This window comes from Sorex araneus, chromosome X (genome assembly GCF_027595985.1).
Source record: "Sorex araneus isolate mSorAra2 chromosome X, mSorAra2.pri, whole genome shotgun sequence".
NCBI classification, from domain to species: Eukaryota; Metazoa; Chordata; class Mammalia; order Eulipotyphla; family Soricidae; genus Sorex; species Sorex araneus.
In genome coordinates this window covers 47,253,637-47,397,815 of record NC_073313.1, presented here as the reverse complement: position 1 = coordinate 47,397,815, position 144,179 = coordinate 47,253,637, and the positions used below count along the sequence as shown (strand labels likewise).

The 144,179-nt window shown below is 42.9% G+C and overlaps 1 protein-coding gene and 1 non-coding gene across 2 annotated transcripts; both read left to right on the top strand.

The window, feature by feature from the left end:
* The first annotated feature begins 40,295 nt into the window (after window positions 1-40,295).
* DIPK2B (divergent protein kinase domain 2B) lies at window positions 40,296-101,040 on the top strand. Its single transcript, XM_004612937.2, has 5 exons — window positions 40,296-40,528; window positions 49,068-49,332; window positions 91,084-91,257; window positions 98,843-99,131; window positions 100,700-101,040. The coding sequence occupies exons 1-5, from the start codon at window positions 40,296-40,298 to the stop codon at window positions 101,038-101,040; spliced, it is 1,302 nt and encodes a 433-aa protein (XP_004612994.1).
* LOC129400445 (U6 spliceosomal RNA) lies at window positions 56,534-56,640 on the top strand. Its single transcript, XR_008627686.1, has one exon. It is a non-coding gene; the product is annotated as a U6 spliceosomal RNA (small nuclear RNA).
* Window positions 101,041-144,179: the final 43,139 nt, after the last annotated feature.

Below are 144,179 nucleotides of genomic sequence, written 5' to 3'. Positions count from 1 at the left end.
TGGAAACATATCCCCTGCACATGGATAGGGAGAATAAACATTGTCAAAATGGCAATACTCCCCAAAGCATTATACAGATTCAACCGAGATTGCTATAAGGATACCCATGACATTCTTCAAAGAAATGGATCAAGCAATCCTGAAATTCATATGGAACAACAAACGCCCACGGATTGCTAAAACAATTCTTGGGAAAAAGACGATGGGAGGCATCACCTTCCCCAACCTCAAACTTTACTGCAAAGCAGTAACAATCAAAACAGCATGGTACTGGAACAAAGGCAGAGCCTCAGACCAATGGAACAGGGTGGAATTTCCCTACAAACGACCCCAAATGTATGATCATCTAATCTTTGATAAGGGAACAAGAAATGTGAAGTGGAGCAAGGAAAGCCTCTTTAACAAATGGTGCTGGCACAACTGGACAACCACATGCAAAAGAATGGGCTTAGACCTCTACCTGACACCATGCACAAATGTCAGATCAAAATGGATTAAAGACCTCAACATCAGATCACAAACCATAAAGTACATTGAAGACAAGGTCAGCAAAACCCTCCACGATATTGAAGCTAATCATATCTTCAAAGATGACACGCAACTGACCAACCAAGTGGAAACAGAGATAAATAAATGGAAGTACCTTAAACTAAGAAGCTTCTGCACTGCAAAAGATACAGTGACCAGAATACAAAGACAATCTACAGAATGGGAAAGGATATTCACCTAATACTCATTAGATAAGGGGTTGATATCAAGGGTATATAATGCACTGGTTGAACTCTACAAGAAGAAAACATTCAACCCCATCAGAAAATGGGGCAAAGAAATTAACAGAAACTTTCCCAAGGAAGAGATACAAATGGCCAAAAGGCACATGAAAAAGTGCTCTACATCACTAATGATCATGGAGATGCAGATCAAAACAACCATGAGATACCACCTCACACCACAGAGACTGGCACACATCCAAAAGAACAAAAGCAACCGTTGTTGGAGATGATGTAGGGAGAAAGGGATCCTTCAACACTACTGGTGGGAATGCCGACTGGTTCAGCCCTTTTGGAAAACAATATAGACGCTTCTCAAAAAATTAGAAATTGAGCTCCCATTTGACCCAGCAATACCACTACTGGGAATATACCCCAGAGAAGCAAAAAAGTATAGTCGAAATGACATCTGCACTTGTATGTTCATTGCAGCACTGTTTACAATAACCAGAATCTGGAAAAAACCCGAGTGTCTGAGAACAGATGACTGGTTTAAGAAACTTTGGTACATCTATACAATGGAATACTATGTAGCTGTTAGAAAAAATGAAGTCATGAACTTTGCATATAAGTAGATCAACATGGAAAGTATCATGCTAAGTGAAATGAGTCAGAAAGAGAGAGACAGACATAGAAAGATTGCACTCATCTATGGAATATAAAATAACAGAGTAGGAGACTAATATCCAAGAATAGTAGAAATAAGTACCAGATGATTGACTCCATGGCTTGGAAGCTGGTCTCATATGCTGGGGGGAAAGGCAGCTCATATAGAGAAGGGAACACCAAGTAAAATGTGGTTGGAGATCACACTCGGGAAGGGAGATGCGTGCTGAAAGTAGACTAGAGACTGAACACAATGGCCACTCAATACCCCTATTGCAAACCACAACACCCAATTGGAGAGAGAACAAAAAGGAATCCCTGCCACAGAGGCAGGGTTGGGTGGGGGGAGATGAGATTGGGGGGTGGGAGGGTTACTGGGTTTATTATTGGTGAAGAATGGGCACTGGTGGAGGGATGGGTTCGCAAACATTGTATGAGGGAAAAACAAGCACGAAAATGGGTAAATCTGTAACTGTACCCTCACAGTGATTCACTAATTAGGGAATAAATAAAATTTAAAAATAAGTAAATAAAAGCATAATGTACCTAGAAAAAAAATGAAAGCTGCTCATGTACATAGAAAGACAAATAAGAATGTTAATTGCAGCAGTATTTGGTGTCACTAATTAGGTAGAGATTGATTTCATTCAGTGCACAGGAACTTTTTCTAAACTGAGACAGTAAACACAATTTTTTAAAAGTCAGGGAACTGGGGAGGAAGCACAAAGGCTGGAGTGCATGCTTTACAGGCAGTAGCCCTGAGTTCAGTCCCAAGCACTGCATGGTTCCCTGAGCACCACAGTGAGAGTCTCCCCAAACACTGTCTCATGTGGCATAAATGAATAAATAAATAAATCACTGTATCACTGTCATCCCATTAAGCGCCAGTAACATCTTCATTTCTCTCTGTTGCGTGCTAGTATAGTCCAATGGCATCTGCTTGCTCCAGGAACACGAAGAGCACCTTGTTGTTACAGTTTTTGGCATGTCAAGTACGTCACAGCTAGCTTGCCAGGCTCTGAGTTCCTCTGTTGGTTCCTTCATGAGTGAGGCTCGTCCGAGCATGTGGAGAGTGGCCCTGAGAATGGCTGTGGCTGGCAAATAAATAAATTAGGAGGAGGAGGAGGATTGTCTCTAGATCCAGGCTCTTGGGGACAGCTAGTGTTTGTTGTAACTGGTTGGAACACAACCTCTGTGGCTCATCTGATTTCATATTTTGCCTGTCAGTCTTCTAGTTTTGATGACAAGACAAACATAGTAAGCAATCATAGTTGGGCTGCCATAAATCCTCAACCACTCCTGGAAAACTCAACAAAAACATACTCTTTGACAGTATCAATAGTCCATGTCCCTCTCAGACAGAGAACATAGTTCAGACCTCAGTTTCTCATCCAGAGCTTATATTTTCAACAAGAGGACTTAGACAACCTAATATATCTGATCACAGAAAGACTGCTTACAGAGAGACCATAAGAGAATTTTCAAGGGGGTGTGAAAAATGCTAGTTTGTGAAAGTTTCTAGTATAATGTGTTCTTTGTTCAGCAAGTTTTGGGAAACACTGCATGCAATTTCTATCTCTTGGAATTTCATAGAAGACTTGACATTTTAAAAACTCTAAAATGCCCTATAGTCCCCTATAGTCATACAGACTGCAACAAAACCACACTTGTGCAACCATAGAAGCCTTTATTCTTGTAAAACCTATAAAGAATTCTTGCAAATTTGTTTTTCCATGGAAAGCACTTTAAGAAACAATAAATTGCATCCACATGTATCTTCCCACGCAGCTGTGTAATTCTTCATTCTGAGGCAATCTAGAGGACAATCCCCTCAGATGAGCAAGGTATGCCAAGCCCATTCGTCTGAGATTGGTGTTAAGAGCAGCCCCTGGGCAGAGCAGTGAATGTTCTTCCTTTGGGAGCAGACTGAATTTGGTCAATGTTCCCTACACTGAGTCCATAGCCCTGAAATCAAGACTAGGTCCAAAATTCCAAAGTCCAAAACCCTAACAACGTTATATACCCAACTCTGGAAATAATAAAATTCAAATAAACCCAGTCCATTTTATTAAAAAAAATGTAAGAAAGATTACCAGAATTTTGACTGATTCCATAATGAAAAGTTTAATATTTTAGATATTGAATTTTGCCCCAAAATTAATGCTCCTGCTTTGACAGTACTCTAAACACCAGTTCTGTTGACTTTCTTATACCAGGATCTGCCAATCCATTTATTGATCCCCAAAGCTCTTCAGTTCACTTCTTTTGGCCTCAGATAAAATAGGACATTAGATTAGTCTTAAACTTGAACTTAATCAGCATTAACGTTCTGTGATTCATCTTGCTGGATTAACTAGTCCTTTGTCTTCTGCCCAACACTGGAAAATGAAAGACTTTCTGCAACAATTTCCTATGTGGGTGTCAACTTGAAGTTGACATTGTTACTCCAGACCTTAATGCACGCTGTGGATGCCTATTCCACCAGCTCTTAGCATTTTCTTCATTCCTGTACTTGCCACATAACTGATGGCTTCCAACCTCAGACAGTGAAATGCTTTGCCTCAGCCCTTCCTTTGATTACAGATTACTCACTCTGTATGGAACAGTCTAGTACTACCATGAAGTTAATATCCCACCAAGCTACTTTGAACCAATTACTAGTAAGAGTTGGTCTGTAACTGTCCCATCTCTTTGCCCTTCAGTCAAAATCACTGAAATGTGTATGCTCCACTTTTTTCCAGAATTTCCCAGCATTGAATCTCAGTTGTCCAGTGATAGCAAACTTGACAATATACTCTTTTAAGTTCTTTAATTTCCCAATCTCAGCTCTACCCCCACTACATCACCACCACCATCCCAATATTTCCTGGGACCACCTTCTGACTCATCTACTTGTACTCAAATTCATATTTCAGAGTCGGTTTCTGGGTAACCCAAGTCATGCTCACCCAAACAGAGCCCTGGCAGCCAAAAGTTTCCACACTCCACAATCACTACCATGCCCCCGGACAGACTCTATTGCTCAACCAGAAATTAATCCACTGAAAAATTCAGGTATGCAGGTTTTGTAACTAAAATCTCCAGGCTTTCAGAGAGTGGGGGGTGGGCTACCTCACCCATCCTCCTTTCTTTCAGAAGCCCCAGCAGTCACACACATTCCCCAAAGCTGCTGTCCAGTTAAAAATTTAACTCCTGTTGTATCACCCCATTTAATATTTTTGAACTTTGTGGAGCATGCAGATGCATTCATGACCACGAAACATCCATCTCAAGCTCTACAACACTTATAAACCAGAAGTAGCACACACCAGATTGGATGTGATGTAATGTCAAAGGCAACCAATCTCAATTAACAAAATGTAAGCAAAAAAGGCTTAACGGTAACAACACCTTAGTAACTTCTTATACAAGGACTTAATGGCTCAATGGTGAGATACACAATCTCCACAATCTTCACCAATTTTTTTATAAGGAAACATGTTTTTATCATTCTGTTAGCAAATTATTAATAACAATTAGAGAGGGCCTGCTATGAGGACAGAATCAAGGAATGGTGGGGAAAATTGGAGACAATGGTGGAGGGAAGTTGTATTTGTGGTGGGATTAGTGTTGAAATATTGAATGCCTATAACAAATCATTGTAAACAACTTTGTAAACCACAGTGTTATATAAAGTGTAAGGGGAAAATAAAAATTTTTAAATAAAAATTTTTAGGGGCTGGAGAGATAGCACAACGGGTAGGGTGTTTGCCTTGCATGCAGCCGACCCGGGTTCAAATCCCAGCATCCCATATGATCCCCTGAGCACGGCCAGGGGTAATTCCTCAGTGCAGAGCCAGGAGTAACCCCTGTGCATCGCCAGGTGTGACCCAAAAAGCAAAAAAAAAAGAAAAAAATTTTAAAAGAAAAGAAAAGCTCTAATTTGTAGTGATAAATAACTCTGATGGGCAATGGTGGGGGTGTAATAAACTATGGTTCCAACCAAACAACATGTAGACAAAATCAGATACACTTTGTGTGACCCCCAGAACATTTGGAGAGAGTAACCTGAGCTTAACCACCCCTCTACTTTCCTCATTCTGCCCACTCCTGCTCTGCCAATTCCAGCATCAGGTAGCTGGTTTCTTTCTTACTTCCTTAGATGAAGAATGTGATATGTTAGGTAGATTCTAAGAGAGAGGATTAGACTTCACTTCTTGGCTATACAACAATGCATGGTATATTACAGAAATTATGGATAGCCTTACATGATGAAACACGTATCTCAAATGGACACAGAAAGGACTTAGAAGCAACTGGATATAAACATGATAGGTCATATTAAAGGAGAACAGTGGCATAAAAAGTCTTCATTCGGTGGCTGTATGTTGAGTATATCCTTAATTAAGAATTACAAGGAGGGCTGGAGCTATAGTACAGAGGATAGGGCGTTTGCCTTGCATGAGGCCATCCCGGGTTCGATTCCCAGCATCCCATATGGTCCCCTGAGCACCGCCAGGAGGAATTCCTGAGTTCAAAGCCAGGAGTAACCCCTGTATATCACCAGGTGTGACCCAAAAAAAAAAAAGAATTACAATGAAATCTCAGAAGAGAAGACTTCAAAATAGAATCGTGCTAATATTTTCCACAAATCCAGAAAGTATCAAAAATAAAAGTTTACTTATAAGATACCAGGTTGTAGATCTTACATATTTGAACTTACAGACTGATGATTTTACCTGTGTATTTGCCATGTCATGAAATCATGCAAACATTATGAATAACTGTAAAAAACTAAGGCACGCCGAGGGGTGTGTGCACTTGCAGGCTCTCCAGGCGGCTCTGTCTCACCGCCTGTGTTTGGTGCTCTGGAACCGCTGTGTATGGGCTGGATCGGGACGGCCAGCGGTCAAGGACAGGCGAAGGAAGAACAAGGACCAAGCTGGTTGCTGATTAGTTACTGTTTATTCACTCTTCCATCTTTCCCATCTCCCACACTCCCAGCTCCATCCTCTCTCTGGATCTCCTGCAGTCCCACTCTCATTTCTCTCTTTCCTTTCTCTCTCCCCCTTGCCCCTAGGCTACATACAACCAGGTAGCAAAATCATCATAAGAAAGCCCTTCCTGAGGGCCTGGCATTCCAAAGCCCTTCCTGACTCTCAAGGTGTTCTTCTCCTTTCCTTAGTCCAAGCTCTCATTAACATCTGAATACTAGTTATTTTTGTATGGACATAGCAAGAGATACATTGAGGCTTGCAAGGCAGCTCTCCTGGCAACATCTTACCACAGACTCAGACCACAGCACTCAGGCCAGATTAATCATTCCTCACCCTAGCAGGGTCCAAATCTAGTTATCACTGTTTGGACATTGACAACATTTGTCCATGATCAAGCTCTTAACTTATAGTTAAGCATTAGGCACTTTGGCCAGGCCCATCTCGATGCCAGGGTAGCACACAACTCACCACTTGCCCTGGGTCCGTCTCGTCCCTCGTTGGGACCCTGCTTTTAGGGGTGCTAGGAAGTAAGGGCAGCTGAGGCTTAGGTCAGAGAACAGATGCCCAGGAGGAAAATATCATGTAGCGTCAAATGACTCCCAGGTTACAAAAGCATAGCATTTGCTAGGTCTTCCTGTGTCCATACAAAAAGGACATTGCTCTGAATGAAGTATGCAAAGGACTCAAGAAGAAGAGAAAAACAATATTTACAAGTCAACAGAACACTAAGAAAGAAGCTATAAATGAACAAAGAGGAATTGGAGCACCGTAAAGGGAGTAACCCAATAAACCTAAACTACCTGAGGCTATGTTATCCTACAAATAACTAGAAAATCTTGAGAAGAACAATTCAAGAAAAATCTAGTGACTGTGAATATGAAAAACAGTTTCAAATTTTGGTCATGACCTATTATGGAAAAGAGTCTATATTAAAAAGTTTAGAGATCATTTTATGCAAGATCACTTTATAGTTGGTACTTACAGGGTTTATTACATTTTTCCTTCAAAAAGCTCCTATTTGAGTTAATATGAGAATCTATAACTCATGACATTTTAGAAGTGAGCAAAATGTTGTTTTTCATCATCATTAGGATTCTTAAGCTGTCAAGATTCTACCCATCAGCAACCAAAATGTCAACAACAAGTGATTTGTTAAATAAATGGTGTTAAATCTATTTAATGGAATGTCATCTTCATAAATGGACTCACAGGAGAATATTTAATGGCAAAAGAAAATGTTAAAGTTAAGTTAGAAAAAACATATGTGTACCCTATAATTCTGTCTCCAAACTGTTTTCCAAGCCCCAACCTCTATAAATACATACTTGCAAAATTCAGTATGACATAAATTGCAATTAACAAACTCTCGAATACATTGCCAAGGCTAAAATTAAAGACAAATCTAAGTTGCAGTGCGTGGTGTCAGCATCATGACTAAATAAAACATCTTTTGTTCATGTAAACCACTGAAAAACAATTTTGCATCCATTCACACACACAAAAAAAATGCCTTTGTAGGAGCTGTAAGATTCACACCATATACCAACAGATCTGGAAGAATCGAGTTCACCTGTGTAGGGTATAACAAGTACACAGACCTATGTTAAGGCTATTGACCCTATAGTAGTCTGAAAATCAGCTTCAGCCTCTCTTGACCATATTCTGAGACCCCTGTAAAACACTATCATAAGCAAGTGGAAACAAGGGTCAGGGGGACTGGGTCCACTGTTGCAAGCTTACCACAAGTTGGAGGGAGAGGGCAGTTAGGAGAGAGAAGGGACCACTATGATAAAGATAGTTGAAAATGATCACTCTGGACAAGAAATGAGTGCTGAAAATAGGTAAAGGGATATACAGGATAACCTTTAAGCACCATAACACCCAAAAGGAGAGGAGAGAGAGAGAGAGAGAGAGAAAACAATAGTGTTTGCCATAGAGACAGGCTGAGGGTGGGTCATGGGAGGGAAACTGGGGGCATTGGTGGTGGGAAATGTACACTGGTGAAGAGATGGGTGTTGAAATATTGTATGACTGAAACCCAATCATGGACAACTTAGTAACTGTGTATCTCATGGTGATTCAATATAAAAAATGAAATGACACTGTCATAGGCAATTATCAATTGATCACAGAGTCTTTATGGTAATCAAGGTTTTAAATAAAGAAGTTCCAACATACCATTGGAGAAAAAAATACATGTTTAATGCACTGAGAGGGTAAACGGAACAGTTTGACCTTATCCAATTACCCTTTCCCAAGGCAGCACAGCTAAGGGCCAAGAAAATCTCTCCCATGAGAGAAAGTGAGAGCATGTGATAGACCATCGAGATTTCCTGTGTGCAATACTGCCAAAGAGCCTCTTTTCTCTCTAATCTGATGTATACTACTGAATGACTATCTACATAACTGGGGGAAGACTGAACTCTTGGAGATCATTAAAGGGATGCAGATCATTCTAAAAAAACATTGGGATTCCATCATGAAGCCTGTCCATCTTCGGGTGCCATCTTAGTGCACAAACAGTCCTGGCCCAGAGGCTCCCAATTGAATCCCAAAATGGATTAGTGCCATACAGAGATGTCTCATGTAAACCCAACCATTTACAATCTAGAAATTTACATTTACAATCATGGCCATGCGAGCTCTCATGATATTCAAAATGAGCAATGGAAAATAAATTATCTAGTGTATGCCCCTGGCAGGCAGGCTTCAATGGTGGTGGGAAATTTCAAGCAAAACAAATGCCCAAAATTAGAGAGAGAGTACTAGGGAAATTGTCTGCCATGGAGGCAGGGTGAAGACTGGGATGTGGATGGTGGGAAATGTGCACTGGTGGAAGGATGGATGTTCCTCATTGTATGGCTGAATCTCAAACGTGAAAGCTCTTAATCAAAGTAAAGTGAAAGTAAAGTGAAATTTATCAGTTACAAGGAGCGGTGGGGGACTGGGGAGGTGGGGGGCCGGGGAGGAGGTATACTGTGATTCTTGGTGGTGGAATATGTGCACTGATGAAGGGATGGGTGTTCAAGCATTTTATAAATGAGACTTAAACCTGAGAGCTTTGTAACTTTTCACATAATGATTCAATAAAAGAATAAATTTTTTAAAAAAATGAAAGCTCTGTAACTCTATCTCACGGTGATACAATTAAAAAAAAAAGTAATGTGGAATCCATGCCCAATTCAATCAGCTTATTCAATGGCTGAACAAATAACAGTACTCCTACATTATTTTTTAAAAATTTTTTATTTTTGAAATTTTTTTTTAAAAAGAGGCCTGTCCATGAGCTAAGGGGAACACCTTATGCCCAAATCTCCTCCAAATAGCCCACAGGCATCCCAACACTCTTTATCCCTCACTGCCACCCCCCCAAACCTGTGGCTGGATACCTGTGCATGCACCCAATCATAGCAGAGAAAGCAAGTTTTGGTAGATGGCTAGTAAGCATATTCACAAAGTCACATAAACTATGGACTAAGGAAACACCACAAGTTTTCATTTTAGCCCTACCTTTGGAAAAAGATTGTCAACACATTCAGGAGCATTGTAGGATTGAGAAAAGGAATACAATTCTAATAATTTTACCAATGGGGCGGGGGGGGGGGAGGTTGGCTAAAAAAAAAAGATTTTGTCAAAGTGCTGATGCATGGATGGATCTGGAAAGCATTATGCTGAGTGAAATGAGTCAGAGAGAGCTACAAAAAGGATCTCACTCACAGGCAGTATATAAACACACATAGTAGGGGAATGACTAATGCCTGAAGGCAATGGAAGTGAAGAGCTGAAGAACTGGTCCTTAATACAAAGCTTGCCACTGGGGAGTGGGGGAGGAGGTATAGGTCAGGGAAGGAACCACTACAACAATAATGAAGGGAAGTTTTCATTCTGGACAAGGACTGAGTCTGAGTGCTGAAAAAAAAGATAAAGTGACAAGCATAATACCTTATCAGTAACAGTAGAGTAAACTATATAATGTCTAAGAAAGGGAGGGGGATGTGGAGGGGTACTAAAAAGAAAGTAATGCCTGCCATGAAGAGGAGGGGACAGAAGGGAAACTGGTGACATTGCTGCATTGGTGGAGGGAAGTGGGGACTGATGAAAGAACATTGGTGTTGGAACATTGTATACCTGAAATTAAATCATGAATAACTTTGTAACTCTGTAATTCATGGTGATTCAAATAAAAATAATAGTTTTTCCACAAGGTCTGGAGCAATAGTACAGCAGTAGGGTGCTGGTCTTGTACGTGGCCAACCTGGATTCAATCCCCCGACATCCCTTATTGTCCCCAGAGCCCAACCAGCAGTCATCCCTGAGCAAAGAGCCAGGAGTAAAGTCCTGAGCACCTCTGGGTCTGACCCAAAAACAAACAAAGAATTTTACCACAGTGAATGTGTTATGGTAGCAGTGTACTCTTAAAGTACCTCTGAGTACTGAGGTACTCACCCTTTTATAAACCAATATTAACTTCACTTTATTTCTTTAATATCATACATTGGGGCTGGAGCGATAGCACAGTGGGTAGGACATTTGTCTTGCACGTGGCCAACCTGGGTTCCATGTTCGATTCCTCCGCCCCTCTTTTTTTTTTTTCTTTTTGGGTCACACCTGGCGATGCACAGGGGTTACTCCTGGCTTTGCACTCAGGAATTACTCCTGGCGGTGCTCAGGGGACCATATGGGATGCTGGGATTCGAACCCGGGTCGGCCGCGTGCAAGACAAACGCCCTACCCGCTATGCTATCCGCTCCAGCCCCTCCTCCGCCCCTCTTGGAGAGCCCAGCAAACTAACGAGAGTATCCCACCCACATGGCAGAGCCCGGCAAGTTCCCCGTGGCATATTTGATATACCAAAAACAGTAACAAGTCTTACAATGGAGACGTTACTGGTGCCCGCTCCAACAAATCTACGAACAATGGGACGACAGTCCTACAGTGCCAGTGCTATCATACATTAATATTTTTAATTATTTTTATTCTATCATTTGAGGGTTGCTTTTTCCCATTTTATCTAAACACCGGGGTTTACAAAGTTGTTCATGAAAATTTGTTACATGTATTCAATCTTCCAACACCAAACTCACCACCACTGTCACCTTCCCTTCCACCACTGTCTCCATTTCCCCAACCACCCCTCAAGCCTGCCCCTGTAGCAGGCCCGCAATAATTTATTTTATATTGCTTGTTATCACTAAATGGCTAACTGAATGATCAAAAATATTTCCATAGAAAGAAATTTGTGAAAACTGTTATATCTCACCTTGGGAACATGAAGTCCTCATCTGAGGGTTTTACTAAGCGGTTGTTGCAAGATAAGCCTTCTGTGTTATGTTTCTGTTAGTCAAGATTGATTGGCTTCTGTGTTACATCTCATCTAATCTGGTGTGCTACTACTGGGATGGTAGTGCTGTAGAGTTTGGAGATGTCATGCAGCTGTCAATGCAGCACTGCACGCCAGACAATTCAGAGCATTATCTGGGCAGGCCAGAGGGAGGCATGGAGGAAGTTTGGGGTGTGAAACCACTGCCAGAGTTTGGTAGGACAGGAGCTGGCCCACTCCCCTCCCAAGAATGACCTCGAGGTCTCAGGTGGGAGATTTATTTATGAGTTTCTATAACAAAGCCAGTACTCATCAATACACTAGCTCGGCTCTTCACACACTACCTGTCCGAATGCAAGGTTCTGCCCCAGTGGAAAACCAGCAGGACCGTTCTGTTGTACAAGAAGGGAGACATTCACGACATCGGCAACTATCACCCAATCTGCCTGCTGTTCGTCGTCTACAAGTTGTTCACTCGAGTCATCCTGAATAAAATAGGCAGAACACTAGATAAAAGACAACCATGAGAGCAAGCCGGGTTCCGAAAAGGATTCAGCACAATCTACCATATCCACACAGTGACCAAGCTCATTGAAGTTTCAAGGGAGTTCAAGATGCCGCTCTGTCTAACGTTCATCGACTTAAAGAAGGCCTTTGATTCTGTTGAGACTGAAGCGGTCATCAAAGCCCTAGCCAAACAGGGTGGTTATCAAAGCCCTAGCCTAACAGGGCATTCAAACTCAGTACATCAAGATCCTCCATGAGCTGTATTACAGATTCACCACCAGGACCTCACCATTCTACAAGGAAGTGATCATGGAGGGGATCGGCATTTCACCAAAACTCTTCAGTGTCACCCTCGAGAACGTCATGCGATGACTGGAATTGGAAGGAATGGGAGTAAATATAGACAGTCAGCAACTACGCCACCTCTGCTTCGCTGATGACATCATTTTAATACCAAAAATTAGTCTAACGGCACAAATGCTGGCCCACTTCGACCACGAGTGTGGAAAGGGCAGATTGCAGCTGAATCTCACCAAGACAATGTTCATAAAAAACTAACTAGTTCCTGACGTTCCATTTGCTCTCAACATGATGAACATCTCCGAATACAGCAGCTATGTGTACCTAGGTCGAGAACTCAACATGAGGAACGACTTGGTGCCAGAACTGCGCAAGAGAAAGAGAGCAGCGTGGAACGCCTTCAAGAGCATTGAAGAAGTGGTTAAGAGGATGAAGAACCTCCGGCTCCAGACACATCTTTTCAACTCCACTGTTCTTCCTGCACTAACATATGCCTCAGAGACCTGGGTCCTACAAAAACAGGACGAGAACGCTATTTGGGTATCCCAAAGAGGAATCAAAAGAGCTATGCTTGGAATATCACATTTCATTCAAGTGAGAGAAGGAATCCGGAGTTCCAACCTCCGTCAATGATCAAGAATCAGAGATGCTGTCTTGTTTGCCAAGGCATCGAAAATCAGGTGAGCCGGACACATAATGCGATTTAGAGACGACTGCTGCACTAAAGCTGTCAGACTGGATTCCACGGGTATCCAGTATCCAGACTGCTGTAGGATAACATAGCCTCAGGAAGTTTAGGTTTATTTCGGTTGTTCCCATCACAGTGCTCCCATTCCTCTGTGTTTATTTGTAACTTGTTTCTTTGTGTTCTGTTGACTTGTAAATATTGTTTTTCTCTTCTCCTTGAGTCCTTTGCATAGTTTATTCAGGGCCAAGTCCTTTTGTATGGGCACAGTAAGACTTGTAGCAAATGCTATGCTTTTGAAACATTGGAGTCATTTGTCTCTACATGATATTTTCCTCCGGGGCATCTGTTCTCTCAACCTAAGCCTCCTAGCACCCCCAAAAGCAGGGTCCCCACGAGGGACAAGACAGACCCAGGGCAAGCGGTGAGTTATGTACTACCTTGGCATCGAGATGGGCCTGGCCAATGTGCCTAATTGTTAACTATATGGTAAGAGCTTGGTCATGGACAAATGCTGTCATGATCCAAAAAGAAATAACTAGATTTGGACCCTGCTAAGGTGAGGAATGATTAATCTGGCCTGAGTGCTGTGGTCTGAGTCTGTGGCAAGATGTTGCCAGGAGAGCTGCCCTACAAGCCTCAATGTATCTCTTACTGTGTCCATATAAAAATAACTAGTATTAAGATGTTGATGGAGTTCTTGGACTGAGGAAAAGAGAAAAACACCTTAAGAGGTATTTGGGGGCTGGAGCGATAGTACAACGGGTAGGGAGTTTGCCTTGCACGCAGCTGACCCGGGTTCAATTCCCAGCATCCTATATGGTCCCCTGAGCACTGCCAGGAGTAATTCCTCAGTGCAAAGCCAGGAGTAACTCCTGTGCATGGCCTGGTGTGACCCAAAGAGAAAATAAAGAGAAAGAGGTATTTTGCCTACAGGGGGTCAGGAAAGGCTTTGGAATACCTCTAAGTGGTGTTTCCTGTGAACCTGGTGGGCCCTCAGGAAGGGCTTTCTTATGTTGATTTTGCTAACAGACTGGGTGTAGCCCAGAGGGCAAGGTGGAGAGAGACAAGTAGAGGGGAGAAACTAGGGAAGTACAGAGGAGGATCCAGAGAACTGAGATGGAGGAAAATGAGGAGCTAGGAAGGAAGAGTGTGAGAGATGAGAGAGACTAAAGATTGAATAAACGGTAACTAATTAGAAACCAGCTTGGTCCTCCTTCCTTCACCTACCCAACGCCATCAACCTCCCCGGGGTGGGGGAAGCAGCGTGACACTACTGAACGTGGGTGATGTGAGACAGAGTACCCATGCCGCCTGCCCCTTTTTGTGATTACACAACAGGGTGGCCGCCCACCTAGGAGATGGTCAGACTTCTTCGTCAAGACCCTTAACGAATGGTTTGAGGCTCTTCGTGTTCTTGGAGCGAGCAGACACCATTGGGCTACAGAAGCACGCAACAGGGACGAATGGAGACATTACTGGGGAACGCACAAGCAAATTGAAGATCAACAGGATGACAAGTGATACAAGTGTAACAAAGCTGGTAGATGAGCTTACAAGGTGGCAGTGGTGGGTCATGGGCCTCTTAATACAATTATTAAAAAAAGGAAAAGGAAAAAGAAAGTTGGTTGCAAATAAATTTTGCCACAAGATGGAGCAAAAAAGGTGAAACAGGGACTGGAGCGATAGCACAGCGGGTAGGGCGTTTGCCTTGCATGCGGCGGACTCGGGTTCGATTCGCAGCATCCCATATGGTCCCCTGAGCACTGCCAGGTGTAATTCCTGAGTGCAGAGCCAGGAGTAACCCCTGTGCATGCCGGGTGTGACCCCCCCCCCCACGGTAGAACAGTGTATCCAATAAGGTCTATGAAACTCTGAGACCATAGTTTAAAAAAAAAATTTTTAAGCCTAAAATTAACGGATATCCTGCTTAATGCGCAAAGATATTTGCAGTACATACATCAGCTATAAGATGAATATACAAGATTTATAAGGTACTCACAGAATTCAATAACAAACAATCTAGTAACACCGTTAAAGAATGGGGATAGGAGGAACTGGAGCAATAGCACAGCAGGTAGGGTGTTTGCCAGGTTCGATTCCCAGCATCCCTATGGTTCCCCAAGCACTGCCAGGAATAATTCCTGAGTGCAGAGCCAGGAATAACCCCTGAGCATTGCTGGATGTGACCCAAAAAGAAGGAAAAAATATGGGGAAAGGAGATGAAGTTACACTGCCAAAGAAAACATGTTCACTATCACTAATTATTAGGAAAAGGCTAATCAAAACAAATAAAAGAATAAGAAAATCTGAGGGGCTGGAGCAATAATACAGTGGGTAGGGCGTTTGCCTTGCACGTGGCCAACCCGGGTTCGATTTCCAGCATCCCATATGGTCCCCTGAGCACCGCCAGGAATAATTCCTGAGTGCAAAGTCAAGAGTAACCCCTCTGCATCTCTGGGTGTGACCCAAAAAGAAAAAAAAAGAAAAAACTGTGTATTCCTAGAAGAATAAAAGACATTTCTCTCCCAAGACAGTCAGTGAAGAACTGGCAAAGTTAACTACTACTTTAAAGACAAAGGCAGCAATGCAATGCTTTGAGGAACATAAAGAATCAAGGAAACATGATACTACCAAAGAATTGCAATAATCCTCCCAGTAATTTATACCAAAGACATGGATATCTATAATTTACCTCAAAAAATTCAAAATAAGATGGAAAGATAGATCAAAGAACTGGGGGTTGCATGTTTTGCATTTGGGAGCACTAGGTTCAATGCCCAGCACTGCATGTCCCCCAAGCAATGTCAAGTGTGGCCACTGAATAAAGAAACTATGGCACATCTACACAGCTGTTAGGAAAAATTAAGTTTTGAAATTTGTCTATAAATGGATGAACATGGAGAATATCATGCTGAGTGAAATGAGTCAAAGAAGGAGAGGAACAGATATAGAATGACTGTATTCATTGGTGGTATATTTTATGTATATATATCACTGTCATCCTGTTGCTCATCTATTTGCTGCAGCGGGCAGCGGGCACCAGTAATGTCTCCATTTGTGAGACTTCTTGTTACTGTTTTTGGTATATCGAATACGCCACGGGTACCTTGTCAGGCTCTACCATTCGGATGAGATACTATTGGTAGCTTTCTGGGCTCTCCAAGTAGGATGGAGGAATCGAACTCAGTCGGCCACATGCAAGGCAAACACCCTACCCGCTGTGCTATCACTCCAGCCCATATATATATATATATATATATATATATATAAAGACTAATATCCACTGCCAGGGAAAGCAGGGACTAGGAGGACTGGTCAATGGTTGGAATCAATCATAGGTGTGTGGGGAACAGAGGGTAGGTAAATAAAGAAGGTACCAGTATGACAATAATAGCTGGAAATTATCACGCTGGACAAGAACTGAGTGTATATAACTGATAGCTTTCGGTATCTGTATTGCAAACCACAATGCCCAAAAAGGAGAGGGAGAGAGACAGAGACAGAGACAGAGAGAAGAAAATCACCTGCCATAGAGTAGGCTGGGGAGTGGGTGTGGTGGTGATGCGAGGGGAGGGAAACTGGGGACACTGGTGCTGGGAGATGTACACTGGTGGAGGTATGGGTGTTGGAAGACTGTGTGACTGAATCTTAATCATAGAATCATTAAAATTGTTCAATCAGCGAATAAAAATATATAAGAACAATAAATAAGGCTAGATTATCAGTGGGGTGCCATCAAAACAACCAATTTCATAGTTATTAATTTTCAAGGAAGAAGAGGAGACAAAGAACACTGATGAAGGGACAGGTATCAGGACATTTATGATTGAAGCCCAATCATGAAGAACTTTGTAACTTGTATCTCATTGTGATTCAATGAAATAAATAAATAAATAAAAATAAAAGTTATGTGAAAATAAAGAAAGGAGACAAAGAAGTCAAAAAAGTTATTTAAATGAATAACAATGGTTGGGAACTTCTCAAAGCAGGGGTAAGATCTGGCTAAGCCCATAAGCTCGTAAATCACAAAACAAACTCAACTAAAAACAACCTCTCCAAGGGCTGGAGCGATAGCACAGCGGGTAGGGCGTTTGCCTTGCACGCGGCCGACCCAGGTTCTAATCCCAGCATCCCATATGGTCCCCTGAGCACCGCCAGGGGTAATTCCTGAGTGAAGAGCCAGGAGTAACCCCTGTGCATTGCCGGGTGTGACCCAAAAACCAAAAAAAAAAAAAAAAAAAAACTCTCCAAAATGCATTATAATAAACTTATTAAAATTAAAGGAAAAAAATTTTAGAACTAGAAGAATAAAGAAGTGTCCTACTTAAAAGGAATCCACATAGGCATTAGCTGATTTTTCATCTATGAAAATACACAACATAATAGTAAAAATATAAAATGCTCATGGGTGGGGAGTGAGGAAGTTACACCTGACAGTGCTCAGGTCCTACACCTGGCTCTGCTCTCAGAGATTAGTCCTGGCAGGTTCCGTGGAACACATATGGGGTGGCATGGATTGAACCCAGGTCAGCCACATGCAAAGCAAGCAACCTATGTCACTCTGGTCCCTACAGTACTATTCTTACTTTAACTGTATACATACCATCCCTGGTATGTGGTATGTTTTCATAGATTCTTTTTTTTTTAATTTTATTTTCATAAAGTTGTTCACAGTAATTGATTACATTCAATATTTCAACACTAGTCCCACCACCATTACCCCTTCCCTCCACCATTATTTCATATTTTCTCACCACCACTAAAGTCTGCCCCACAGGCAGATGCTAAATAATTTATTTTATATTGCTTGTTATGAATAGTATAGGATGTCTAAAACTTTAACTAATTGGGATCAGGAGACATCCTCTGTGGCAAGCTTCCATCTTCCGAGCTTCATTTGTGAGTCTCTGGATCATGGCCATTAATGCACTTAAATGGCACCCCGAGGTAGATTGTGGGTGTGACAGCCAGGACACCGGATGGGTGGGAAGTTGGGGAGGGATGGTCCATACCTGCCTCCATGTGGCCTGGAGTTTTTAGTCACTGGTCCTGCGTACCAGGGATTTTCTTCTGGAGGTTGTGGCCATTGGGGTTCACCTGGAGTAGGTGGAGAAAGAGAACGCCTACTCCATCTGAGGCGCCCCAGTAAAACCATCTCAGCACGGGGCCCAGGGGCATCTCTGTGGCGAGCTGCTGTCTTCCAAGATTCATTCGTGAGTCTCTGGATCTTGGCCATTGATGTGCTTAAATGCTGAGTCTCTGGATCTTGGCCATTAATGCGCTTAAATGTTCATTGATTTTTTTCTTTGAGAATGTAATATAATGATGAAGAGGCCAAATATCAGAGTACCTCAGTACCAAATACTAGCAGATCTGAAGAGAAATAAACAATAATACAGCAATTATAGGGTACTTTTGTACCTCCTTTGAACAATGAATTAGATTGTTAGATTAGGGGACAAGTGTTCAATAAACTAGAGAACATTTTGCCCCTTAGTACCACAAAGTGCTGATGACCCCTGAGCACTTCCAAGTGTGGCTCTGGTGGCACCAGCACAGCTCGACTCAAATCATCCCCCAAAAAAGAGGAGGGAAGAGGAAGGAAGACTCTGAATCTCATTTTACGAGGCTGTCATTACCCTAATATCAAAGGTAAAGATGGACACTACAAGAAAAGAAAATGGTATGCCAATGTTCCTGAGAAATATAGTATGCTATATAGGGTATGGCCCAAATCCAAAACACCAACAAAATCAGAGAAAAAAAAAAGAAAGAAAGAAAACTGGCTTTATTTGCCAATCAAGCACAGTGGGTAGGGCGTTTGCCTTGCATGAAGCCAACCTGGTTTTGATTCCTCCGCCCCTCTCAGAGAGCCCGACAAGCTACCCATGGTGTATTCAATATGCCAAAAACAGCAACAAGTCTTACAATGGAGACATTACTGGTGCCCGCTCGAGCAAATTGATGAGCAATGGGATGACAGTGATACACTGATACAGTGATTGTTTGCCAATATGCAATCTTATGTATAGAAAATCTTCCTGATTATAAAGGAAGTAAAAGTGGATTTGTTGCTGTTCACAATAGCCAGAATCTGGAAAAAACCCGAATGCCCAAGAACAGATGACTGGTTAAAGAAACTTTGGTACATCTACACAATGGAATACTATGCAGCTGTTAAGAAAGATGAAGTCATGAAATTTGTTTATAAGTGGATGGTCATGGAGAGTATCATGCTAAGTGAAATGAATCAGAAAGAGAGGGACAGACATAGGACTGCACTCATTTGTGGATATAGAATAACATCACATGAAGCTGACACCCAAGGACAATAGATACAAGGGCCAGGAATTTTGCTCCATAGTTGGAAGCCTGTCTCATGAGCTGGAGGAGAAGGCAGCTGGAATAGAGAAGGGATCATTAAGTCAATGGTGTCTGAAAGTATCGTTTGGTTTGGGAGATGTGTGTTGAAAATAAAGGACCAAATGTAATAACCTCTTAGTATCTATATTGCAAACCATGTTGCCCAAAAGTAGAGTGAGAGTATGGGGAAAATTGTCTGCCATAGAGGGAGAGGGGGATTGGAAAGGGGTGGTATACTGGGGACATTGGTGGTGGAGAATGTGCATCGATCATTGTATGACTGAAACTCAAACAAAGTTTTGTAACTGTATCTCATGGTGATTCAATTAAAAAAAATTTTAATAAAGTCACATTTAAAATATTTTTAAGTAAAAGTAACAGGGGACTACGTTTTCTCCAGTACTCAAAAATAGTGACTTTGTTTACCAATATGCAATCTTATCTATAAAAAATCTTAGACTAACTGTCGAAGCTTAGAAATGATGTACAAATTCACATACAGAACACATAACAAAAATACAGAAATAAGTTGTATTTCCATATACTCACAACAAAATATCTGGTAGAAAACTTAAAAACTCATTAGCAATATGATCACAATAATAAAATATCTAGCAATAAATTTAACTAAAAGAAGGAAGGAAGGGGGGCTGGAGCAATAGCACAGTCGGTTGGGCATTTGCCTTGCACGCGGCCGACCCGGGTTTGATTCCCAGCATCCCATATGGTCCCCCGAGCACTACCAGGAGTAATTCCTGAGTGCATGAGCCAGGAGTAACCCCTGTGCATCGCCGGGTGTGACCCAAACCCCCCCCCAAAAAAAAAGAAGGAAGGAAGGTGGGCTGGAGATAGGCAGCAGAATCTACTGATGGATTTTGAGGCAAAATATCTGCACACTAAAAACAAGATTTCCTCTGAAACAAATTAAAGAAGACACAAATGGATAGTAAATTCAATGATTAGAATAATTAAAATAGTAAAAATGTCTGTTCTACCTGAAACAACATACAGATTCAATAAAATATTTTTTTTGTTTTTTTTTTCTTTTTGGGTCACACCCGGCAATGCACAGGGGTCATTCCTGGCTCATGCACTCAGGAATTACCCCTGGCGGTGCTCAGGGGACCATATGGGATGCTGGGATTCGAACCTGGGTCGGCCGCATGCAAGGCAAACGCCCTACCCGCTGTGCTATCACTCCAGCCCCGATTCAATAAAATATTTATCAAATTTTTAATGATATTTTTCACAGGAATCAAAAAAACAGCCATAACACCACACACACACACACACACACACACACACACACACACACACACACTTAAAGTATTCCTGAGAAAAACACAAAACTGAAAATACTACATTTTCTGTCTTCAAACTATACTACAAATCTGTAGTAATTAAATACAGAGGTGTGAAGCTATGCCTTAAAATTGTATAGTATTATAAAGCCAGTGATAATCAATACAACATGGAGGAGGGGTAACAGCATGGTATTGTGGGACAGAGCAATAGTACTAAACAGTGGATATAGCTTTTGCCTTACATGACGCAAATCAATCCCCAGCAACCCACAAGGTCCCCTGAGTCTGCCAGAAGTGATCCCTGAGCGTAGAACCAGGAATAAACCCTGAGCACCACCAATTGTAGGCCAAAAACAAACAAACAAACAAACAAAACCCCAGCATGGTATAACCATAAAAATCGACACATGGGAGGTGTCAGAGAGATAGTACAACAGGCAGGGCACTTGCCTTGCATATGGCCAACCGAGGGTTCGATCCCGAGCATCTCATATGGTTCTGGGAGCATTGCCAGGAGAAAACCTAGAGCATCAGGGAGGGAGGTGCCAGGGAGGGAAGGAGGGAAGGAGGGAGGAAGGGAGGGAGGGAGGGAGCAAGGGAGGGAGGGAGGGAGCAAGGGAGGGAGGGAGCAAGGGAGGGAGGGAGGGAGGGAGGGAGGGAGGGAGGGAGGGAGGGAGAAGTGGTAGAACAGAATCAAGAGCCCAGAAAAACAAACCTTCAGATATGAATATTTCAGAGGCTCACATCCACAACCCGGACCTTCTTCTTGCCCCTTCATTTTCTAGGTGAGACCTCCTGGAACTTTTGAGGATTCCATTCCTTCCCACTGGACCCCAGCAGCCTCTAAACTGGACCCCTGCTGTCTCTGTTGGCCCATATCCACATGCCAGACCACATGGCCATTCTCTACATACCTGACACACTTCAATCTCCTGCTTTGGACCAACAAAGTCTAACTGTAAACTCAGCCTCCAACAACAACAACAAAAATCCACTCGGAGATTCTGCTGCCTATCTCCAGCCCAGCTTCCTGCCCAAAAATTCCTCACAAGGCAGCAATGTGGGCCAGAAATAACCAGGGGCGTAAACTCAGCGAACAACATAAGGGATAACTTCTCAGACCATCTGGAATTTGAAGCTCTGCGCTTAGCACCCAGAAATTATTAGAAATAATGAGAAAACAAAGGAAGTAGCGCATCTGACAGATAGGAACAGAAGACTTACTACACCCTCCGTTTATTAAAATTCTCAACACTGCCTGAGGATAACCTCAAAATAGCCTCCTCACTTGATCAGCGGAGACGATGGTGGTGGCACAGTAGGTAGCACCAGAGCTGGCAGAGCAACGGCAACTCTCAGTGCTCTGCACAGCGGAGCCAACAGAGCCATAAAATTTCGGTGTGAATGATTGTGAGTGCCCTTTAAATATTCTCTCAAAAAGAGTAGCTTTTTGAGAGAGAACATTTTAAAAAAGAGGTGAAACCAAGCTGGTGCCCAGGGTTGAGCAGCGCCTGGAGTGGGTCTCATGAAGATCCCAAGCACCTGCCTGGGATCCAAAACTGACCAAGCCACTGGCATTATGCAGCTTTCGGCACTACGGGCAGTGGCAGCGGCAGAACTTTTATATAAATAGTGCATGAATCAAAGGTCCCAGAGCTGAGGGGGCGCCCCAGTTCTCACCACGGCAGGGGGACTTGCTGCCACCAGCAGGGCGCCCAGCTGCCACTGATCCCCCAGTGCAGCCCTTGCTGCCAGAGCTGCCCACAGCGTATTATGGAGGAAAATCTCCCTGAGTGCCAACTGGCTGAAGAGCAGACCTGAAGACAGGGCAAGTGCTCGGAAGCCAGGTTCTGCTGGACTGGTGGTGGTGGCCCACCCGGAGCACCTGAGCTGCATATAGTAGCCACCATGGCCCTGGCCCTGGTGCCTGCTAGGGCTGCTACTGCCATCGCCCCTAGAGGCCAAAGGGTGCAGCACTGCCAGCAGAAAAACCTGGACCCACAGCCACCTGATGGTGTCCTCTGGCTTCCTGGTGCCCCCAAATCGGTGCTATGCCTCCAACTGACTCCAGCAATTCGGGTCCAAGTTTCCTGAGAAACTGAACTGCCAAAATTTAAGTACACGGGAACCACGCCCATAAACCACCTTTGGCTCCTCCATGCAAGCTCATTTATTGGCCTTGCTCCAAAATCTCATGAATAAATCTTGGACCAGCACATGGCTGAATAATCCAGGGTACGCCAGAGGGGGACAGGTTAGCCCAGTGCCCACCCAAACAAAGCCTCCAGCAGCTGCTTGCTCCTACAACCCAAAATTGCTGCCATGTCCCTAGCTGGACACCACTGTCTCAAGACAGACCTCCCTGAGAAATTAACCTTCTGGACACTCGGGTATGCAGGTTTTCTGACTGAAATCTCTAAGCTTTCTTGGAGTCAGGATGGGCTACCTCCCCCCACTTCGTTATACTCCTGGAAGCAGTGGCAGTCATCCCCACAAACCAACTCCAGTGCCACCATGTAAGCTCTTCCACCCTCCTTGCTCCAGAGACCATAAATCAATCTAGGACCCATGCATGGCTGAATAATCTGTGATACATCAGAGGTGGGGGCAGGTTAGACCAGGACCCACCCTAACAGAGCTCCCCAGCAGCTACTTGTACCCCACAAATCACTGCTATGCCCTCAGCTAAACTCCGCTGTTTTAGTACAGATCTCACCAAGATATTAAAAGACTACTTCAGCTGTACATTCCTGATAAAAATGCTGAACTCTGTGAACAAATATGATGACCATTAGTACCTGTATTTTAAACCATAATGCACAAAAGGAGACACACACACACACACAAACACACAGAGAGAGAGAAGTAAAGTGCCTGTCGTAGAGACAGGCTGGGGGTCAAGATTGGGGGGTAGTGGGAGGGAAATTGGAGACATTGGAGGTTGGCAATGTACACTGGTGGAGGGACAGGTGTTGGAACATTGTGTGATTGAAACCAAATCATGAAAAACTTCGTAATGGTCTATCTCATGGAAACTCAATTTTAAAAAAAGAATAGCCTCCTCAGTGTTAACTGAAATGAGGAAAATGCTGGATGAAAACTTGGCTCAGCTCAAATAAAATTTTACACAAAACGTTGAAGAATTCATTTATTTCTAACTGAAGGAACTAAAGAATAAAGTAGCAAGTCACAGCGGCATATTTGAGGAAGCTGAAAACCAAATCAATGGGTACAGAACATCAACAACAACAACAACAAGATAATAGAAAAGAGAACATTTCTAAATGGAAGAGACTGCAAGGTATTTAGTCAATAAGAGCAAAAGTAATAATCTCAAAATTACAGGAATACTAGAAAGAAAAGAAAAAGACCAAGAAAGAACTCCTAGTAGAAAAGCTATGAAGTTCCCCAGTCACTGGAAGCACACATGTACACGGATCTAGGAAGTCCAAACAGAACCAAAGAAAATAAGCTCAAAAATGAAGCAGAAGAGATACTATAGTGTAGGATAACATTGGTTTGTCCTTTCTGCCTTGCTGCAGGGAGCTTAGTTTATTGGGTTACTCCCATTATCTGTGTTATTTGTAACTTCTTTCTTTGTGCTCTGTTGACTTGTAAATATTGTTTTTATCTTCTCCTTAAGTCCTTTGCATAGTTTATACAGAGCAATGTCCTTTCTATATGGGCATAAGAAGACAGTTAATGCTATGCTTTTGTAACATGGGAGTTAATTGACTCCAAATGATATTTTCCTCCTGGACATCCGTTCTCTCGACCTAAGCCTCAGTTGTCCTTACTTTCTAGCACCCCAAAATCAGGGTCCGATGGGGAACTGGATGGACCCAGGGCAAGCAGTGAGCTATGTGCTACCCTGGCATCAAAATTAGGCCAAGTGCCTAATGCTTAACTATAAGTTAAGAGCATAGTCATGGACAAATTATGTTATAATCCAAAAAGTAATAACTAGATTAGGACCCTGCTAGGCTTAGGAAAGATTAATCTGGCCTGAGCACTATAGTCTGAGTCTGTGGCAAGATGTCCCCAGGAGAGCCGCCCTACAAGCCTCAATGTATCTCTTACTGTGTCCATACAAAAATAACTAATATTTAGAAGTAGAATTAAGATGTGAAGTAAGATGTTAATTAAGTTATTGGACAAAGGAAAAGAGGAACAACCCTAGGTGTGTTTCAGCCCTTGAGCCTGATGGGCAGTCAGAAAGAGCTTTCTTATGCTGATTTTGCTACACTGGGTGTAAGACTAGGTGTAGCATCAGCCCAGAGTGCTGGGGGGAGAGAAGAGAGTTAGGTGGAGAGGAGAGAGAGGGCAGGGAGCAAGATGGAGCACGGAGAGATGAGCAGGAGAGACAGGAGGAGACGGGAATGAAGGACAATGTGAGACTAGAACAGGGGACTCAGAGAGACTGGAACAAGCGCGTGGGGAGAATGGAATAAACAGCAACTGATCAATCAACCGGCTTGGCCCTCATTTTCTCCTCCGTCTGCCCCATGGCATGAGCTGCCCCGGGTGGGCAAGCGGCCCAAAACCACCCCAACCCCGGCAGGGAGGAGGAGAGCCTTTGGGGCTCCCCTAGCAGTCCGGAGATTAAACAATATAGCAGGATGGTTACCTTGCACATAGCTGACTTGGGTTCAATCCCCAGCACCACCAGGAGTGATCCTTGAGTGCAGAACCAGGAGTAACCCCTGAGCACCATCATATATGCTGCCCCCACCAAAAACATGACAAGACACACTCTAATCAAAACATCAAGAACCAAACAGAGAAGATTACTTTAAGCAAAGAACAGAACCTCAAATACAGGGACACAACATATAGTTCACTACAAATCTCATATGAAACCCTATAGGCAAGAAGGAATGGAATAATAGAGTCAAAGTACTGAACAAAAAAAAATGTTCAGGGTGCAGAACAACAGTACAGCACATAGAGCACTTGCTTTTGATGTGTCAGACCCTCATTTAATCCCTAGCATTTTATGTCTTTGAGGACCACTGGGTGTGGCCCCAGAAAAAAAAGAAAGAAAAGCTTCAATCTGGAATCCTTTACCCTGGTAAACTGTCATTCAGATTTGAGGAAGGGATAAATACATTCTCAGACAAACAATAAATGAAGACTTACTGCAAATAAGCCAACTCTGAAGGGAACACTATAAAATGCTATCCTTGAGACCAGAGATAGCTCAAAAGATTAAAGCACATAATCTGCAGATTCAAACTCCTACACTACATGGATCCCTTACCACCATTAGTACAGGCCCCAGAACTCTTTACTGGGAGCAGTTCCTAAGCATCACCAGAAATGGTTCAAAAACAGCAAAAAATTACTATCCTTACAGATCTCTGTATTCCAGGGCTTCCTTCTGCTTCATCCCAGTATTCTGATATTTGAGAAAGCATTAGTGATTTCTCAAATGATGGCTGCCATTTGGTTGTCTAGTGATGAAAACTGAATGCAGACATAATCCATTTCATCAACAGGATGATATCAGCCCACTGTGATAAAAATTTCTGTCTCATGTAAGCTGGAAGAAATATCTATATACACAAATAGATATATGTGTAAATGTGACAGATGGGTGTATACATGCATATAAACAAACAGTTAACTATGATGTCAGAATATATACATATATACATATATATAGTATTTGAAAAATCTTAGAGGAGTCAAAGAAATAGAACAGCAGGTAAGGCATTTGCCTTGCATGCAACTGACCCAGATTCAATCACTGGTATTCCATATGGTCCCCGGGCATCACCAGAAGTGATTCCCGAGTGCAGAGCTAGGAACAACCTCCAAGCATCATCAGGTGTGGCCCCCAAACAAAACAAACAAAAATCTTAAATAGAGTAACCCAGTTAGAATAGTTTACAGCCAGTAGGGTATTTGCCTTGTAGGCAGCCAACCCAGGTTCTCTCCCCAACACCCCATATAGTTGAGTCCCATCAGGAGTGATCCCTACATGCAGAACAGAGTGTGCAGATCATGGGAGTAAGCCCTGAGCACTGCCATGAGTGACTCCAAGACAAAACAAAACAGAACAAAAAGAGCAAAAGTAATTACTACATTGATCTTTGGGTCCCATACCTTATGGAATCACTTATTTATGCTATGTTTTATACATTGTGTTAGTCTTTGATTTTTGTCATAATTTCTTTATATCAGATTGAAGATGATTAGTTCTTCCAAAATTGATAAGTGATTGGATATAGGCTTTTTTGCATATAATCATGTTTATTCTATCAGTGATGAACTATGTAGTCAGATACTTCTCATTGATACGATAAGAGTCTCTCTGCTTTGTTTTATATAGATGGGTTTCATATATATAATCAAAAGCAGCAGGACATAATTTTCTTTGAACTAAGTTTGTAATTTCTTTTTTTTTTGCTTTTTGGGTCACATCTGGCAATGCACAGGGGTTACTCCTGGCTCTGCACTCAGGAATCACCCCTGGCGGTGCTCAGAGGACCATATGGGATGCTGGGAATCGAACCCGGGTCGGCCACGTACAAGGCAAATGCCCTACCCGCTGTACTATTGCTCCAGCCCCTAAGTTTGTAATTTTTAAACTTTGATGTTTTTATGTGTTATCAAAAATGAATTTAAATGTCAAAAATAAAGTAAAATAAATTCTCACCAAAAAAATCTAAATTTTTATCAAATGAAGACTCAATTATTTTCTTTCTATTTTAGATTCTTCAGTGGAAACTTAGATTATTAGCTTGAGAATATTCTTTTAGATATATATAAAATATGTAAATACAAGCTTTTAATACTGTGAATTTCTCTCTAATATCTTTATTCAAGACACTTAATGGGGGCTGGAGCGATAGCACAGCGGGTAGGGCATTTGCCTTGCACGCAGCCAACCCGGGTTCGAATCCCAGCATCCCATATGGTCCCCTGAGCACCGCCAGGGGTAATTCCTGAGTGAAGAGCCAGGAGTAACCCCTGTGCATTGCTGGGTGTGACCCAAAAACCAAAAAAAAAAAAAAGACACTTAAATCTTCTATGAAAACTTTTACTTCTTTTACCTATTGAAGTTTATTGTTAATTTAAAAGTATTCAGAAAATTTGTGATATTTTTCTGTATCAATATGTATCTTAATTTTGTATGTGAAGAATATATTTGTATGAATTAAATTACTTTTTATTTTAATTTTTTAATTTACACACCATAATTTTCACAGTTGTTTACAATAGAGGCTAGGGTCAGGACCCTTCTGTGGCAGTGAGACCAATTAAAATTCTTTAAACAATTTTTTTTAAAAAACACTAGCATTGGGGCTGGAAAGATAGCACAGCGGGGAAGGCGTTGCCTTGCATGCGGCCAACCTGAGTTCGATTCCCAGCATCCCACATGGTCCCCTAAGCACCGCCAGGGGTAATTCCTGAGTGCAGAGCCAGAAGTGACCCCTGTGCATAGCCGGGTGTGACCCAAAAAGAAAAAAAGAAAGAAAAAAAAAGAAAACTAGCATTTGACAAGGGAGTCAAGATTATTCAAAGATGAAACAGTAGTCTCTTCAATAAGTGGTGTTAGAAAACTTGAATAACCATATGCAGAAGAATAAAATTGACCACCTATTTTTGTTTGCTTTTTGGGGTGTCATACCCAGTTGTGCTCAGGGCTTACCTCTTGCTCTGTGCTCAGGGACCACCCTTGGTTGTACAGGGGGACCGTATATAGTGCAAGGGATCAAACCAGGGGTCAGCCATGTGCAAGGCAAGTGCCCTAACCCCTGCACTCTCTCTGGCTTAAACATCTATTTTATACCACTTGAGAAACTTAATGATATAATGATATCAAAACCTAACACTGTAAACCCCCTTAAAAAAAAACATGGTTGGGGGGGTGTTTTCTTGATATGTCTTTGCAATGACTTTTTACCTACAATGCCAAAAGCACATGCAGCAAAACAAATTTAGCAACCAGAATTACATCAGCTAGAAAGTTCCTATCTAACAAAAGAGACTAACCACATTTATTTACTATGCCAAGTGTTCAATGACATGTGAGTGATTAAGAGTCAAGGCATACATAGCCAGTAGAGTACTATTTAGCTATAAGAAAGATAAAACAAGGATGTAACTAGTAAATGCTATAATAATGATTTCACTTGCATATAATATATAAAGAAACATAGCAAAGAAACAAAATCAAGCAAAAAAGAAACCCTTAGACTCTAAGTCTCTAACACAGAACTAAGGATGCCAAAAAGGGGTGTGACATGGGTTGACAGGGTGGAGAAGATCCAATGGACTGTGGTAAAGGGCATGGTATAGTAGCAAACAACTACTATAGGTGTGAAATTATAATACAAATAACTAGAGTTGTGAAATTATATCTCTAAAGCATCAGTCTTACAAACCAACATTACTTCAATAATAAACTATCAACAAAATGAAAAGGAAGTATAAAATGAAAGAACATATTTTCAAATCATATATCAGATAATGAGGAAACATACAAAATATGTTAGAAAGTTATGCAAGTCAGTAGAAATAAAATCCATTTAAAATGCCAGCAGAGGGGCTGGAGTGATAGCACATCGGGTAGGGCATTTGCCTTGCACGCGGCCGACCCGGGTTTAAATCCCAGCATCCCATATGGTCCCCTGAGCACGGCCAGGGGTAATTCCTGAATGCACAGCCAGAAGTAATCCCTGTGCATCCCAGGTGCGACCCAAAAAGCAAAAAAAAAAAAAGCCAGCAGAGGGCTAGGGAGATAGTACAACAGGTAGGGTGCTTGTCTTGCCCTTCAAGCCCTGAGCACTGCCATGAGTGATTCCAAAACAAAACAGAACAAAAAGAGTAAAATTCTGGGGCTGGAACGATAGCACAGCGGGTAGGGCATTTGCCTTGCATGCAGCAGACCCGAGTTTGATCCCCAACATCCCATATGGTCACTTGAGCACCGCCAGGGGTGATTCCTGAGTGCAGAGCCAGGAATAACCCCTGTGCATCGCTAAGTGTGACCCAAAAAGAAAAAAAAAAGAGTAAAATTATATTCCTTGTATCCCAGAAGTCCCCTGAGCACCTCCAGGAGTGATCCCTGAACAGAGATCCAGGAGTAATCCCTGAGCATCACTGGGTGTGGTCCCAAAACCAAAATAAATAAACAAGTAAATAATTTTTTTTAAATGTCAGCAGAGGAACTGAATTTTTCCAGAAAAGACATATAAACGGTCCACGGGTTGATGAAAGGAGACCAATAATCATCACAATAATGCAAAGCATCAGGAAAATGCAAATTTAAAAACTACTACCTCATACCTTTTAGAATGATCATCATCAAATAGACAAAAGAGAAAAAAAAGACAAAAGACAGAAAGTGTTGGTAAGAATATGGAGAAAGGAGAACACTTGTGCCATGTTGGTAGGATATAAATTGGGTTAGTCATTATGGAATACAACATGGAAGTTCCTCAAGAAACTTTAAAAAAAGTAGAACTATAAGATAATCCAACAATTCTACTTATAGTTAGATATGAGGATCTCAAAGGGACATCACACTTCCATATCAAATTCATATCACCAAAATATGAAAACAACCTAAATATCCATTGATGAATGGATAAATAACATGTGATAGAAACAGAGACATTAAGAAAAAACGAGGATGATGGGGCTGGACAGATAGTACAGTGGGTAGGGTGTTTGCCTTGCACATGGCCATGCCAGGTTTGATCCCCCGCATCCCATATGGTCCTCCGAGCAATGCCAGAAGTAATTACTGAGTGATGAACCAAGAGTATCCCCTGAGATTGCCGGGTGTGACTCAAAAAGCAAAAAATTAAAATTAAAAAATAGAGGGTAGATTAAAGAATTAACTTAATACTTCCATATTAGACCTGAATCCATAAATTATACTGAGGAAAACATAGGTAGAACATTTCATGACACTGAACCTAGAGGTATCTTTAATTATTCAGTGCCATTAGCCAAGTAAATAGAAGCAAAGATAAACAAATGGGTCTACATCAAACTAAGAATTTCTTGCACCGTAAAATAAATGATGACCAGAATACAAAGAGAACCCAAAAACTGGGAAAAATATTTGCCTACAACTCATCTGACAAATGCTTAACTTCCAAGAAATATAAAACACTGGAAGAACTTTACAAAAACAAACCAATCCCATCAAAATGGGAACAGGGAGCAAGAGAGGGAGATAAACATACTAAAAGTGGACTGGCAGAAAAAAACAGGTATGCGGGTACCCATGACTGAGATTTCCAAGCCCACTCAGATCGAGACTGGGCCTCCTCCGCCCAGATCCCCAGTTTTCAAGTAGCTTGACAGTCACACCCACAAACTGCCCCAGCAGCATGTAGTCTCATCAACGGCCAAGATCCAGAGACTATAAACTAAAGCTCCCAGAAGAGAAAGACACAGAATTTCCTGGACATTATATTCTATCCATAACAAGCAATGCAAAACAAATCATCTAGCATTGCCTTTTCAGCAGGTTTGAGTGGTAGTGGGACTGGTGTCAAAATATCGAATGTAACCAAAGTAGAGAGAGTATGGAGGAAATTGTCTGACACACAGGTAGGGGAAGGGTTAGAAAGGGGAGCGATGAGGGAAATACTGGGGATTTTGGTGGTGGAAAATGTCACTGGATGGATGTTTGATGATTATATGACCGAAGCTCAAACATGAAAGCTTTGTAACTGTATCTCACGGTCAATCAATATAAAGGGGGGGAAATCATAAAATAATAAAATAAAATTAACATTCTGAATTTAAAAAAAGTAATGTGGAGTTCATGCCCAATTCAATCAGCTTAATCAATAGCTGAATGAATAGCAGTACTCCTACACTATAAAATAAATAAACAAATGAATAAAAAATAAACAGGGGCTGGAGAGATAGCACAGCGGGTAGGGCATTTGCCTTGCACGTGGCCGACCCGGGTTTGATTCCCAGCATCCCATATTGTCCCCTGAGCACCGCCAGGGGTAATTCCTGAGTGCAGAGCCAGGAGTGTCCCCTGTGCATTGCCAGGTGTGACCCAAAAAAAGCCAAAAAAAATAATAATAAAATAAAATAAACATACATACTGATGTTTAAAAGATACATTTTTTTTAAAACTGCATCATTTATAACCAGGAAATACAAATCAAAATAATAATGAGATATCACCTCATACCAGTAAGACTGGTACACATCACAAAAAACAAAAGCAACCAATGTTGGTGTGGATGTAAAGAAAAAGGGATCCGGACATTTAAGCACAGAGCCATGTGGGGACGCTCCTTTCCGGCCCTGCGCGAGATCGACCCCGGAGGCAACTGAACCACTTTGGACACGAGCGGCGCCCCCAAAATGCCTCCAAACTGTGTGCTCGGAGCTTCTGGCCCAGGCGCTGCCAGCGAGTGATGCAATTACCAAAAGAATTTTCCCCGGACTTCATATAGAAATCTAACCTAATATCTTTTGATTGTCAGCAACGTGTAAATGTTCCTTTTTGGCAGGGCTTACCGTGGGGGGATACTCCAAACAATAGTACTGAGTTTTTTGTTGAAGGGTAAAAGATTGTAACGATAGAATTTTAGGCAGAATTTTCCCTGGACTTTATATAGAAACCCAAAACCGCGCGGCCTCGGCAGCCTAATGTCATCTAATCATCAGCAATATGAAATGGTTCCTTTGTAATGGGTTGGACTTTGGGGGGACCATAATAGGGTTAAAGTTTGTAGCGACGTGTAATTTCTGGCTGTACTTTCCCTGGACTTTATACAGAAATTCAAAGCCGCGAGGCCGCTGCCATGGCCGCGCAACCTATTGTCATTTAATCATCACCAATATGAAATGGTTCCTTCTTAACGGGTCGGACTTTGGTGGGAAATCCTAACAAGAATAGTAAGTCTTTTGCTGAAATATTGAAGGCTACCAAAATGGTAGCCATCTCTATAGACTGAACTAAGCCATATCCCCACGCCGGCTGAGAAGAAATATCCTTCTTTCTCGGGAAGAAACGCGGCGTGGCGTTAACCATAGTATGATGTCCATTAAGCTGACACGGACCTGGTGGCGTGGGAATGGGATACAAGGGAATAAATTATTAAGTACTTGGAACAGCGGGACACTGGTGGAATCTCGAGCCGGGGCCGATACCAGCGTATTACCTTTGATTCCAGAAACTGCTTGCAGACATTCTACCAGGCTATCAACTAGCCAGAGCCCCACGCCGGCTGATGACGGGAAATAACCATCTTTTTTGGTTTGTTTTCCCTTTGTCAGGCAGCGTGGTGATTACTAAACAGGCGTGATCTCGGTGGCGCGGGACGAGGGGGGAAAAAAATAGAAAAGTTATGTAACAAACAGCGGGACTTAATTTCTCTACATTGTCAGCAATGGAGAGCCATCAAATGCTTCCTTGACAGTGGGACTGTCTTTTCTTTTTTGGGGGAAACCCTAGCAACAATAGTGAGTTATGTGTTGAAACATGGACTGTAACCAAGATAAAGCGTAAACGAAGTGAAACTTATCATTTACAAGGGCGGGGACTGGGGGGGGGGCGGGAGAGGGCGGGAGGTTTAATGGGGTGGTTGGTGATGGAATATGGGCACGGGTGAAGGGAAGGGTGTTTGAGTATTGTATAACTGACATAATCCTGAGAACTATGTAACCCTCCACATGGTGATTCAATAAAATTTAAATTAAAAAAAAATTTTTTTTAAAGAAAAATAAAAAAAAAAAGAAAAAGAAAAAGGGATCCTCATTCACTGTTGGTGAGATTTTTTTTTTTCCCAAAAAGGTTGCCAGTTGACTCAACCATTTTGGAAAAGAACATGGACACATTTCAAAACACTAGGGATTGAGCTTCCATACAATCCAGCAATTCCACTTCTTAACATCTAGCCCAAAAACTCTATCCTGAAAGATATATGCATTCCCATATTCTTTGTAGCTTTATGCACAATAGTCAACATCTGGAAACAACCCAACTGTACAAGAACAGATGACTGGATAAAGAAACTGTGGTATATATGGCATACACACACACACACACACACACACACACACACACACACACACACACATAGTACTCAACTGTAAGAGAGGGACAGATACAGAATGATCTCCCTCATATCTGGGATATAAAAAAGTCATAGTGGGCAGGAGCGATAGCACAGCAGATAGGGCGTTTGCCTTGCATGCAGCCGACCCGGGTTCTATTCTCAGCATCCTATATGGTCCCCCAAGCACTGCCAGGAGTAATTTCTGAGTGCAGAGCCAGGAGTAACCCCTGAGCATCGCCAGGTGTGACCCAAAAAGCAAAAAGCAAAAAAAAAAAAAAATAGTAAGGAAATAACAAATGCCCATAGGCAAAAGAAACTGCCTTTTGGCTCTCCACCAAGATGTGACCTGAGCACATATGCGGCCTCTCCGTTGCTGGATGACCATGATCCCGGAGGCCACCTATCTACTTTTGGCACCAACAGCTTCTTGCAGAAATGTCTCTAGACTGTGAACTAAGCCACGGACCCATGCCGCCCCAGGAGGGGAAACGTTTTTCTCTCTCAGCTTTTCCTTTGGCGGGGGCGGGGGGGGAAGCATGGCGACCACCATCTTATAAGGACCACAAAAGAGAGGTACGAGTAGGAGACTAACACCCAAGAATGGTAGAAATAAGTACCAGGAGGTTGGCTCCATGGCTTGGAGGCTGGCCTCACATTCTGGGGAGAGGGCAACTCAGAGAAGGGAATACCAAGTAAAATGTGGTCGGAGGTCATGTGGGGGAAGGGTGATGCATGCCAAATGTAGATTAGAGACCGAACACAATGGCCACTCAACACCTTTATTGCAAACCACAACACCTAATCAGAGAGAGAGAACAAAAGGGAATACCCTGCCACAGTGGCAGGGTGGGGTGGGGGAAGATGGGACTGGGGAGGTGGGAGGGATGCTGGGTTTACTGGTGGTGGAGAATGGGCACTGGTGAAGGGATGCATTCTCAAACTTTGTATGAGGGAAACATGAGCACAAAAATGTATAAATCTGTAACTGTACCCTCACAGTGATTCACTAATTAAAAATAAATAATTTTTTTTAAAAAAGAGAGAGGTACGAGCTTGCAGTAACGGGACACTCGGGAGATCTCGGGAAGGGGGCGTTACCGGCACCGCTCTCCACCGAGATGCGACCTGAGCAGCCGCACATATGCGGCCTCTCCGTTGCTGAATGACCATGATCCCAGAGGCCACCTATCTACTTTTGGCACCAGCAGCTTCTTGTAGAAATGTCTCTAGACTGTGAACTAAGCCACAGCCCCATGCCACCCCAGGAGGGGAAAGGTTTTTCTCCCTCGGCTTTTCCTTTCCGGGGGAGGGAGGGGTGGCGGTGTGGTGACCACCATCTTATAAGGACCACTAAAGAGAGGTACAAGCTTGCAATGATGCAATTTCTGGCAGAAATTTCCCTGAACTTAGTTATTAAAATACCGAAATACAGAAATCCAAAACTGCGTGGCCACTATTGCGGCCGCACGACCTTATATCTCTTCATTCTCAGTAATGGAAACAAATTATCAAATGCATCCTTTTCAGCAGGTCTGATTTTGGGGGGGAAACTCCAAACAATAATAATGAGTTTTTTGTTGAAATATTGAATGTAATTATCAGCTACACAGGCGGAGGGGTGGGGATAGGAAGGGAGGTATACTGGGGTTCTTGGTGGTGGAACATGTGCACTGGTGAAAGGATGGGTGTTCAATCATTGTATAACTGAGACTTAAGCCTGAAAGTTTTGTAACTTTCCACATGGTGATTCAATAAAAAAGAAAGAAAGAAAGAAAGAAAGAAAGAAAGAAAGAAAGAAAGAAAGAAAGAAAGAAAGAAAGAAAGAAAGAAAGAAAGAAAGAAAGAAAGAAAGAAAGAAAGAAAGAAAGAAAGAAAGAAAGAAAGAAAACACAGTATCAAAAAAAAAAGAAACTGCCTTTACTAGGAACTTGTCTTTACTAGGAAGCATGTCTGCAGGGGGGATGAGGAGGGAAAGGACAAGAGAAAGGATGGAGACACTGGAATAATAGTGGAGGAAAGTAGACACTCTGGTGGAGGGTATGGTGCTGAAATGTTTTAGGTATGAAACCCTACCATTACCAGTATTGTAAATCTTTGTGCCTAAAATGAAAGAAAAAAATTTTAAGTATGAGAAAAAAACTTAAAGCTTAAGAAGCCCAAAGCCATCAAAAGGAAAGAAATATGAATGATAAAGCCAGAAATCAATGAAATTGCAAATAGGTTAGACAATAACAAAAAGCATTTGCAACAAACATGTGGAAACAAAATTGAAAAATACAGTACAATTTGCAGTACTTGAATCCCGAAATTTGCAAAATACCAATCAAAAGAATACAATCTGAAAATGTCATGATAATCTATATAGAAAATATCAATAAATTTACCCCCCCACACACAAAAATATTCTTAGAACTTTTTTTTTTTTTGCTTTTTGAGTCATACCTGGCGATGCACAGGGGTTACTCCAGGCTCTGCACTCAGGAATCACTCCTGGTGGTGCTCAGGGGTGCTGGGAATTGAACCTGGGTCAGCCATGTGCAAGGCAAACGCCCTACCTACCCACTGTGCTATCGCTGTGCTATTGCTCCAGCCCCAATTCTTAGAACCTTTAAGTCAGTTCCACAAAATCCGAGTTTATATGCTCAACATATAAAAGTCAATTAAATTCATATATATTAGCAGTAAACACAGACACAAAATTTTTAATATAACACTAATTAAAATTGCTAAAAGAAATTACTCAGGTGTAAATCTTAAAATACATATACAAAACTTGAATGCTGGAAACTACAGAATGCTGATGAAGAAAATAAAAATCTAAATAAATTGAGAACTACATCATGTTCATGAATTTGAAGACTTAACATAATAAGGCAATTCTCTCCAAATTAATACACAAATTCAACCCAATGCTAATAAAAATTTTAGCAATTCTTTGCAGCTATAGGCATGATAATTCTAGAATTTATATGGAAAAGCAATATTCTAGCTAAAATAGTTTTGAAAGAATGTAGGAGGAATCATTCCACTTAATTCCAAGACTTGGGACTGGAGCAGTAACACAGCGGGTAGGGCGTTTGTCTTGCATGCCGCCAACTCGGGTTCGATTCCTAGCATCCCATATGGTCCCCGGAACACCGCCAGGAGTAATTCCTGAGTGCAGATCCAGGAGTAACCCCTGAGAATCCGACAGGTGTGACCCAAAAAGCAAAAAAAAAAAAAATCCAATACTTATTCTACAACTATAATAATCAAAATTGTGGGCGCTGGAGAGCAAGTATAGCAAGTAGGGTGTATGCCTTGCATGCACCCAACCCAGTTTCAATCCCTGGCAAGCCATGTGCTCCCCTATGCACTGCCAGGAGTAAATTTTAAGTGCAGAGTAAATTTTGAGTAATCCCTGAGTATCTCCAGGTGTGGCCCCAAAACAAACAAAAAGAAATGAAAATCAAGACTATATGATAATGACAGAGAAACACATAGAACAGTAGAACAGAATAGAAAACCAAAGATAGTTACATGCAAGTACAGATATGATTTTTGGCAAGAGTCCCTAAACAATTCAATAGAATAAGAATAGTTGTTTATTCACAAGAGGTGCTGAAGCAACTGAACACCAGTTTGCTTAAAATTTAATCAAAATGGATAACAATGCCAATGTAAAATATAAAACTATAATAAAAATTCTGTAAGAAACCATTGGAGAAAGCCTTTGAACCTATGGTCAGGCAAATGCATTTTATACTTTACACTAAAATGTATCATCTACAAAGTGAAACATGGACAAGCTGGACATTAAAACTTTTACTCTTGACTCAGCAGTGAAGAAACCCGGCAGGCACCACAACACCGGGGAATCCTTCGGGCCCCGTACCAAGGCGATATCTCCGGGACGCCCCAGATGGAGAAGGTGCAGTCTCCCCGCCTTCTCCAGATGGAATCCCGGCGACCATGAGCTTCTACAAGCATGGCTCCGGTATGTGACTATCAGGACTATTCCTCCAAAGTCTTCAAGCGGCCTCGTGACCTTTCCTGATATGCAAAATGAGCAATGGAAAATAAATGACCTAGCGTCTGCCCCTGCCCAAAACTAGAAAGAGCGGTTACACTCGGGGCCTCACGGGATGGGGAGTGGAACTGGCCCCTTTTCCCGCCCCGATGAGGCCCTGAGTTGCCGCCCTTGAATGGCTCCTGGCTCCTGACTGGCCATGATCCCAGAGGCACACAGACCGATCTCGGAATCCAACAGCTTTTGGCAGAAATGCATCTGGACTGAGCATTAAACAGCGTCATGCCACCCTGGGTGGGGAAAGGTGTTTATCCCTTCCACCTTTTCTCCCTGGCAGCACGGTGACCACCACCTTTTCAGAGCCTATTGGACAGCCAGGTATGAGACTGCAATGACGTGACATGCTGGGGGGGGGGGGTGGAACGGGGTCCTCTCCCCGCCCCAACGAGGCCCCAAGTTGCCGCCCACAAACGGCTTCTGGCTCCTAAATGGTCATGATCCCAGAGGCCCACAGACCAATCTTGGAACCCAGAGGCTTTTGGCAGAAATCCCTCCAGAATTATTACTAAAATATCAGAAATCCAAAATCATCATCATATGCTCTTCAGAATCAGCAATAGAAAACAAATTATCTAATGATGCCTTTTCAGCAGGTCTGATTGTTAGGGAAAATTCCAAATAATAATGGTGGGTCTTTTGTCAAAATATTGAATGTGATCAAAGTGGAGAGAGAATAAAGTGGAAATCATCTGCCACATAGGCAGGGGGAGGGGTGGGATGGAGGGTATACTGGGGTTCTTGGTGGTGGAAAATGTGCACTGGTGAAGGGATGGTGTTTGATCATTGTATGACCAAGACTTAAACCGGAACACTTTGTAACTGTTCTCACGGTGATAAAAAATTTAAAATTTAAAAATACATTAAAAAAATAAAACTTTTACTCTTGGTCCAGAGTGATACTACAGTGGGTAGGGCACTTACCTTGCATGTGGCTGACCCAGGTTCAAATGCTGGTTTTCATATGGTTCCCCAAGCCGTGCCAGGAATGAACCCTGAGTTCTGAGCCAGGAATAAGACCTAAGCACCACTGAGTATGACCCAAAAACAAAAAAAAAAAAAAAAAAAAAAAAGAGAGAGAGAAAATTAAAAAACATAAAAGACATTTGGGAGACTATATTTGCAAGCCCCATACTCATGACAAAGAAGAATGTAGATAAAAAAATGTCTAAAACTAAAAACAAAAAACACACAAAAAAAAAACAGGATGTGTCATTTTCAGCAAGGAAGCTAGACAGTGAGCTAATGAGCACATACATAACCATCAGAGATCCATTGTCCTAACAACCACCACCACCAATCTTTAGCAAAACTCCCAGTTTGGGGGTCATTCCCAGGCCCTCTCACCTCCTTTTGACCACACCATCCCCAATCCAAACCTGCCTTCCCTAATTTGCTCCTTATAAATGTTCTCTATTCCTAAATTAGCAGCCCCCATTAGGACCTCGGTTTCAGGAGGAAACAATCCCAAGGCAATGAAATCCCTACCACATCAGGCTAGTCTCTGAGAAGTGAGCAGGGCAGTGAAAGGAATGATACTTTCAGACATAGGTGCAGTCTTTCTGGTGCTCCTCCATCACTTCAGAGGCCACTGGTTCTTTCCCCTTCTCATTTCTACAAGAGAAGCTAAAGCATGGACTAGCTTGAATTTTTCTAGTCCATAAACTGTGGGGGTGGGGGGGAGGAGCAGCACTTCACCTTTCAAATCAGCATTAAATATGCCACATAATGGCCAGCGAATTGACCTCTAGTTATTTCACAGTCAAATAATGATCAATTGGGCCAGTAGGGTGCTGTGGTAGGGCTGTCTTAGAGACAGTTTGAACGATCTATTGCAATGGGGGGATATGTATGTGTGTGTGGGTGTGTGTGTGTGGGTGTGTGATAGACAGACACAGCACTTAAACAGTGCTGGGCGGAGGTCTTCAGGATTCTTTGAAACTCCCAGGTGGAACCCAGGTTGGACACACATCCTGCATGGACCTTTCCTGCCCAGCCAGGATATCCTGTGTTTGTCGAAGTGACTGCACAGGGAAGCCCTGACCATTGTCCTTCCCCAAAATCTGCCAGTCAACCCCTCCCTGCCTGCATTAGCCACCCCAGGCAGAGGAAGAATAACTCTGAAACGGGTGTTATCAGCATCCTCCATGGACTTCCTCACCTCCTCCCCAATCTCGTCAGTCCCAAGCTCTTTAGCATCCTCAGGCAGAAACCTGGGATGCTGGGCTGGGGTCAGAACCTTGAAGCCAGCACACATCCCCCAATACACATCTTGTGCCAAAACCTGACCCTGCACACCCTGAGTGGAAAGCCAGAGGCTGCAGCTGAAGGACCGAGTCTGCAATGGAGCTGCAGCAGCTGCCCGGCACAGCCATCCCGCCCCTGGGCTGGCTGACCCTGCTGCTCTGGTTCTCAGCCCGGAGCTGTGCTGTCTCCTCGCCGGCTTCTCTAGCTCCTTCTCTGGTGTCCCAAGTCAGAACCAGCTACAATTTCGGAAGGACTTTCCTCGGTCTTGATAAATGCAATGCCTGCATCGGGACATCTATTTGCAAGAAGTTCTTTAAAGAAGAAATAAGGTCAGACTCTCAATGAGATAACTTAAAAGGGCCAAATTCTATTCCCTTCCCATGAAGATGTCCAGAAGTTTGTGGAAAATCAGTCGGGATGCAATGAATGGGTGGGAGCTGAAACAAAATCATTTCATTATCATGGTAATGGGTTGAAGATGGGTTGGAGAATGGGTCAGGGGGTGTGGAGGGGTGCGGGAGGTATGAAGGTCAAATCCAGTACTAAATGCAAAAATCCTAAATTCCCTTTTGCAAGAGGAGCTTGAAATTTTCTTTTCTTTGAAGGGAGTACCCTGGGACTGTTGAGTTCACCAAGCTCATTTCTCATAAGGGGAGGGAAAGAAAATGTATAGAAAGCATACTATGCAACAGGTATTTTTTAACCATTTTTATTTACTCCTCACAATTATCCTGACAGTTCGTGTTTGTACCCATTATTCAAAGAGGTGAGCTCAGGCGTGGCAAAATCAAGTGACTTGCCCAATCAGACTTGCCTAGTAAATGCAACTCTAGGACTCAAATAAGGAACATTTGCTCCAACGTTTCTGAACCAGCTTTCTATTGAGTGATATTGCCTTGATCAGAGGAACCACCAAGTTTTATACATTTTGATGTATGCAATTCTGGTTTTATATATGTGTGTGTGTGCATTTGTGTGTGTGTTGAAATCTAAAGCTCTCAAAACATAATAAGCCTTTATTACAGTCAAGACACCAAAGATGTGCTGATATCCTTCTAACTCTAGTCATTGCTCTCCAGGATTTTAGAAGGGGGACAAATTGCAACATGAAGGCCTTGACTGAGACAGACGATAAGTGAAGTATAAAAAATCCCCGGGAGCTCTAGGGATGGGATATTAATTCCAAATAGGGACTAGAAAAGGGCTTTCCTGGAAGAAGTATTCTGAGCAAGGCCATAAAGGATGAACTGACATTAAATGGGAGGGGAAGGGGTTAAAGTAAAAGGATCAGATGAAACAAAAGCTCAGAAATGGAAAGAGGTGAAAAGGTGCCTAGAGACCTGGGGCATCTGTGGAGGCATGGCAGAAAGATGTCAATGGAAAAAATGAGATAGGAGGCGAAAGTCATGTCAAAGAATCAAAACCTTAATTTATGAGCCAGTTGTTCTTAAACTTTCCAATATCTAAGACCTATCTTCTGCTTTGCCTTCTCCCAAATTATGTACCTCCAGGTTTGTAAGCTCTGGTGGCAAAATGAAAGGCAATATAAAGCAATTTTATTTCTGATTGACCAGTATTAATCAGAAACATATTCAAATATTCAAGTCACTTAACAGGACTAATAAATCAAAAATATCAGCCCAAAATGTTGAACTTCTTCAGAAAGATGTGATTTTATGGCGTTGGTGTGGACTTTTCCTATTAAGCTTTGTTTTTTTTTTCTATTAAGCTTTGTTAAAAGGCATTTTGTAATGCTAAAATATTCCAAGACACCTACCACTCAATTGGGAAACTCTATAGTAGATGACTGAGAGGGTTAAGCAGGGTAGAGGTAAAAGAACTGAGTGTTGGTAGGTTTTATAGGGAGTAATGCATAAGGTCTGCTGAAGATATTGGCATAAATTGCAAGATCAGTTTATCAGTCCAGAAGAAATGTCAGCATGGACCATTAAAACAAGGCAGGAAGGATGCACATCAGTTCATTAGAGAATAATTTTGTTGACCAGCTCTTTGTCAGCAGAAATAAGGATGGAGATACTGAGAGTGAACTCTAGATATCCCACAAAAGATATAGGATAAAGAGAACCAAAAATACAGATAAAGTGAAACTTTAGGCTCCTTGAGAAAGGGAGCAGTAAGAAGACATATTTCAAGATAAGAAAGAAGGAAACTAAGGAACCAAATGGAAGAGCTCCAGATTCACATTCTCTTCCAGACAAGTAAATATAAATGTATGAATCTGGTCATTGACTTTTCACCAACTGGCAATAAAGCAAAGTTTTTCTCGCTAGGCATGTATTGACCAAATTCAGGAAACAGTTTCCCTCATAGAAATTTGGGTTCCATTAGAGTTCAGGATATTACTTCAGCTTCCTCAGAATTCATTTTCCATGTGTGCCTGAAAGGGAAATGTTCAAAAACAAGCAGGAAACCCCAGAAAGGGCAGGTTGGGCTATGAGCTCTCCAGGTGGAAAATGCACATTCTCAGTGCTAAGAAGCAGAGAGAGGCAGTCAGTGAGTCAGAGGATGTGAACTTTGTAGTTTGAACTATGAACAAGTTCTATTATTAGTATGAACTATACTATTAGTATATTAGTATGAACTATACTCTCTATACTATTAGTATGAACTAAAATGGTTTCAACAAAAAAATTATTTATACATATATACTCTGCTCTAAACTTTTATCTAATATGCCAGTAGTGCTTTCCATATTAACTGTTATTCTCCAGAATTTTATTTTCAATGGTCTTGTCTTCAGTTGCATCAGTCAACTAAAATTCTTTTAACCATAATGTAATCCCCTCTCCTCAAACAACTATTTTTCAATACCATAAACTGTTATGTTGAACATCCCTGTACACATTAGGCTTTTGTGTACATTGGTGATAGTTCCCAGGACAAATTTCTAAACGCAGAATTTATGGGAAGGAAAAAAGCAAATTTGTGAGATTTTGAGATATATAACAAAACGACATATCCAACGGGAGATGTACATCCTTAGAGTTTACCACTTGCAAAACTCACAAATATTTAATATTCCTTCTTTTTTCGTTTGCATTTCTTCTGAGTTGAGCCCCCTTTCAGATTTTTTGGCCATTTGTGTTTCTTCTTTGTTAAATTGTCTACTAGTTGATATTCGTTTGCTTCTCTTTCTAATGACATGTTTGTACTGTTTCTCTCTAAACATCTCCTTTTAAATTACTTTGATGATACCTAAGGAAATGTTTGCCTAAAATACTATTCCCAGGCACCCAGCTCCTCACTAAGATATAAGGATTTAGCAATGCCTTTGTTAAACAAGAAGTGGGGGGCTGGAGCGATAACACAGTGCACAGCGGGTAGGGCGTTTGCCTCGCACGCGGCCGACCCGGGTTTGATTCCCAGCATCCCATATGATCCCCTGAGCACCACCAGGAGTAATTCCTGAGTGCACAGCCAGGAGTAACCCCTGTGCATCGTGCCAGGTGTGACCCCCCCAAAAAAAAAAAAACAACAACAAGTGAAGGGTGACGGGCCAGAGCAATAGTACAGTGGGTGGCGTGCTTGCCTTGCATGCCTGCCAACCCAGGTTTAATCCCCAACACCCTGTATGTTTTCCTGAGTCCACCAGGAGTAATCCCTGAGTGCAGAACCAGGAGTGAGCCCTGAACACTGCTGACTGGGTGTGGCCCCCAAACAAACAAAAGATAAAAGAAGGTAAGCTTCTTCGGCCTGCTAAGTGAGCTCAAAACATGTGAGTGATAGATGATCGCCATCTTTCCTGCTTTCCTTTTTCTTTGATAAAAATGTCCATAAATCTGATGCTTGCCATACTCAATCACTGATGTTTTCTATATCAATTTTCCCATATATTCCATGCTGTTTTAAATCCTTAATTAAAAAGTTAAGTAAAGCTAAAAAGTGAATAAACCTAATTAGATACATTTTTCTTATTGAAAATATGCCCATAAGTGAAATTTTCTGTGATCACAGTCATTGACAGGCTCTTACCAAGATCTGATTGATCCACATTTTTTTATGTGGAGCTCACAAGTGTAGAAGCAGTGGCAAAAGAGGATGCTTAGCAGCCGTATTTCTAAGCAGAATCACTGTTAGGAGTTTCTGCACTCTTAACAGCACTTAGGCCTTTCTTTGTTTTTCTTACTATACCACTTGGATTTATGTCCCCTCCCCTACTAAGTCTTAAATAATGTTTTAATATTGGAACTAAGTAGTGGATGGCTTACAGAAAAATAAATTTATCATTGGTTTGATTTTTTCTTCCCTCCTTCATTCCCCCGTCTTCCTCACCTAAAACACCATGTTGGTTACTGCTTTAATTCACTCTCTCAAATGAACTCAGAGGTCTTGTGACTTGCAGGGTCCAGGAGATATGATGAAAGCATCCATGAGCAAAGTATGAGGACTGCAAAATGTATGGAAGGGAACATATCTCCGTTGAAATGGTTAAATAAGGAAAGTTATTAAAATAGGGAAGTAAGAATCAGAAGAGATAGACCTTTATGGGTTTCAAAGTGAGGGCAGGAACTATTCAGACAAGGAAAAAGGGGATTGACATACCTCAACCCCAATCCTCCAGCTTGCTGGATACAATATTCTCCTTAGTATCTCAACAAGTTGATACTAAGGAGAATTGGACCACACAATCTTTATTCTTCTTATCAGCACTGAGAAACTACGCATCTCCATCTTTCAACATAATGAAGACCTTGGTCAGTCTCACTTCAAACATAGTCATGATCTCAGTAAAGAATGAAGAATTGAATGTTACCTGTAGTTTGTGGTTTTCCAAATTCCAGGATACTAATAGTTTAATGAATTAAATGCAGGACCTTTTTTTACACTGACATTCCTTTAGCCAATAAAGTAAGTAACTATATTTGTGAAAATACATATTTATAAAAATATATTATAAAAATAATTATAATTGTGAGAATACACTCAACACAATATATATTGCAATTTTCAGCGGGCTTTTTCGAATACCTTGAAGCACCACTGAACTGAACCAGCCATCCATTATAGTCACCTATCAAGTCAAAACCACTTATCAGCAGAGCCTTCTCCTGAGCTCTTGAGGAAAAAAGAGACAATGAGCTTGCCCACAGAGCATAAAGTCCTTCTTCACACTACTAAGAGGCAAAAAGTTCTAAGTTCTGTCCCTCTCCCCACCACTACTATCTAATTCACCAAAGAAATTACCTTAAGATTTTTCATCTGCAAATATGAATGGGAAAAAAGTCAGGGAAAAAGTAATCTTTTTGTTTTGTTTTATTTTGGAGAAGCCACATCAGGCTTACTCATGGCTCTGCACTCAGAGATTACTGCTGGCAGAGCTCGGGGAGCTATATGCGGTGTTGGGCATCAAACCCAGCGCAACTATGTGCAAGGTAAATGCCCTATTCACTGTTCTATTATTTTGGTCCCCAACAAAACAATCTTTAAGATTTGTCTTACTGTAACCCCCATAATGTTACCAGTCTGTTTCCAAGAGCTAATTCATAGAATGGGTAAGAGAGGAATCAATAGCCACTATGGTTGTAAGCTCTGACACTTCAAATGTCACTTCCTCCAATTCCTGGCTGTGTTACTTTGGGGAAAATTACTTCAATTCTCTGTGCTTTAGTTCTCTCATATGTAGAGTTAGTAAGAGTACTGCCTTCAGGGGTTTGTTGAAGGGGTTAAATAAATTAACAAATGTAAAGTGTTTAGCAAAATGTCTTTTATGCTTAAGTGTTTCATAAATTTGTGTTGCTATTACCAGGGTCTAAAGAGCCACCTAGTTATAAATCCTTAGTCACAGGCTGGACAGGAAGGTTGAATCTCCATCAGCAATAACAGGTACAGGAAACAGGCTGGCGGGTCTGCCTCGGGGCTCTAACCCCTTCCTTGACCTCCTGGAGAGGAAGATATGTCGGGGTCCTGGCCAGTCAACCCTGGCACACTCTCCTATAGGAGAGGGAGTGGGAAGGGGAGAAGCCTCTGCCCTGCCCCACCGAGGAAGAACCACACAGAGGGGGAAAGCTGGAGGTCAAGCAGCTCTCTATTAGCGTTCACACAGGGGTTTGTATACATGTACTTCCAGGCAGCCTATATGCATGTCACACCCACCTTGTATGTCACGTTCGCCTCGTATGTCACGTTCACCTCGTCAGGCTCAGTACAGATGTTAGTTAATGATTTATATTTCCCATTCTCAGGGCCCGGTGTATTAGCTCAGGCAAATGGTAACTGTCAGGTCCCTCATCCCATTATCTCCTCAACCCAAGTGCCTTTCTGGGTGGAGTGCCAGCACAACACCCTGGGCCCCTGTGAGCAAAGCCAACTCCTATTTCCAGGGGTGTAGGATTTGGCCAGGATCTCAGGCTGGCTGCTGAGACCCCAACAAAGATCATTTCCCATGGTTGTACTGAAAGGTCCAGTAAAATTGACTGGTTACACATTTATGTTGTTTTGTTTTGGGAGGTGGAGAATGGTGTACACTCAGCAGTGCTCAGGATTTATTCCTGACTCTGCACTCAGGGATCATGTCTGGTGGGCATGAACTACCATATGAGATGCCAGGAATCAAACCTAAGATGGCCTCGTGCAAGGCAAACACTGTCCTCATTGTACTATTGTTGCAGCCCCTGTGTTTTGTCTTTTTCAATAGATTTGTGGCAATGCCCTTCAAGAAATCTCTTTGCACCATTGCAGTTTGAATAATAGTGAATTACTGGTGTTTTTTGAGTTTCTGCTACAGTGTCTTCTTTGAAAACCTTCAGCTTCTGGAGGTAAAACTAAAATATCACTATCACTGTCATCCCGTTGCTCATCGATTTGCTCGAGCGAGCACCAGTAATGTCTCATTGTGAGACTTGTTGTTACTATTTTTGGCATATTGAATACACCATGAGTATCTTGCCAGGCTCTGCCGTGCGGGCGTGATACTCTCCATAGCTTGCCGGGCTCTCCGAGAGGGGAGAAGGAATCGAACCCGGGTTGGCCACGTGCAAGGCCATGGGTGCCTTAGGTGCCTTGCCCTACCGCTGTGCTATAGCTCCAGCCCAACTAAAATATAACTGACCAACAACAACAAAAAAAAACAATCTAGAGTTGGGGGCTAATCAAACTGCTCCAAAACCCGTGGGGTTACTCAAAAAACACCAATAATAAAAATGTATGAATTCTTATTTTAAAGAAAATTATAACATATCATAGCATTTTAATTTTCATTTGTAATATAACCCTCAACTGTTACAAAGAATGGAAGCTTACATTAATTAATATCAAACTGGAAATCAGTATGTATGAAACGACCCCTTTTTTTTAAGTACACACATATGATTTTCCAAATAGATGATAATACAGACACATGCATATATGTAGATATTTAGGTGTTCAGTTTGTAGAAAAATTTAATTTGAAGGTTTGTGCATTGAACTCTTTCTTAGTAATATTTATCACTAAGAATTATATGGTTTTGCTTCATACAAAAAAAAATTTTAAAGTAATCAATCATCAGCCGTAGTCATTGTAATAGTAATATAATATAATAGTAACATAAACTCCTTAGTAATTTTTCATATGTTTATCAGAAGAAAATTGAGTAATCTATTTTAATAGAAATAAATGTCTACAACAACTGTAGGACTGTCTGAGACAAGATTCAATGTGGATCTTAATGACTGGAGATATAGTACAGCAGGTAAGACACTAGCCTTGTACCTGGCTGACCTGTGTTTGATCCCTGGCATGCCATATGGTCCCCCAAACCCAGCCAGGAGTAATCTCTTAGCACATAGTCAGGAGTAAGCCCTGAGTACAACTGGATGTCACCCAAGAGCAAAAAAAAAAAAAAAAAAATGGGACTTTGGAAATTTTTAGATGGTGACAGACATGATTTCCCCCTGAGGAATGATCAATCCAGTCATAGTATTGCATTATAAACTTATTGGGTAATGTGAAATATGGTGATCTCTTTGTAACTACTGTTTCCTGAGGCTTGGTTCATAATGATGGTTATCTTCGGACTAAAAGCAAAATTGATCAGGTAGCTTGGTAGCTTGGAGTTGGATATGAAATCTCTAGTGGTGTCTCACAAGGAAGGAAGCCCAGAAGCTTTTTCAAAAACCTTGGTTCTGGGGCTGGAGCAATAGCACAGCGGGTAGGGCATTTGCCTTGCACTCGGTCAACCCGGGTTCGATTCCCAGCATCCCATATGGTCCCCTGAGCACCGCCAGGAGTAATTCCTGAGTGTACAGACAGGAGTAACCCCTGTGCATCGCCAGGTGTGACTCAAAAAAAAAAAAAAAATCTTGGTTCCAAGACTCAGCAGCTATTGGTCAGAGGGTTGAGAGTCACTGGAGTCAGTACAGGGAAGGGGTAAGATTGCGGGTATTACTGAGACATAGACATGAGTTTTCACCATGCTTGGCATCTATTGACCGACTTTGGAGAAAGTATTGAATGTCTTTCAGTTTCCGCTTCTGCATCTATGAATTAGGTTGGGGTAGCAGGAGAATCCAAAGTACTTGTGTAAAGCTACTGTCTTTACATACAGTAGACGTTTAGAAAGCAGTGGCTAAAACTTCTGTGTCAGTTGCATGAGAAGTGTCCATGTCTGGTCTGGTCCTCCCTCACTTTTTCTGACATCATATGAATATTTCCATAAGTCTACGGGAACAAAATAGCCCTCTCCCAGAAAATGTTTGGAGCCCCTACCCCCTACCCGGGCTGAAGGGCAAGAAATGGATCAGATAGGATGCTTTCTCCACTCTTCTTGTGCCTGGGTTCTGAGGGTTTCTGGCTCTGGCGATGCAACTAGCCTCAGCTTAGCTCATCCTTCCCACTCTCAGGTGGATCCTAAAAGGGTTCTTCTTCCAGGTTTGACAACGGGCTCATCTCCCACCTCGGACTGCCTCCTGACTACTTGCCTTCTTACCCTGCAAACTACTCAGATGATTCCAAAACCTGGCGCCCTGTGGAGATCTCTCGGCTAGTCAGCAAACGTCAAAACGAGATCTCAGACAGGCAAATCTGTGCCTCTGCAGCTGCCCCCAAGACCTGCAGCATTGAACGCGTCCTGCGGAAAACAGAAAGGTTCCAGAAATGGCTACAAGCCAAACGCCTCACCCCAGACCTGGTGCAGGTAAGTGTGTGTTGGCTAGGGGTGGTGGTAAGGGAGAGGGGCAGTGAGACAAGGTGTAAAGGTTCACCACTGCGAAGTCTGTGGAACCAGCACCTTAGGCTCTATGTAGAAAAGTCGGTCACAAAAGAACACACAGTAGCTGTCCAGGCCCTCCCCACGCTCTCATCAACAAGGCTCATTAACATGCACATTAACTACAAAGTTAATTACAGAGTTGAGTACATGCAGTTAACATACAGGCTGGAATATTTACATAACTGTGGCCATAGGGTGCTAAACAATCAGCAAGTGTCATTCATGTGTAGCATTGAAGTTGTAGTAATCTATTCTAGCAGAACAGTTCTAGCTTGGGCACACTTTTGCAGCCCTCATTGTCTAAACTAAGCTAAACTTGTTTTACCCAGGGGACTATCCATACCTTGGGGCTTTGATTGGGGGTGAGGGGGAAATTTCCTACAATAAACAGCTAGATGAGGGAGGTATTCTCAATTTCATATCTCAGTCTGGATGAAAGGGGCTGTTGTCTGTCTAAAATGGGTCAAAACAATGTCCTACAGCAAAATGACTTATGACAAGATAGGAACTCAATAAGATTTATATTGTTGTTGAGTTGTGTGACCTGGCAGTTGTGTTTGTTCCTGCTGCCCAGATTTTCAGGTCTCTGTAGCTTAAGGGCTGAGGTGAAGTTACACTCTTTGCAGGAAAAGGAGAATCAGTCCCAACCTCCACTTAAAGTCCAGGTCCTTTGTCTTTCATCACAAAAAAGATTTTCGGGATCTTTTTCCCAAAAAAAGAGTGTGACCAAAACAATAGAATAATACACACTCAAGAGAGAATGAGGGCTTCTGAATAGAGAAGAGAGAGCCCCTAAAGTAAAGAGAGAGATTATGTACCCAGAGAAAGACACAGGCATCCCTAAAAATGGGAAGCTTTGAAGTTAAAAAAAAAAAGTCACAAACCCAAAGATGGGTTGCTGGCATTTCCCAAAAATGGAGTGCCCAGAGTTGTTTTGGGAAGCCGGTTATGTAAGTCTTTTCCAAGCTGCCTTACTGTGGTCTTTCTGTGCAAATAGAAGTCATTGCCGGAGTACTGTCAAGAAAACGGACTTTAGAATCTACTGGTCTCTCCAGTCTCTGAATCTTATCAGGACTTGGTTCCTGCCTGTGAATTCTCTTCCAAGCCTTTGGTTTTGAGCTTGAGAGCAGGATGACTCTTTTTCGTATTCTATCTTGTCTCTCAGAATGTTTCTTGATTTTCTTGTTCCTATACATGTACTGCCAAGGCCCCCTCCTTACTGGTTGCCTATCTCAATTTACTTATAGGGACCTTTCCCCTTCTCATCCTCCATTCTATCTGACGGGACCCTCAGTCACAATTCGGGAAATACTTCCTAGCTGCTATGACCTGAAAGGATGGCCCTCATAGCCCTCCCTCAAAAAAGATCTCAACTTATCTACATCTTTGGGTGGAAGGTGGGAAGGACTTGATCCTCTTTGGATATCCCCATATATGTCATGTTCCATGATCCAGAGGGTACACTTGAAAATCAACTTCCTCTACTAATTCCCCCTATAAAAATGCAAACCCAAGCTGAAGAGCTAGTACCGTGGCCAGAGTGTTTGCCTTGCACGTAACTGACCCAGCTTCAATCCCTGGCATCCTCTATGGTCCCCTGAGCCCACCCGGAGTGATTCCTGAGTGAAACAGGAAGAGTAAGCCCTGAACACAGCTGGGGGTCTCTCTCTCTCTCTCTCTCTCTCTCTCTCTCTCTCTCTCTCTCTCTCTTACACACACACACACACACACACACACACATACACACAAGCACTGAACACAGCTGGGGGTCTCTCTCTCTCTCTCTCTCTCTCTCTCTCTCTCTCTTACACACACACACACACACACACACACACACAAGCCCTGAACACAGCTGGGGGTCTCTCTCACACACACACACACAAGCCCTGAACATAGCTGGGGTCTCTCTCTCTCTCTCTCTCTCTCTCTCTCTCTCTCTCTCTCACACACACACACACACACACACACACAAGCCCTGAACACAGCTTAGGGGGTCTCTCTCTCTCTCTCTCTCTCTGACACACACACACACACACACACACACACACACACCACAAGCCAAACCTCAGTGATCAGAGAAGCCAACTAAAAACAGAGACCCCACCACCCCACCTCCCCCGACCAAGCTGAGAGCTCCCACCTACACCCCTTCAAAGGTTGTCTCTGAACTTCAGCACAAGGCCAGTGTTGTCATATCCTGCCTGGGTCCCACTCCTGAACTATTAAAGACAATCCTGAAATTTCCAGGATTGCCTTTCTCCATCCAAAGTAGTTTTGCAAAGTGGAAGATACCATTCCCCTGGGGGTATGTAAACAATGGGGACAGCAGAGTAGCCTAAAGTGCAATGGGGACAGCTTTCTGTGTAAATACATAGAAAGAACGGAAATTTCCAGGGGGACTCTGAGTGATATTTTTTTATGAGGAGAGGACAATAGGATAAAAAATGTTTGGGAAGCTGGAGCGATAGCACAGTGGTAGGGCATTTGCCTTGCATGTGGCAGACCTGGGTTCGATTCCCAGAGTCCCATGTGGTTCCCCACCCCTCCCAACACTGACAGGAGTAATTCCTGTGTGCATGAGCAACCCCTGAGCATCGCCGAGTGTGACCCAAAAAGCAAAAAAAAAAAAAAAAAAAAAAGTTTCGGATCCTCTGAGCCAAAACCCCATGTACCTTCACATACATTTCACATACATTCCACTAAGTCCTTTGGGGTAGAAGATGTCACCTCAAAACACTTAGAAGCACACCTTTATCAAACATGGAAAAGGAAAGGCTCAACCCAGTATCCCAACCATGATAAGGGTGAAGAACTAGATGCAGCTCCCACAAGTGTGCAAGAAAGCTCTGCTTCTTGATTTCACTAGTCCCTAGTCCCTAAGGCTCCCCGGGTGACTTCTGAGCACTCAGTTCCTCCTTTGGTTCCTCCCAGATTAAGGACATAGAACAAAGAATAATGGCTGATGCTACCATATAGGCTGTATCTCAGATGGCAGGGAAACTGCTCTGGAATCAGAAGGAACCAAGTTGTGGTGACATGACCATCATCTGACACAGAGCTTTCTAATGAGTCCGTCTTCATTCTGGACTCTAGGAATCTCACTGGCACTGAATGGGGCAAAATAACCTAGAGGAAATAAAGCTGTTCCCAGGCCAAGGTTGTAATGGGTGGGATCCAACAAAAGGTCTTGGAATATTGGTCCAGATGACAAGGAGTGGAGGTCCATGTGGAAAGACGCCTCTGGGAACTTCTCGACACTAGGTAGAACCAGAAGGCAGGTACCAAAGCCCACATCAGGAGCCACATCCCAGATCTAATTCCCCAGTACATCACCTCTCATGCACCTGCAGACAAATCTTCCATTTTGCTCACCAGGTGCCATTTGCAGGGTAGCCTCAAGTAGCACTGAGGCATGGAAAAGACCCGTAAGAAACCTTCTCCACATTGCTTCAGACAGAAATCCCCACGAAAAGTAGAAACCCTCAGGAGGAACAAAACCAGATACATAAGGAATCGTCCCAGAAATCCTTGAAAATGTGATCACCTCTGAATACCCTCATTGACATCAGACCTGATCCTCAAGTGCACATTTTTTTTTCTTTTTGAGTCACACTCGGAGATGCACAGGGGTTACTCCTGACTGTGCACTCAGGAATCACTCCTGGTGGTGCTCAGGGGACCATATGGGATGCTGGGAATCGAACCAGGGCCTGCTGCGTGTAAGGCAAACGCCCTACCCGCTATGCCATCGCTCCAGCCCCTCAAGTGCACACTTTTCCCAAGTCTGGCCCCAGGTTACCTCCATCTGGTACTGGGATATTTTATCAAAGGACAGAGCTTCCTGGTGCTGAAAATATACTTGACATCTCACAGAAAGTGACTAGAGTTGCCTTAAACTTCAAACTAGAGAAAATACTTTTCCCTCAACTTCTAGATACTTGTATAATGATAATGGTAATAATAATAGAGTTGGGATTATTCCAGAGGATCTGGAAACTTACAAATCAACATTCTCGGTGCATCTAGTGTCATCTATCTCAATGAGTACAGACACTGTGGTCTAGGTAACAGTCTCCTCGGACCCAGAAATTAGTTGGGTCCTGGCTCTGCCACTGAAGCTTATGGGAGAATGAAAAGGAGCAAAGACTCAGAAAAAAGGAGACACCTCCCAGTTTCAACTCAGCCACTCAATAACTGTGCTACATCTTAGGGTCACAAAGGAGAAGCCCCCCCTCCCCTGAACATGTTTCTTGGTGCTGTAAACAGATAGTAACAATGCGCCACAAAGCAAAACAGTGGGGCTAATGGTGGTACTCTGTTTGGGGACAAAGGATACTATGTATGGGGTCCTTACTTTGCATGTAAGCCCTGGACATTCTCACTGTTTTAACACCCCTCTACCTGAAACGGGTCAGATGGAGACTTCTAAACCTCCCAGCTCTGAGATTTGACTCAATATCAGAGACTCTGCCTCTTAATTTAACAAACTCTGAATGCTTACCATAGAACCTAACTGATTCCTTCACCCTAATGAGTTTGTAGTTTAAGGAAGTTTCAGATATGTATCACCATAAAAATATGTGGCAGCATTATTGTATTAAGTACATCCCTTTAATCAGTTTATTGTGCTAAAATTTCCTCTTGCACTTTCATCATCTTGTATTGTCTTTTCTAATGTCTGCTCCCCTCCACCAAAATATTTATTAACAACACCCCAATAAGACACAGCCAAGGAACTGAAGAGATAGTGCAGTGAGTAAAGCTCTTACCTTGCACACACCCAACCTAGGTTTGATCCCCTGCACCCAAAATGCTCCCCTGTGCCTCACACGAGGAGTGATGGCTGAGTGCAGAGTCATTAGGAAGCCCTGAGCACATCCGGGTTTGGCTCAAAAAACTAAAGACAACAGGGCCTGGAACGATAGCACAGCGGGTAGGCATTTGCCTTGCACGCGGCCGACCCAGGTTCGATTCCCAGCATCCCATATGGTCCCCCGAGCACTGCCAGGAGTAACTCCTGAGAGCAGAGCCAGGAGTAACCCCTGTGCATCGCCGGGTGTGACCCAAAAAGAAAAAAAACTAAAAACAACAAATTATAGCAAAACAGAGCCAAAACCATTACCATTTTCACTTTCCTTAGGTCCTCCCCTAGCTCATCTCTCATCCCCATAAGAACTTTTTCTAGTTTTTATAATGGGAAAATAGCAGCAGTCATTTCATAAATTCTAGACAAAATCCATTCCTGTTCATGAGCCAGACTAAAGGCTAAAGGTCATGGCCACCCCAATGTGGTTCCAAGGATGCCCAAGGTGCTGTCCACTCCTCCCCTCCATGGCCTCATGCAGGCAATGCCAAATGTCTGCGCTTAGTAAAATCCCAGTATCAGCCAGTGTCAAAAGGATCCATCCTCACTAAAGGTGAGGGGGAAAAAAGAGAACAGAAAACGTGTTCAGACAAAAACTTGTACATGAATGTTTGTAACAGTATTATTTGCAGTCATCCAAAGATGGGAAAGAATAAAATATGTCTGTCAACTGATGAACTATAGCACTGTAGCACTGTCGTCCCAATGTTCATCAATTTGCTCGAGCAGGCACCATTGATGTCTCCATTGTGAGACTTGTTGTTACTGTTTTTGGCATATCAAATACGCCACGGGGAGCTTGCCTGGCTCTGCCATGTGGGCGGGATACTCGGTAGCTTGCTGGACTCTCCGAGAGGGACGGAGAAATTGAACCTGGTTCGGCAGTTTGCAACGCAAATGCCCTACTGGCTGTGCTATCGCTCCAGTCCCAACTGATGAACAGATAAACAAAATATGTTATATCTGCACAATGCAATGCTATCCAGTCACACAAAGGAATTACGTACTGATACATGATACAATAGAGATGAACTTGAAAATATTATACTAACTGAAAGAAGTTAATCACAAAAAGGCATACATTATTTGACCCTATTTCAATTTATAGGAAACATCCAGAAAGTACAAGTCCATAGAGATAAAAAGCAGATCAATAGTTACCAGGGACCGAAGGGCATAAGAATTAGAAATGACTGCTTAATGGCTACAGAACTTCTTTTTGGAATAATATAAAAGTTATGGGATTAGTGGTAATGTTTGCACAACCTTGTAAGTATATTGAAAACCATAGAATTGCTTACTGGTTAAACAGCTATACACAGAGTATATAAGCATGTATACTTATGTCTATGTCTATATACACACTGGTTAAAAATTGTATGCCTTAGGGGCTGGGCCTGAGCATTACCAGAGGTAATTCCTGAATGCGGAGCCAGGAGTGACCCCTGTCCATCGCCAGGTGTGACCCTGTCACTGTCACTGTCATCCCGTTGCTCATCGATTAGCTCGAGTGAGCACCAGTAACGTCTCCATCTTGAGACTTGTTGTTACTGTTTTTGGCATATCAAATACGCCATGTGTAGCTTGCCAGGCTCTGCCATGGGGGCAAGATACTCTCGGTAGCTTGCCGGGCTCTCTGAGAGGGGTGGAGGAATCAAACCCGGGTCAGCCGCATGCAAGGCAAACGCCCTACCACTGTGCTATCGCTCCAGACCAAGGTGTGACCCGAAAAGGAAAAAAAAAATTGTATGCCTTAAACTGGCAAACTCTACTTCTTTACGAAAAAAGAATCAGGGACTGGAGAGATAGAACAGCAAGTCAGGCACTTGCAACATGGGTTTGATCCCTGACATCCCATATGGTCCCCCGAGCACTGCCAAGAGTTATTCCCGAGTGCAGGGCCAGGAGTAACCCCTGAGAATTGCTGGGTGTGGTCCAGAAATGAAAAAGAAAAAAAGCATAAAAAAAAAGCTTCCCCAAACCTATGAGCTTGGGAAAGTTTTTTCTCCATTTCCTTAGAGTGCTGAGAGGTGATGGCAAAACTAATAATTTAATTCACAATAGGATGTTAACAGCTATTAATGTTTCACTGTTAACCCTCTAAGGAACAATTTGCATGTACAGCCAATGTTGTAATGTTCTACAGTAACCCATCCCATGACTATATCAGGCCTTCCTAATATAATCCCCAACCACCCACTAAAACCAGATATGAACCCAGAATCTTCCTGCTGGGAACTCAGCTGAAAAAGGCGAAATCTAGTGCTCGCTTTGGCAGCACATATACTAAACTTGGAAAGATACAGAGAAGATTAGCATGGTCCCTGTGCAAGGATGACATGCAAATTCGTGAAAAAGGTGAAATCTATTTCCCATTTAACCCAACAATTATTTCTTCATTTTTCTGACCAACTATCACATATGAGACCCAATTTCTAGTTTTTAAAATAATATATTTTCTTATTTGGTTGTTAGCTTCAAGAGTCAACTAAACACACAGTCCGGAGACTTGCCTCATCCTTCATGGCTCAATGCCAACACCACCCACTGGTCAGAGCAACCGCAGGGATTCTTTCAACACATGGCTTAAGTGGTTTTTCCCTGATTGCCTCATCACTGTCTGAATATGGTCAAGCACACGCATCCAACATGCATGTGTTAGCTGGCATGTGATTAGGGATGAGTGAGGAAAGAGACACATGGAGATCGGAGTTTTGTTAAGGGAACTGCCAAGGCAGAGAAGAGAGGACAAACTTTCAAAGAAAAACATTTTTTTAATGAAGGCAGGAGAGATCTGACTGGTGCAGGGACCTCAGATGCTTAAGTGCCTGTCAACTTGAATGAAAAACCCTAGTCATCACCATCAGACATGGCTCCCCTCCTCAGGGCCTGGTGTGGGTTTTATGTTAAAGGCAGTTTCTAGACTCACAGGCAGATCACAGCAGCAAGAGGCTGCAAAGAGGGAGGGAGAGTCGAGTCTGAAGCACAATGTAAGACGTGTGTGGGGTGGGGTGGGACCCATCTCTGTCTCTGTATGTGCAGCACTTGTGCTAATAAAACTGCGCCTTTTCTTCTCTCCAAGCTGCATTGTTCTGATGGAAATATCCCGCAGCTTAAATTACTAGCCCACAAATAGAACCACAGCCAAGAACACCTCCCAGAATTTATCTTGCTCAGAGAACCACAAAGAAGGCTTCCTCGGCTACTATACCAAGGGCAGAGAGACAAGTACCTTCATCAGCACGTGGTTAATCCAAAGAAAACACATCCTCCCTCACATCCCTTTCCATCCCCTCGGCTGCCAGGTTCTGACACGGTTCTCAACAGAGACCCTGTTTCTGAGCCGGAGCCTCGCTGGCGTGGCGGCTCTTCTCCCACTAGATGGCGACGTAGAGTCATCGGAAGCAGCTTTGTTGAAACAAGAATCGCCAGTATCTTTTTCAGTCCGGAGATAAAGCAAAATGCATGTTGATCATTTCATCAGAATAGGGCCCAGAGATAACTGCTACGCAAAATTCACTTGTTTTCGGTTTTGATTTTTGTTTCGTGCCACGACCGGCAGTGTTACAGAGCTTCCTCCTGGCAGGCTTGGAGGACCTGGATCGGCCACGTAGTGGCAAAAGCCTTACCAAGCTGTACTATCGCTCTGCCTTAAAAAGTTCACTTTTGTTTAAGTTTTATTCAAAAATATTTCAAGTCCATTTAGAGTGTATACGCTGAGCCCTAGGAGCTTATAGGGTGCTGAGACAAGCTCCCATAAGTCTGGGAGTTGACCACCCTAGTACGGAAGACAAACTATATTTGACTCATTCTGATACACCTTAAGTTATGAAAAATTTGGCAAAAAGAAATTATTTTTATATCAGAGCCACAGCTAGTGGCTAGAAACATTGATTTCTCAGGCTACCAGATCAAGGACCCTTCCAAAAAGTTGCACTTAGCATTTAAAAAATAGCATGCTGGGGCTGGAGTAAATAGCACAGTGGGTAGGGCATTTGCCTTGCACGCGGCCGACCAGGGTTCCTTTGATTCCCAGCATCCCATATGGTCCTCTGAGCACCGCCAGGGGTGATTCCTGAGTGCATGAGCCAGGAGTGATCCCTGTGCATCGCCGGGTGTGCAAATAAATAAATAAATAAATAAATAAATAAATAAATAAATAAATAAATAAATAATAGTAAAAGGAATTTATTAAAAAAAAAAAAAAAAGACTAGAAACATTGATTTCTCAGACTACCAGATCAAGGACCCTTCCAAACAGTTGCATTGCACTTAGCATTTAAAAATAGCATGGTGGGGCTGGAGAGATAGCACAGCGGGTAGGGCGTTTGCCTTGCACATGGCCTACCCGGGTTCGATTTCAGCATCCCATATGGTTCCTGAGTACCACCAGGGGTAATTCCTGAGTTCAGAGCCAGGAGTGACCCCTGTGCATGGCAAGGTGTGACAAATAAATAAATAAATAAAATATAGTTTACTTTTTTTTTTCTTTTTGGGTCACACCCGGCAATGCACAGGGCTTACTCCTGGCTCTTCACTCAGGAATTACTACTGGCAGTGCTCAGGAGACCAAATCGGATGCTGGGATTCGAACCCGGGTCGGCCGCGTGCAAGGCAAATGCCCTACCCGCTGTGCTATCGCTCCAGCCCCCTAAATAAATAAAATATAAAAAATAGCATGCTATATTAATGCTGGGGGGGGGGTGAAAGCTGCCGATTGATGACTATATCTTTTTCACACTCATCTAATATTGAAGTCAAAGATAAAATAAATGTTGGAGTTGGGGGTTAGGGGGTGGGGTTAGGGGAACTCAGCAGTGCTCAGGACTTACTCCCGGCCCTGTGCACAGGGGTCACTCCTGGTGGTGCTTAGAGGACCAGGTATAGTGCCAGGGATCAAACTGGGGTCAGATGCGGGCAAAGGCCTTGCCTGCTGTACTATCTCTCTGGCCCCAAAGATGGACTAACTATTAAGGAAACTGAAGCAACTAAAGTGCCTTACCAGTCCCACATAGGGTAATAGTCCCAGGATATATGCACACAGCTTCTGGCTGAAAGGTTGCTTTAAAATCAGAGCCCTATTCTCCTTATGATGCAGTATCAATTGAGGTGCATAGCTGGAAGCCTGCTTCATGAGTGGAAGGGAGAAGGCAGATGGAATAGAGAAGGGATCACTAAGAAAATGATGGCTGGAGGAACCAGTTGGGATGGGAGATGCATGCTGAAAGTAGATAATGGACCAAACATGATGACCTCTCAGTGTCTGTGTTGCAAGCCATAATGCACAAAAGTAGAGAGAAAGAATGGGGAATATTGTCTGCCACGGAGGCAGGAGGAGGGTGGGAAAGGGGGGGTATACCCGGGATATCGGTGGTGGGGAATGTGCACTGGTGGAGAGATGGGTGTTTGATCATTGTGAAATTGTAACCCGAACATAAAAGCTTGTAACTATCTCACAGTGATTCAATAAAATAAAAGTTAAAAAAAATAAACTTAATTTAATTTAAAAAATAAAATCAGAGCGCTTCAGGAGGCTGGAGCAATAGCACAGCAGGTAGAGCATTTGCCTTGCACGCCACCGACCCAGGTTCGATTCGCAGCATCCCATATGGTCCCCCAAGCACCGCCAGGAGTAATTCCTGAGTGCATGAGCCAGGAGTAACCCCTGTGTATCGACAGGTGTGACCCAAAAAGAAAACACACACACACACACACACACACACACAAAAAAAAAAAAAATTAGAGCCCTTCAGAGGCTTGTTGTGACCAAGCAACATGACTGTCTTCCCCGTGGCTCTAGGAAGTGGCCCTAGGAAGTGATGGCAGTGCCTCTTATGTTGCCCCTGGGCATTTGGGGAGCCAACTAGAGAAAGTATGGAGGGATGCCCCAACAAGCTACTTTCTCCTTCCAATTATGGAACTGCTGAGAGTTAAAGACGGAATCACTGGGGTTTACAGTTAAAACCACTGAGGCTTCTACACCTCATCCTTTATGGCAAAGGAACAAACCGATTCATTTCTAAGTCTCCAATTGTATCATGGTGAGCTAAAGCAATAGTACAGCTGGTGGGGCACTTTCCTTGCACACCATGAACCTGGGTTCGATAACCAGCATCCTGCATGGTCCCCCAAGCACTGCCAGGAGTGATTCTTGAGTGCAAAACCAGGGGGAGCCCCTGAGCACTGCCAGATGTGCCCCCCCAAAAAAATCAAATTGTATCATGGGCTCCTATGAAAAATATAAACATATGATCTAGGCCGCCCATTATAATCACACTTAAATAAGTTTCACTTTCTTTCTTTCTTTCTTTCTTTCTTTCTTTCTTTCTTTCTTTCTTTCTTTCTTTCTTTCTTTCTTTCTTTCTTTCTTTTTTTTTTGTTTTTGGGTCACACCTGGCGATGCACAGGGGTTACTCCTGGCTTTGCACTCAGGAATCACTCCTGGCAGTGCTCAGGGGACCATATGGGATGCTGGGATTTGAACCTGGGTCGGCCGCGTGCAAGGCAAATGCCCTACCTGCTATGCTATCACTCCAGCCCCGCCCTTTCTTTCTTTCTTTAAGGTTTTTGGGGGGCAGGGCCACACCCAGTAGTGCATATAGGATGCCAGAGACTGAATCTGTCTGCTGCGTACAAGGCAAGGGTCCTCCTACCCACTGCACTATCACTCCAACACTACTTCCCCTTCCTTCCTTTCCTCTACTATTGCTGCAATGATGAAAGTTGCAGTGCTCATACATTTGGCTGTGCTGCTCAACAGTGATCACACACTTGTCTGATGCTCAGACATGTGAGCACCAAAAGCCACGTTCCTGGCTGTGGTGTTCGCATAGCATTAGATGTGGTGCTTGTTCATCAGAGCTCGCACATGTCAGGTGCAGTGCTCACACACAACTGGCTGCAGTGCTCAGAGATCACACTCTATTGGGGCATAATAGTCTCAGACAGCAAAGCCACCAGAAACAGGCAGTTCCAGCATTGAACTCGTGGACTCACACTTGGAAGGCATGTGTTTTTACCCACTGAGTCACTCCACACACCCCTCTACATTATTTTTTAATGGCTTTCAGGAGGGAAAAGAGGTAGTTCAAGGCTTCACTGGGACTGGCACAAACCAGGTTGGGAAAGAAGAGGGAAGCAAGAGAAGATTCAGGGAAGTGAACATAAGATAGGTCACTGGTGGAGCCTCAATTGCACAACAGACAAAGCCCCCCACCCCCGCCCCCAAGCAAAACAATAATAAGCCTGGACAATCATTAGAACAGACCATTCACAGCAGACATGACCTCCGGAGACTCAACTTTCCTTGAACTTAGATGTCAGCCCTTTAAGAAATCAAGCCTTCCTTTGTTCTTGCTGTGCTCTTCTTTTCATTATCTGTTTCAGTGTACTTAATTAAGAACAAGTATTTTTGTCATAGTGTGACTTGATTCAGAAGTCTGAGGATTGATTGCCTGTGATTCTGTGTATGCTTACATAATAAGAAATAAACATGTTAAATTGTGCCACACGTGGTATATATCTATAGAGAGAATCACCTGTAAAAATTAGTGATAACACTAATTGACATATTGGTTATGTTCTAAACAAACGTTTATTAGTGCCTATGGCAGACTGTGTGTTATATGTGTGGGGCCCTGGGTTCCATGTCCCTCACCATTTAAACAAAAATAGGTTTTGGTCACCTTTAATTAGCTCATTCCCTGCCCACAACCTCCAAGCCTGAGGTAGAAAGAAACCCTGAACACTACAGGTTGTGGTGCCCAACCAATCAAAAAAAGTAATAAAATTAAATTAAAATTGGGGGATTATCTTACTTGTGGGGTGATCCCACACCCAGTAGTGTTCAGGGCTGACTCCTGGCTCTGTGCTCAGGGATCAATCCTAGCAGAGCTTGGAGGACCATATGTGGTGCCGTGGATCTAGCCGGGATTGGTCATATGCAAAGCAACAGCCTCCCACCTAATAAAATGAAATAATTTTTAAAAGTATGTAAACTGTTCATTAGATCACAAAGTCTCTTCAATGCTTTTTAAAAAGTGGAAGTACTGGGGCTGGAGTGATAGCACAGCGGGTAGGGCGTTTGCCTTGCACGCGGCCGACCCGGATTCCATTCCCAGCATTCCATATGGTCCCCCGAGCACCACCAGGAGTAATTCCTGAGTGCATGAGCCAGGAGTAACCCCTGTGCAACGCTGGGTGTGACCCAAAAAGAAAAAAAAATAGAATACTAAAGTCTATTTTGTCTTCTTAAAAATAAGTCTCTCAATGAGAAACGTTATTGGTGCCCGCTCGAACAAAAATCAGTACCAGGGCCAGAAAGATAGTACAGCACTTGCACTCAGCCAACCGGTTCCAATCCCGTCATCCCATATGATCCTCGGAGCCCCCTGCAAGTGTTTCTTGAGTGCAGAACCAGGAGTGACCCCTGAGCACCTGAGCACCAGGACCTGTGGCCCATAAAACAAAACAAAACAAAACAAACATTTCAATCCCAGAAAAGCAAGGGAGATTGCCTAGCATGTAAAAGGTGCTGAGTTCAATCCTGGCACCACATACGCCCACATACACACACCAAACACTGCTTGATTCAAGCAACTCTACATCGTGGCCTGAGTACCTAACTACCAGGCCCACTACACTAGATCAATATTCCCAGGAGTGGCTGAGTTCCCTGAGCTCCACTGGGGTAGGCACATTTTTTTTTTATTTTTGGTTTTTTTGTGTGCTCACAATTTTTTTTCTTTTATTTATTTATTTTTTCATTAGTGAATCACCAAGAGACAAAGTTACAGACTTACAGGTTTTCATGCTTAGATTTCAGTCATACAATGATCGAGTGCCCATCTCTCCACCAGTGCCCATTCTCCACCACCAATGGTCCCAGCATCCCTCCCACCACCCCCACCCCGTCCCCTTCACCCCACCCTGCCTCTGTGGCAGGGCATTCCCATTTGCTCACTCTCTCTTTTGGGGTGTTGTGGTTTGCTACAGAGGTATTAAGTAGGCATCATGTTCAGTCTATAGTCTATTTTCAGCCTGTATCTCCCATCCCTAGTGGGCCTGCCTAGCACCCTTTGCTTGGTGATCCCTCCTCTATCAGAGCTGCTTCTTCACCTAGCAGGCACATTTTGTTTTAAAAGGCAATAATAATCCCAACTATTACAAAACATGGTCCCTATTAAAAGTAAGTAAATAAAATAAAGCAATCAGACATTAACATCATTCAGGATAGGAAAAGATGTTTACCAAATCTTGAAATATAAAGTACTGCTGTGGGGCCACAGAGATAGCTCAACGGGTAAGGCAACTGCCTTCAATGCAGCAAACCCTGGTTCGATCCCTGGCACCCCCTATAGTCCCCTGAGCCCTGCCAGGAGTGATTCCTGATCATAGCCTGGTGTGGCCCCACCTCCAAAGTAAAAGACAAACAAAAGCATTGCCTTTTGGACCACATAGCAAAAAACTGAAATTATAGTAACATCAAGACAATAACAATGATGAAAATGATATAGAATAACTGCACTTCACTCTGAAATCACTCATACCACAATCCAGGATGTGTAATTTATTTTTCCTTTACTTTATGGGTCTCTCTATCCCTCTCTTTGCTCATATATTCTTAAAACTATTCACTTCACAGAAGTAATTTTGTACATTTATACCATAAACTTTAACACTATTATAACAGTTCTTGAAGAAAACTGTATATTCCCAATCTGATTTAATTTTTACCAAATCACTGTCCACAGAAAACCTGGAAATAGTCCCAATGTGGTTTAGCAACTGCTGATAGTTTACTCATTCATGTAAAAGACTAGTATAAAAATGTATAAAAATGAGGACTTGTATGTCAATTACCAAATTGACTAACTCATGACCTCTAATTACAGTAAAAAAAAAATTCAATTTTCTTAGCTCTTCTCTCTAAGCATTATCAAGATTTCTACAAGTTATTGTAAACCTTTTCAGTAAGACTAAGAAATAAGTTCATTTATCTCTGGTTTATATATTTAAAAAAAAGAGATCACAGAGCAATTCAGTAACTTGTAAAAGATCAAAATTAATTTATTCCTGTTGAACCTGACATATACATAGATTGCTAGGGTGGAAATATAAAAACTTGATAATTCAAACTCAAATTATTTGTATCCTTTCTTCTACCATAAAATTTCAAGGAATTCTTACCTTCAAAAACAGCCTATTCCTTCTTTACACAGATCGGATCATTAGAAAGTTTATCGCAAATCTTTTAGCCCATATAATTACTGAATTATCTAATTCTTATAGTTACAGATGGCATTTCCCTATGTCACATATTTACCTCCTAAATTCTGGCTTTCCAGTGTAAACATGCCCACTTCTCTTTCCCACCTTGGTCATTTTCATCATGCTGATGCATATAAAATTCTGTGTCAACTTAAATCTCTTTTGCAGTTAGATTTCAGTTTTCAGGAAGAAACTTTTATTTATTCCAATAGATAATATCTTTTTAGATTAAAATCATTACTCTAGCCTGTCAACTTAATTCAGTTACTTATCATAGTCACTATTACCCTGACTAAATATCATCTTCAATTTGAACACAGTTTACATCTAGTCATTAGTAAAAATGTTAAGCAGAACAGGACCAAAGAGAAAACCTTCTTACTCTAAGGCAATTAATCCATTAATTGCAAAATGAACTCAGTTAACCAATTACTACTCATCTTAATTTTTCTAAGGAGCCAAAATCTTGCTTCTTTGTCTCCTTTAAAAGATTATCATGAGGGTCTGGAGCAATAGCACAGCGGGTTACGGCGTTTGCCTTGCACGAGGCCGACCCGGGTTCCATTCCCAGCATCCCATATTGTCCCCTGAGCACCCCTGAGCACCGCCAGGGGTGATTCCTGAGTGCAGAGCCAGGAGTAACCCCTGATCATCGCCGGGTGTGACCCAAAAAGCAAAAACTAAATAAAAATAAAAGGTTATCGTGAGACTTACTCTAGAAAGTCACACCAAAGTCGATATATTCCGATTTAAATAAATATATTTAAATATATTTAAACCTTTCTCTGTTTAAATGTCAAATAATGAGGTCAAAGAATAAATGGTTCAGCAATCTGTTTGTTAGGCCTCTGTAAATGGTCCAGATGGGAAAACTCAGTGCTATCAAGGTTTCTCTTACACACTAGAGTTTCTCCTTTCTGTTCCCCGTTTTTTGTCCATGCTTTTCAGATCAAAAGTTCAACACCTGACTAAGACAAACAGAGAATGAGATTTGGGCTTTCATTTTATTATTCAACAAAAATCTCCTTACAACCCTACCCAAAAGATGTTTAGTTTCCTTGTACTCTGTCTTTTATAAAATGCAACTTTTTTTTTTTTTAGTGAGTCACAGTGAAGGTACAGTTACAGATTCACACCTTTTCGTGCTTGTTTTTCCCTCATGCAATGTTCGAGAGCCCATCCCTCCACCAGTGTCTATTCTCCACCACCAATGAACCCAGTATCCCTCCCACCCTCCATCCCATCCCCCCACCCCACCCCGCCTCTGTGGTGGGCCATTCCAATTTGTTCTCTCTCTCTCCTTTTGGGTGTTGTGGTTTGCAGTAGGGGCACTGAGTGGCCATCATGTTCAGTCTCTAGTCTACTTTCAGCACGAAAACGCAACTTTTTTAAAGTATAAATTATAGTCAAATGCACAAATCTCTAAGTGTATATAGCTCAATAAATTTGTAAACATATTCGCTCGTCAACTCACACCAAGATGATGAGCATTTCAAGTTCCTCCAAAGGCCCTTTCATGTCCCCTCCTTAAAAATGATTCCCTCCTAGGGTGACCACATACCTGACATTTTTTAATGTATACAATTTTAGCATTGAAAGACCCACATCCAAGGAGATCCCTCGATCAAACAGAAATAGTTTATCACCCTACAGACTCACAATGGCAACGGCCAACCTGACCCAAATCACCTATTTTTGAACTTATTTTAAATCCTGCAAAAAGTACTTAATGAGTTGTCATACAATTTATCCAGGTTGCTACACAAATCATGGTTTATCTTTTTTGCTGCAGAATAAGATTGTATGATAATATCACAATTTGCTCAATACTGCTGTTAATAAACATTTGAGTTGAATTTAGTCTGGTCTACTGTTAAAGTTGTTACTAATATCTCTCTCTATATGTATATCATTTGTACATATATAGACATATATGTAAACATAAGAATACAGACATCCTTTCTTTTACTTTTGTTTTGGGGTCACAACCAGTAGTGCTCGGGGGTTACACCTGGCTCTGCTCTCAGGAATAACTCCTGAAAGTGGTTGGGGGACCATATTGGTACCAAGGATAGAACCTGGGTCAGCCATGTGCAAGGCAAGCACGCTATCAGCTTTACAATCACTCTGGCCACTAGACATCCTTTTTATAACTTTTTTTTTTGGAGGGGGGAGCCAGGATCAAATCCAGGTCTCATGAATTCAAGGCATGTACTTTATTGAGTCATATCCCTGGCACTATAAGCATAAAGAAATGAATTGTGAGTTCATAGCTGTACATGTGGACAGATTTACTGCAAACAGTATTCCATGTGATTGTACTGATTTTTTTCCTATAAGCAATGGAAGAGATAATTTGATTGTTTCACATCTTTATTAACACTTTGTATTGTTAATATTTTATATTAGCCAACTTGGTTGGTAGCACTGGAGCACTGTTCGAGCACTGTTGTCCAGTTGTTCATTGATTTGCTCGAGCGGGCACCCGCAACGTCTCCATTGTGAGACTTGTTACTGTTTTTGGCTTATCGAATATGCCATGGGTAGCTTGCCAGGCTCTGCCATGTGGGTGGGATACTCTCCGTAGCTTGCCGGGCTCTCCAAGAGGGACAAAGGTATTGAACCTGGGTCGGCCGCATGCAAGGCAAACGCCCTACCCACTGTGCTATCACTCCAGCCCAACTTGGTTGGTATCTAGCAAAATTTCATTGAGTACTTTAGCATTTTTCTCATAACTAACAATATAGATACTCTTGTATATTAATTAGATGCATTAGTTCCATCCTTCGTAAAGTGCTGGTTGTTTGCTCTTTTACTGGGTCACCTATCTTATTGCTTTTGTTCAGGGTTCAATCCCCGGTATCCCATATGGTCCCCCAAGCACCACCAGGAGTAATTCCTGAGTGCAGAGCCAGGAGTAACCCCTGAGCATTGCTGGGTGTGACCCAAAAAGAAAAAAAAAGAAAAGAAAATAGTGCACAAGTCAGAAAAGTGACTGAAAGAGGGATAGTTTCAACTAATTTAAGGTCAACTTACTGGCACAGGGGAACAAATTGATTAGCTATATATTAGAGAATATATCAGTGCTTCTACACATAAACAAGGGGGTACCTTTATGTAACAGATAGGATGCTGAAAGCACTATCCTTAGAATAATTAATAATTAACAAATTGACCCTCATGGAATTTAAGAAATTAAATTCATCAAAAGATATTTTTAAGGCAGTAAAGAAGGATGTCATATTCAGGAAGAAGATGTTTATAATACATCCAACAAATATATTGAACAAGGAACTCCTATCTAGAATACAAAATGCACTGTAGCACTGTTGTCCCATTGTTCATCGATTTGCGCAAGCGGGCACCAGTAACATCTTCATTGTGAGACTTGTTGTTACTGTTTTTGGCATATCAAATACGCCACGGTAGCTTGCCAGGCTCTGCCATGCGAGTGGGATACTCTCGGTAGCTTACCGGGCTGGAGGAATTGAACTTGGGTCGGCCATGTGCAAGGCAAACGCCCTACCTGCTGTGCTATTGCTCCAGCCCCAACACTATTTTCTTAAAACCTTAGTCATAGGTACTTTGAATTTCTTATTTGGTAATCCTGACATATGAATTGTCTCTGGTTTTTGTTGGCTGTTGTCTTGTTTTTCTTTATTAGCAATAGTCTTTTCTTACTTCACATTGTTAGCAATTTTTTTAATCGAATATTCTATTTGAAGACTAATACAGTGCAGATGTTCTGAATTACATTATCTTCCTCTAAAGATTGTTGAGTTTTGTTCTAGCAGCCAATTATCTTGTTCAATGAATTCTAAATCATTGCCTTTGCAAAGTCAGGACTATTGACATTTTGAGTAATTCACTGCTTGCTGGGGGCTGTGCATTGTAGAAAGCTTGGCTGTACACCTACTACTGCCATTTGCATCACACACACAGTTTTTTTAACAACTTTTTTTTAAATTGAACCACTGTGAGATACAGTTACAAGCAGATACTGAGAGGTGGGGCTGGAGTGATAGCACAGCAGGTAGGGCATTTGCCTTGCATGCAGCCAACCCGGGTTTCATTCCCAGCATCCATATGGTCGGTCCCCTGAGCACTGCCAGGAGTAATTCCGGAGTGCAAAGCCAGGAGTAACCCCTGTGCATTGCCAGGTGTGACCCAAAAATGAAAAAAAAAAGCAACAGATACTGAGAGGCTATCATGTTTGTTCCTTTATCTACTTTCAGCACACATCTCCCATGCTGAACAATTCCTCCAACCATCACTGACTTAGTGATTCCTTCTGTATTCCAGCTGCCTTCTCCCCTAGCTCATGAGACCGAGTTCCAACTATGGGGCAATATTCCTGGCCCTTGTGTCTACGTCTTTGAGTGTTAGTCTCATATTATGTTATTTTATATTCCACAAATGAGTGCAGTCCTTCTATGTCTGTCCCTCTACTTCTGACTCATTTCATTTAGCATGATACTCTCCATGTCTGTCCACTTATAAGCAAATTTCATGACTTCATCTCTCCTAAGAGCTGCATAGTACTCTACTGTATAGATGTATCAAAGTTTCTTTAGCCAGTCATCTGTTCTCAGGCACTCGGGTTGTTTCCAGATTTTGGCTATTGTGAACAGTGCTGCAATGAACATATAGGTGCAGATGTCATTTCTACTGTGCTCTTTTGCATCCTCAGGATATATTCCCAGAAGTGATATTGCGGGATCATATGGAAGCTCAATTTCTAGTTTTTGAGAAATGTCCATAGTGTTTTCCAGAAACGCTGGACCAGTTGGCATCCCCACCAACAGTAAAAGAGCATCCCTTTTCCCCCACATCCACGCCAGCACTGGTTGCTTTTGTTCTTCTGAATGCACACACACAGTTTTATAAGCAAAAAATTGCTTCTATATGTTGCCCAGTATCCCCTGAGGAACAACCCCCCAGTAAAAATCACTGCTTTAATCCTGTTGAAACTGGAGTTTAGAATTTGTGAATATAGATGGCTTTCCTTTTTGTTCTTACTCCTAAGACACTATCTCTGCTGCTAAGTAGGGCATGATCCTGACTATTGGACTGTGGATTTTCTGGAGTTCAACTGTAAGCCCAAAGTCCTCATTAAAATGTCTAATCTGGGGCCAGAGCAATAGCACAGCGGGTAGGGCGTTTGCCTTGCACACGGCCGACCCGGGTTCGATCCCCGGCATCCCATATGGTCCCCCAAGCACCGCCAGGAGTAATTCCTGAGTGTAAAGCCAGGAGTAACCCCTGAGCATCGCTGGGTTGTGACCCAAAAAGCAAAAATAAAAAGAAATAAAATGTCTAATCTGGGGCCAGAACCTTAGTACAGCAGGTAGGGCATTTGACAATACATATGGTCTCCGGAACCTGACCAGTGATTCCTGAGCTCAGAGCCAGCAGGAAGCCCTGAGTACCATCAGGCATGGTCCAAAATCCAACAATAATAATAATATAAATAAATAATATCATAAATAAAATGCCTAATCCAAAATCCAACCTTCATTTCACCAGCACCATACTACCACTGAACTCTCAGCTCAATAATAAAAAAGACTTTAAATGTGGCTCTGTATTTTGAGTTCTGAAGATATGTCCTGTGTCTACGTGATATAGGTGTTGGTCAAAGACCTGAAGGGAAGTTTTACACATTTTGGGGGCTCCTTGTCTGTGGTTTTCTCCTTTATAGGACCTTGGGTACTGCCACCCCTGTTCACTGATTTCTCTCCCAAGTATGACCCTGCATCATACCCTGGAAAAGGAAAGTGTGAATATAGGGTTCACTTCATGAGCATCCTTTTTTGGCAAATACCATTGCCCAGTGTCAGTTGTGCTTCAGTGCCCAGACAATTACCATATATTTTGTCCAGGTCTTGGAACTATTAACAGCACAATGGTAAGTCTGACACTGGTTATTCTACCATTGGCAGAACTAGAAATCCTAGAATCACCTACTGACTGGAAAAGAAAAAAGTTGGTGTTTGGGGGTGCAGAAAAGGGGAGAGGGGGAGAGCTACACCTGGCAGTAATCAGAGCTTACTCCTGGCTCTGCCTTGAAGGAGCACTCCTGGAGGTGTTTGGAAGACCATATGCAGTGCTAGAATTTGAACCCAGGTCAACTATATGCAAAGCAAGTTTCTGACCCGCTATACTATCTCTCTGGCCCCAAGCTGGTGCTTTATTGCCTGCATATATCCAAGTCCTAAATACAGTTATCAAAGCCATCTTTATTTTTAAGAATCGCACCTTGGGCCAAAAACAGTAACAACAAATCTCACAATGGAGGCATTACTGGTGCCCGCTCGAGCAAATCGATGAGCAATGGGATGACAGTGACAGTGACCTTGGGTGACAGAGATATAGTATAGATGTTAAGGTGCTTGCCTTGCATGTCCAATCCGTGGAACCATATAAGGTGCTCCCAGCACCACCAAGAGTGTTCCCGAAGAACGTAGCCAGGAGAAAGCTCTGAGCACCATGGGATATGTGGCCCAAAATCCCACACAGATACACAAAAAGAATCTTACCTTATTCTAAAAGGTTTGGCATTTTCGGGGCTGGAGCGATAGCACAGCGGGTAGGGCGTTTGCCTTGCACGCGGCCAACCCGGGTTCGAATCCCAGCATCCCATATGGTCCCCTGAGCACCGCCAGGGGTAATTCCTGAGTGCAGAGCCAGGAGTAACCCCTGTGCATTGCCAGGTGTGACCCAAAAAGCAAAAAATTAAATAAAATAAAAGGTTTGGCATTTTCTATACTGTTGCAAGACTAGAAAATGTGTGGAGGATATGTGTGCCTTTTAGTTGAGCACATATGAAAGGAATTGAGGACCTGCATTTGATCAGGTTCAAGGCTGGCAGGGAAATCATACTTAACACACTTAGTGCACATCAAAAAAAGCACTTTCCGTAGAATATGCTACTTTTGTTTTCTATCTTTCTACTTTTTTCCTTCTCTATCTAGAGAAAGCTGAATAGAACACATCAGTGTCTTCCCTCACTTATAAATCAGACACTCCATAAAGTCTGAGAAATGAGGGAGTGAGAGAGTGGGTGAATAGACCGCTTACACTATCATTCAGCATTCACGGTTTAGGGTAATTCTCAATTTATACTCATCAACTCCAGAGGTCAGTGCATTTTAGAGTCCCTAAAGTTCCATCTTGCCTTCAAGAGATCATCGTCACTGGCACGTCTTGGATGCTCATCTGTCACTGTCACTGTCATCCCATTGTTCATCTATTTGCTCGAGCGAGCACCAGTAAAGTCTCCATTGTGAGATTTGTTATTACTGTTTTTGGCATATTGAATAGCCACAGGTAGCTTGCCAGGCTCTGCCGTGTGGGCGAGATACTCTTGGTAGCTTTAATAAGCCTAAAAAATTGTAAAATCTTACTACTTGAATATTATTCCCGATGCCAAAACTGTCTGCCCAGTTTGTATAAGCAAGCAAGGATGGTGTCCCAATTTTCTATTATCATCTCCAGGGTCTTAAAGTGTCTTGAAAGGAAATGGCTGTCAGATTTTTACCAAAATGAGGGGAAGTTAATAGCCAGGGATGGGGACATCTCTGCATCAGGAGGATAAGAGGTGTTTACTTGAGGGCTGGAGAGGGGAGCCTGATAAGCTGCCCAAGCACTTCTGAGAACTGTGCCTCAAAGAGCATGAAAGCTGAGGGGGCAAAGACCAGTTGTCCTTCCGTCACTTTCTCTAGACCTAGCACTGCCTCCCTACCAGGAACCTTCTGGAAAGGTCACTGATTCAGACTTCCCTGACATCTAAGGCCCCACAAATGACAGTGACTTTGGTGCAGACTATCTGTAGACAATTATTTATTCAGATTCAGGACTTTCCAATTCTGTGTACAATAAACATCAATGTATGCCTTTAGCCAGCGGGAGATGTCACTTATTTACTTATTTCACTTATTTAATTATTCACTTATTTCATTATTTTTTTATTAACCAATAAGTATAACTATCTCCAGCATGTTGACATTGGCACTTTATTTTCATCCTAAAACTACAGTGTTTTCCTCAGGGTTTTGGGATATAAAGAACTCTTGGTGGCCTGAGTCGCAGTACAGCAGGTGGGCTGCTTGCCTTGCATGTGGCCGACCTGGGTTCAATCTCCAGGAAGCCGTATGATCTCCTGAGCACCGCTAGGAGTGATCCGTGAAGGCAAAGCCAGGCGTAAGCTTTGAGCACTGCAGGCTGTGGCCCGCAAGAACACACACAAAAAGGAATTTTGTATGTGAAGCTTTGTAATTTTTATAAGACTAGATGGCTTTGGGAGATATGTGGAAAGTCAGGGAGCTCACTCCTGTCTTGAAATTCATTTTGTTGACTCCATCTGATTCTATGTCCTCTGCAAAGTCCTGTCCAAAACAGCCTATGACCTTCCCTTCAGTTGTCTGTTTCATCTTAATACCTCAAGCTCTCAATACCTTAATGTAGCTCCAGAGGCTTTTAGATTGCCTGAGCATAAATTCCTGCGAGTGGTACGCTTCCCTTTGTACAACAGATCTCCTTCCCTGAGTACAGGAACTCCCCACAGCGTAGACAACTTTTCCAACCAAGTTTTTCTCTTTAGCACTTTCTCCATTCTTCACTTCCAGTAATGGAAGGGCACTATTTCTAACCTGCATTACAGAGCCTATTATAACTTGTCTATTTGCCTCTCACTTTGTCTTTCTCGGATAAATCCTCAACCCAATCACATGCCTCTCTCCCAAAGCATAAAACTTTCCCTTCCCATATACTTACTGTGGGCTGAGAGTACAGCAGATAGGGCACTTGCTTTGCATGTTGCCAACCCAGGTTCGATCCTCAGTACCCCAACATCACTTGGAATAAGCCCTGAGCACTGCTGGGAATAATACCAAAACAAAACAAAAAAAAAATATAAAAACTCGTTATAATATTTACAAAATACACACTTTGGGGGCACACCTGGTTGTGCTCAGGGCTACCCCTGTCTCTGTAACTGACTGTGGCTATGGGACCATACCATGCTGAGGTGAAACCCAGGTATCCTTCATGTATAGCATGAGCGATATGAGCTATCTCTCTGGGCCACAGAATATATTCTTTTAAGCATTCATAATAAAGGAGGAAAAAAATCACTTATAAACTATCACCCAGAGACAACCACTATTAAACTACTATTTTCCTTCCTAGTTTTTTTTTCTAATTAATTTGACTAAAAGTTGTATATTTAATGTGCATATTCACTTGTGACTTATAGTGTCACATATTATCACCAAATTATTAAAACTCTTTATAAACACCACTAAATCACTTTTTTTGTTGTTTTTGTTTTTGGGTCATACTCAGCGATGCTCAGGGGTTACTCCTGGCTCTTCACTCAGAAATTATTCCTGGCGGTGCTGAGGGACCATATGGGATGCCAGGGATCAAACCTGGGTCAGCCGTATGCAAGGCAAATGCCCTACCCACTGTGCTATTGCTCCGGCCCCCACTAAATCATATTGATATACTAGTGGCTTGTTCACTTTTGTTGAATGTTTACTTAATTCTTCATTATCATAAATAATATTTTTGATGAACATCTTTTTTGGGGGCAGGCACACCAGGCTATGCTCAGGTATTATTCCTGGTTCTGCACTCAGGAATAACTCCTGGCGGTGCTTGGGGGGACTTATGGGGTGCCAGGGAATGAACCCAGGTCTGCTGCCTGCAAGGCAAGCACCCTACCCACTATACTATCTCTCCATACCCAGTGAACATCTTTTTACAAATGCTTTTCCTGAGCTTTATATTATCTCCTTGAAACAAATCTCCTTTTACTTTGTTACCACATACAGTTCTCTGTGGACCAGAAAAGCTTCGAACTCATTGGTCACAGTTAATCTTCATAATGTCATGAGATTCTTGTTCCCATTTTACAAAATGGAAATTGGAGGCTTAGAGTGACTGATATACTTACTCAAGATCACCCAGACAAAGCACAGACTCAACAACACTGACAACATGAGATCTAAACTACAACTATCAAATTTTGAAATGTACCTGTCAAAGTTGGGCTGGAGCGATAGCACAATGGGTAGGGTATTTGCCTTGCACGCGGCCTACCTGGGTTCGATTCCTCCGTCCCTCTCGGTGAGCCCGGCAAGCTACCGAGAGAATCTCTCCAGCACGGCAGAGCCTGGCAAGCTACCCGTGGCATATTCAATATGCCAAAAACAGTAATGAGTCTCACAATGGAGACATTACTGCTGCCTGCTCGAGCAAATTCATGAACGACGAATGGGACGACAATGCTACAATGCTACCTGTCAAAGTGGCAGGTGGGGGCAGGGGATGGGCAGGAGAGAACGTGGGACATGGAAACACCAGTGGAGGGAAGTTGACACTGGTGGTGGGACTGGTGTTAGAATATCATATGCCTAAAATCAACTATCAATAACTTTAAAATCATAATTCTTCAATTAATATTTTTAAAAAATCACCTAGCTAGAAAATTTTAGAACCGAGATTTGAATTTAGATCTTTCTCCTGAGTCTAGAAACCACATCTTTAAATAATATGTTCTGATGTATAGTTACTGCACCTCACTATGACTGATCACTTTGTTTTTTGGTTTTTTGGTTGTTTTTGTTTTTTTAATTTTATCGAATCACGTGAGATAATTACAAGCTTTCATGTATGGGTTATAATCACACAATGATGGATCACTTTGTACATAAAAAACTTGATTAACACTATCGTAATCAAGCTACCTAAAGTGCAATAAAAGTTAAAATGTCACTGTCATCCTGTTGCTCATCAATTTGCTCAAGAGGGCACCAGTAACATCTCCATTGTGAGATTTGTTGTTACTGTTTTTGGAATATCAAATAGGCCACGGGTAGCTTGCCAGGCTCTGCCGTGCGGGCGTGATACTCTCCATAGCTTGCCGGACTCTCCGAGAGGGGCAGAGCAATCGGACCTGGGTCAGCTGTGTGTAAGGCAAACAAACGCCCTACCGCTGTGCTATCACTCCAGCCCAAAAGTTAAAATAATAAAATTAAAATTAAATAAGTAAATTCAATGTTTTTCTTCTACCTTATAGAATTAGTGGGTCAAAGAGTACAAAAGGTTTGGGTTTTGATTGGTTGGTTGCTTGGTTGCTTTAGGGACCACACTCAGTGGTGGTGCTCAGGGCTTACGCCTGGCTCTGAGATCAGGTCTCACCCCTGGCAGACTCAGAAGATCATACCAGGCACCTGCCAAGGCTCAAACCTGGGTCACCATGTGCAAGGTGCTACCTGCTGTGCTATCACTCTAGCCCCAAAATGTCTTTAAATCTTTAAATGCATATTGCAAAACTGAATTCAAATAGCACCAGCAGTTTATGAAGGTGTCCATGGCATCCTCATGAGCAACAATACTGGCTTCTAAGACTATGCACATTAGCTGTCACTGTCACTGTCATCTTGTTGCTCATCAATTTGCTTGAGCGGGCACCAGTAACGTCTCCATTGTGAGACTTGTTGTTCCTGTTTTTGGCATATCGAATGTGCCACAGAGAGCTTTCCATGCTCTGCCATGAGGGCGGGATACTCTCGGTAGCTTGCTGGGCTCTCCGAGAGGGGCGGAGGAATCGAGCCTGGGTCCGCCGCGTGCAAGGCGAACGCCCTACCGGCTGCGTTATGGCTCCAGCCCATGTACATTAGCTATCAAATAAAACTCAATCCTTTAATATACTAATCAATAGCGTCAATTTCCTCCAAACCTTCTTTTCCTGCCTTTTTCCACAGTGAATCGGTATCTGTGCCCCATTCACCGGACATGACCTTCAACTCTGCTCTATGTTCCTCCAGCACAAAATGTGTTGACATCAGCTCTCTATCTGCCAAAAGCCTACTCATTCCTCAAGGTTTTACTGTGCCACCCCATCTATGAAATCTCCCTGCATTCCCCTACTGTGCTATCTTCTACATTCTCATAGCACTTTGTTTATTCCTCTGAAAACATGTGCTCAAATTTTGTGATAGACACGTCACTCTGTCCCACCAGAGTTCTTTGGAGACAGGGTTATTCTCTTATTTATCCTCATGATTCCAAATCTTAGCACAATGACTTCAAGGAGGGCCTTCATCAATTTTTGTTTAATAGTCAGTGATTTTGTTGAAATAACTTGCAGCAATCACAGGTAGAGGCTTTCACAGGTTTCCGAACCCACTCATCTGGTTGTGACAGCATGTTTGGGGTGAAAAGGTCCTCAAAATCTTTTAGTCTTATGATTGGAGAATAGCACAGCAGGTTGGGAGCTTCCTTGGCATGCAGCTAACCTGGGTTTGGTCCTCAGCACCTCTTATGGTATGCCAAGCCCACCGGAAGTGAACCCTGAGTTCAGAGCCAGGAGTAAGCCCAGAGCACTGTCAGGTGTGGCCAAAAACACAAAACAACAAAAATAATAATAATTGGTTGTTTTTGTTTTGTTTTTCTTTTTTGGTCACACCCGGCAATGCACAGGTGTTATTCCTGGCTCTCCACTGAGAAATTACTCCTGACGGTGCTCAGGTGACCGATGCTGGGAATCGAACCCGGGTCGGCCGCGTGCAAGGCAAATGCCCTACCCACTGTGCTGTCGCTCCAGCCCCAATAATAATTGTTTTGCATTCCCTGCAGTACAGTCCAAAAGGGTCACCAAGGGGCTGGAGCTATAGCACAGCGGGTAGGGCGTTTGCCTTGCACGCGGCCGACCCGGGTTCGTTCGATTCCCAGCATCCCATATGGTCCTCTGAGCACCGCCAGGGGTGATTCCTGAGTGCAGAGCCAGGAGTAACCCCTGTGCATTGCCAGGTGTGACCCATAAAGCAAAAAAAAAAAAAAAAAACGGGGGTCACCGAGCCTAAAAACAGGCTTGGTTTTAGTCAGCTAGCACTTTCTCCTTAGGGTCAACAAGCAGTTCCAGTCTCTCTCCAGACAACTTCTTTACAACTTCCTCATGCTTACTGTCAGGAAGTGGACTCTTCTCTTCCTCTAACCCTGTCCTCAATCTTCAAACAGATCTGACATACTCGAGTACACTGTGAGGCTCCCCAGAGCAAAGGAAATGGAGTAGTAAATTAGTAAATGGTGGAGGAGGCTCCACAGGACAGGAGTTCCTCTCCAGTACACCGGAATTGCATCACCAGCTTCTCCCTGAGCACTGTCTGACTGAGATCACCTCAGCCACAACCTTGCCCCGGAACTACCTACACAAGCCCTCCCCTGTATCTAGGTCAAAGCTTCCCAAACTGACTTGATGCACAGCCCCTTTGTCAGAAAAATTTAAAAAAAAAAAAAAAAAACCACTGTTCAGCACTCAGTGCCCCTCTAGAAATCGAGCCTCTTTAAGCAAATAGAAAGCATCTCCAAATTACACCGAGGCCACTACTCTCCCCTCTAGGCTCTTCGGGCTTCAGAAATAGATGCTTGAGATTGGTTTCCGTCAGATCAAGAGGCGGAAAGTCATGAAAACCAAACAAAGAAAGCCAAAGGTGACATGCTTTTTGAAAGGCTCAGGCTGAGCTCATTTCCCAGAACTCCCTTCCTAGTTTATTTCCTATCCGACTGGGCTACAGAGGTCTGGGAGGGTGGAAGGGGAGGAAAAGGCCGGCTGTCCTGCAGCCTCACTCACCTGCTGTCTCAACCAGTAGAAGGCAGGATGTGGCAGAACCTGCCTGCTGCGGCTCTGCTTCCTCTGAGTCCACCTTCCGCTTCTCTGGGCTAGGCTTTTGTTTAAAAAGCGGCAGGGGGCGAGGGGGCGGGGGGCAGGGGGGCGGGGAGGAGGCACTCCCAACTGTGTTCTGGGCTTACTCCTGGCTCTGAGCTCAGGCGAACCATCTGCAGGAGATCAAACCCCAGGTCTGCGGCTTGCAAGGCAAGCACCTAACCCGCGACACCACCTCTCCAGCCCCTGGCTAGGCGTAACTTCACCCCACACTCCCCACTCTTCTCCTGGGTTAAACAGTACTAAGTTGAAGGGCAAACGGTGTAAGTCTATAGGGAGGGAAAATCATCCTTCTAATTTATACGCAAGACAGTGTCAAGGCACAAGTGAAATCATTCGGTCCCTCCCAGGGTTTCTTAAAGGCTGGAAAAACATAACCAGCATTAGGCCCACTGGTATGAGAAAATTTAAGGAGAATTTTATCAATAACATCCATACCTTCTACACACTGGCAGAAACCCAGAAAAAAAATGATAACTCACCACATGAACTTAGATGACATCCATCTTTAAGCAGCTTACTACTGCCGAGGACATTGGAAAGAAGAAAGGAGTTCAGATAAAGAGATTACCAAAAATAATAATGATAATAAGTTACATTAGAACAAAGGCTTGAAGATTTAAGGTCTTCCTTTTCCGTTGATTGGCGCTTTGCTGGGAGACACCCTTAAGGGAACATTTATATGTAAATATCTCTCTGCAGGTTATCACCATTCCGCCTCCAAGGCTCTTCCAGTGAAACTAAACTATAGCCAGAACAAATTTGGGGCTTGGTTCATTTTTTGCTCCCCTACAACAGATTATAAGGATAAAAACAATGTTAAATTTCTCAGATACAGGAACCCTATATATACGGTGCTCCCCAACAATCAGACAAGAGGAAAGGAGTAAATGTTGGATAAAGAAATGTTTGTCATGGGGCTGGAGTGATAGCACAGCGAGTAGGGCGTTTGCCTTGCATGCGGCTGACCTGGGTTCGATTCCCAGCATCCCACATGGTCCCCTGAGCACCGCCAGGAGTTATTCCTGAGTGCAGAGCCAGGAGTTAACCCTTGTGCATCACCGGTGAGGGAGGGAGGGAGGGAGGGAGGGAGGGAGGGAGGGAGGGAGGGAGGGAGGGAGGGAGGGAGGGAGGGAGGGAGGGAGGGAGGGAGGAAGGAAGGAAGGAAGGGAGGGAGGGAGGAAGGAAGGAAGGAAGGAAGGAAGGAAGGAAGGAAGGAAGGAAGGAAGGAAGGAAGGAAGGAAGGAAGGAAGGAAGGAAGGAAGGAAGGAAGGAAGGAAGGAAGGAAGGAAGGAAGGAAGGAAGGAAGGAAATGTTTGTCATACAATGTAGAGACAGGGGCAGGCAGAGAGGAATTTTACCATCACCACCTTAAAATTCCCTGTAGTTAATTCTAATTGCTTCCAGGAGTAGAGCTCCTATATGAATTTCCATTAGGCTGTGAAGGGATAAATAAAGTGAGGCCTTCCTGATTCTAGTGGTCCTAATTACCTTCCACTGAAACAATCCACATAGCAAAGAGGTGTGTTCTGAGAGTGACTTACTCTGCTGGCCTAAAAGTTCAAAAAAGTTGCCGCTTTAATTTGTGTATTCAATCTTGTCCTTGACATCACCCAACTTTGAGTTTATCTTCCCTTTCTGCCTGCCTGTGGATTTCAAGCTCCAGCATAAGACAAGGATGCTGCTTATGCTAGCATGCAAAAACCATTTAACCAGCTTCTATATCCATCTAAGGTGGAATCCTTGTTTTAAAAAGTATATCGTAGTGACTGCTTCTCTGAGTGAAGCAAACCTCACAGAGGGAGAGACTGAGAAGATAAAGCAACCTGGCAGCCCTTCTCCCGCTGCAGGTATGAAGGTTGAGGGCTTTCCTGCAAATCAGAATTCTGTCTGAGGTTCCTGGGTCAGAGGAGTGTTACACATCAGAAATCACTAAGCACCTGAGCTTGGAGCGATAATACTGTGGGTGGAGCAATAACACAGTGGGAAGAGCACTAGTCCCCCACTCAATCAACTTGGATTTGAATCCCAACAATCCGTATGATCCCCAAGGAGTGAGCCCTGAGCAGAGTCAGGGGGACCGCCCAGAGCACCACCAGGCATAGCCCCCGCCCAGTTAAAAAAAAGAATCACTAAACATCTATTAAAGTTTCTGTAAATTTGCATATACAAAGGAGTTCAGAAGCACTTGCTTTCTTGTCTTCTGATTAAAAATGAAAGAAGGGGGAAATCAGCAGTCCGTAAAATGAAGTAGTCCAGTGGAGAATAAGACCAACCTTGGCGTACCTGAATCAAAATGACAGACCATGAAATAATGTGTTTTACTCTGCATGAGCTGCCCTGCCTGTCTCAACTGTCAGCTGAATTGCCTGCCACAATGATTATTTCACCTGCCACAGTAAAAATCTTTTAGCACCCCACAAATTATTCGGTGGCAAATCTGCAGGTGCTCTGGGATGGAGGAAAGTAGAGAATGAGTTGGGGAGAAAGGAACTCTAACAGGGGAAAAAGCTAACCCCACATTCACTCTCAGGCCATCCAAATATATTGGCTTATGTAACAGCCACAATCACCACCTAGTGAGTTTCTGGCAGTTGAAGGTTTACAGCAAGGGATACAGGGAAGGGGGGTGGGAGTAGCTCTTACAGGCCTTCTGTTACATAGATACTGGAGTTCGTGGGTCCCTGTAGGTGGCTTGTGTGAGGAAGGTTGGAGAGAGACAGTCACTTTCTCCCAATATGCCTCTAACCACCGGGGACCCAGGGTCATCCGGTTCTTGTCTCACCTCGAAGAAAAGAATTTCAGTAGACAAGCAATGAAATTTAAAAAAAAAAAATTTTTTTTTAAGATTTTATTTGGAGGTTTTTAGGAAGGGGAAGGAGGGAGAGAAAATGAGAGAGAGTAACGCACTCAAGGGAGAACACGGGCTTCTCCAAAGGCAGAGAGACCCTACACACACCCCAGCATTCGATATGGAAGCATAAAAGTAAACATCTGGAGAGGGGAGATGCGGGCACCACCTGTGCTTGACCACAAGGGCACAAGCACACAAGGGCTTGGCAGCATTATGCACGCCCTTTCTTTGTTCAAAGTGGCTTTTATAAGGTTTTTTTCAACCTACCCCACCTGGGGCTTCTACCTAGGTCAAAGTGTGTTGCTAGGAAGGTTGCCTAGGGGGGTAGACTTGGGTGTGGTCTTTGAAATTCCTTTCCTGGCCTTTTGTTCCTATTGGCGCTTCTCTCCGAGGGGGGTCCAGCCTTCTCTGGGTCTGTTGCTGGCCGCCAGGTGAGGCCTCAGTTCCTGTTTTCTGCAAAGTTGACTTTTTGCAACTTCAGAGTCATTGATATTATTTCCCAGGAAATTCATTGCCATTTCCTTGTTGGGGATGGATGAGGCAGTGGAGGGAGGCTTCCCTAGCTACCTGCCTCGCTACATCAGTATCATAAATGCCCCTCAAGGAATTAAGGTAAGATGGTCACCAATGTGTCTACAATGATACATGTCTGCAAAGAGAACTCTCTTTTGCTTCTGTCTTCATTCGGGATCAGTAGTTTCAAGGATGACAAACCTCAAACCAACTAAACTTTTCAGTTCATTGCATGGGTTTATTACATGTATCCAGGCCTCAGAGAAAATAAAAAGTTGTAAGGCATCTACTCACCCATCTCTACCTCCAAAGAAAGTATTGCTCCTCTTTGGATGTCTGCTCCATCTCCTTCTTGGTAGGCTGGATCTCTTCGTGCAATTTAGCTTCCTGCTCCTTTCCAACATAATATAACATTAGAGTTCCTGGACAGACTACCAGTAAACCACCTGACCCAGGCTCTCAGGAACTATGGGTTGAGCAGACAGCCTCCCCAAAATACTTTGTGATACATCAATCAGTCTGGCCAAGTATTTGTTAAGGACCTCCAACCCCAAAGAAAAACCAAGAATACTGAACAGCTAAAGAGAAAGTCAACATACAACATACGACAAGACAGTTCCCAGAGGAGGGAGAAATATGAGGCTGAAAGGGTTAAGAAAGCTGCTTGGAGGAGGATCCACCTCAACTGGAATAGGAAGGACAGGATAGGGAAAATGTTACTGGCAGATTGTCAGAGAATAAAAGAAGCACATGCCAGGCAAAGATGTGGAAGTGAGAATAAGGTGTGATGGTGGAAAGTAGCAAGTGTCACGACCTATAATTATAGGAAGTGTCAGGGGATGAATACTGGAAAAGCAGGACTGGGAGTGGGTGGTCCTAAGCTTCACTTCACAGGACAAAGGCTCTCAAACTCCAGTAGACATTAGAGTATCCTAAAGGGTATATTAATCATATTAATCTACTCATCTCTGGGCCCCAGCCCCAAAATTTCTGAAGCAGTAGACCTGGTAAGGCTCTGTCTAAGAATTCTAAAGAAAAGTGATGTGAGCACTAGATGTATCTTTCTATAAATGAGCCTAATGGGGGTGTGCCATGGAGTGGCTTCAGGGAGGCTGTGTGGAAAATATGGGACAGGACCACATACACCGCAGATGGTCAAGAAAGTAAGGGGGAGGGGCTGGAGTGATAGCACAGCGGGTAGGGCGTTTGCCTTGCACGCGGCCAACCCCAGTTCGATTCCTCCATAACCTCTCAGAGAGCCCAGCAAACTACTAAGAGTATCCTGCCCTCACGGCAAAGCATGGCAAGCTACCCATGGTGTATTCAATATGCCAAAAACTTGTATCACTTGTCATCCCGTTGATCTTCGATTTGCTGGAGCGGGTGCCAGTAACGTCTCCATTTGTCCCTGTCGAGTGCTAGTGTAGCCCAATAGTATCTGCTTCCTCCAGAATAAGAAGAGCCTCAAACTATTCATTCAGGGTTTTGACGAAGAAATCTAACCATCTTGTAGGTAGGCAGCCATGTGGTCTTTTGATGTCCAATGGAATCCAGTTGGTAACAGCTCTAGTCCAGCGGGCGTCTCTGAATCGCATTACGTGTCCGGCCCATCTGATTTTTGACGCCTTGGCAAATGAGACAGCATCCCTGATTCTTAATCCTCGATGGAGGTCGGAACTCCAGATTCCTTCTCTCACTTGAGTGAAACGTGGTACTCCTAGCATAGCTCTTTCAATTCATCTTTGGGATACCCGAATAGCATTCTCATCCTATTTGCGTAGGGCCCAGGTCTCTGAGGCATAAATTAGTGCAGGAAGAATGGTGGAGTCGAAAAGATGTGCCCAGAGCCCAAGGTTCTTTGTCCTCTTAACCACTTCTTCGATGTTCTTGAAGGCATTCCACGCCACTCTCTTCCTCCTGCACAGTTCTGGCGCCAAGTCATCCCTCATGTTGAGTTCTCAACCCAGGTACACATAGCTGCTGCATTCGGAGATGTTCGTTCCATTGAGAGCCAGGTGTGACTCAAAAAGCAAAAAAAAAAAAAAAAATGTGTCATCAGCAAAGCTTCTCTATTGGTACCACAAACTCCATATAGGATGACATTTACCCTGGTTTATAATTAGACCTTCATTAATTCCTCTACTCATTTGCTTAACAGCTATGTATTGAGTGTGAACTTTCCACCAATGCTAAGGACACAGTAGCAGACCAAAGAAAATTCCTGGTCAATAATAAAATAAAATTAACATTCTGAATAAAAAAAAAGTAATGTGGAGTTCATGCCCAATTCAATCAGCTTAATCAATGACTGAATTAATAGCAGTACTCCTACACTTAGAAAGAAGGAAAGAGAAAGAAAGAAAGAAAGAAAGAAAGAAAGAAAGAAAGAAAGAAAGAAAGAAAGAAAGAAAGAAAGAAAGAAAGAAAGAAAGAAAGAAAGAAAGAAAGAAAGAAAGAAAGAAAGAAAGAAAGAAAGAAAGAAAGAAAGAAAGAAAGAAAGAAAAAGGAAATCCCTGGTCTTTTGGTGGTCTTGCCAGCACACCCACAGAGAAGCCAAGTCATGAGCCAGGTAGGTGAAAGAGCCTGCAAACGAAACAGATACTAAAGTCTCATTACTGACACCCACAGTGGAATATTCCTTTCTATGCACAATGCATGGCAGAAGACATAATTTTCAAGCTCCCTGGCTAGGGTTTCCAAACAACTATCTAAACAATAGATTGTTTGGGGAATACTCACAAAACAACTTCTAAGATCCAGAGAGAGCACAGCAGGCAGAGCACTTGCCTTGCCTGCAGCAAACCCAGGTTCAACCCCCGGCACCCGATATGACCCCTAAGCACTACCAGGAGTGATCTCTGAGCCAAAGTCACTGCCAAGTGTGACCCCCCCAAAAACAAAAACAATTTCTAGTGATCTGTGCTTTAACAGCACTCTGAAGAATTTGATTATTGGTCAAGTTGTAAAACACTACTCTATTCTGAAATTGCCTTTTTTTGTATTTATTTAATTTTGAAGCCACTCCTAGCTGTGCTCAGAGTTTACTCTTGATTTTGTGCTGAGGGATTGCTCTTGGGAGGAGACTGTTTGTGGTGCTGGGGAGCAAAACCAGGTGAGTTATATGCAAGGCAAGTATCTTACACACTGTACTATCTCCCCAGGCCCCAAATTGCCATTTTTCCCTCTGTGTTATTCTAAACACCTTACTGAGATTTGGGCATAAAAACAGGCTTGGGCATAAATAAATAAGCAACATGATCTTTATTTTTTTTTGGTTTTTGGGTCACACCCGGTGATGCACAGGGGTTACTCCTGGCTCTTCACTCAGGAATTACCCCTGACGGTGCTCAGGGTACCATATGGGATGCTGGGATTAGAACCCGGATAGGCCGAGTGCAAGGCAAACGCCCTACCCGCTGTGCTATCGCTCCAGCCCCCACAACATGATCTTAATAAGCTATTTCTCCTTTTGCATCATTCAACATTGTTCGGGGGGGAGGGGGGCGGTGCAGGGGGTGTCACACTCAGTGGTGCTCAAGGCTTATTCTTCACTCAGGGAATCACTCCTAATGGGCTGAAGGGACCATATGGGACACAGAGAAATGAGTCCTGGGTGGCCGTGTGCAAGGCACCCTACCCTCTGTACTATTACTCTGGCCAGATATTCTCACCTGGAAAATGAGTGTATTTGGCTAGATCACTTGAAAAAGTCATCAACTATTTGTATTTTCCAACACCAGCTTTGAAGATTGACATACTGCTACTTCAAAACAATTTTGAAACCTTTAAAAATTAGTCACTTTTCGGGACCGGAGCGATAGCACAGCGGGTAGGGCATTTGCCTTGCATGCGGCAGACCCGGGTTCGATCCCCGGCATCCCATATGGTCCCCCAAGCACTGCCAGAAGCAATTCCTGAGCGCAAAGCCAGGAGTAACCCCTGTGCATCGCTGTGTGTGACCAAAAAAAGTGAAAAAAAAAAGAGAGAGAGAGAGTGAGTCCTTAAAGCAATAGCAAACTGAAAGCTCCAGGTCCCAGGTGTGTCTGATACTGTTTGTGAGGAAAAAATTGTCAAACGACCTGACAATTGGAATTTTCAGAAAGTGTCACGCCAATTATGCTTTCAAATAATAGTCACTATAGAACTACAGAGGTTTCTACAAAAGCTCTCCTGGATCACCCTCTAGAATTCACCAACCTACAGGACCACAAAGCTATTAAGTGTACCACAGTTCTTGGTGCAGGCAATCAACTACAAAGGTCAGATTTCTTCCATAATTACAAAAGGTAAGGCTGTCACTCAACCTACCCCAGCCAAGATGAGATTCTGAGATTCCCCCTCTGTCATATTCTATTTCCAATGGGACCCCCAGGCTCTTCACATCTCACTCAGGGACGGAATTTGGGAAGGAGCTAAGTCTGGAAAATTCATTGACTAGACAAAGAAACTTTTCTGTTCTCTCTTTCTTTATCTTCAATTTTTTGTTTTGTTTTGTTTGAGGGCCCGACCCAGCAGTGCTCAGGGCTTACTCCTGGCTCTAAGCTCAGGTTTAATATATAATCACTCCTGACAGGCTCAGGGAACCATATGGGGAGCTACAGACCCTGGGGCTGGCCCCATGCAAGGCAAAGGCAAACCCCTGCCTGCTGTGCTATAGTTTTAGCCCCCAAATATCCACATAAACTATTGACTTATGGTTTGCTCTGAGGGAAAGCCTCTTCTTGCTGTAACCATGAATGCACTGTCATATTTCTAGCTTCTAGGCAACAGGAAGTTCTTTTACTTTTTAGGTACATCCATCAGTCATGAAAATGTTGGCTTTTAGCCTTCTCGTAATTACCCTTTAAATGAGGACATTGTTAATTGCTGGTAATGTTTTTCAAGCAAGCACGCATGAGGATGTGGATAAAAGCCAAGTGAAGGTCAAACAGTTTACTGGAAAAAACTGCATGTTGTTTACTCAGATTTCACTAGAAAGTTTCACTAGAAACTGAAAGCAAATTTAGATTTCAATCTCATTTGTTATTGTTCCCACAATGAACAATTGCCTTTCCCTTAGCCTGTATATAATTTTGGTGAGTGTATGTCTTTTTAATATGTATTAATATTACACAGTGTGTATTATATGCAAAATACATTACATTAAAGACTGCATATTACATAAATATGCCGGTTTCTAGTATATTAGTAACTATAATTGAAACTACTAATTACAATTTGACAAATATACAATAATTATGCATGCTCATAAATTATATATATTTTTGTATATGGTATATTGGTATATTGAGGAATATACGAATTTTGGTCATTTAATAATGGTAGATTGAGGAACTGGCTTACACCATTGTGAGAGCTAGCAAGGGCCAAACAGGGCAGGCCAGCAGGTTGGAAATTTGGGGGCTGGAGCTGACACTATAGTCCACTAAAGTGGAATTTCTTTCCCCCCAGGGAAATTTAAGTTTTGCTCTTCAAGTCTTTCAACTGTCATCCACATCAAAGTGAACCGACAGTAAGTGCTAGCCACATCTCCAAAATATCTTCACAGCAACACTCAGATTAGTGATCGATTGAATGACTCGGGACCACAGCCCACCCAAGCTGACATATAAAATTAAACAGCAGTGACACGCAGGAGAAATTGTATTGACTGCTGCAGACTGTCAGGATTTGAGGTGGGAAAGTGTGCTGATGGCTCTCAGGGCCACTCTGCACAGACGTCCCCTGTGAAAGACAAGCAGAGTAAAAGCCCAGTCACCAGCATCATGCCTTGAGGGGGTTGGTGCCTGGCTGGCTCCCTCAGGAAGAACAACAGATGAAAATGCCAGCATAAGGGATTCGGACACAGAAAAAATAGGGTTATACGGGGCACGTTTGGTTTCCCTTTTATTTTCATTGGAGGGTGGGGAGCAAGCCCTGTTGCAGAAGGGACAATATGGTTGGTATATAGAAACTCTAAAGCAGTGCCCTGTTCCCACGAAGCACCTGTTCGGCTTCAGAATAAGTGAGTATGTAATGAAGCTATTTGGTTTTCCAATTCTGTTTGCCATTTGCCAATATGATTGTGGGTTGCACTTGGCCAACACATGACAAATAGAAGTAGATGGAGCTCTACTTTAGGTCTTAGAGACTTTGGGGAGCAGCTGCCTCCACAGTAAGGGAGATCGGAATACAGGTGGTCTTTGAAATCTTTCTTAGATGTGGCCCAGAACTTAGCAAATATATCAGTTATCTATTGTTATGTAACAAACCTCTTCAAAAGTTAGTGACTTAGGGACTGAAGTGATAGTACAGCAGGTAGGGTGCTTGTCTTGCATGCAGCTGCCGCAGGTTCAATCCCATATGGTCTCCTGAGCCCCACCAGGAGTGATCCCTGAGTGCAGAGATAGAAGTAAGCTCTGAGCACCATCAGGTGTGGCCCCCAAGCAAAAAATAAACCAAAAGAAGTTGGTGACGTAAAACAACAGCAATAACTTATTTTGCTCATGAATATGCATTTTGGGCACAGCTTGATGGAGAATGTTCACCAGGCACTGGAAGGAGCCATTTCTAAGATGACAATTTGAGGGCTGACTGTTAACTAGGCATTCAGTGAGAGTGAAGGCTGGAGTTCTTTTTTTCTCTTCACATGGCCCAGGCTTCCTTCAAGCCTGGTATCTGGGGTCAATAGAGACTCAGTAAAAGCTTGCCATTTGTGGTCCAGGCTCATGCAGCCTCACTTCATAGCATTTCTTGTATTAGGTATGACTCACCAAAATTTATCTATATTCCAGAGAAAGTGAATTCGCCCCCACCCCTTGATTGGGATGGGTGTCAGAGTTGAGAAGTTTTGTTTTGATTGGTTTATTTTTCGGTGCGTGGGGGGATGTGCTTTGGGTCACATCCAGCGATGCTCAGGGCATACTCATGACTCTGCACTCAGGGATCACACTTCATGGGGTTTGGGTGACCATAAGGGGTGCCAAGATCAAATCAAGGTAAGCCATATGCAAGGCAAACATTCTACCCACTGTAATATTGCTCTGACCCCAATGTGAAGATGTTTTTAAAATGCCTTGGAAAATGGACACCCCAGAGGGAAAAAAAAGAAAAGAAAATGACACCTCTAATTCCCATCCTCATGTTGGGGACTTTTCTTGATTCTTTTTTTCCCTTTACCACCTCCAAGAAACAGCAAATCAGCAAGTCTTATAGATTCTACTGTCAGCAAATATCTTCAAATCTTCCCCATTTTCTCATTTCATGACAGGACCGTTGTGTTTTCCTAACTGACTTTCCTGCCTCTGTTTTCCTCATGTGACATTTAGGATTGGATTTAGTTGCTTATAACAAAAACTAAAAAAAAAACATAACAGTGGCATAAATATGATTAAAATATACTTCCACTTTTCATAAAAATTAATGCATAGGGCTGGAGCAATAGCACAGTGGGTAGGGCGTTTGCCTTGCAAGTGGCCAACCAGGGTTCAATTCCCAACATCCCATATGGTCCCCTGAGCACCGCCAGGGGTAATTCCTGAGTGCAGAGCCAGGAGCGACCCCTGTGCATGGCCGGGTGTGACCCCAAAAAAAGCAAAAAAAAAACCCAAAACAAAAAAGCATTATTTGACGATCATATATGCACAGCTATATCCATTGCTGCAGTACTTACTAAAACCAACATATGGAAAAAATCCAAGTATCCAATGACAGATGAGTGGATAAAGAAATTGCTATTATAGAATGGAATGTTTCTCAGCTATAAGGAAAGATGAAGTCTTGCCTTTCACTGCACCATAGATGGAACTAGAGGGGGGTCATGCTAAGAGAAGCAAGTCAAGGAAAAGGCAAATATTCTAACTGATATATGGTATATAAAGAAACTAAGCAAAGGAATAGACTTTATTAGAATAAATTTATCTATTAAAATAAATGCCCAATGAAAATAACCTGAAGACTAAGAATTAAGGGTATCAAACTGTGAGTGTGTTTGTTGGAGGGGGGGTGTTGGAGTGAGGTAAAAATATCTAATGGATTGTGGCATATCTAATGGATATAAGCACTCTGATGGTGGCTGTGTTAATACTCTATTCCTAAAAATATAAACATTGATGCTCTTATAAATCAGTACTACCTGACTGAAAATTTTAATTCATTTTTTAAAAAGTAAACGAAAAAAACCTAAGATAAAAATTAATTTAAGAAAGGAAGAAATGGAGAAGCTAAGAAAAAGAAGGATGCATACCTAGTGATGTTGCCACACCTACCTATGAATGAAGCTGAGAATAAATTAATATTTTTATTGTCACTATAATTATTTTGGTTTTGGGGCCAAACCCAGCAATGCTTAGGGGTTATTCCTAGCTCTGTGCTCAGGAATTGCTCCAGGCAGTGCTCGGGGGTCCATATGTGATGTGAGGGATTTAGCCCAAGTCAGCCATGTGAAAGACAAGTGCTCCACCCACTGTACTATTGCTCTGTCCAGGGAATAAATTCTTTATTTGGGGTACTCATATGCTTCACTAAAATCTAAGGGGCCAGTAATAGCAGTGTTGTCCACACTCCTCTGAATCTATTCTCCATTCTGCCCTCAATAATTTTCCTAAAATATGTATCTGAGCATATCACTTCCCTTACTAAAATCTTCAGGCGTTTACTACCTTAAGATTATTAAGATTATTATTAAGATTATTCCAATGTTCTGATCTGGGCCTCCTCTCTTTATACTCTCTTCAGAGAAAGAGACAGAAAACAAACTCCACGTTCATTTTTTTTCTTTTTGGTTTTTGGGTCACACATGTGCTTGGGACTTACTCCTGGCTCTGCACTCAGGGATCAGTCATGGCAGGACTTGAGGGACCATATGGGGTTCTGGGGATTAAACCTGGATCAGCCACATGGGAGGCAAGCACCATACCTTCTTAATTCTCCCTCCTGCCCCTTAATGAGAACTTTCAACTCTAGTATTTCGATCTATTTCCTTATCCAATCCTCTGACCTTTTAGGGTGCAATTACTGGCACCCTGCAACCCGACGGAAAGAGAAATTAAGTGACTTACAGGGTGTGAAAGCCCAGTCTGAATTCTGGCCAACCCAGAGCCCTGTTCCTTAGCTTTTTCCTTTGTTCATTTTGAGGTTTAGAAGGTCATGGAAAATCATCTATCCCAAGGGATCCAGTGTTCTTTCAAAGACAATGCCGTGCATAGATTGCTGCTATGTGGTGACACAATTAGTGAACTGTGGAAAGCATGGAAAACGCCCATCATAGGGTCACTCCTCTCTCCTTCCTCTAGTAGCGCTCAGTCTAACTCCTCCTACTGGGATCTCCCCAACCCAAGTCCTTTTGGACCCCCAACCCACAGCTGTTCCTCTATCAGGGCCTGCTCAGTCCCATTCCCGATGGCCAGTCACAAACACTCATTGCTTCATCCCCCTTCTCGGGGGGTTTCTCGCCCTCCCACACAGGGCCTGCCCAGCCCCTTCCTGCGCTGCCCATCACAGAGACTTCTGGATCGTGTGGTCCGGCGCTATGCTGAGGTGGCTGATGCTGGCAGCATCTTCATGGACCACTTCACAGATCGTGACAAGCTCCGTCTGCTCTACACTCTGGCTGTCAACGCACATCCCATCCTCCTGCAGGTACACGTTCACACCAGGAAAGACCTCCAGGGAGGGGGGTCATGTGGGATTCAGTGGGTCAACCCTGGGTGGGCTGTCTCATGCCTTGAAACCACCAAACCATGTTAGTAACTTTGCGGCTCTCAGAAATGCACATTGGCCTCTATAGGGTTAAGCACTGTGGAAAGATGTTTGAAACTGAAAGGGGAGAGGCTACCACCAACAACAGCCTCTACCACTGCCCGAGGCAGCCCTGAGGGCTTTGTAAAGGACAACTTCAGCCAGGGCTGCAAAGATCTGTAAGACTAAGCCTGGGACAGAGAGATGATAGCACAGTGGGTAGGGCACTTGTCTTGCTTGCAGTCAACCCAGGTTCGATCCCTAGCACCACATATGATCCCCTGAGCCCCACCAGGAGTGATCCCTGAGCAATACTGGGTGTTGCCATCATATATAACTAATATCAATTCTATATTAGCTATAATTATATATAGTTATTATGAAACATAATGACTTATACTATTGAGTAAACCCTGAGCACTTCCAGGTGTGGCCCCCAAACAAAGGACAAAGTAGCAAAAAGATCTGTAAGATTGGAGCAAGTTTAACCAGAAGCAGGAGGAAGCTTGCCACCAAGGGGGCTAAGAAGTACCGTTAGGACAAAGAAGGGACCAATATGAACATGATCGTTGGAAATGATCACTTTGGACAATAACTGAGTGCTAAAAGGAAGTAATGTGATATGCATGATACCCTTTCAGTAACAGTATTGCAAACCACAGTGCCTAAAAGGAAAATGTGTGTGTGTGTGAGAAAGAGAGAGAGAGAGAAGGAAAATGTGTGTGTGTGAGAGAGAGAGAGAGAAAGAGAGAGAGGTGTCTGCCATTGAGGCAGGCTGCAGGAGTGGAAGTGGGCAGAATTGGGAAACCAGGGGCATTGTGGTGGGAAATGTATACATGAAAGGATGGGTGTTGGAACATTGTATGACTCAATCATGAAAACTTTGTAATCTCATCACTGTATCACTGTCATCCTGTTGTTCATCGATTTACTCGAGAGGGCACCAGTAACATCTCTATTACACTTAGCCCTGAGATTTTAGCAACCTCTCCTTACTCATCTTTCCCAACGATTGGAGGCTATTTCAGGGTCAAGGGAATGAGACCTATCCTTACTGTTTTTGGCATATTGAATACGTCACGAGTAGATTTCCAGGCTCTGCCGTGTGGGTGGGATACTCTTGGTAGCTTGCAGGGCTCTCTGAGAGGTATGTATATATCTTTTACTGTATTTGAGATATGAATACACCATGGGGAGTTTGCAAAGCTCTCCCATGTGGGCAATAGACTCTTGGTAGCTTGTTGGGCTCTCCAAGAAAGAGAACAAGGTTATTAGATGTTGCGCGGCTGCAAAGCGGCCACATGCTTCTGGGAGCTTGGTCTGATAGTCTCTGGATGTTGGCCGTTAGTGGGATTACATGGCGCCGGGGGCAGTTTGTGAGTGTGGATGCCAAGCTATTGGAAAATGGTGATTTGAAAAAAACGATTGGAGAAAGTTTAGTAGATGCAAAATGCCATAATCCAGGTAAATACAGAGATATGTCCTGCAGCTATACTTGAAAAGGAGGGGGAGAAGCAAGTAACCTAAATATCCATAAGCCAGGGAATAGTCAATAAAGGAGGGAGTGCTGGAACCTGGAGATACACTGACTACCAAGATAGGTATGGCACCTTTATATACCATCCAGTGCAGTGGTAGAGCAGACAATGCTATTGATGTTAGGTCAACAAATATCCACATAAATGTGGAGCCCAATTACACTCATTTCCCCAAATCCCAAGAGTCAGGACACTCACATGGTGACCACTAAGGATAATCAGGAGGGGGAGCAGGAAATAGAGGAGGGGGATAGGGAAAGAAGAGTGAGAGAATTTGAGAGGGAAGAGGAATAGGAAAAGGAGGGAAGTAGGAGAACAGGAAGGTGCAAGCAGGGGAATGAGTAGAGGAGGAAGAAATCTCAGACAGTTCATATGTATTATTATCAATAATGTTATAGGATAATTCTATGACTATTATAGAATTTTACATAACTCATTATTATAATGAGTTATTATCATTATTATAAGCTGGACATTTCGAAGGGTCTATCACACAGTGATTCAATTAAAAATAATTTTTTAATTATTGAAAAGTGAAAAAACCTGATATAGGTGCTTTCATACATTACTTTATCTCCCTCTTTTTCTTTCTTTCTTTCTTTCTTTTTTTTTTTTTTTTGCTTTTTGGGTTACACCTGGCGATGCACAGGGGAAACTCCTGGCTCTGCACTCAGGAATTACTCCTGGCGGTGCTCAGGGGACCATATGGGATGCTGGGAATCAAACCCGGGTCAGCTGTGTGCAAGGCAAATGCCCTACTTGCTGTGCTATCGCATATATATTAATACAGATTTTTTTAAAGTGGCTCACTTCTAAGTAAAGTGATCTGCTTTAAAAAATATGCATTATGCCGTGCTAGTGGTACAGAACGATCCCATTATTGCTTGGGGCCATGTGGTGCCAGGGCTTAATCCCCAGTCTGAAGACATGTCAGTCACACATGTAAGGCAAGTGTCTTCCCTGCTGTGCTAGATCTCCAGCTTCACATACAAGAAATTTTAACCTAAACTATGTTCTGTAAACGTTAATGCATTCTAGAAATAGCACATTCAGTATAGCTGAACATCATCTTGTTATATTGTATGCAATTACAAGGGTACCTCAAATGTAGGTCTTGTTATGGAACTGGAAAACGGAACTCTGTGTTTGCCCATTTTTGTCAATAAGCGAGCAATTAATTTGCAGAAAATTTAAAAAATAAACTTATATTAAGTGTCACTGTATGACATGTTTATTACTTAACCATGTACATGCATATATATGGCTTTTTGAAAAGGATGGTTTTGTAAGTAGACAGAAAGAACAGACCTAGAAGATTATTCTTATACATTTTAGCTTGGAATAAAAAAAATCAATATTAATTTAATTCTTGAAATTCTGTCTAAACTTCAAATAAAAATACAATGAAACCAAAAAAAAATAAATAAATAAAAAAAAATATGCATTAATATTAGGGGATTTGGGTGCCATACCCAGCACTACTTAGGACTTAAAACAATTATTAGTTGTTATGTATTATTATTATAATTATTATTATTACTATTATTAGACTCTTAATGGTTTCACACCCTCTTGAACTCGCTCTTCAAAGTTATTTTCAGTTTTTCCTTACTGTACTTGTTGATTATCAGTCAATCCCGGTCCAGGCTTTCTTCACCGAGGCCCCTCAGAGGGGGGGCAGGTTGGTTTTCTTCCCTGCCCCAAGCAGAACCCCAGCAGCCAAAAAACTTCCAGAACCCATCTACAGCCTTGCTCAAGGCCACTCTCCACACACTCGGACAAGCCTCACACATGAAGGAACCAGCAGAGGAACCCAGGCATGCAGGAACGGGGACTGAGATCTCCGAGCCTGCTCTGACTGGGACTGGGCCTCCTTCACCCAGACCCCCCATTTTCCAGTAGCTTGGCAGTCACACCCAGAAACTGCCCCTGGTGCCATGTAATCCCATCAACGGCCAAGATCCAGAGACTATATAAAACAAAGCTCCTGGAAGCTCGAGGCTGCAAAGCGGCTGTGCAATCTCTTATAGTCTAGCCCACTGATGTGCCTAAAGCAGCACACATGAGTTTGGTTTTAACATACTTGCTTGTATTCTCTGATACACATTCTTCATCTCTCTCGGAGAGCCCAGCAAGCTACCAAGAGTATCCCTCCCGCACAAAAGAGCCTGACAAGCTCCCTGTGGTGTATTCGATATGCCAAATACAGTAACAATAACAAGTCTCATTCCCTTGACCCTGAAAGAGCCTCCAATCATTGGGAAAGAGGAGTAAGAGGAGGCTGCTAAAATTTCAGGGCTGGGACGAATGGAGACGTTACTGGTGCCCACTCAAGCAAATCGATGAACAAAGGATGACAGTGACAGTGACAGTGACATTATTATAATGAACAGCAACACTAATTTATAATAAATAGGCTTTCTCTCTTCCTTTTTCTTCCCCCTCCTCTCTCTCTCTTGCTTTTTTTTGGGGGCGGTCTGCACACAGTGTTGCTCAGGGGTTACTCCTGGTTCTTTGTTCAAAGATCACTTCAGGTAGGCTCAGGGGACCATATGGCAAAGATTGAACCCGGGTGGACCATATGAAAGAAAAATGACCTACCTGCTGTACTATCTGCCATTCCCCTACTTTATATCTCTCCTCCTTTTTCTACTCTTCCTCTCATTTTCTAGTTTCCTTTGTGGCTATCATATATAATTAATATGTATTCTATATAAGCTGTGGTATAATTACATATAATTATTATGATGATTACATACTATTGAGCAAAAGGATGATGGATAAATACATATCACCTTAAGGGCCGGAGAAATACTACAGCAGGTAAGGTGCTTGCCTTATACATGGTCAACTTGTGTTCAATCCCTGGCACTCCATTAGGTCCCCAAAGTCTGCCAGGAGTGTTCCTGAACAAATAGGCATGTGTAGTTCCTGAGCACCACTGGGTTTGGCTCCCACACACATAAAAATACATACCAGCTCTCATTTGTTGAGGACCTACTACTGTACCTACTAATGTTTTACATCATTTTCTCATCTAACGTTCATGAGAGCACAATACCCCCAAAGAAGATCCTTGTTTCTTCTGGAGTTGAGGTAGCCACACCCAATGATGCTCAGGGCTTACTCTTGACAGGGATTCAGGGACCATATGTGGTGCCAGAGATTAAACCCAGGTCCACACTGTGCAAGACAATCACCTTACCTACTGTACTATCTCTCTGGCCCCTGGAAAATACTTCTTGCCTCCTCTTCCAGATGACATACGTGGAGCTTAGACATGTGAGGTGCTTCATCAAAGACTCTTAGCCAGTGCCAGCTATGGAACCCAAAGCAGAGCTATCTGACTTCAGGGTTTGTGTTCTTCCCACTAATACTTGCCTAGTAACTATTTGCACTTAAAATCCTGGAGGAGTAGAATGAACCTATGGTTGTCCCACTCACTCATAGGGCTTCCTCTTCAGTTGCTTAACTTCATGACGGCAACCAGACCCAGGTCACTCCTGAGACATCGGGGTCAGGAGCTTCCATGGCAGCCTGGAAGGGTGTGGTGTGGCTGTGCTGCCAAACGAGGGTGACTCTGTGGCTGCACGATTAGCCATTGCCACTAGACTAGGTTCTCCTTCTGTAGTACATAGTGGGAGAGGTCCACAGTAGGACAAGAAAATAAGGAAGGACCCTATGGGGTCCAGAAAGAGCACAGTGGTTAGGGCTTGTATGCTGCATGCAACTGACCTGGGTTCAATCCTTGGGCACCCATATAGTCCCCAGAAGTGACCCTCCAGTGCAGTCAGGAATAAACCCTGAGCACAGACGGGTGTGGCCCAAAATAAAAAAAGAGGGAAGGGTCCTGGGAATGGGCAGAAAGTCACTAAAATTCATCTGCAAGGGGGATGACTTTGTTCTGTTGCTCCTTTTTCATTAGTCACCCTGCAATTACAAAGTTATTCATGATTGGTTTTCAGGCATACATTGTTCAACACCAATCCTCTCAGTAGTGCCCATTTCCCTCCACTAATTCCCCCCTGTCCCCACTTGCCTCCCACCCTGTGACTTTGTTTTCTTAAGAAAAAAAAATTAAAAAGTAAAGGAGTGCTAATTATTTATACTCTCTGTCATTTCTCCTATGGTTGGAATTCACACCATTCTAGATCATTTTTGTTTGTTGTTTTATTTTTGTGGGCATGGGGAGCCACAGCCTGGGGTGCTAAGGGCCCTGAGTCTGTCAGGGTTCACTTATAGAGCTGGGGATCAAACCAAGTATGGCCCCATACAGAGCATTTGCTGTAACTCCTCTTCTCTCTCTCTCTCTCTCTCTCTCTCTCTCTCTCTCTCTCTCTCTCTCGTCCTTTTTTCTGTTCTGGGGCCACAACCAGTTGTACTTAGGGCTTACTCCTGACTCTGTGCTGATGGATCGCTCCCAGCAGTGCTTCAGTGGACTATACAAAGTGCCAAGAATCAAACCCCAGAGTGGTAATATGCGAGGCAAGCGCCTGAACCCCTGTACTCTCTCCGGCCCACTACTCTAGATATAATTGCGTCAATAAATAGTCAAGAAAATACCAGCCAGAAGACTTCCTTCTCCCTTTTCCCTCTCATGAATCACAAGTTTGAACCTTTTACAAGGAGACAGAGGAGGCCTGCAGGACTGTGTGCTTCCCTGGACAAGTGTTAGGCCTCAGAAGGTTCCAGCCAGTTGGGAAGGATCTGTGAGTATGAAGTTATCCCAGTTAGGCACTTTATTTATTTTTTTACTTTGGGGCCACACCCAGTGATTCCCAGGGGTTATTCCTGGCTCTGTACTCAGGAATCACAGTGTTCTATATGGGATGCCAGGATCAAACCCAGGCTGACTGCATGCAAGGCAAGCATCCTACCCACTGTACTATGTCTCCAGCCCGGCATTTTATTTTTATTTTTTTATGTTTTGTTTTGGGCTCTTTAGCTCTGTGCTGAAGTATCACTCTGGTGGTGCTCAGAGTACCATATGAGGTACCAGGAATTGAACCCAGGTCTGCCATATGTAAAGTAAGCACCCTATCTGCTATACTATCATTCCAGCCCAGTTAGACACTTTAAACTTGGATCAGAGGGGAAAAAATATTTGGGCCAATGCATGGTTCCCGAAAGTGAAGCAATAAATGGCCACCTTCATGATTTCTGCCCTGGGCCAGAATGGAATGTCCATACTGTGATTTAATTTTTAATAGTTGTAAATCAGCACTAACTTTTTGTTATTGGTTTTGTTTGTTTATTTGTTTGGGGACCACACCTGAAAGTGTTCAGTGCTTACTCCTGACTCGACACTCAGGAATCACCCCCTGAAAGTGCTTGGGAGACTGTATGAGATACTGGGGATCTAACCCAGTAGGCCGCATTCAAGGCAAGCATCTTACCCGCTGTACCATTACTCTGGCCCCATAAGTCAGCCTTAACTTCTTAAATTCAGCCTTAACTTCGTAACTTCAGCCTTAACCCTCTTCCTCCTCTCCCCTCGAGCCCTACCCCCCATGGGCTCTTCCTCAACGGTGCTAGCTGTGAAATCTCAAAAGCTAGGCATAGTTTTTCAACTCTAGAGTTCTTAAAATAAACATATTCTTTTGAATCCTACCATCTGAAATTTTGACAGGCTCACTGGCAAGTCCGTTAGCATTCTTGAATCTCACTCAGGAAACTCCCCTGAAAAGCAATGCACTGGGTGGAAGTAAGAGCTTCCAGGTCCAGCTGACCCCAGCAAGGGTGGAACAAAAAAGGGCAGATGCAGTTATCGCTATGTTCCAAGAGATATTTTTTTTAAAAATTGAGGGACACTTTGGGGACTAGTTTTGAGACAGAGGGCACCACCTGTCTGAGACCAATTTTTCTGTGTGCTCTGGTGACGGGCAGAAGCAGCGCTGTCTCCAAGTCTCTCTGAAATCCTCTAATGCCTCCTCTTTCTGGCTTGGCAGATCTTCCCTGGTGCTGAGGGATGGCCACTGCCCAAGTACCTGGGTGCCTGCGGCCGATTCCTTATCAGCACCAGCACCAGCCCACTGCAGGAATTCTACAGTGCACCCCCCGACCAGGCAGCCGACCTGGCTTACCAGCTCCTCGGTATCCTGGAGTCTCTGAGGAGCAACGATTTAAATTATTTCTTCTACTTCACCCACGTTGATGCAGGCATGTTTGGCATCTTTAACAATGGGCATCTGTTCATCCGGGATGCCAGCGCACTGGGCGTCATCGACAAGCAGGAAGGTACCCAGCATGGGCCTGGCTGAGCAGCTGTCAGAAGGGAAATGAGTGACAGGAGCTAGGGAGGGGTGACGGGAATCATACCAGTAGGACTTTACAGTCTCCTTGTGTGACAGAGAGCAGCCCAAGAGCATGGGGATGTTAGCTGTCATGTGGAACTGTCCCTCTCCTCCTCTTGGGTCTCTATTCCAACTCTATATCAAAGGAAGTGGACTTGATTTTTTTCCATGAGCGGGACGTCTTACCCAGTAGCACCAACCTGCTGGCACCATGTGAGGGCACTGCTATTGTCTCATTCTCCCTTGATGACCTGGGGACCTGACCTGACCCTCCTTACACCTCGCCCGCCACACACACACACACACACACACACACACACACACACACACACAACTCCCCTGTTTCATTGCCCCCCTCAGAACCTTTCTCATCAGATGCTAAAGCCTTTATATGAAGCTAAAAATATCTGGCTAGAGTCACTGGTATACTTTGCAATCCATTTTGGCTCCTTCATTTTTCATAACGTTTTCCAATTAAAAAACATAGCACTACATGAGATAGACAAGTGAATCACGTTGCTATGAGCACGGGCTCACCCAGAGTTCTAGAATCCTTTGAATACCCAGTCCCTAATGGCAATCACAACTTTGAGGCTCAATATTAAGACAGAAGATTGTCTCCTCCAGTTTCTGATTTTGTTCATATGAGAAAGCCTCTAAGGAGAGACCAGTGAAGCCACCCTTATGCATGTCCCTAGTTGCCTTTGTTAAGAAGAAGCATAGAGGGAGAAAATGAATGAAGTCCATTCCAGAATATTCAATATATGTCAACCACTGAACAGCAGTTCCAGCCCAACTGTTCTGTACATATTGCACATTACCTATTCCTTCTCCCAACTTTGTGTTGTGTTTTATTTTATCTTTTTAGTGAAGTAAACTAGTTTTATTTAAAGAAACTTAGAAAAATTGTGAGGGGGGGGGTGCGTGTTCAAAAGAGAACACAGGATTTTCCAGATGGTGGAAAAACCTTAACTTTGTATTCAAAAGGACAAACAAAACTGGTCCCAGTTCATTTCCTGAGTTCCCTTATCAGTCACAATAATGGAAAAATCACAATCTGGAGGCGAGCCCTATCATTGGCAGCTCAACTTCTTTTTTTTGTTTGCTTTTGTTTAGTTTTTGGCCTGCACCTGGTGATGCTCAGGGATACTCCTGGCTCTGCTCTCAGGAATTACTTCTAACAATGCTCAGGGGACCATAAGGGATACCTGGGATGGAACCAAGGTCAGCCATGTGAAGGCAAGTGCCATACCCGCTGTGCTAAATCTCCTGCCCCCAGCTCAACTTTTGTTAGGAGTAAGTGGGTTTTCCATGCTCTGGCCTCAACTTAGCGTCGCAGAGCAATGCTCCTCCCATATGGTTCCAGGCAGGACCCCTAGTGTCCCTGAGCCTTAAATCTAGAGATGGGAGATGCTAGGAGAAGAAATCACTTCGACCAAGTTCCAATTTGTGCTGGCCCCCTTGGGGGAGAACAGAGTGTGCGGTGTGTAATCATTCTCGTTTCTCTTCCAGGTAGCCAAGCAGCAAGTGGGTCCAGGACAAATAAAGACATCTTTAGCTGCCTGGCTGGCGGCTGCCAGGCTGAGCTGCCCACTTGTGATACTATTCCTGAGACGCAGAGCCTGAGGCTGGTGTGTCGGCAGCTGCTGCCTCAGCTTCTCCAAGGGAAGTTCCCCGGGCCAGTGCAGCAGGAGATTGACAGGGCGCTGGCCGAGTGTGGAGAGAGCGCCCTCCCTGAGCCTCCAGTCCTCCGGGCCGCCAGTGGGCTGAGAGATCTCCTGAGGCCCCTGAGAACCTGTGACCCCAGATTTGCCTACCGCTACCCGGACTGCAAGTATGATGATAAATTCTGAGGATACTGGAGTCTGGCCGGCCTCCAGGGATGACCGCCTGCATCCTCCATGCCCAACTGGAATGCTGCCAAGTGCAAAAATGTAGCCCCGGGCCTCACCCATTAAGAGAAATGCACGTTTGTTTCTCAGGGTCCAAGGAAGACTCCAACAGCCACAGAGCGGCTGCGCAGTCCTGCCCTGCGGGCTGGGACATTTGGCCAGTGGCCTGTGGTGGACACACCCGACCTCTTTGAGCCTCTAGTCTTCTCTTCTCCGCCAGACTCTGAGTTAATGAAAGAAGACAGTGAAGAGCCTGGGACACAGGCTTCCTACCCCCGACCCAGATGTTTACAAAGTCTTCCCAGAAGTGTGTCCGGGCAAGCTGGATGAGACTGAGGCATGGAAGGAAAACACTGGGACCTTATAAGGTGCCCTGGCAGGTAGCACATTCCAGTTAGACAAGAGCGACCCCCTTCTTGCTTCCAGTGGCCTTGCACTAGCCCTCCACCAGGGAGCAAGGGAACTGCTGGTGTTGGGCACACATGGACAGACCCACACATGTGTATGAAGTACCTCCTGCCTCATGGTGCTGGAAGGAGCCAAGAGAAAGAAGAGGAAGTGGGCTGGAGGCCAAGGCGTGTGTCTAGATCCTCTGAGAAGCAGCTATCAAGACAGGAAGAAGTGGGTCAAGGCTGGATCAGGGACATGTCTGTGTACTAGGGAAAGGGAGTAGAGATTGCTGGGAGAGCCCACAAGTTCTGCTCAGCCCACAGAGGGAGAGGCGGTCTGCCCGGAGCATGCTAAGCTGCTTTCGGCACAATGGAAGGGAGGTTTGGTGAGGTCGAAGCAAAGGCAGCCACCAGCAGAACGCCTACGGATGAAGGGCCTTTTCGTCACTGCCACCCTGGACCCAACCACACAGATGAATTTCCAAGCGCAGAGATACTTCTAGCCAGTTCTGTGCCCTGGACTAGGAGGTCTGATAGTGACTGAGAGACAATTCTCATTGTAACCACAGTCCAGGACCCAGACCACCTCTCTCCACACTGCAGACCCTAGAGCAGGACTCTAAGGGATGTGAGAATATTCCCTCAAACTTGACCTTCCATGTCATTATTAAAATATAATTTTCAATATATGCCAACAGAACATATTTCATTCAACAGTTCGTTCATTCGCCTTATACCTTTGAAATATTTTTTTAGCTACAGAAAAATGTTTAATGAATGCTACTTGCAACAATTGTGCATTAAAGAAAAAACTCTAGAGACAATACAAATCCTTTCTTCTGTTCATGAAGAGAAGGCTGGATAAACAAATTGTATGATCATAGATTGGAATACTACTTGGCAACAAAAAAGGAATATGCATGAAACTTGTGCATTTTGCTGAAAGATGCAATATTCAAAGACAACATACTATATGCTTTTATATCCTATGCTACTGCTATGTAATACTAAGAAATGATTATTCATTCATATACACTCTAAAACATCAAAACTGTGAAACAAAAATGACACTGGTTTGTAGGGGTTAAGGGTAAAAAGTATAAGCTTGTTTACAAGGATAAAAGATAAGTTACTTTTTGGGGAGAGGGGTTTTGGGGGTTCAATCACAGATGGCATGTGTGAGGTCAGGAGAGCAAACAAGCAAGGGTAAGTCATGTTTGTGGAATGCCCAGGAGCAAGTCTCCAAACCAGGAACCAATCCTAAATTATGGTAAGAAAGTTCCACAAGGTTTTTATGGCTCTTTGATACCTTTGAAATATTAAGCCATATGGCAAGCGGCCATTTAAGTACAATCTTACTCTTGGTCATCTACGATTCACAAGGGACTCTTTTTTTTTCTTTCAATTTTTTTGGGGGGATCACACCTGGCGATGCACAGGGGTTATTCCTGGCTCTGCACTCGGAATCACTCCTGGCGGTGCTCAGGGGACCATATGGGATGCTGGGAATCGAACCCGGGTCAGCCGCGTGCAAGGCAAACACCATACCCTCTGTGCTATTGCTCCAGCCTCCTCACAAGGGACTCTTGAACCCTTGCCCAACCTCCCTGCTCAATCTCTGGCTTCAAAGACAAATGAGAACACTTGGTCTCCTCTGAATCATCCATCACCATTAAGATCAGAAAGCCTGGCTTACTAGACTTTCTTTGCAGATAGGGAAACTGAGACCTCTCGGGGATGAGGGCAATTTGCTAGAATAGTTTTGGAACTCCTGTCACCAATTCATTCTCTTCTTGCTTTGGCCTACAGCCTCTGAGTCTCACCCTGTACTCAAGTGCAGTCTTTTCAGGCACATTTACAGGTGGTCCCAAGAAAAGTGCTATTTTATGGCACAAGGTTGCCTTTGGAGGTTGCTTTTTGACTGCTCTGGGCTCTATTTCTGGTGCCAGACCAAGCGTGGGCAGGAATGGCAGGCTTGGGTTGCCTGAGAGCCTCTGAGATGTTTCACATGGAGTCCAATATCTAGAGTGAAGATTCACCACACTTTCCAACCTTCTTATTTCAGCCCAGTAAAACTTACCTTCAACTTCTCACCTTCTAAAGTGAGAGGATAAATTTCTATTTTTATTGTTGTTGTTGTTATTTTAGGGCCACACCCAGTAGGGCTCAGGGTTTACTCCTGGTTTCACACTCACAAATTATTCCTGGTGGTGCTTGGGGGACTATACAGGATGCTGGAAATCAAACCTAGGTCAGCCACATGCAAGGCAATTGTCCTACCCACTGTACTACGGCTCTAGCCCCATGCTTTAAGTCATTCACCTGGCAGTCATTTTTGATAACAGCTTCCAGAAACTAATACACACCTGGAACTCTATCTTGTTATCTGCTTCTAGAGAATCCAACATGCAATAATCCCCAACTACAGCCTACTGAGATAGATTCCAAAGACCAGCAATGAGAGGATATACTCAGAGTCCATTCCCAAGGCTGGATGCTTCTGTTCCTCCACTTACTAAATTCTATTTACCATTTCAGACTCAGTTTGATCTCACCCTGACCTGAAACTATTTTGAAAACCTAGGCCCCAGAGAGCCCTTTCTGAATGCCTCTCTGAGCCATGGGCCTGTGTTGTTTAAAGCTGTTCCTGAAGGGGAGCCAGAGAGATCTGTGGCCCACCTTCTCACCCGCTTAGGAACTCACAAGAACAGGCCTTTCTGTTCCACACAAAACCAGCACAGGGCTAGGCACAGACAAAGCAGGTGTTCAGAAGATGTTCTTGCTCAAACAGCCTTTGCTCTTTTTTTTTTCTTTTTGGGTCACACCCAGCACTACACAGCGGTTACTCCTGGCTCATGCACTCAGGAATTACTCCTGGCAGTGCTTGGGGGACCATATAGGATGCTGGGATTTGAACCAGGGTTGGCCACGTGCAAGGCAAATGCCCAACCCACTGTGCTATTGCTCTAGCCCCTGTCTTTAGCCTTTGTTGTGTGTTGTTTTTCCACACACATATTAGAGACAAAATGTTTTTGTTCCCCATCCTCCAAATCTTAACTCCCAAGACAATGGTATTACAGGGTGGAAATGATCAGGTCCCAAAAACAAAAGCCTCATGAATGGAATTTTTTTAGAGTCTTATAAAAGGGGGCCCCACAGACCTCCCCCCCATTTCCACCATATTCGGATACAGCAAGAAGGTTCCAGTTATGAACTAGGAAGTGAGCTCTCCCCCAAATCTACCAGTGCCTTGGATTTTCCAAGCTTCAGAACTGTGAGGAATAAATATTTGCTCTTTGTAAACCTCCCAGCCTATGGTATTTTTTTATTATAGCTTAAAGGGACTGAGACATTTTAGTGACCCTAAACAGGAAAAAATCATTTCCTCGAGGACAACTCTTTCCCCTCAACTGCCAGGAGACAAGCGAGTCAATATTCAGTGACCTCCACCAGAACTGAATCAGACTGGTAAATTCTTAGTTCCCTGGAATCTCCTGTGAGGGAGGGGTTCAGGGGTTATTCCTACACAAAGGAATCACTCCTGACAGGCTATGGGGGACCATATGGGGAACCCTGAGGTACTTGGGAGACCATATGGGCTGCTGGGGATCAAATCTGGGTTGGCCATGTACAAGGCAAATGTTCTACCTGCTGTACTATCTCTCCAGCACCTTGAATTCATTGTCATTGTCACTGAATCACTATCATCCTGTTTCTACTTCGAGTTGCTTGAGTGGGCACTAGGAACATCTCCATTGTGAGACTTGTTGTTAAGTCAACAAGTTTTGACAACAAGTTTTTACTGTTTTTGGCATATTGAATACGCCACTGTAGCTTGCCAGGCTCTGCCGTGCGGGCGAGATACTCTCAGTAGCTTGCCAGGATCTCCGAGAGGGGCAGAAGAATCGAACCCTGATCAGCCGTGTGCAAGGCAAATGCCCTACCTGCTGTGCTATCGCTCCAGACCCCTTGAATTGAAAGGATTAAATGAAGACAAAAGTTCCTTCTTTGAAATAATGAAATAGTTAAATCTGGAAAAAAAAAAAGCACTCCCCCACCTCCATTGTTTTTTTTATTTTTGTTTCATCAGCCACTGCCTGTTTGCTTCCTGAACCAGCTACATAATGTGAAGAACTCAATGCAACAGTGGAATGTTATATAAATGTTATATAAATTCTGTTATTTAGAATTGCAATCCCAGTCGGTTGCAGTTCTAAAGTATTGTATGTTGGATTCTCTGTAAGTAGATAATAAGATAGAGCTCAGTGTGTATTAGTTTCCAGTGCTTGGGGCCAGAGAGATAGTACAGAGGGCAGGACATTTGCCTTGCACATGGCCAACCCAGGTTCGATTCCCAGCAGAACCTATGGTTTCCCAAGCACCTCAGGAGTGATCACTTAATACAGATCCATGGGGCTAGAGCGATAGCACAGTGGGTAGGGCATTTTCCTTGCACGCGGCCGACCCGGGTTCGAATCCCAGCATCCCATATGGTCCCCTGAGCACCGCCAGGGGTGATTCCTGAGTGCATGAGCCAGGAGTGACCTCTGTGCATCGCCGGCTGTGACCCAAAAAGAAAAAAAAAACAGATCCAGGAATAACCCTTGAGAATCACCAGATATGGTCCCCCCAATAAGTAAGTAGATAATAAATAGGTTCCGATGGTTGTTACCACAAAAGACTGCCAAGTGAGCAAATGAAAGAAGTAGTCATTAAGAATTAGAATATTGAGACCAGAAAGATCATTCAGTGGTACTTGTCTTGCACATGGCCAATCTGAGTTCAATTCCCAGTACCACATATAGTCCTCAAAGCACTTCCAGCTGCATAGTATTCCATTGTGTAGATATACCAGAGTTTCTTTAACCAGTCATCTGTTTTGGGGCACTCCGTTTTTTTCCAGATTGTGGCTATTGTAAACAGTGCTGCAATGAACATAGAAATGCAAATGTCATTTCTACTATACCTTTTTCCCTCTCTGGGATATATTCCCAGGAGTGGTATTGCTGGGTCAAATGGGAGCTCAATTTCTAATTTTTTGAGAATTGTCCATATCGTTTTCCAAAAGGGCTGAACAAGTCGACATTCCCACCAGCAGTGAAGAAGAGTCCCTTTCTCCCCACATCTGCGCCAACACTGGTTGCTTTTGTTTTTCTGGATGTGGGCCAGTCTCTATGGTGTGAGATGGTATCTCATTGTTGTTTTGATCTGCATTTCCCTGATGATTAGTAATGTAGAGCATTTTCTCATGTGCCTCTCAGCCATTCAAATTTCTTCTTTGGGGAAGTTTCTGTTCATTTCATCACCCCATTTTTTGATCGGGTCAGCAGTTTTCTTCTTGTGGAGTTCAACCAGTGCCTTCTATATCCTTGATATCAACCCCATGTAGGATGGGTATTGGGTAAATATCCTTTCCCATTGTGTAGGCTGTCTTTGTACTTTGGTCACTGTATCTTTTGAGGTACAGAAGCTTCTTAGTTTAAGGTAGTCCTATTTATTTATTTCTATTTTCACTTGCTTGGCCAGTGGCGTGTTAGCTTTGAAGATACCGTTGGCTACAATTTTGTAGAGGGTTTTGCCAAACTAGGAGTGATTCTTAAGTATAGAACCAGGAGTAACCACTGAGCATAGCAGGGTGTTGTCCAAAAAACAAACAATAAAACAACAACAACAAACATTTATGGCCTGGTTAGTAAATCTTTTTTGCAATGGGAACTTAAGTTACAAACTCCAAAACTGGGATCAGAGTGATAGTACAGTAGGTAGGGCACTTGCTGTAGATGAAGCCAACCTAGATTCTATCCCTGGCACCACATATGATCCCCCCCCCCAGTTCATCAATAATGATCCCCTGAGAGCATAGCCAGGAGTAAGCCCTTAGCACCACTGGGAGTGGCCAAACAAGGAAGGAAGGAAGGAAGGAAGGAAGGAAGGAAGGAAGGAAGGAAGGAAGGAAGGAAGGAAGGAAGGAAGGAAGGAAGGGAGGGATGGAGGGAGGAAGGAAGAAAGGAAGGAAGGAAGGAAATGAGAATGAGAACTACACTCTTATTTAGTGTGTTGGATCTGATCAGAAAACTGACATCACTGATGCCAATATGCACCGGCCAAAGACCACCAGGAACCTGGGCTTGAATGAGTGGGTTTATTGCTCATCTCAACAAGGAAACCCACACTGGGGAATTACATGAAGTGTCTCAAAAGATGGAATGGGAAAAGATGTATTAGAGGATCAGACCTCCTCAGCTGACTGAGGGGAAAGTTGAAGAAAATAAGGCTTTGTTCTGGATTGGATGCTGTCAGGAATTCGGGGTAAATACATAACTGCTCACATCTCACTAAATCTTAACTATAGGGCAAGCGGAATGAAGCAGGCTGACACTATTGGTTGTAACGCAGCAACAGTCATCCAGAGTATCTGGGTAGAGGGATGTTTGCTCAATTTTTGTTCGAACAATGTTCATATTGTTTGTGTTCATACGTGAGGACAGAGTGCCCTTGTTTTGCCTTGGTCTGTCATGGTACAAAGTGGCCTTGTTTGATATTGATGATCTAAGTAATCGTTTATGTTAAGGAGAACATGAAATCCTCACAGTGAGGGCCAGGCCAGCTCTGAACAATACCAGAAAGAATGCCTCACAGCCATTACTTCACCAGCCCCCAGCTACTGTGGATCGTGTTTCTATTTCTCAGTGAAACAATTGGTGAAATCTGCATAAGATCTATCAGATTAGTTCAAAGTATTTTATCAGTGTTTATCTCTTCATTTCAATAAGTAGAGTGTGGCCATGTCAGATAGTGGTGTTAGGGAAAATTGGATGAAGAAACTGCACTGTTTTGGAAAGGTTTTGTAAATCTAAAACTATTCCAAAACAAAAAATTAAGGGAGCAACTCAGTGCATGAAGAAGAAATTGGTTCCACAGCAGGTGAAGAAGTGTCTTGCATATACTCCCCCACCCCCACCCCCAGCCACCAATTAATGAAAGCATTAACTGTGTGACAAGAGGCTCTCTCTATGAAAAATTCATGGAAACTGAGTTGCAGCTTCAGATGTCCTATTTGGGAGTTACTAGTATTTAATGAAGCATCTTTTTGATTTTTGGCACTCTTGCTTTTCCTCTTATTCTAACTGCCCAAATCAAGTTTATGTGCTCATACTCTAACCAAGGATGCAGCACCAGCTTTGAAGGCTCTTCAAAGACTCAGTGCTCTCATGCTCACTTTTTTTTTCTTTTTGGGTCACATCCGGCAATGCACAGGGGTTACTCCTGGCGGTGCTCTGGGGACCATATGGGATGCTGGGAATTGAACCCGGATTGGCCGCTTGCAAGGCAAAAGCCCTACCCGCTGTGCTATCACTCTAGTCCCTCATGCTCACTTTTGATTCCTTCCCTTGGACACACTATCCACAGTGCCTTGTAGAGACAATATGAAGAGGAGTTTAACATCCCTTTCACACTTCACACTCTATCATTTAGCTGAAATTATTTTTGTGCCTCATGCCTAGATCTTGAGCTTCTCTTTGATAAATCATCTTTAGGGAGAATTTTATCAAGAGTTCTTTCATAATCCTCTTGTCAAAATAAGTGTTTGTTTGGTTTTAATAATCCTACCCTAATGCAGGCCAAAAGAAAGTAATTTGACAAAATTCATTAAGAACCTCAAAAAGAATTGCATATACTACCCAATGACTCCTCTTCTAGAATTCTCTCTTAAAGAATTCATCAAGGATGCAGAAATTTATCCACAGGCTGACCATTTCAAACTATTCTTGCAACCCCTAGTGAAGCAAGAATCCATGAAGTTTTTTGATAGGCATTAAGTACCATATCAGGAGAAATGAGGGAGAAGGAAAATAAAAACCAATTTTTGAGAGCTGGAAAATGAGTAACTGCAAGACCTAAAGAATGAATCATAAACTGAGAGTAAAGAATGTGGTGAACCAACCTAGCTGACAGTGCAAAGGTCCTCAAAGTTTTGGAGAATTGGTGGGCTAGATTTCTTAACAACTGAGGGGGAAATGGCTGCTGAAATAAAGATGAGCCTTTCTTTTCGGGGGGTGCAGGGGGAGCAGGGGATGAGCAAGAAACTTGCCAAATCGAATCTAAAAGGTTTATAGATTCCCCAGAGGCTGTGCTAGAGGCCCCACATAAGTCAAACAAGTCAGACAGGAGCACCAAAGAGGAAGGTAATGTCTTTTAAAAGGAGACCACCATCGACCGAGCTTGTCCAGAGTCCCCCTGGCTGCTGAAATAAAGAGTCATTGTTTTTGAGGGGGGAGCCCCAAAAGGGAATACCCACTACGCAATCTCTCTGATAAAGAATTCAGAGATGTAATGGTGAGGATGTACAATGAGTTCAAAAGAAAAAAGTGGAGAGTGAAGAGTCCGGGCCCTTCTGGCAGCACCACAAGCCAGAGATTGCTCCGGACCCCAGACCGGGTCAGCAACACTAGGGTGCCAGATGGAGAAGGTACAACCAGCATGCCTTCTCCAGATGGAGCCCTGGTGACACTGAGTTTCTACTAACACGTCTCCAGGATGAGGGACTGGGACATCTCCAAACTGCGCGGCCACTTACGTGGCCACGCAACCTTTCCTGATATACAAAATATATGCTCAGGAATGGCTCCACCACCCCTGAGCGTCCATTATCCCAGAGGCACATAAACCAATTTCAGAATGCAGCGGCTGCTGACAGATATACTCCTGGACTCTGAACTAAGCTACAGCCCCGTGCAGCTCCAGGAGGGGAAAGGTTTCTGTCCCTTGGCCTTTTCCCCCTTGGACAGCATGGAGACTGCCACCGTTCAGAACCAACTGGACAGAGAGGTAGGAGTTTGCAGTGATGGGACGGGATGCATGGGGAATCTTGCGATGGGGGAGGCAGAACCGGCCCTGCCTCCTGCCCAAATTAGACCCCGAGCAGTCACCCATGAAAAGCTCCTCCGCTCCTGAACAGCCATGATCCCAGCACCACAGAAACCAATCTCAGAATGCAGTGGCTGCTGGCAGAAATACCTCTGGACTTAATACCAGAATTCCAAATCTGGGCATCCGCTTTCGTGACCATGCAACATCATATGCTCTTTGTTACCAACAATAGAAAACATACAATCTAATGATGCCATTCCGACAGGTCTGACTGTTGGGGGGAAAACTCCAAATAATGATAGTGAGTTTCCTGTCAAAAATTGAATGTAATCAAAGTAAGGAAAGAGTAAAGTGAAAATCATCTGCCACACAGGCAGAGGGGGAGTGGGAGGGGGTTATGCTGGGGTTATTGGTGGTGGAACATGTGCGCTCGTGAAGGGATGAGTGTTTGAGTATAGTATGACTGAGACTCGATCCTAAAAGCCCTGTAACTGTTCTCATGGTAACTCAATTAAAAAAATAAATTAAAAAAATTAAAAATAAAGTGGAATGGACAGTCAATACAATTCAAGAAGCAATGAGAACAGAAATAAGAAAGCTTCAAACAAATTTTTTGTCACTAACAAAAAATTTGGTAGATGAAATTAAAAACTCAGTGGGTGCTCTCAACAGTAGAATGACAACAGGCAAAGACAGAATAAGTAAACTGGAAGATGAGCTGCAAAAAGCATACGTGCTACAACAGGAGATGGAAAAAAGACCTCAAAATAGCCTAAGGGCAAGTAAGAGACATTTGGAATGAATTCAAGAGAAATGACATAAGAATCATCAGAGTACCAGGACAGGGAGGCAACCCCAATGAGGTAGTAACAGTTAAAGATATCATTATGAAAAGTTCCCAGAGCTGGAGAATGCAGGCATCCAGATCCAAGAAACTAATACACATAAGTAGAGAGAGAGTGAGAGAGAGTAAGAGGGAAATTGTCTGCCATAGAAGCAGGAGAAGGGTGGGACGGGGGGACTGGGGAGAGGGATACTGGGAACATTGGTGGTAGAAAATGTACACTGGTAGAGGGATGGGTGTTCGATCATTGTATGACTGAAACTCAAACATGAAAGTTTTGTAACTGTAGCTCATTGTGATACAATTTAAAAAAAAAAGCAAAAGGGTACCAGCTAAAAGAAACCCTAATAAAAAGACTCCAAGACATGTCATAATCAGAATGACGAATAACATAGAGACACAGGACTGCAAGCAGCAAGGTCAAAGAAGGAAATCATATGCAAAGAAGCATCCCTTAGATTCACTTGTCAGATAAAACCATCTGAGCCCGAAGACAGTGGTGGGATATAGTGAAAAAAACTCGATAAAATGAATGCCTCACCAAGAATACTTTATCTGGGGCTGGAGCGATAGCACAGCGGGTAGGGTGTTTGCCTTGCATGCGGCCAGCCCGGGTTTGATTCCCAGCATCCCATATGATCCCCTGAGCACTGCCAGGAGTGATTCTGAGTGCAGAGCCAGGAGTAACCCCTGTGAATTGCCAGGTGTGACCCAAAAAAGCAAAAAATAAAGTAAAAATTAAAAAATAAAGTCTTAAAAAAAAAGAATACTTTATCTTGCTAGACTCTCATTCAGACTTGAAGGAATGATACACTACTTCATGGATAAACAAGAGTTAAGGAACTTCATAGACTCAAAACCAACCTTAAAAGAAGGACTGAAGGAGCTGCTTAAACAAGACAAACCCCACAAGCACAAAAAACTTGTACAGAAGGATGGCACAAAACCCCATGACAATAATCTCTTTCAATATCAAAGGTCTAAATGCACCAATTAAGAGACACAGAGTGACAAAGTGGATTAAAAAACTGAATCCAACATTCTGCTGCCTGCAAGAAACACAATTGAACAGTCAGCGCAAACACAGACTCAAAGTCAAAGGATGAAAAACAATCCTTCAAGCAAACAACTCCCTCAAAAAAGCCAGGGTGGCCATTCTAGTATCTAACAACACAGATTTCAGGCTGAAAAAGATGAGAAGGAACAGTGAAGGCCATTTTTTAATAATCAAGGGATATGTAGATCAGGAAGAAAACACACTCCTAAACATATACGCATCAAATGAGGGAGCAAAATACTTAAAAAAAAACTGCTTATGAACTTCAAGGAGGACATTAGTAGCAACACAATAATAGTCAGAGACTTCAGCACCACCTTGTCACCTCTTGATGGATCAACGAGACTAAAACTCAGCAAGGGAGTATTGGCTCTGAAGGAAGAAATGAGAGAGGGCTAGTAGATGTATACAGGGTTTTTCATCCCCCAAAAGTCAAATACACATTCTTTTCCAGTGGACATGGAACATTTTCCAAGACAGACCACATGCTGGGCCACAAAACATACTTCAAGAGAATCAAGAAGATACAAATTACATCAACAATCTTTTCAGACCGAAAAACACTGAAGATAAAAGTTAATCACACATAGAAATGAAGAATCAAACACCTGGAAATTAAACAGCTCAATGCTGAACAACCAGTGGGTTAGAGAGGGAATCAAGAAAGAAATCAAAAGAATCTTTGAAACAAATGAGAATGAGGACACAAGTTACCAGAACTTGTGGGATACAGCTAAAGCAGTTACAAGGGGAAAGTTTATAGCTTAGCAAGCATTTATAAGGAAGGAAGAAAGAGCCCCCATAAATAACTTGACTTCACAGCTTAAGATGACCAAAAAATGACCAAAAAATACTGTGGACATCGGTGGTGGAGAATGGGCACTGGTGGAGATATGGGTATTCAATCATTGTAGACTGAAACGTAATCATGAAAGTTTGTAAGTTTGTAATTGTATCCCACAGTGATTCATTAAAAAAAATATTTAAAAAAAGAAAGAAAATGACCAACAAAAGGAGACCAAATCAGGCAGGAGAAAAGAAACAGCAAAACTTAGAGCAGAAATTAACAAGCTGGATTCCCCGACAACAATCCAGAAGATCAATGATACCAAGAGCTGGTTCTTTGAAAAAAAAAAGTGTAAACCACTAGCAAGGCTCACAAAGAGAGAGCGAACCTAACTAACTGAATCAGAAATGAGAAAGGAGACATCACAACAGAAACCACAGGAATTAAAAAAATTATCAGAGATTACTTTGAGAGTCTGTATACCACAAAATAAGAGAACCTAGAAGAAATGGATAAATTTCTAGTTTCCTATACTCTCCCAAGGCTGAACCAAGAAGATGTAGGATACCTAAATAGACCTATCACTATCAAGGAAAGTGAAACTGTAATCTTTCCAAGAGCAAAGCTGGAGCAATAGCACAGTGGGTAGGGCGTTAGCCTGTTTCGATTCCCAGCATCCCAAGTGGTCCCCTGAGCACCACCAGGAGTTAATTCCTGAGTGCATGAGCCAGGAGTAAGCCCTGTGCATTGCCGGGTGTGACCCAAAAAGCCAAAAAAAGAAGAAAGAAAAAAAGAAAAGCCCAGATCCAGATGGATTCACTAGTGAATTCTTCCAAACTTTTAAAGAGGACCTATTGCCAGTCCTTTCTAGGTTCTTTCAGGAAATTAAAGAAACAGAGATAGCCCTGAACAGTTTTTATGATACCAAAAGCAGACAGAGAAAGCACAATAAAAAGAGAATTACAGACTGATACCTCTGATGAACATAGTTGCAAAGATCCTCAAAAAATACAAATCGAGTCCAGCAATTCATCAAAAAGATCATATACCATGAACAATTGGGTTCAACCCAAGAATGCAAGGAGAGTTTAACACACAAGTCAATCAACATAATATATCATGACAATACAAGAAAAATTTAATATATTGATGCAGGCAGATAGACAGGGAAAGGCATCTGGCAATGAAACTTAGGTCAACAAAACTTCTGGGAGGAAAATTCTAAGGCTGATCCACCGTGTGGATATGGAAAACAGACACCTGATAAGACTTTCAACAGCAGACCCTGAGAAGATTGCACCCCTCCTCATGGAGTTTCTCAAACCCTTGGACCTCTCCCTTAATCCGATTAACTTTTAGCGATTCAGACCCAAGAAGACTCCAAAACGTTCCAGATCAAGACAACCCTAGAAGAGCCTATAAAAGCCACCTTGATAAAAGGAAGGACTTGCATATGCTGCCCAAGCCCATGTGCTGTTTGTGCCCACGTGGCCGAGCACATGTGTCACCTGCATCTCCCCTCTTGAGATGTGTACTTTCATGCTTTCGTGTCTAATGCTAGGTTGTGTGTAGGGACTTGCCCCGCCCTTGGAGAAGCAGGAGTTCTCTCTAGTGCAAGTGTGTTACTCTCTCTCGCTCTCTCCCCCTCCACATCTTAAAACCCTCCAAATAAAATCTGTCTTACTTCATTGCTTGTCTACTCCTGAAATTCCTTTCTGCGAGCAAGACAAGAACCCAGTAACCCTGGGTCCTGGGTGGCAGAGGCAGATCCGGAGGAAGTGACCATCTTTCTCCTCCCCACTTCACATGAGCCACCTGTGTGGCCCACTGCCATCAATATGATCATATCAATAGATGCAGAAAAAACATTTGACAAGACCCAGCACACATTCATGATAAAAACTCTCAATTAAATGGAAATTAACAAAACTTTTCTCAACATAGTCAAGGTCATTTATCACTAGCACACAGCAAACATTATTCTCAGTGGGGAAAAATCAGAAGCCTTCCCTCTAAGATTAAGCACAAGACAAGGTTGCCACTTTCGCCACTTCTATCTAATATAGTACTGGAAGTACTTGCCACAGCAATTAGGCAAATAAAAGACATTAAGGGCGTCCAGATATTAAAATAGGAAAGGAAGAAGTCAAGTTTTCACTATTTGCAGATGACAAGATAAGCTATTTAGAAAACCCCAAAGATTAAAAAAAAAAAAATCTCCTAGAAACAACAGATGTGTGGCAGGCTACAAAATCAACACGCAAAAAATCCATGACTTTTAATAAGCAAATAATGAAATAGAAGAGAAATTTTAAAAAACAAAACACATTCACAATTGTGCCTCAGAAAATCACGTACCGGGGCTGGACGATAGGACAGCGGGTAGGGCATTTGCCTTGCACGTGGCCGACCCGTGTTTGATTCCCATCTCCCCATATGGTCCCCCAGCACTGCCTGGAGTAATTCCTGAGAGCAGAGCCAGGAGTAACCCCTGTGCATCGCCAGGTGTGACCCAAAAAAGCCCCAAAAAACAAAAAATAAATAAAACAAAAAAAAATCAAGTACCTAGGAGTAGGCTTAACTAAAGAGGTAAAAACCTATACAAAGGAAACTACAAAACACTACTTAAAGAAATAAAAGAGGACACAAGGAAATGGAGTCACATCCCCTGCAGAAGGATTGGGAAGATTAACATTGTCAAAATAGCAATACTCCTGAAAGCATTGTATACATTCAGTGCAATCCCTGAAAGTATACCCATAACATTTTTCAAAGAAATAGATCAAGCACTTCCAAAATTCATATGGAACAATAAACCCCTTTTGAATAGCCAAAACAATCCTCAGGAAAAAGAATATGAGGTGGAGGGTATCACTTTCCCCAACTTCAAACAATACTGCAAGGTTGTACTAAATGGTAAAACAGTACAGTAGTGGAATAAAGACAGATCTACAGATCAGTGGAATAGAATTGAAAATACAGAGGCAGACCCTTAGGTATATAGTCAGTTAACCTTCCATAAAGGAACAAAAAAAATATGAAGTAGAGCAAGGAAATCTTCAATAAGTGGTAATGGGAAAACTGCTGAGTCACATGCAAATTAAGAAGAAAAAAAGAACTCAGACCTCTTTCTAATGCCGTATGCAAAAGTCATAAAAAAATGGATGGATGTTTGACTTCAGAACTTAAGATGTTGGGAAATAACCAATAAAAGGAGCCCAAACCAAGCAAAAGGAAGGAAATTTAAAAAAAATTGAAGATTCTGACACACAACCCCAAATGTATGATCATCTAATCTTTGATAAGGGAGCAAGAAATGTGAAGTGGAGCAAGGAAAGCATGTTTAACAAATTGTGCTGGCAAAACTGGACAGCTATATGCAAAAAACCGGACTCAGACCTCCACCTATCACCATGCACAAAAGTCAGATCAAAATGGATTAAAGACCTCAACATCAGACCAGAATCCCTAAGGTACATTGAAGACAAGGTCAACAAAACCCTCCACGACATCGTAGCCAAGAGTATCTTCAAAGATGACACGTCACTGGCCAAGCAAGTGAAAACAGAGATAAATAAATGGGACTGCCTTAAACTAAGAAGCTTCTGCACCTCAAAAGATACAGTGACCAAAGTACGAAGACAGTCTACAGAATGGGAAAAGATATTTACCCAATACCCATCCTATAAGGGGTTGATATCAAGGATATAGAAGGCACTGGCTGAACTCCACAAGAAGAAAACTGCCGACCCGATCAAAAAATGGGGTGATGAAATGAACATAACTTCCCCAAAGAAGAAATTTGAATGGTTGAGAGGCACATGAGAAAATGCTCTACATCACTAATCATCAGGGAAATGCAGATCAAAACAACAATGAGATACCATCTCACACCATAGAGACTGGCCCACATCCAGAAAAACAAAAGCAACCCAACCGGTGTTGGCGCGGATGTGGGGAGAAAGGGACTCTTCTTCACTGCTGGTGGGAATGCCTACAGGTTCAGCCCCTTTGGAAAATGATATGGACAATTCTCAAAAAATTAGAAATTGAGCTCCCATTTGACCCAGCAATACCACTCCTGGGAATATATCCCGGAGAGGAAAAAAGGTATAGTAGAAATGACATCTGCATTTCTATGTTCATTGCAGCACTGTTTACAATAGCCACAATCTGGGAAAAACTGGAGTGCCCCAAAACAGATGACTGGTTAAAGAAACTCTGGTACATCTACACAATGAAATACTATGCAGCTGTTAGAAAGCATGAAGTCATGAAATTTGCATATAAGTGGATCAACATGGAAAGTATCATGTTGAGTGAAATGAGTTAGAAAGAGACAGACAGAGAAAGATCGCACTCACATGTTGAATATAAAGTAGCAGAATGGGACACTAACACCCAGGAGTAGTAGTATCAGATAAGAACCAGAAAGTCTGCCCCACAGCTTGGAAACTGGCCTCATATGCTGGGGGAAAAGGCAGCAGAGATAGAGAAGGGAACACCTAGCAGAGAATTTTGGGAAGACCCACTCAGGTTGAAAGCTGCATACCAAAAGTAGACTATAGACCGAACATGATGGCCACTCAATACCTCTGTTGCAAACTACAACACCCAACAGGAGAGAGAACAAAAGAGAATGCCCTGCCGCACAGGCAGGGTGGGGTGGTGGGGGTGGGGGTGGGGGTTGTTGGAGGGATACTGGGAACATTGGTGGGGGAGAATGGGCACTGGTGGAAGGATGTAAACCAAATGCAAACATGAAAGTTTCACTAAAGTTTCACGGTGATTCACTAATAAAAATTTAAAAATAAATAAATAAAATAAAATCAGGCATAAGACAAGGTTGCCTACTCTTGCGACTCCTATTCAATATAGTAATGGAAGTACTTGCCATAACAATTAGGGAAGAAAAAGATATCAAGGGCATCCAGATAGGAAAGGAAGCAGTCAAGCTCCCACCATTCGCAGATGACATGAAACTAGACTTGGAAAACCCTGAAGAAACTAGACTTATAAAACTCTACATAAAAGTTCCTAGAAACATTAGATTTATATAATAAAGTGTCAGGTTACAAAATTTATACCCAAAAGTCCAGTCTATGGCTTTCCTATTGCAAATAATGAAATAGAAGAAAGAGATTTTATATATATACACATATATATAATATATTATATTAAAATATAAATATTATAAATATAATATAAACATAAACATTATATTTATATTAAATATAAATATTAAAATATAAATATATTATATTTTATATATACACATATATATTATATCACTGTCATTCCATTGTTCATCGATTTACTCGAGCGGCCACCAGTAACATCTCTATTACACTCAGCCCTGAGATTTTAGCAGCCTCTTTTTACTCATCTTTCCCAACGATTGGAGGGTCTTTCAGGGTCAGGGAAACGAGACTGTTTTACCTATCATTACTGTTTTTGGCATATTGAATACACCACGGGTAGCTTGCCAGGCTCTGTTGTGCGGGCATGATACTCTCGGTAGCTTGCCGGGATCTCGAGAGGTATGCATATATCTTTTACTGTATTTTTGGGATATGAATACACCATGAGAAGCTTGTAAGGCTCTCCCACTTGGGCAATAAACTCTTGATAGCTTGTCAGGTTCTCCAAGAGGGAGAACAAGGCTATTACATGTCTCATGACCACTTTGCGGCCGCAGGCTTTGGGGAGCTTGGTCTTAGCATCTCTGGATGTTGGCCATTGGTGGGCAGTTTGTGGGTGTGGCTGCCAAGCTACTGGAAAATGGAGGGTCTGGCTGGAGAAGACCTAGTCCCAATCCAAGCAGGCTTGGAGATCTCAGCCCTGGTTCCCACACACCTGGGTTCCTCTGCTGGTCCCTTCATGCTTGAGGCTCGCTCGTCTAAGTGTGTGGAGAGTGGCCTTGAGCATGGCTGTGGCTGGGTTCCGGAGGTCTTCAACTGTCAAGGCTCTGCTTACGGCAGGGAGGGAAAGGCAACCTGTCCCCTCCAACGGGCCTATTATATATACATATGTAATATATAATATATAATATGTAATGTGTAACATGTAACATGTGATATATGCATTATTATAATATAATATATGATATACTATATATAATATCATCTATTATATATTATATAATATAATGCATATATTATACTATGCATTAATATATAATATATAGTATATAATATATTATATATTATACTATACTGTATATAATATCGTATATTATATTATATCATATAATAATGCATGTATTATATATTTTATATATTATATACAATATAATATATATTATATTATATATAATATATTGTATATTGCATTATATATTATATTGTATATTATATATAATATATCCCATTCATAATTTTGCCTCAGAAAATCAAGTACCTGGAATGGAGTCAGCTTAACCAAAGAGGTAAAGAACCTATATCAAGAAAACTACAAAATGCTACTTCAAGAAATAATAGGGGACATGAGGAAATGAAGAGATATAAGAGATATACCCTGCTCATGGGTTGGGAGGATTAACACTGTCAAAATGGCAATACTCCACAAAGGCATTATACAGATTCAATACATCCCTATAAGGATACCCATGACAGTTTTCAAAGAAATAGATTAAACACTCCTGAAATTTACATGGAAATTAACCCTCCACAAATAGCTAAAGCAATTCTTGGGAAAAATATGGGAGGTGGTTTGTCACCGTCCTGCAGTAACTGGGTTCCCTGGTGCGTCTGGGGTTGATAGACGTTCCCAGGCTGATAGACAAGAAATGGACTGCAGACAATAATCAACAACATTTATTTGAAATTAAACTTAATATAGGAAAGAATAACTGCTAGTGAGTGGGGGGACAGTGATAGACTGGGAAACAATGCAGGGGACGTGTAGCACAGAGGAGAAGTTTAACACAAGCATGGGGAATTGTGAGTATTCCTGAGGAGTTCCACTGTTCTGGGGCTGTTCCATTGAAGCACTGCAATGAGCATATCAAGATGCGTGACAGGTAACTCAACAGTCTCCTAGCAAGGAAGAGAAATAGACCTGAGCCAGGCTAAACTCATAATAGAGGAGCAAAGATTAATCACAGCAAATAACAAATTATGAGGCGACAACTCTCCTTTTGGCACTGCCCTTTGCCTTTTTTGGAGTGATGTCTCTAAATATCTCTCCTCAAGGACAATCCCCTGGTCCTTAAAGAAAGATAAAGAAAGTATGGTACATATAACATAATGGAATACAACACAGCAACAGGAAAAATTAACTCATGAAATTTGTTTATAATTGGCTGGACATGGAGAATATCATGCTGAATGAAATGAGTCTGAGGTACAGACTTGTGGGATATAATATATATATGTGTATATGTATATATGTATATACATATATATATATATACATATATATGTATATATTGCTTTTTGGGTCACACCCGGCCATGCACAGGGGTTACTCCTGGCTCATGCACTCAAGAATTACTCCTGGCGGTGCTCGGGTGACCATATGGGATGCTGGGAATCGAACCTGGGTCGGCCACGTGCAAGGCAAACGCCCTACCCGCTGTGCTATCACTCCAGCCCCTTGTGGGATATATTAAAATAAAAAATCATAGTATAAGACTAATATCCAAGAACAGAAAAAAACAGGGGCCAGGAGTACTGGCCCATGGTTTGAAGCTTGTCAGAAGTATGTGAGGGGCAGAGAGCAGTTAGGATAGAGAAGGGACCATTATGACAATGTGTCACTGTCATCCCGTTGCTCATCGATTTGTTCGAGCAGGCACCAGTAACGTCTCTCATTGAGAGACGTATTGTTACTGTTTTTGGCATATCCAATATGCACGGGTAGCTTGCCAGGTTCTACCGCATGGGCTCGATATTCTCGGTAGCTTGCCGGGCTCTCCGAGAGGGGCAGAGGAATCGAACATGGGTCAGCTGCATGAGAGGCGAACGCCCAACCACTGTGCTATCACTCCAGCCCTTATTATGACAATAATAATTAAAAATTATCACTGTACAAGGACTGAGTGCTGAAAGTAGGTAAATGAATACATATGATAATCTTCCAGTGTTTGTATTGCAAACCATAATGAAGAAGAATAGAGGCAGAGAGGGGGCAGTAGGGAAGCTGGGGACATTGGTGGCAGGATTGTACACTGGTAAAAGGGGGGTGTTGAAACATTGTATCACTGAAATCCAATCATGAACAACTTTGTAACTATGTATCTCACAGTTGTCCTATTAAAAAAATAAATTTTTAAAGGGTGGGCCTAAGGGGCTGGAGTGATAGCAGAGCCGGTAGGGCGTTTGCCTTGCACGCGGCCGACCCGGGTTCGATTCCCAGCATCCCATATGGTCCCCTGAGCACCACCAGGGGTAATTCCTGAGTGCAGAGCCAGGAATAACCCTTGTGCATTGCCGGGTGTGACCCAAAAAGCAAAAAACAAAAGGAAAATAAATGGTGGGCCCAAGCAATAGTACAGCAGGTAGGGTGTTTGCATATGGCTAACCAAGGTTCAAACTTTGGTATCCCATATGGTCTTCCCAGCCCTCTGGGAGTGATCCCTGAGCTCAGAGGCAACCATGAATCCTAAGCACCAGGAGTGTCCCCCTCCTCAAAATGAGCAAGATTTTTATATCAGACCTTAATCCATTAGGTACATAGAGGGAAACACAGACAGAACTCTCCATGATGTTGAAGCTAGAAGCATCTCTAAGGTTGAAACACCACTGGGCAAGTAAATGAAAGCAGAGATAAACAAATGGAACTATATTCAATTAAGAACTTTCTTCACCTCAAAACAAAGCAAAACCAAAGACCAGAATACAAAGACAGCGCACAGACTGGGAGAAATTATTTGCCCAGCACTCATCTGATAAGGGGTTAATATTCAAGATATATAAGGCACTGGTAGAACTTTACAAGAAAAAAAATTTAACCGCATTGAAAAATGGAGAGATGAACAGAAGTCTCCTCAAAGAACAATTATAAACTGTTAGGACCCACTTAGCCGGAGAGCTGTCATGACAGGCACCGAGTGGCTTAGGCCTCTTCCAGGAACAAGAAAGAAAAGCAGAAAAAACAGATGTTTTGTCAAAGATTACGATTACATCCCCGGAGGTATGGAGCAATAGCATAGCAGGGAAGGCGTTTGTTTGCCTTGCACACGGCTGACCTGGGTTCAATTCCTCCGTCCCTCTTGGAGAGCCCGGCAAGCTACCAAGAGTATCCCGCCCGCATGGCAGAGCCTGGCAAGCTACCGGTGGCGTGTTCAATATGCCAAAAACAGTCACAACAAGTCTCGAAATGGAGATGTTACTGGTGCCCACTCGAGCAAATCAATGAGCAACGGGATGACAGTTGATACAGTGATACAGCGATACGTGCCTGGAATGAGATTAGGTCTCTGGAATATAACTGTCAGGGAGTGGGCTGGATGTTGGGGGCCAAAACAACAAAAACAAAAAATATGTGTACTCTATAGATAAAAGAAATTTGCTGAGTAATGCTTACTTGCCAAAATGAAAGTATAAGAACTTGCTGAACCTAGTGCTCGGGGTCCTTGTTGAAACCCCAGATACTTGGACCCTGGCTAGCTGGAACAATGAACCTCGCTATGTGATTTGCATTATCGGCTCTGCTCTCTGTCTTTGAGGGGTGGTCAAGTGCGGACTCTAACACCCCTTAAAATTCCAGAAATCTTGAGCTCAAGTTGATGTAGGCAGGCAGATAAGGAAGGCCTCTCCCAAGGCTATGGCAGTAAATTTCCATTTCCTGGGAAGTAGTAGCCCTGACCTCATGGAGAACTTGTGCAAGTCCATAACAGACTGTGAGGAGGTTGGACCCTTCTTTGACAGAAGCTCCATTAGGAACAAAAGGCCAGGAAAGGGATTTCAAAGACGACCATCACCACTCCCAACTCTACCCACTTGACAACCTCCTTAGCAAAGGACTTTGACCTAGGTAGAAGCCCCATGTGGGAGCAGTTTGGAGAAACCTTATAAAGGCCGCCTTGAACAAAGGAAGGGAGCTCATATGCTGCCCGAACCCATGTGCTGCTTGTGCCCATGTGGCAGAGCATATGCGGTGCCTGAGCACATGTGTCGTCTGCATCTCCCCTCTTGAGATGTGTACTTTCATGCTTTCATGTCTAATACTGGGCTCTCTTCGCCCTTGGAGAAACCCGGGGTCTCTCTTGAGCACCTTACTCTCCCCTCTCTCCCATTTTCTCTTCCTCCTTCCCTTCAAAACCTCCAAATAAAAACTGTAATTTCACTGCTTGTCTACTCCTGAAATTCCTTTCTGTGAGGCGAGACGAGAACCAAGTAACCCTGGGTTCTGGGTGATAGAGGCGGATCGGGAGAAAGTGACCATCTTTCTCCACCCCACTTCATGTGAGCCACCCGTGGGGCCCACCGACATTAGAGTCAGAGTAAGCCTTCGCCTGGGAAACTGAGGCGACCGGGGGTGCCTGCTCACCCCTCTTTTCCCTTCCATTTTTCCTCGGTGGGAAATGGGATAGGAGATGTTCTCTCCCTGTCTAGTCACTGCCATTTTCCGGGAGTGTTGAGGGGTGCTGGAGACATCAAGAACTCACTCCTGCATACTAGATTGTCCTGTGATTTGGTCATGGACAAATTCAGATGGGGAACCAAAAATTGAAACCCAAGCCCGACACCCCTCTGGGATGCCTTTAGTGTTCCCTGAAGACACTCAATTTGCCAGACATCTGACCCAAGCATCTCTGTAATATTGTTTGGCCTCAATATTCCTGGGGTCTCAGTCTTAAACGGCCTGAAAATGGGACCTTTGACTATATGACTTTAATGTCCCTCTGAAATTGCTGCCAGTGCTTGGACCAGTGGGGAGAAGCCCTTTCTCTCCCTTGGGACCCCACCTTTCTCTTTCCCAACCCTCTCTCCTCTAGTCTGTTTCACTTTCTAAGTTCTCTGTACTCATGACATGATATTCTCCTTCCTACCACCACAGGACCAGGACCCCCATCCATTCCAGTGCCTTTGTCAACCTCCACAGGCCTCCCCACCCTTCTGTTCCAGTGCTTCTGTCCACTCCGTGAGGCCCCCATAAGGCCCCTGCCAGCCAGCTCCACTGAGCTTTGGTTCACCCACACAGAGCTTTTTGGGGCCCCTGCTCACTCTTGCCTTGTGCTCCTCTCCGAACACCACCGTGGTGGCCGCCACAGCTGCCACTCCCTTATCACTCTCTCTGCCACTGACTCCAGATTCCAGACCTGACCACACATCGCCTCATGGCCCCCTGGAACCCCTTCTCTCTCCTAGGTTTATTGAAATGCTGCCAGCCACAGAAAGCTGAAAATAGTAACCTTTGCGAATGTTTTAAACCCAGTAAAATCAGTGTTTTCCTAGAAATTGAAATCCAAAGACAATGACTTGGCCATCATTTAGTTTGCCGGCTTTTATATATACAAAAGCACTTTCTTGACCCATTTTTCTTGTATCAATTGATATGTGCATCTATATGTGTGTGTGTGCCACCCCTCTGTCTACAGTCAATTCGCCTGTTTTTCTGTATGTGGAACACTAAAATATTAGAGTCAGGTTGAAATCAGAAGTAGAAATCCTTACACCTGGGCAAGCTGCATCATCAGGAGAGGTCAGAATGATACGCAACCCAGCAATTTAAAAAGTTTAGGTGTAACTCGGGTTGAGAGATTCAAGCCGAGAGTAGACTATAGATCAAACACAATGGCCATTCAATGCCTCTAGTGCAAACTACATTACCCCCCCGCCCCCCCAAAAAAAAGAAAGAATAAAAGGGAATGCCCTGCCACAGAGGCAGGGTGGGGCGGGGGAAGGAGGTGGAGGTGGCGGGATACTGAGATCATTGGTGGTGGAGAATTGGCACTGGTAGAGGAATGGGTACTTGATCATTGTATGACTGAAACACAAGCACAAAAGTTTGTAAGTATGCAACTATATGCCATGGTGATTCACTAATAATTTTTCTTTTGTTTTTGGGTCACACCTGGCGATGCACAGGGGTTACTCCTGGCTCTGCACTCAGGAATTACTCCTGGCGGTACTCAGGGGACCATATGGGATGCTGGGATTCGAACCCGGGTCGGCAGCGTGCAAGGCAAACGCCCTACCCGCTATGCTATCACTCCAGCCCCACTAATAATTTTTTTTTTTTGCTTTTTGGGTCACAACCCAGCGATGCTCAGGGGTTACTCCTGGCTTTACACTCAGGAATTACTCCTGGTGGTGCTTGGGGGACCATATGGGATGCCGGGGATCGAACCCGGGTCGGCCGCGTGCAAGGCAAACGCCCTACCCGCTGTGCTATCGCTCCGGCCCCACTAATAATTTTTTTTTAAATAAAAAGTTTAGGTGTTTGGGGAACTTATTAGACTGGGTTAAACAAAGGTTTCTCATCAAAATGTTGAGCCTACAGAGAAATTGAAATCCTCAATTTCTTATTGGAAAAATGTTAAAAGGTTACTAACAGTTGAAATTCTTTTGAGCTTCAGAATCTGTAATATCTAGAAAGAGCAGTAGACTATACTGTTAGTTTTGCAAACTAGAGCCTGAAACTAAAATGAGATAAGAGCTCAGAGAATGCAAAGCCTTATCTTACAAGCTTTAGCCAATTTTAATGAAAAATTAGTCTGCTTTATAAATAACTAAGGTATAAAAACTATTGAAATTAAGTCAAAGAAGGTTTTCTTGTGTTTCACAAAAATTGATGTGGTTCAAATGTTTTCTTATGGGGCTGGAGCAATAGCACAGCGGGTAGGGCGTTTGCCTTGCACGCGGCCGACCCGGGTTCGATTCCCAGCATCCCATATGGTCCCCTGAGCACCGCCAGGGGTAATTCCTGAGTGCATGAGCCAGGAGTAACCCCTGTGCATGGCCGGATATGACCCAAAAAGAAAAAAAAAAGCAAAAAAAAAAAAAACCCAAATGTTTTCTTATGTTGGTATGTCTAAACGTAGATTTTTTTTTCTGCATTGGATTATTAAAATATCTGACCTAGAAAATCTTGTGAGTTGAAATAATTGTGGTCCATAAAAAACAGGTTCAAAGAGTAATGGTTTAGTTTAAAACATGGGTTTCTGAAGTAAAATTGGTCGCAAAACTTTTATCCCATCAGAGTTTAAAGATATCACGGCTTCCTGCTGGGATTTGAGGGCTTCATACTAGAGCCAAAAAAAGTGAGTAATTTTACAATCAAGCAGCTAGGAATAGCCCCTTCGGCTTTAATGACTTCTGAATAAGGACAAATTGGATGAAAAATGTGAGAAATGAAAACAATCAATTTTTTTCAGATTATGTTGCTAACCTTCCCAGTACATGAAAATGCATGCTATTATTAAGATTTTTTTCATGTAAGGCTTGTCACCAAGTCTTGACCTTAAGAGAACTTTATCCACAAGTGTGAAATCCTTACCATTTCATGGTAATCGTTGTGTTTTAACCTTCTTGTGTCTGTTTTCCTAGAAATTTGAATTCTAAAGATAAAACTTTCCAGTATGTTTTCTAAAATAAGGATGTTAAAGGATGTGACTATATTTTTAGTTAGAAACATAATGGATGGAGATATAATCAATGGAAAAAAGAAAGGAGTCCTATTAAAGTGAAACTAGTTTTAAATTGGAATGAAGAAAGGTTATAGGACAGAATGAATGTAAAGAAATATGTAGGTTTGAGGTTGTGTCTTCAGGAAAAGAAACAGTGATCAAACAATATTGTTATAAGAAACTCTTTAAATTATATCTGCAGAATTGTTCTAGCATCTTTTTGGCAAGATCTATAGAAAAGGTATTAGACGGATGATCTGGACTCCTGCTATAGTGCTCTTAGGTAATTGGAAATCAAAGTTTTCAACATAAGATTAAATGAATTTAACATGATATTAAACTGTATTCTCTATCACTGTAGATCTTAGTGTTTTTTTCCACTAGGACCCACAGCAAATGAGTACATTACATCTCATTGTAAGTAAAGTGAAATATTTGCTTTCTTCTCTTTGCACCTTCAGTATGTTTTTGATGCTTCGTAGCACTATGTTGGTTTGCATAAATCCAGATAAAAGTCTTCTCTCTCTGTAATAGGATCACCCCTAATGCAGACAGGAAAACCAGCTATGGAACCCCAAAGCCCTCTTCCAGGGAAACATTCAAAAGGATTGGTCTAAATGACAGGAGCAGATATTTAAAATGTGTTCTTACTAGTATCCAACAAACCTCAGGGGGACCCTAAAGGCGGCCCAGCTCAAGGAAGGACCGGAAATCATCTCTGCTATGGAAAGCGAGGAATCTGCAGATTTGCAATGACTGGGCCCTGCACTCAGCGTCAAGAAAAACCTGAAAACCAGGATCTCTGCCAGCCCTGAAGAAGAGATAGGATGGACTCCTTTCTGCCAGGACATTCCTACGGAAAGTGAGAGGTCCAAGGCCATCTCTAGCTGATCGTTGAGAACTGATCTTCACATCTTCACAATAGCTAAGCCCATGTAACCCTGAGGTGACAGGTAAATATTAATGTCATTATTTGGTGTGTCTCTTGTCTTTAGCGAACCTCCAGGACCTCTCAGTAAATAACTGGGTACCCCCAATGAAGAGTTCTCCAGTCTTATTGTGTTTTTACAAAAGAACAAGCCAGATTTGTTAAATCATCTGGCAAACTTAAAGTGATGGTGAAAAAAAAACTGTTTTTGTAACTTGTCACCTGTAGAAATCAGACTCTATGGGCACTGGTGGGGGGATGGGTACTCGATCATCGTATGACTGAAATGTAAGCACGAAACTTTGTAAGTCTGTAACTGTACCTCACGGTGATTCAATATGAAAACTAAAAAGGGGGAAAAAAGAAAGAAATCAGACTCTAATCCTACAGAGTGATTGAACAAATGTATTCTAATGGGCTTGATTACAGTAGGGTTTGATAAGCCTAAGAGTCTGGTTTGTACCCCCGTTGGTAGAAACGTTAATTTTTTTTTAATTGAATCACTGTGAGATATTTACAAGCTTTCATGTTTGGGTTACAATCATACAATGATCAGGAATGTTAATTTAACAGGGGTATCTTTTTGCTCGGTATCACTGTATCACTGTCATCCCCTTGCTCATCAGTTTGCTTGAGCGGGCACCAGTAACGTCTCCATTGTGAGACTTGTTACTGTTTTTGGCATATCAAATATGCCAGGGGTAGCTTGCCAGGTTCTGCCGTGCAGGTGGGATACTCTTGGTAGCTTGCTGGGCTCTCCGAGAGGGACAGAGGAATCGACTGGGTCAGCCATGTGCAAGGCAAATGCCCTATCTGCTGTGCCATCATTCCACCCCTTTGCTTGGTATCTGTTTTATTTTATCTTAACACCCACTACCTGAAATTCATCCAGGCACAGGTAAGGGAAATCTCCAGAATACCTTCAATCAATTACTCCTCTCCCTGTTCTCTCAGTAGCCAACTGACCTCCCTGAGCGAATCATCCCCCTAAAATCTTCAACCCTGTTCCTGCCTGAAAAAGTTAGAGCAATTTCTCGTCACCCCCTTTTTATATAACCAAAACCACTGGTATGGGTATTTTCCTGTTTTTGTTTTGCTGGGACAAAATGGCAACCAGGACAAAATGATGACCGGTTAATGAAACAGCAGCATACCTGGATCTGAGATCAGTGTGCCCCAGCATGGAAGGCGGGACTTATAGCCCACCTGGCGCCAGAAGACCACCAGGCTGCATTCCATGCTTCCTCACCATCGACGCCCCCCCCCCCCCACCGCGGATAACGGGAGCCAGACCAAGCTCACCGGTTCCACTAGTCTTGCTTCCCTTTTCCTACCCAAGACAACGTAAAAATCCCCTTAGTCTCTCCCAGGGCGAGGCTCTTACCTCAGCCTTACCGGAGGTCTGTAGAGTCCGTTCAGGAGTGTCCTCCAACACGGTAAACTTCTCCTTCCTTCATTTTATTCGCCTCCGTCCCTCTGTCTGCACTGGACAGGGCTCCCAAATCTATCAAAGGCAGGTCTCCATGTTTGTCCGTGATTCCCAGGTTCTTCCGTATTTTCAAGAACGAAAATAATGAGTGAGAAAGATGTCCAGATCCAGAGTTGGAAAATAGAAAAAAGTTTATAAAAAAATAAGAAATGATTAATTATTTGAAGAACTGATATTGTCCATGTTGTCTATCAATCAAGCTGATGAATAGATTGGGAGAAGAGTAAATATAACTTGAAAAGTTTTATTTTTCCTTTTTTTGTCTTTCCTTTTCTTTCCGCTTTGTTCGTTTGTGGTTGTATAATTTTGTATTGTTCCTTCTCTTCCCTCCTTTCCTTTTCATAAAAGAAAAGTAGGTTTTTGCGAGAACACAATTTGTTGTGTGCTCCTCCCCATATCTTGAATAAACTATGTTTTCTGAAAAAAAGTTTATTGAAATGCAAAATAGAAAGAAATTCCCAGCCAGGAAGGAATTTACTATAGGATTAAAATTAAATATGGCTCTTTTTTTGTGGCATTTTTATTGAAGAACTGGCTGTTTGTATTGCTCATCAAGCAACAAAAATTGTATAGAGAATGCAAGGACTTTACAGTGGTCTGGCTAATTTAGAACCCTAAACTAGCCATTAGCTTAGGTAATACGCATTATCTCCTAGTCTCTCCTGAGCCCAATGTCTGGGACAGAATCTTGGGAGATTGTTAACTTCCCATTCTCAGAGCTCCAGGATTTGTAGGAATGTTAAAACATCCACTGAAGTAGCTGGAGAGATAGTCCACTGGGTAGGGTGTTTGCCTTACATGTGGCTGACCTGCATTCAATCCCTGGCATCCCATATGCTCCTCCCATATGGTCCCCTGAGCACTGCCAGGTAATTTCTGACTGCGCTGCAAGAGTGACCCCTGAGCATCACCAGATGTGGCCCCAAAGCTCCCCAAATAAATAAAATGTGGAATGGAAGCAGCTAAAATGGAACTCCTAGCAGCAGCTGGCAAAGGGAAACTGAGGTTCTCTTTCACTACAAAGTCAAAACAAAACTGGTTGCATTTCTATGTGCAAGTAATGAACTAGAAGAGAAAGGAAAGAAACAAGACTGGATAGCTTTAGGGCTAGGTGAATATTACTTCCCAGGTATTCCGTTACTTTGGGGGTATTTTTCTAACTGCCTACATCACTTGCACTTGACCATCTGTTCAGGAGTGTGAAACCTACCTGATCCTGCAGTCTGCCTGGGCACATGCAAAGAGAGAGTGCGTCAGTCCAGGGAGACAGCAGAAAGTGAAGTTGGGGAGCCTCCTTTGAAATGCTGTCATCTCCCATACCTACCCATCCCATTATATATTTTGATTTACTACCTGTCCAATGGGCTACCTGTTCCATAGGTGAGATAAGGGGCACGCAGCCAACCCAGGCTCAGCTTGATCCCTCTATCCCTGGCATTCTATACAGGCCCCTGAGGCTTCCAGGGGTGATTCCTGAGTGTAGAGCCAAGAATAACCCCTGAGCAAAGCCAGGTGTGGTTCCAAAAAACAAAGAAAAACAAAAACTAAAAATATAATTAGTGACTGACTAAATTTTCCTGGGCCTCCACACCTCTACTCAAGCTGTATCATCTAGGAATAAGCTCAACAAAGAATTTGAAACATTTTTCTATCAAAATTTTAAAGTGACCACTGAAAGAAATAGAAAAGTACAACAGGGAATGGGAAAATATTCTAAGTCCACGAAGTGAAAGAATTAACATTGTCAAAATGACCATCCTACCCAAAATACCATGAAGAGTCAATACAATTCTTATCAAAATTCCGAAGCCATTCTTTGAGGAGAACAAATTTCAAAAATTTACATGAAATTATAAAACTTTCTGAATACCCAAAATTACTTCTAAAAAAGCGGGGGGGGGGAGTACTGCATTTCCTGAATTTAATTATACTATAATGTTATAGCAATCAAAACTATATAGTACTGGAATAAGAATAGATTCTCAAACCATTGAAATTGAATTGAGAGGTCAGAAGCAAACCCTCAGATTTATCGATGAACAGTTAGCTGATGACAAAGGAACTGAAAGTATAAAGTAGAGCAAGAAATCCTCTTCACCAAGTAGTCTTGGGAAAATTGAATAGTCACGTGCAAAAAAAGAAAAAAATATATATGAAGCTACCTTGCATACAGCCTACCTGGGTTCAATTCTAGTACCCCATAGGGCCCTCCAAGCCCAGAGTAATCCCTAAGTGCAGAATCAAGAGTAAGTCCTGAGCACTGCTTTATGTGACCTCAAAACAAAACAAAACAAAACAAAGAAACTAGATCCATAGCTAACACCATAACTAAAGTTAATTCAAAGTGAATTCAAGGCCTCAAAATTAGTGACCACAATCCATAAAATGCATCGAGAAAAACTTATAGGTAGAACTCTTTAAACTGTAGACCGGAGAGGTATTTTTCACTGATTTGATCCCACTGGCAAAAATAACAAAAACAAAAATAAAATAAAGGGATTACATCAAATTAAAAAGTGCTTATAGGAGCCTGAGTGATAGTAAATTGGGTAGAATGTTTGCCTTGCACAAGGCCAACCAGGCTTTGATTCCTTCAACCCATATGGTCCTCTGAGCCCTGCAAGGAGTGATCCCTGACTACAAAATCAGGAGTAACCCCTGAGCACTCCCGGTGTGGCCCCAAAATCAAAATAAACAAATTTACAGAGAAGTTATAATGTCATAAGAAAATGCCTGTAACTGAGTGTTGAAAGTAGGTGAAGGGATAACCTTTCATTGTCTGTATTGCAAACCTAAGGCCCAAAAGGGGAGGGGGGGAGAAGAGAGAGAGAGAGAGAGAGAGAGAGAGAGAGAGAGAGAGAGAGAGAGAGAGAGAGAGAGAGAAGAAAATAAAATTCCCTGCTATTGAGGTGGGGGTGGGTACAGGAGAGAAACTGGGACCATTGGTGGTGGAAAATGTACAATGAAAAAAGGTCGGGTGTTGGAACATTATATGACTGAAAACCAATATGAGCAACTTTGTCACTATGATTTAAAAAAAGTTTAAATAAATAAGCTTAAAAAGAAAAAAGAAAGAAAATGCTGTAACCCAGTGCTAAGTGAAATAAACAAGTTACAAAGTGTTCTGCACGTGCTGAGCTCTTTCTGGGTTTATTTTCTTGTTTATTTGTTTTTTTGATGCTGGGGATCAAATCCAGGTCTTGCCATATGCAAAGCATGCAATTTACCACTAAGTCACATTTTCAGGCACCATTTGTTGCTAGTTTTTTTTCCCCCCTTTTCTTTTGTGATGCAAAATAGGTTCGGCTTTGTTTTGTTTTGGTGTCACACTTGGCTCTGCATTCAGGGATTACTCCTGGAAGGCTCAGAAGACCATATGGGGTGCTGGGGAGCGAACCTAGGTCAGCTATGTGCAAGGCAGATGCTCTACCCATTGTGTTATCTTTCTGGTCCATGACAAAATAGTGTTTATTGAAAGAAATCTAGATATGCCATGGAGCCCAGGGGAGAACAAGAGAAACACGTTTAAGAGAGAGCATGGACTTGAAAAAGCAAGCCATTTGTTTTTTGATAACTGCAGTTTTGCATATAAATAATGTAGAAAGCACAGATATCAAAATAATGAAAGTTTGAGTTTAGGCCTGGGATTTGGAAGTCTTTACAAATCTGTTCTATTTTTCTGTATTTAAAAAATACTCTGGGGGCTGGAGAGATAGCACAGCGGGTAGGGCGTTTGCCTTGCACGCGGCTGACCCGGGTTCAAATCCCAGCATCCCATATGGTTCCCTGAGCACGGCCAGGAGTAATTCCTGAGTGCAGAGCCAGGAGTAACCCCTGTGCATCGCCAGGTGTGACCCAAAAAGCCAAAAAAAAAAAAATACTCTGGGGGCTGGAACGATAACACAGCGGGTAGGACGTTTGCCTTGGAAGCTCTTGAGCTCATTAGACAACCAACGTGGTCTGGCATGAGTCTCAGGCAATTATGAGCTAACCTCCGAGCTCGCAAAGCTGTGCAGAGAAGCGATAAAGGAATACCTCAAAGAGAAGAGCAGCAGTGTTGGCTGATGCGGCAGAAGCCAGGAAAAGTATTCGCAACACCCGCCTGTCCTTCGCCAACTACAAGATCAAGATGAACATCGCATCTTCCAGAAGGGCAATGGAAAATGTTATCCACAACTTCTACTCAGATCTCTTCGATAGCTACGTCTACCTGCCTATATACCAAATTCTGCAGGATGGATATGTCGTTCCCAGTGTTATCCCTTCCGAAACCTCACACTCCATTTGGTGGTAAAGACGAGTACAGCACCCAGTCTAGACAAGGTCAGACCCAAAGACTTGAAGAATCTGCCGCCAGTACTCGTCAATACACTGGCTCGGCTCTTCACATGCTACCTGTCTGAATGCAAGCTTCCGTCCCAATGGAAAACCAGCAGGACCGTTGTGTTGTACAAGAAGGGAGACATCCACAACATCGACAACTATTGCCCGACCTGCCTGTTGTCCATCTACAAGTTATTCACTCAAGTCATCCTGAATAGGATTGGCAGAACACTAGACAAAGGACAATCATGCGAGCAAGCTGGGTTCTGAAAGGGATTCAGCACGATCGACCATATCCACATTGTGACCAAGGTCATTGAGGTTTCACGAGAGTTCAAGATGCCACTCTGTCTAACGTTCATCCATCTAAAAAAAGCCTTTGATTCTGTTGAGACTGAAGCAGTCATCGAAGCCCTAGCCAAACAGGGCATTCAAACTCAGTATATCCGGATCCTCTGTGAGCTGTATTGTGGATTCACCACCAGGATCTCACCATTCTACAAGGAAGTGATCATCAATGTAAAGTGAGGGGTTTGGCAGGGCCACACTGCTTCACTGAAACTCTTCAGTGCCACCCTCGAGAACATTATGCGATGACTGGAATGGGAAGGAATGAGAGTGAAGATAGACGGTCAGCAACTCTACAACCTCCACTTTGCTGATGACATCGTTCTGATAACACCAAACATTAGCCAAGTGGCACAAATTCTGGCTGAGTTTGACCGTGAGTGTGGAAAGGTCGGAATGCAGCTGAATCTCACAAAGACAATGTTCATGAGAAACAGACTAGTTCCTGACATTCCGTTTGCTCTCTCTCAACAGAACGAACATCTCCGAATGCAGCAGTTATGTGTACCTAGGTTGAAAACTCAACATGATGAACGACCTGGCAAGTGAGCTGCGCAGGAGGAAGAGAGCAGCATGGAATGCCTTCAAGAGCATTGAAGAAGTTGTTAAGAGGACAAAGAACCTCCATCTCAGGGCACATCTTTTTAACTCCACCGTTCTTCCTGCACTAAGAGACCTGGGCCCTATGAAAACAAGATAAGAACACTATTCGGGTCTCCCAAAGAGGAATCGAAAGAGCTATGCTTGGAATGTCACGTTTCACTCAAGTGAGAAAAGGAATCTGGAGTTCCAACCTCCATTGATGATTGAGAATCAGGGACGCTGTCTCATTAGCCAAGGTGTCAAAAGTCAGATGAGCTGGACATGTAATGCAATTTGGAGATGACCGCTGGACTAGAGCTGTTACCAACTGGATTCACAGGATATCAAAAGAATGCCTGGCCACCCACCTAAGAGATGGTCAGACTTCTTCGTCAAGACCCAGGATGAACAGCCACCCCAGGTTCAATTCCCAGCATCCCATATGGTCCCCTGAGCACCACCAAGAGTAATTTCTGAGTTTATGAGCCAGGAGTGACCCCTGTGCATCACCAGGTGTGACCCAAAAAGAAAAAAAATACTCTGGGAACTTCTAAAAACATTTAAAATATTATCATAAGTTTATTTTTAGCGAAAAATTAAAACTATTAGCAGGAACTAGCAAGAAAATATCAGTCATCCAAGTGTATCATTTTCATTATGAAGAAATGCGAACATTCACTATTGCCAGAATCTGGAAATAACCTAATTGCCTGAGAACAGACAACTGGTTAAAGCAACTATGGTACATCTACATAGTGGAATACTATGCAGCTGTTTGAAAAAAGAAGTCGTTAAATTTGCTTATAAATAGATGGAAATGAAGAGTATCATGCTAAGTGAAATGGTTCAGAAAGAGAGGGACAGACAGAATGGCTTCACTCATTTGTGGAATATGAAATAACAATAGGAGATGAATACCCAAGGACAGTAGAGACAAGGGCCAGAAAGATTGCTCCATGGTTGAAAGCCTGCCTCATGAGCTGGGGAAGAAGGCCATTGATATAGACAAGAGACCCCTAAGTCAATGATGGTTGGAGGGATTGCTAGAGATGGAAGATGTGTGCTGAAAGTAGATTACAGACTAAACATGATGGCCTCTTAGCATCTGTATTATAAACCATGATGGCCAAAAGTAGAGAGAATAAGAAGGAAGGTACCTACCACAGAGGCAGGTGGGTGGGATGAAGTTGGAGTGGCAGAAGGGAAACTGGGGACCTCAGTGGTAGAAAGTGAGCACTAGGGGAGGAATGGGTGTTCGATTATTGTATGACTGAAACTCAATCATGAAAGCTTTGTAACTGTATTTCACAGAGATTCAATAAAAAAAATTTTTTTTAAAAAAAGAAAGACTCACAAATGAATCTCGGAAGACGGCAGCTCACCACTGAGATGTCTCTGGACCCTGATTATTTAAAGTTTTAGACATCCAATAATTTAAAGATGGGGCACCTCAGATGGAGCAGGCATTCTCTCTTTCCGCCTACTTCAGATGTACTCCAATGGCCACAAACCTCCAGAAGAAAAACCCTGGTACACAGGACCAGTGGCTGAAAACTTCAAGCCACATGGAGGGGCGGGCATGGGCCATCCCTCCCCATCTCTCCACCCATACAGTTTCCTGGCTGTCATGCCCATGAACTTCCTCCGGGTGCCTTTTAAGAGCATTAATGGTCAAGATCCAGAGACTCATGAATGAATCTTGGAAGAGAGCAGTTCACCACAGAGATGTCTCTGGACCCTGATTATTTAAAGTTTTAGACATCCAATACTATTCATAACAAACAATACAAAATAAATTATTTAGCATCTGCCTGTGGGGCAGGCTTTAGGGGTGGTGAGAAAATTCGAAATAATGGTGGAGAAAAGGGATAATGGTGGTGGAATTTGTGTTGAAATATTGAATGTAGTCAATTACTGTGAACAACTTTATGAAAATGAAATTGAAAAATAAAAAAGAATGTATTATGGTAATCAATATGTACAGATGAAATATGAAAGCACTGATATAAGCAAAATATGTTTCAAGTGATAAATTGCCATCAATACGATAATTGTAGATTATCTAAACATACCACTTCAGCTATGGACAGCTTATGTTGTCTGAACATTTACAAGGAAAATGGCATATTGTCAAGGATAAATGAAGGAAAGATCATATGTTGCGACAAGAAAAGTTTTACTAAATATGCAGATATTAAAAGAAAAAAATGCAGACTTTTTTTTTTTTCTTTTTGGGTCACATCTGGCATTGGATAGGGGTTACTCCTGGCTCGTGCACTCACATATTACTCCTGGCGGTGCTTGAGGGACCATATGGGATGCTGGGACTCGAACCCGGGTAGGCCACGTGCAAGCAAACGCCCTACCAATGTGCTATCGCTCCAGCCCCCCAAAATGCAGACATTTTAAAGCAGGGTCCAAGGGGCGAGGTAGTTAGTCCTAGGCCAAGCAAGCCATAAGCAGACACCCTCAACAGTCTGGCCAACTCAGATTCGACCAAGTCTTCAGAGTATTGGCTTTGATTTGAGGACAGACTTCTGAGGCATCCAGATCACTAATTTTTTATAACTGAAACCAAAACTTATTTAGAAACTATGTCATCCAGTTTTGATATTATTTTCAAGCCAAGTCCCAGGACCTAAACACAGAGCAAAGTTTTTGAATTTCAGAAATCTCATGGCTAACAATGAAAGTTGATGAAAAAATATTTCCTACGTTTGTCATTCCTTTTGTTTTATTTGCTTCCGCTCTAATCTGCATTCTGTATTCTTTTGGTTTCCATTTGAGTCGTGTGTGCTTCCTTAGGAGCATGAGTTGTACAGGGAATCATCGTTTATTTGCCTTCAAGTACCCATGGGAAAGAGGGATGTTGGATAACCCTAAACTGTTTTAGGCTTCATCAATGTATTGCCCCCTTTCCTCCACCTAGAGAAGCTTACAGTACTCTTGTGAGCACCCTAGTCCCCTGAGTTTATCTTTAACCTCTTCTTTGTGTTTTACCTCTCATTGTCACAATCCCTAAGTCAGTCTTTTTTTTTTCTTTTGCTTTTTGGGTCATACCCGGCAATGCTCAGGGGTTACTCCTGGCTCTGCACTCAGGAATTACTCCTGGCAGTGTTTGGGGGACCATATATGTGTTTGAGGGAACCATATATGCTGGGAATAGAACTCGAGTCTGCCACATGCAAGGCAAATGCCCTCCCTGGCTGTATTATCGCTCCAGCCCCCATCAAGTCAGTCTTGGTTACTTAAGCCAAACTTTCCAGTAACTCTGAGCTTTGTATTTATAGTAAATTACTTGCTTTTTTATTTCCCCTATAGCCTTTTCATATTTTACTATAGAGCAATATACTTTGCTTAAACACAGAAAGACCATTACTACTGTGTTCCTAACATTTGGGAGTTGATTGAGAGACAGGACCTCCATGGGGAAGGAGAAGCTGGACCAACCTAAGGACGTAGTCTGGGATTTACAGTAAAATCCTTGCTTGCCCTTGGAGCCCAGAGAACCAAGCTTTGGAATCTACATCTCTGATTGTGTTTATCCAAATAATTGCAAGTATTAATAAGAAATAAACTTAACTGTTTAATATATACAACTAAAGGGAAAGAGAAAAGCAACATAGATGTCCCTGGTGGACAGAGTTTCCTTGAATTAATCCCCCAAGAGAATTGCCTCCATCAAAATGCTTTCCCTCTGTAAATGATCTATCACACCAACATGCAGTCCTGTACCTTCACCCCCCTCAGTGCTCAATAAGTATGCTAACAGCTCTGCATTAAATGGGCCATTTTTACCATCTATCTATGTTTCCCCCATTTCTTTGTTCCTCTGCTGGTGAGGCCCAAGGAGGCAGCTCTAGGCCACCGAATGCACATATCACACAACCCACATTTTCTGAACGCACAGGATTATAATTACAAAGGGAAAAACAGTTTTCTCTTGAGCTGGGGAGACAGCTTAAATGACAGACCATGACAAGCATATGCAACAGTCTAAATTCAATTCCTGTTACTGCACGGACGAACACCACCGAGAGTGTCCCTTGTGATCCCCAGCACTACTGGGTATGGTCCCAGTGACTCCCGAATGCTGCCCATGCTCATACTTTGTGGTCTTCAAGCACTGAAGGTCATTGAACAAACTGCACTGGAAGTGGCCCCAATAGAAAGATATCTTTTTTCTTTAGGACTGGGGATTGAACCCAAGGCCTCATACATGTATATATTCTACCATTGAGTGTCATCATGCTTGTTTTTTTTCTTTTTGGGTCACACCCGGCAATGCACAGGGGTTACTCCTGCTCTGCACTCAGGAATTACCCCTGGTGGTGCTCTGGGTGCCATATGGGATGCTGGGAATCAAACTTGGGTCTTCTGTGTGCAAGGCACATGCCCTACCTGCTATGCTATGGCTCCAGCCCCGAATCATGGTTTTATACATAATTTTGTCTACTTTTTATGTGCATACTTTTAGGAGATTGGAAGGTGGCTGGAACTACAGTACTGGAACTCAGGACTTACTCGTTGATGTGTGTTCAGGAATCACTTCTCGTGGGGCTCAGAGGACCATATGTGGTGCCAGGGATTTGAACCAGGGTCAGCCACATGCAAGATAAGCACCTTAATCCCTGTATGATCTTTGTCTTCAGGTGCATCACTTTTGGTATCGCTAATGTTGAGTAACTGTAAACCTAAGTGCACATTATAGAAGTTTTCATGGAGAACTGCATGAAAACTCATTGTTGAATGAACAAAACAAGAGTGAAAGAGGAAGCAGGGATGGGCAAATGGAAAAATATCCAGCCTGCTGTCACACTGGTAGGACTTACAGGAAAGAAGTAGAAGCAGGGATTGGAGCGATGGTACAGCAGGTAGGGCATTTGCCTTGCACACCACTGACCCGGATTTCATTCCCATATGGTCCTCTGAACACTATCAGGAATAATTCCTGAGTGCAAAGCCAGGAGTAACCTCTGTGCGTCATTAGGTGTGATCCAAAAGCCAAAATAAAAAAAAAAAAAGTAGAAACAGAAACAGCTCCAGCCCAAAAGAAAAGGGAAAAGCCAAACTCTGCTCATTGAGAATGCTCAGTTTGGGGAGGCAGTGGCTAAAGAGAAACACTGGGAGCTGAGTTCCCAAAAATCTTTCATATGGGGGTTAGAAAGTCAGAGAAATAAGGAAGAAACTGCCATGTAGCTCCCTAGCCTAGCTGTAGCTTTGGGAATCACTCAGGCCCTTTGGTAAAAGTTATCGCCTCAAGTAACTATTTCACTGCCCCTTTTCTTGGATTTCCATTCTAATTCCTATTTGGCAATGAGTATGGGACTAATGCTCACTCTGTCCCACTCAGGAAACTGTTTCCTCTGCGATTCTGTCGGTCTTCTCAGAAAGACTGAGATCATCGATTTGGGAAACAGATGGGTGTATGGCTTGATAGAGCTAATCCCGGTCCCAAAATCAAGTCAAACCTACTTTTTTGCTTACCTGAAAAGACGGGTGGGTGTGTCAGTTGGAGAGGGACACTGAGACAATGTTGGAAGAAAGCAGATATTCTGGTGGAGGGTATTGGGTCGCAAATTCATAAAACCCTATCATTAACAGTATTGTAAATCACAATGCATTATGTATATATATATATATATACATATATATAAAATCATAGGGCTGGAGTGATACCACAGAGGGTAGGGCATTAGGGCGTTTACCTTGCATACGGCCGACCCGGGTTCAATTCCTCTGTCTCTCTCAGAGAGCCCAGCAAGCTACCGAGAGTATCCTGCCCACACAGCAGAGCCTGGTAAGCTACCTGTGGCGTATTCGAAGTGCCAAAAACAGTAACAACAAGTCTCACAAAGGAAACGTTACTGGTGCCCACTCATTCTGGGGAGTGGTCGAAAACATTGGTCACATTCACAGGCCTACATTGGCAGCTGTTTACTGCCCCACCCCAAAGCCTACTCCCTAAAGTCAAACCTCTGTGGCACTTCTTGCTAATTTCATTTTTTTGTGTGTGTGCTTGGCTGGATTATTCAGGATGTTATTTTTCCCGTCTCATTTCCGTTATTTGTTTTCTTCTTTTAATTGAGGCATAACCTAGATAACAAATAAAGCATGCGTCTACAGTGTACAATTGGATGCATTTTTCAAATGTATTCACCCATGTGTGCACTACCTAGATGGAAACCCTCTAGAATATTTCTATTCTCCAAGAGACATCTTTCCTTTTTAGTTCCAAATTCAATACTGGAACCCACCCACAGCAAGGGTAACCAGGACTCTGGATTCTAACACTACGGATTAACTTCTTTTGTTCTTGGACTTCACATACATGAAATCACAGAGAGTGTACTCTTTTGTGCCTTTTTTTCATTCAACATATATATATTTTTTTGCTTTTTGGGTCACACCTGGAGATGCACAGGGGTTACTCCTGGCTCTGCACTCAGGAACCATCCCTGGCCGTGCTCAGGGGACCATATGGGATGCTGGGATTTGAACCTGGGTCGGCCGCGTGCAAGGCAAACGCCCTACCCGCTGTGCTATCTCTCCAGCCCCCATTCAACATATTTTTGAGTTTTATCCATGTTGTGTTTCTCTACTTCATTTCTTTTAATTGCAGGATTCCAACATGTGAAGGTATCATATATTTATTGCTCATTCATTGGGGGTATATTTGGGTTGTTGCCAGTTTGGAACTAATATTAATAAGGCTGTTAAAAATGTTCCTGTAGGGCCAGATCGCTAGTACAGTGGGTAGGACATTTCCCTCACATGCAGCCAACCCAGATTCAATCCCTAGCATCCCATATATTCCCCCAAGCACCGCCAGGAGTAATTCCTGAGTGCAGAACCAGGAGTTACCCCTGAGCATAGCATCACAGTGTGTGACCCAAATAGCCAAAAAAAAAAAAAAGGTCCTTGTATGTGACATACATATCCTAATGTTTTACTGAAGAATAAATTTATCCTGGGGAAAAAGCAGTTGTGTCTGGATTCAACACCTTCATCAAAGCAACAGGACAGGGAATGATAGTCTCATCTCTAGGCTCACACTGATAGATTCAGGCATCAAGAAGGCTGCCCTGATTTTTCCCAATCAATGAAGCTGTTCAATGCTTCCAACTGTCCAAAGGTAGCTAGCAGCATTCAATGGCAAACGTAACACAATAGCAATGAGAGTCATGACAGGGCTCGAGTTTTTAATTAAATCTTTGTGCTTGGCTGAGTTTCTTCAGTCTCGGGCTTGACAAGTGTGATGTAAATGACTTGAATACTATCTGCAGGATTTGAATCAACCTGTTCTTGGACGATCTTGTCTTAAGCATTCATCTCTTACCTACCTCATAGAATTTAGGAAAGGTGACAGACCTGAAATAAGAACTACTGGGGCTGGAGCGATAGCACAGCGGGTAGGGCGTTTGCCTTGCACGTGGCCGACCTGGGTTCGATTCCCAGCATCCCATATGGTCCCCTGAGCACCGCCAGGAGTAATTCCTGAGTGTAGAACCAGGAGTAACCCCTGTGCATCGCTGGGTGTGACCCAAAAAGCAAAAAAAAAAAAAAGAAAAAAGAACTACTGATTCCATCCTGTGCCAAAGGGTCCAAGGAAACTGGTATGGTCTCCCCTGCAGAATCTATGATGGTAAAGATGGTTCCCTGCAGATACAATGATGATTTAAAAAATGGTTTTTGCTTTAGCTCCATTTCCAGTCTTTTAGGGTAGCTCCTAGCCTACCTGGTCTCCCTAGCAGATTTGTTTATTATAATAATATTTACTATCATTTATTATTTATTTATTGAGTTTTCACTGCATTTCAGGAACCATTCTGAATTTTGTTTGCTTGCTTGCTTTTGGCTTACATTTTTCTTTCCATATGAACTCTAAGAGGTAAATATTACATTATTCTTTTCATAAATTTCTCAAGACATGAGGAAACCATGGCTTGGAGGAAATAGACATCTTAATTATCTCTGATAAAAAATGCCAGAGAGGGGTTGGAGTGAGAGCACAGCGGGTAGGGCGTTTGCCTTGCACGCGGCTGACCTGGGTTAGATTCCCAGCATCCCATATGGTCCCCTGAGCACTGCCAGGCATAATTCCTGAGTGCATGAGCCAGGAGTAACCCCTGTGTATTGCCGGGTGTGACCCAAAAAGCAAAAAAAGAAAAATGCCATAGATTGGGGGCATATACAACAGAAACGTCTTACAGTCTGGAGGTTGGAGTGCAAGAGCAGCATGTCAGGTTTGTCAGATTCTGGTGAAAATTCTTCTTGGATTCCAGGCAAACAGCTTTTCACCATGCCTTCACATGCTAGGGAGATGGAGCAAGCTCTCTAGAGGCATTGCTGATAAGGATATTAATTCCATCATGAGGACTTCAGTCATAATCACATTGAACTCAAGCTACTTCCCAAAGCAGCCACCTCCAAATTACATCACATTAGGGGGATAGGTCTTCAATATATGAATTTGGGGGGTGTGAGGGAGACACAATTCAGAGCTTGTTAGTAAGTAGTTGGACCATGGACACATATTAGAAAACAATCAACCTAAGTAAATCAGAACTTAAGTCTGACTGCAGAGTCTATGCACTTAACCACCATGGTACACACTGTGTCAGTAATGTCAAGACTTTTGCTCACAATCATGTCCCACAGGCCAGTTCTCAGAATGGCTCCTGTTAGGCATATCCTGTGTCTGCACAAGGTCAGTAATCACCAACCCAAATTTACACACCAGACTCAAAGACCAAGCCCAGCCCTAGGTTTGTTCTTGTACTGCTTGTGATATATGAGGTTTAACCATCCTTCAAATTCCAGCTGACTCATAGCTCTTTCCGGAGACCTTTCCCATTGACACTGCCCTTCAGTGGCCTATTCTTTTTTTGAAGGGGGGGGGGTGAGGGGTGGAGGCACATCTGGATGTGTTCAAGGCTTAGTCCTGGCTTGTACTCAGGAATTAAACCTGGCAGTGCTTGGAGGAACCTATGGGATGCCGGAGATCAAACTCGGGTTTGGCTACAGGCAAGGCAAGTGCCCTACCCTCTGTACTATTACTCCGGCCTTAAAGCACTTCTTAGGTTTATTATTCAGCTTTTCCCATCAGCCCCATGTTCACTGTCTCTGCAAGAGGTTTTTTGTTTTCTTTTGTTTGTGTTTGTTTTTTGGGCCACATCAGCGGTGAGCTAGGGTTACTCCTAGTTCTACACTCAGGAATCACTCCTGTCCTTTTGGGCTCAGGGAACCATATGGAATGCCGTGGATCAAACTCAGGTGGGCTACATGAGAAGCAAGTGCCCTATTTACTGTGCTACCTCTCTGTCCCCTCTGCAAAACATTTCGTTATGTTATATATGACTGTCAATAGCTTGCGGCTTCACTTTTTTTTTAAAAAAGAACTTTAGCCCATAGGTATATGAATTGTGCAAATTACAGCAACTTTAGGGCCTGGGCTGTATCTCTATGGTAGGGCAAATGCCTTGCATTTGTGAGGCCCTGGGTTAAATCACTGGCACAGTTTTTAAAAATTTTTACTAAGGTGAAGCTTACTGTATGCAACTACCTCTCTGACCCTGACCTGAGCTTTTTTTCCAGTAACCACATCATTTTAATGCCCTCCCTGGGCTCTCCCACACTTGGTACAATGATTGACTATTCCACCCAGGTTCTCTGTAGTTTGAAAGAAAAGTTTGTAACTGAGATTGGAGAAGGTGTACATGGGTAAAATGCTTGCTTTTGCATATGTCAAACTGGGTCCAATCCCTGGCACCCTGAGACTACCAGGAGTGATTTCTGAGCACAGAGCTTGGAGTAAGCTCAGGTGTGGCCCCCAAACAAACAAACAAAAACAGAACAAAACAAAATTTGTAACTGTGTTTGAAGACCAATGTTAACTAGAATTAT

Excerpts from the sequence above, each read along its gene's own strand:
- DIPK2B (XM_004612937.2), top strand. The coding sequence starts at position 40,296 with ATGGAGCTGCAGCAGCTGCCCGGCACAGCCATCCCGCCCCTGGGCTGG. Across the intron at positions 91,258-98,842 it reads CACATCCCATCCTCCTGCAG|ATCTTCCCTGGTGCTGAGGG; the intron begins GTACACGTTCAC and ends CTGGCTTGGCAG. Across the intron at positions 99,132-100,699 it reads CGTCATCGACAAGCAGGAAG|GTAGCCAAGCAGCAAGTGGG; the intron begins GTACCCAGCATG and ends TTTCTCTTCCAG.